The sequence below is a fragment of the Cetorhinus maximus genome, chromosome 9 (assembly GCF_964194155.1).
Source record: "Cetorhinus maximus chromosome 9, sCetMax3.hap1.1, whole genome shotgun sequence".
In the NCBI taxonomy this organism is placed as follows: domain Eukaryota; kingdom Metazoa; phylum Chordata; class Chondrichthyes; order Lamniformes; family Cetorhinidae; genus Cetorhinus; species Cetorhinus maximus.
The window spans coordinates 121,043,317-121,187,495 of record NC_135887.1 but is presented as its reverse complement, the minus strand read 5'-3'; the positions used below and the strand labels follow the sequence as shown (position 1 = coordinate 121,187,495).

Genomic DNA, 144,179 nt, shown 5'->3' with positions numbered 1-144,179 from the left:
TAGCCTGCTCATTGCAAACAGCGGACATGCTGTTTGATACAATCCACCAGTCCTTGAGACATACGGCCTACATACCTAGCTTCACAGTGGCACTGAAATTCATATACCACATTACTCATTTGTGTGATTGGCAAAATGCCTTTCTGGCTTGACAGCAGCGTCCTGTTAGTGGCGAATACCACTCGCGTTGCTACTGTATAGTAGCAGCGTGAAACAGCTAGCTTCACCTGTTGCTCAGATCTTTGAGACGCCCTATCCTTCCAGGGTAATCTGAGGTAGACTGGGTGCTTTTCAGGGCCGACAGTGATGGCCTTAGGCCCATTCATGAGTTTGCGTGATACACAGCGTGAAATGATCTGATCAGGGCAGGATGTCTTTGATGCGCCCTATTTCAGCATCAAGCTTGCATGGTGAGCAAATGGCTCAGGCCCTATTTACAAGGTTGCCAATAAGAATCCCAACCCATGACTAGTGAAGGTAGGCTTGGGGTAGACTGTGGTAGAGAACCCCCTGGCAGAATTCCCAACTAGTATGTCAAGTAAAGGGAGTTCATTTGATTGCTCCATTTCAAAGGTGAATTTGAGCGCAGGATGGAGCCCATTAAGACATTCGAGAAAACTATTACATGCGGCTACGGATTTAAATATAGCAAACGTATCACCCACATATCAGAAATATGCAAGTGGTGGGAGGTTAGGCGTCATTCCATCGAATACACGTTTCTCATGGGACCCAACAAAGATGTTTGCGTGAGCTGGGACTAGAGGGGATCCCATGGCAACACCAGCTATTTGGGGATACATGGTGTCTTTAAAGCTGAACTCAACTGCACAAGTTGCCAAGTTCATAAGCTCAATGAATACTGATTCACGCAATGGTGGTGGATCTGGGTCACCATGATATAATGCTGCACAAATATCTATGGCTTCTTTAAGATTAAAAGCGTCAACAAAATGTCTCTTTTTCAGCAATACTCAAATTCTGGACTACCAAACAGCTATTAGTATTATTTGGTAAATGCTAAGAATTTCTTCGTCTGGTACATATATGATCAGTAAGTTCGCAGATGACATGAAAATTGGTGGTGTCATAAATAGTGAGGAGGAAAGCTTTAGATTACAGGACAATATAGGTATAAGATGGGCAGAGCAGTGGCAAATGGAATTTAATCCTGAAAAGTGTGAGGTGATGCATTTTGGGAGGACTAACACGACAAGGGAATACACAATGAATGGTAGGACCCTAGGATGTACAGAGGATCAGAGGGACCTTAGTGTACATGTCCATAGATCCCTGAAGGCAGCAGCACAGGTAGATAAGGTGGTTAAGAAGGTATATGGGATACTTGCCTTTATTAGCCGAGGCATAGAATATAAGAACAGGGAGGTTATGTTGCAGGTGTACAAAATGTTAGTTAGACCACAGCTGGAGTACTGTGTGCAGTTCTGGTCACCACACTATAGGAAGGATGTGATTGCACTGGAGAGGGTGCAGAGGGAATTCACCAAGATGTTGCCTGGGCTGGAGAGTTTCGGCTATGAAGAGAGACTGGATAGGCTAGGGTTGTTTTTCTTAGGGCAGAGAAGGCTGAGGGGGGACCTGATAGAGGTATACAAAATTATGAGGGGCATAGATAGGGTAGATAGGAAGAAATTTTTCCCCTTAGCGGAGGTGCCAATAACCAGGGGGCATAGATTTAAGGTAAGGGCCAGGAGGTTTAGAGGGGATTTGAGAAAAAATCTTATCACACAGAGGGTGGTTGGAATCTGGAACGCACTGCCTGAGGGGGTGGTAGAGGCAGGGACCCTCACAACATTTAAGAAGCATTTAGCATTTAGATGAGCACTTGAAACACCACAACACACAGGGTTAGAGACCAAGTGCTGGAAAATGGTATTAGAATAGATAGTGCTTGATGGCTGGCACAGACACGATGGGCCGAAGGGCCTGTTTCTGTGCCGTATAACTCTATGACTCTATGACATCTGCTGGTGACACATTGAAGTGCAGCTCATTATAAATACTCAGGGAGGCAAACCTTCCTGTAACTAAAGCATGTATGAATGAGGTTCCACACTCCCTGACTGCCTCAATGTCCTGGGCAGTGTGTGTGGGTCAGCGCATGATGAGTTAAAAAAAGCTTTCTGTCGAGTATGGGATTGTACACTATGCTTTGTGTAAAGAGACTTAAGGCAAGGATATCTCTGCAGATAAGGGAGTGATGAAATGTGTGAATGTTGTTCGGCCATGTCTGTGATGGTCTAGAATGTATCAGCTCAGTCACCTGGGTTTATGGGGAATTGAACTGAGTTACAGAGAGCAACATAGCCATTGTAGTAAGTTGATTGGGAGATTAAGAAGTGCTAAGTGCACTATGCTAAGACTATGATTGTTACTTTGCTGTAAGCATCCTTACTTTTGGGGGGGTGGGGGGTGGGGGTTGGTTGTTGGGGGTGGCGGTTAACTCAGTTGGCTTTATGGCTAGTGTGCACCAACAGCACAGGTTTGATTCCTGTTCTGGCTGAGGTAAGCTTGGGATCTGTCTCCTCGCCCCTGAGAGTGGAAGGCAATGGCAAAGCACTGACAAAAACTGCCATGTAAAGAGATCAGGATGAAACGCCAGTAGACAATGTGCCAAGGACCTGCCATCAGGCAGAGCACACATGAATGAAAGAATGAATTCTTACTTCACTAAAGTTTATTAATGATATGCGTGGAATGTGATTCTTAAAGATAAAAATAGTATATAGGCATGAGTGAGTGACTGTATGGTTGTATTCATATGGAAATCATGAGAATGAAGTCTCACTGAAGACCTGATCCTGCATTGTTACAATTGTGTGCGCGCATGTACTCTTTTATTTAAAGTTAGCAAGATGGATCCAAATAAGAAAGTAGTCCAACAAAGCGCAGATTTCTTTAGTATCCCAAGGTTATTGAAAATCATAGATTAGTACATTTCCACTTATGCGTCACACAAGTGTCTTCGCTCTCTCGCAAATCTCACTTTTTCTTTGCTATTCTAGAACCGCTAGAACCAAAATCTGTTGACGTGGCCTTCAATATCTACCATCAGGGTCCAGGCTTCCAACAGGCAAAACCTGACCATTAACAAAATTCCTTGATCAGAACTTAAAACATTGTTGTCAGAATTAGTATGGCTGCCCAAAAGTTGAAATTCAGGTTTTTGAAGAAGCTTGTGCTTCATGAGCTGAATATTAATTCCAGGCTGCAATTGGATATCCCCAGTCAACAGTATTAAGCCATAAATTGCAGATAATGTGCAAATGCTCTGTTCATAAATATAGAAGGATTCATCTTGCCTCCTGGATACGGGGAACATGTTTCCATTAGTAGGAGAGACTAGGACCCGAGGGCACAGCCTCAGAGTAAAGGGAAGACCTTTTAGAACAGAGATGAGGAGAAACTTCTTTAGCCAGAGAGTGGTGAATCTATGGAATTCATTGCCACAGAAGGCTGTGGAGGCCAGGTCATTGAGTGTATTTAAGACCGAGATAGATAGGTTCTTGATTGGTAAGGGGATCAAAGGTTACGGGGAGAAGGCGGGAGAATGGGGTTGAGAAACTTATCAGCCACGATTGAATGCCGGAGCAGACTCGATGGGCCGAATGGCCTAATTTCTGCTCCTATGCCTTATGGTCTTATGGTCATGGAATTTTTTCTATAAAATGTAACTTTCAAAATGTTGAATTGTTTTATCTTGCTGTGTTAATGCATTTCACCTATTTTCCGGAATTTTCTGGTTGGCGTTGGGAATCATGACTGGCGTGGGGGTGGTGGGAGCAAAATGGCAAGAAGGCCAAAAATTGGTTTCACGCCATCGTGAATTCAGTTTGCAATCGTCCGCTCCATCTATCAATGGTGGGCTGCATTTCCCACTGCCGCATGTCGGGAACCTAATTTCAATACTTTAGCACCTCACTGTAGGTCCTGCTCACCAGAATCATGCCCCACACACTGGATCATCTGGGCGCGAATGCATGCAGACGTGTTTCACAATTTGCACCTGGTGAGCTGCACTTCATTCGGGACTTTGAGGTTTGTTTGCCTACCTTGTTTCAGGCAGCACTCGCAGTCATCAGCGCCAGGCTTCACAGACAGAGCACCACATCACTTTTAACAGGGCTCACTGGTCTACCTACCAGCCCAGCTGTAAGGAGGCTTTTCAATGGCTTGCCTTGGGAAGGGTGAGGAGTGGCTTCAGGCAAGGGAAGAGGCTGCAGGGCGAGGGCTGTACTGGGGAAGGGAGGTTTCCCAGGGTGTGTCTGGGGGCACATGTTGATCTGTGCAAGCAGCCTCAAGATGGTGATGTGAGGGTGTGCGTCAGAGAATGAGTGGTGGTGTCCCTTGAGATGGCAGTGAGTGAGATGCCAGGGAATGTGTGATGGGGCTGTAAGTGTGTGATTTTAGAGTGATAAGATATTTGCCTTACCCTGGCAGCACAAATGAGATCATTCGTCCGTTTTCTGTACTGGATGGCCGACCTCTTGTGTACAGCATTGGCACTTGGCCACGGCAAGCTGGAATGGGGAGACTGATGGGCTTCCTGTGGCTAGAGTAGGGGTACAGGACATTTCAGCGGGTCTCCACGACATCCAGAAGGCATTCCTAGGATGCGTCACTGAATCAGGGAACTGCACTCTTCTTGGATTTTGGAGCCATGTCTTCACCGGAACAGTCCTGGGCTGCAAGTATTTTACATGCGTCTACAGTTTAAATATGGTGCCCTACATGAGGAAGCGGCGAGGGAACACCATGGCATGTTTCCTGTTGCTGCATAATTAATGAGCCAGGAATGGGATGGTACGGCGCGAAAACCCACCATTGCGGCCGGCGGGTAAAACAACGTTTTGGCCACACGCTACCACACTTAGTGAAAATCTGAGATGATTCCACCCTGTGCGTTTTTGTAGAGGTTGGACATGGCCGGAGAGCTGAACTGAAGGTCAGGATGGAAGAAGTTTATGCAACAAACAGTGTGCTCAACGTCCGGAGCATATTTTACGCGGAAATATATTTCTATTTCCTTTTTCACCGCAGCAGACCCAACAGATGCCTGATCTTGTCCATGACATCAGGGGAAGCAACATGTGTTAATGCAGGTTTATACTTACTGTCCCTGCGATGAGGAAGTACCTCTTGTATCCTCTCCAAGCTACTGTGGTGAAGGGTTATTAAACTGATTCTACTTGTGTCCCAAGGACTGCTTATAGAATGATATTGCTTGAAGTCTGCCTGTACTTTTGTTTCTACATGTGTATTGCAAATTAATTTTACATCAAATCTCTCAGGCAAAATCAATAGCATCCAGTTCCAGCAGTATTAAAACATCAGCATTCCCATATAGGCACAATAATACTGGATCCAATTATATTAGGACAATATTTACTTTAGCCATTGAGTGAACGGTGCCTGCTGTTTGTAGACTTGCTCTTGCCTGTTTAATTTCCCTGAGATTTTACACTGGAAGTTGCTTTATGTGGAAGGTGGAAACAGTGTGGCACCCTCTCTGCAGGGCATCTGGGACCTGTGTTTACAGGACAAACAACTGTGACCCCCTTAACCAATCTGATTGAAGTATTGTAAAGTGAAGAGTGCAGGGTCTGAACTGGGAAATGTAAGTTAGAATAGTGAATTCAATGACAAATTAGGTACCTAAATCAAAATAGAGAGAAGGAAAGAAAGATGGGATTAAGCAAGAGAGAGAAGTGAGAAAAAAGTAAAAAGATGCAATTTTAAAAATCTCCAACAAGTAGAAGCTGAAGGAATGAGACTCCACACTTGTAATAGTTAATTTTCAGTGTCAAAGAGGTTGTCTGGCAGTAATTGACACTTATTACAAAGTAGATTTCCATTTATGCATTACACAAGCATCTTCACCACTGGAACAAGCTCACCCCACACCTGTAACACACTGGGGGCTAGTTAAATTGGTTGAGCGTGGGACTTATGCCCCTCAGTAGGAGGAAGGCCCGCCCTCAGGAGCTGCCAGCCAATCAGTTTGGCATGCAGCTCCAGCAGTCCCAGCAGCGCCAGAGCTCATTACAAAGGGTTCTTAGACAGAAACGGACATGCTGTAACTTCCTGTGGTGCATTTAGTCCATGTCTGCCATCCAAGTACAGGAACTTCATGCAGTTCAATGGTGAGTTAGACACTAGATGCCATTTTCGCGAAGCTAATGATAGAGTGGTGCATTTCCAGCAATAACTTCTGGATTATCCTGTTTAATTGTGCATCTGCAGTCACCTGAAATTGCTGTGTAATTTGTGCACAAGTCAGGACAAGCGCTATTAGCCTCAGCATTAGTTTAATAATACATTCTGGCCGGTTGTTATGATTATGCTTTGATAAAAGAATGTCACAGCAAATGATTACTTCTTAAAAACCAGATGGACTAGTGGAGATATACAAAAAAGGTACTTCTGTGATCCTGCATCTAATGTTCAATTTGTGATTGATGTTTTGATTCTGTGGGTCTGTTTACTAGTGATGCTCACTGTGCTTGACTGGTTAAGCCTGGGTGTGGACTCAGAGAAAAATAAACAAACTACAGAAGTTGCTTGAAGCAAAGAGCTGTAAGCATGGAGCAGACATTTTTAAAAAAACTCCTGTAAATAATGGTCCTACACACATAGAGGGCTGTGTTTTATTGGGGGTGGACTGCTTGCGGCACCTCCTCACCTCCGGAAAGAAAGTAGGCCAGAAGCCAACACGACCGGAACAAGCCAACTCCCTGCAGCCACAACATGCTGGTGGGTGGGCTAAATTGGTTGAACATAGGTCTTCCACCCCTCAAGTGGGATGAAGTCCCACCCTCAGGAGCTGCCAGGCAATCTGATTGGCTGGCGGCTCCACCAGTGCCAGAGCTCAAGGGCTGCCAGGACTGCAGGAAGGAGGACAAAGAAGATCAAGGCTGCTTCAGAAAGGTAGGCCCCTGAGCTTTAAGGTGCAGAGGGATCCGAGAGCCCAGGGTGGGGAGTGGGCTTTGGAGGACAGGCGATGCAGAAGGAAGGGTGGTGACATCTTGGGGGCACTGCCCCCGATTAGTACAGGGCACCCTCTGAATGAGGTGCTCCCAACCCCTTCCCTGCCGCCCTTTTCATCTCGGCCTTAAGAAAAAGCCTGCCCACACCAGCCATTTTGCGGCATGGGCAGCGTATTATTCAGCTCGATAGGCTTGCTAACAAGACTAATTGACCTTTAATTATTTATTTACATATGGCGGCTGGTCTGCTGATCTTGATGCCCACCCACCTAGCGTATTATGGGGGTCAGCTCGGGGGCGGGCTGAAAGGCACATAAAACTTGATGGGGACGTAAAATCCAGCCCAGAAATTGGTGTGTCATCCCTGCATAGCTCCAAGGTATAAAATACTACTGGCCTGTAGACAGCCAAGATCATAGGAACCATGAGTTGCAGTACTGGGGCTACAATGTTGTAGATTCCATTCTTGTCAGCTTTCCCCACTCAGGAGAATAGCATTAGCCCTATGATTGAACTTCAGATCTCCTCCAGCAAAGAAAAATATGAAGAGTGGATTTTATATTGCAATGCCTTATGTATTAGTCATGGCTCAGTGGGTAGCACCCTTGCACCTGAGTCAGAAGGTTGTAAGGTCAAGTCCTGCTCAGGCCTTGAGGCAAAAGGATCTTGCTGACATTCCACTGGAGTGTGGTGCTGTTGTTCAGGGAAGATATTAAACTAAGGCCCTGTGTGATCTCTCAGGTAGACATAAAAGATTCCATGGCACTACTCTGAGGAAGTAGGGGAGATATCCCTGGTGTCCTGGCAATATTTATCCCTCAATCAACATCACAAAAACAAAGATTATCTGGTCGTTATCACATTGAAGTTTTGGGGAACTTGCTGTGTGCAATTGGTAACTGCGTTTCCTACATTCCAACAGTGACTACACACCAAAAGTTGGGTGAATGCAGTGGGATGTCATGGACGCTATATGAATGGAAACCTTCCTTTTTCCCCTCTTAGATTGAGAGCAGCACCAGCTGGGGAAATGAAATGGATTAATGATTCCATCCAAAGACACCATCAAAATAGGCAAAGTTAACTTGGAATGGCTCAACATTGAAGATAAAGTGTGAAAATACTGCAGATACTAGAAATCTGAAATAAAAGCAGAAAATGCTGGAAATTCTCAACAGGTCAAACAACATCTGTGGAGAGAGAAACAGATTTCACTTTTCAGATTGGTTATTTTAAAAAGATTTTAAAAGAGTAGGTTTGTCAAAGGTCAGCCCTTATTGTTGATGTTTGATGGCACTATTGATGACACTTTCCATCACTTTACTGATGATCGGGAGGCTGATAGGACACCAAAGGCCAACTGTCCGATTAGATTTTCCTGACTTTTTGTTTGTAGGACGTACTTGAACTTTTTTTTCACATTGATGAATAGAGATCAAGTGCTTTAGTTGCATTGGAACAGCTTGGCATGGGGATGACTAATTCTAGCACATAGGGTTTCAGGGCTTCGCTGTGGCCAGTACACAGCAACTAATGCCATGTGATGTGAACCAAATTGACTGAACATTGGCATCTATGATGTTTGGGATCTCTAGATGAAGCAGAGAGGGATTTACCATTTGCCACTTTGGACTTGCTAAATCTGTTCTTAACTTAATGTGATAATAATGCCATCGTACACAACATGGAGTGTCTTCACTGTGAAGACAAGACTTAATCCAAATGAAGAGCAGACAATAGTCACTCTTGTCAATGCCACCAGGGGCAGTGTATTTCCAGTGGATAGGTTAGCGAGGGTCAGGTCAAACAGGTTACTCTCTCATATTTTTACTTCCACCTCTAGACACAGAGTCTGCCATTTGTGGAGCTACCAAATCACCCTTGATGGTAGACATTGTCGTTTTCCACCCAGCATACATTCCTCCAAATGGTGTAACTGCATACTAGGAGCATAACTTAGTCAGTTGAGAGATGCTGCTACTTTTCCTTAACCTGAAGGCCTATGACTTCATGGACTCTAGAGCCAATATTAAGGACTCTCAGGGCTAAGTGCTCCCTGAACGATCCAAAGAACCTCAAAGTCAGGGGATTCCTTCTTGCGTACAGTTACTATTCTGTAGGGAAAGGCAGCAGCCAGATTTTACACAGCAAGATTCCACAACCAACAATAAGATAAAGCAACAGTAGACCTGCATTGTAGTGGCATTCGCTATGAGATGGATGTTGGTCTGGACAAACTGGGAGAACTCTCATACTCTTCTTTGAACAATTCTGTGGAATATTTTACATCCACTTGAACAGGGAGATATGGCCTCCATTTAACTTGACACCCAAAGCTGATACCCCCTCTGTACTGCAATGATGTGTCAACCTCCATAGTGTTCTCAAGTGGCACTCGAACCCACAACCTTATGACTTAGGTGGTGAAGCCCTACCAACTGAACTGCAGTGTAACAATCCCAACCGTCCGCTAACTCTCCCATCAAAACTCACCCCTCATATTTACCTTTAATGGGGAGGCAATGGCATAGTGGTATTATCACTGGACTAGTATTCTAGAGACTCAGTGTAATGCCCTGGGAACCTGGGTTCAAATCCCACCACAGCAGATGGTGAGATTTGAATTCAATAAAAATCTGATGATGCCCATGAATTGATTGTTGTAAAAACACATCTGGTTCACTTAATGCCCTTTAGGGAAGAAATATGGCATCTTTACCTGGTCTGGCCTAATTGTGACTCCAGACCCACAGCAATGTGGTTGACTCTTCAATGCTCTCTGAACAAGGGCAATTAAGACATCCTAGGGCAATGACACTCACATCCCATGAATTAAAAAAATCCTAACTCACTCATTATTGCATCTAACTACATACCTCCAGTTCCAGATAGCACATTATTCCAACTGTTTAATATTTTACAAAGTCTCACATGATAAGGTGTTAGACATTCATGCCTGTTAGCATATAAACAATAAAATCTTCAGAAAATTGGGAATGCAATTTATGACTGAATTTCATTGAACTACATTAATTATTGTTAAATTATTTTACATTTATAAATGCAAGGCTCAATATAACTTGGCCAAACTATGAAGTAGAAAGGAACTGAAAATTTGATCTTCCCATGCACCGATCATCAAAAAGCTGAACAGTTTACGATCTGTTACGTGCTGAAGCTTTGGAGGAAGATTACACAAAAGCAGTTTCAATTATCTCTGGCTGTACCCCTTCACTGGTTTCATCCTATAAAATGTATCACCACTCTTCAAAAATAACAGGAATGTTTCTAAGATGCAGTATTCAATTGCTTCATGCAAATATAAAACTTATGAAAATGGAAAGATGTTAGAAAATAGAGATAGTTCAAGTAAGTTATATTTGTATTGGTGGGTGTTAGGAATGAGTTTCAGCTTTAAAGTTTAAGTTTGATTTGTATTTCTGAATTTGTGTGTTAAGAAAAGGTCAAGTTGAGTTTTTATTTCACTTCAAAAGGTTCCTGCATTTTTCATGAGTGTTTTACGACTCTAAGAGAAGGAAACAAACACAAGAGCAGAAAAAACTGTGCTCTTGCCTAGCAACAGGGCTCCAGAGAGGCAGGTCCCACCCACCCACACACCCACACACACACATACATACACACACACACATACACACACACATACATACACATACATACACACACACACATACACACACACATACATACACACACACACACACACACACATACAGAAAAACTAAAGAAACAGCAGTTTTGAATTCAGCTGCCAGGCAGTAGCAACCCAGAAGGGGCAGATAGCCAGTCTCAAGCTAAAGCTGGTTGAAAGTCGCTGCCACAGAGAGATTGGAGCAAAGGGGAGAGATAGCAAGTCCCAAGCTAAAGAAGGAAGTCCCCAAATACAAGGGAGTGGAACAGGAGAATGTCCCAAGAAGATCTTCTAGTCAAAGGAAGGACAGGAACCTTGAAAAGGTTCTGTTAAGTGGATTTAAGAGTGAGAAGCAGAAAAAGGCTCCAAGCTTCAAGCTTAAAGAGATAAAAGCTTGTGAGAAGCCAGAATGCCCAAAGAGACAACTGAAGGTCTGTAACTCTTTGCTATGGGCATGTGAAGCAGTGGTGTACTGTTGACAGCTGAGTCAGTGAGAGAGAGTGCCTGGGTGAAAGTTTGACCATATGTGGTGACCCAGGGGAGAGGAACATCAGAAGGAGGGTTTGAAACTTTGGAGGTGAACCCTTGTGGAAGGTGTCTGAGAGAGAGCGTCGGTTTGGGGGAAGATTCCAAGGTGAGTTCTTGGAGAGTGGAGATTGGAAACCCTCTTGTGAAGGACGGTGTTCAGTTGGCTCAGTGTGACAAGTGTCTGGGGGAAGTTAAGGAGAGATCCATAGCATCTATTTGGGTGGCATCTGTCACTTGGTTTCAGGAGGTTGTGTAGCTGACCACAGGTCACCAATTGTTTACATGGATTGTGTACTTACTGTGAACATTAGAGAATAAGATCATTTTTGTAACTTGTACTATCCTTACAAACCTGTATATATCTGCAAAGGTGTAGTTGTGGGTGAAGGAGTATTGTAAGATAGTTCATCTTTTTTTGTTAAATAAACATTTTATTCTTTTGTTTGTTAAAAGTCCGTTGGCTGACTCCGGTGACTCTGTTAGGATCTGTCAAGCCGGGTTCCACCCTGGGATCAGGCTTGTCCAGGGGTAACATCAGCTGGGATCATAAGAACACAAACTAAACCAGTAGCTAGTGAAAACTCGTAACTGGGCTGCACCAACTGCCCACATCACTGCTTCACAGGATAACCACGTCGACGCTGAGTGTGTACAGTGGGTTTTGTTGCAATTTGAATCATTCATTTACCAATGTAAAGCTCAGCACTGAAATGAGGGGAAACCTCTTCACTCAGAGGGTTGTGAGTCCTTGGCATTCTCCACCCCAGAGGGTCGTGGATGCTCCATCGCTGAATACATTTAAGGCTGAGATAGACAGATTTTTGGCCTCTCAGGGAATCAAGGGGTATGGGGAGTGGGCAGTTAAAGTGGAGTTGAGGCAGAAGATCAGCCATGATAGTATTGAATGAGGGAGCAGACTTGAGGGGCCGACTGGTCTACTCCTGCTCCTATTTCTTATGCTCCTGTGTTCTAATGGCACAAGAAGAAGATAAAAAGATGCCAAACTTATCTGACTACATATGATTAAGATCACTTATTTTTGGTTTCTCATTAAAAAAAACGTGACTGGAATCACAGAATTTGGCTCTTAAAAATACCCATATAAATCACAGAATCCTGACCAACAAAAACAGAACTTGATTTTCTCCTTCACTGAAAATCAATGTCCCTGGCCTCAGTTTGAGTCAGGTATAAAAAGGATTCTCATACATTTTGATACAGTATAAGAGTATTCATTTTACCTTTCATACGTTGTAATCTTCCAGAATGTCATTGAGATATTGAACTTTGCATTTTGTAGCAGGTCCAAAATGGAGGCTGTACCTCAGCGACTTTAGAAAGCTCTAGTTAGGCCACCGAGTTCTGGTCACCACACTTTAAGAACAATGTGAAGGTCCTTGAGAGGGTGTAGAAGAGATTTACCAGAATTGTTCCAGAGATGAGGTATTTTAGCTAGAAGGTTAGGTTGGAAAATCCTTGTATTTTTTTTTTAATTTATTCATTGAGGGGATGTGGGCATCACTGACTAGGCCAGCATTTATTGCCCAGAGGGCATGTAAGAGTTGTGGGTCTGGAGTCACATATAGGCAGATTTCCTTCCCTAAAGGGCACTAGTGAACCAGATGGGTGTCTAAGACAATCAACAATGGTTTTGTGGTCATTAATCAGACTTCTAATTTCAGATTTTTATTGAATTAAAATTTCACCATCTGCCAGGTCCCCAGAGCATTACCCTCAGTGTCTAGTGACAATACCACTATGCCGCCACCTCCCCATTTGATAGAGGTGTTCAAGATTATGACAAAGTAAAGCTGTTCCCAAAATCTGACGCTACAGGGACGAGGGGGCACAGATTTAAGGTTTTGGGCAAGAGATGCAAGAGGGTGTGAGGAAGAACTTTTTTATGCAACGATTGGTAATGTCCTGGAACTTACTGCTTAGCAGGGTGATGGAAGCGGAGACAATCAATGATTTCAATAGGAAATTGGAAAGGCATTTGATTGAAATAAACTTGCAAATCTGTGGATTTAGATCAGGTAAATGGGACTGACTGGATTGCCCTAGAGAGAGCCAGCATGGTCTTGATGGGCCCAGTGGCCTCCTTCAGCACCACTATGATCTATGACTTGGGTTCCACTCTGACCCAGTGTGACAAAGCACAAGATTCCTTGCCTGTTGATTGAAAGATTCGTATGAAGAACATGTTTGGTCAGGTTTCTTCAGCTAAGAGACTCACGAGTTTCGGTGTGTATACACATAAGTCGTTGAAGATGGCAGGGCATGTTGAGAGAGCAGTTAAAATAAAGCATATAGTGTCTTAGGCTTTACTAATAGGGGCATTGAGTACAAGAGTAAGGTGGTCATGTTGAATTTCTATAAGACACTAATTAGGTCTCATCTGGAGTACTCTGTCCAGTTCTGGGTGCCATACTTGAGGACAGATGTGAAGGCATTGGAGAGAGCACAAAGGAGATTCACAAGAATGATTCCAGGGATGAAGAACTTTAGCATTGAGGAGAGATTGGAGAGATTGGAACCGTTTTCCTTGCAGAAAGGAAAGCTGAGAGGAGACTTAATAGAGGTATTCAAGATCCTGAGGGGTATGAACAGGGTAAATAGCGAGAAACTGTTCCCACTCAAGAGAGCATCAAGAACTAGGGGGCACAGATTCAAAATAATTGGCAAAAGGAGTAATAGCAATGTGAAGAAAAAATGTTTTCACCCAGAGGGTGGTTGGAGTCTGGAATGAACTTCCTGAGGGGGTGGTGCAGGCAGGTTCGATCGAGGTATTCAAAATGCATTGGATTGCTATCTGAAAAGAAAGAATGTGCAAGGTTACAGGGATGAGGCAGGGAGTGGGACTAGTTAGAATGCTCCTTCAGAGAGCCAGTGCAGACTCGATGGGCTGAATAGCCTCCTCCTACACTGTAAAGATCGTATGAGTTCTCAAGTGCTTAATCTCATAAAAACAAACAATTTTCCATTCATCCCCACATCAAAGACAGCTAACCCTTTAATAGGGTCTATCAAACTGTGAACTCAGAGCCTTCCATCCTCACTTCTGGTGAGATAATTATAGCTTTTGTATACCAGGCAAGCATTCGTAGACAACTATTGAAACTGCTAAAACAGAGATTTTTTTTTAACTCTCATTGATAACTGCAGCCTGACTTGTTTTTCATTTTTTAAAGGGCTTAAATAACTTCAGAACATGACAGTCAAACAGACCTTTTTTCCCTTCAAGGGCCTTTACATCTGCTCCATAAATTCGTGACTCCCACACAGTAGGTTATGTCCCTTCCAGCAGCCAAAATGGGGTCTGTTTGAACTCAGCACTGAGTTCAAATGGCCCTGCTGAGTTCAGCTGTCCCTCATGTGTGAATCACGCCCCACCCCCTTTCCCCTATCGGCAGAAAATTGGATCTGTTGGAAATGGGGACAGGATTATCACATTCAGGTCCTGCCCACCATTTTGGAAGATCTGTGGAGAAACCTTAGTATTTTCTGCAGCCAGAGACAAATTGGTCCCCGATGAAACTAGCAAACCTTAATAATGTCATAAAGTTTGCGAAGATGAACAGAAATAGAATGATCCGGTTTACGGAAACAAAGATTTAAACCAAAGAAACTCAGTGAGATCCTGGCTAAATCGAATCCTGAACTTAAGCTTGCACTCAGCTGTCCCTTTCACACTTGTGTTATTAGTGTTAGGTAGGAAAAGAAATGAAAAACTCATATTCAAATAACGCCACTCACAACACCACAAAGAACTTAACAGCCAATGCAGTATTTTTTGAAATGCGGTCACTCTTAGAAAACAGCATCCCCTTTGTGTACTTTTACTCTATAGTTATAGAGCTCCTAGTCCTTTGAAAGAACCCACATCATAATCATTTTCTAGTGGAAAAAAATTACACACTGGGTGCTACCTACATTTGACATTATCAGGTTTATACCACAAGCACAGACTTGGGAAACATTCACGAACATCATCCATTCTTCCTAATAGCTCCCTCAAGATCAGTTAGGGTGTAGTTATGCAATTGTAATGTTTTTGTTTAACACTGATACTGCAGCCTAAATATGCAGTCAAGATCCAAGCTGACACTGATGTGAAGTGCAGTGAGTCTCACTGAAGCAGCTGCCACATGTCCCTTTCCCTTTGGAGTCTCCGTTATACAATTTTACCATCAGTGCTAAGACTAAAACCCTTCACTCAGGCACTAAAATCGTGGTGTAAATGGGAACATAGGACCAGGAGGAGGCCATTCAGCCTCTTAATCCTGTTGCACCATTCAATTTGATCATGGATGACCTGTATCCTAACTTCATTTACCTGCATTGGTTCTGTAACTGTTATTACCCTTGTCTAACAAAACTCCCTCAATCTCAGTTCTGAAATTTTCATTGATCCTCATCTGCCACAGCTTTTGGGGAAGAGAGTTCCATATTTTCACTATCCTTTGTCTGAAGAAGTGCTTCCTGAACTGCCTAGCTGTATTTTTAAGGCTATTCCACCTTGTTTAGGATGCCCCACCAGGAGATATAGATACTATTTACCTTATCAATTCCTTAGATTGTCCTAAACTCATCAATTAGATCACACTTTAATTTTCTGTACTTATAGGAATACAAGCCTAGTCTATGCAACCTGTCCTTATTTGAGCTTTAGTCTCAGTATCATTATAGTGAACCTGTCTTGCAACCCCTCCAAGGCCAATATATCTTTCCTGATGTGTGGTGCCAGCCCTGAGCACAGTTCTCTAGGAGGGCTCTAACTAGTATTATGACACAGCCAATGATAAAAAGCTGAGTTGTTCAAATCCCAGAGGGAAACTTGAAACAACTGTCATAACCAATTTTTTCAATTTGTATGTTTCGAGACAAAAACAAAAACAGAAATACCTGGAAAAACTCAGCAGGTCTGGCAGCATCGGTGGAGAAGAGCACAGTTGATGTTTCAAGCCCTTATGACCCTTCAACAGAACTAAGTAAAAATAGGAAAGGGGATTTACTTAGTTCTGTTGAAGGGTCATGAGGACTCGAAACGTCAACCGCGCTCTTCTCCACCGATGTTGCCAGACCTGCTGAGTTTTTCCAGGTATTTCTGTTTTTGTTTTTGTTTTGGATTTCCAGCATCCGCAGTTCTTTGCTTTTATATCTGTATGTTTCGAGATGCAGGCTTTGAATTCAGCTATCAAGCCACCGAGTCTCAAGAGGTTTTAATAAAACTAAATTAGACATTTATTAATTAGTATATTGTAAGCACATACATATGTCTACAAATTACTATGATGATAACTCCTAAAAAAAGTCCCCTAATTAATCTGGCTCTCAGTTACACCCGTTAAGGCAACCATAACACACATAGGGGAGAATTTTCTCCCTGTCGGGCTGGCCGGTCAGGAGCAGGTGTAGGCGGGCGCGGAGCCAATCGCCGCCCGTGATCAGCTCCACACCACCACTTTATGTAGGCGGGCTAATTAAGGCCCACCCAGCATGACACCTGGCCGGTAGCGCTCCCTGTGTGGGCGGGGGGGAAGATGGAGAGTTGGAGCCTACGCGAATGTATGCGAAAGAGCGCAGGAACCTCCATGAGGCACAGAGCTGCCTCCGGGAGATAAAGAACATGTTGAGAATTTCTAACAAATAAAGTTAAAAATTATTTACACATGTCCCCTCGTGTGACACTCTCACATGAGCTGGGACACGTTTATGAATTGTTTAAAAAATATCTATTAATTTAATAAAACCTTCAGGAAACCTCATCCCACCCGTAGATGAGGATCCATGAAAAACGCGAAGGCCGCTTGAGCTCTTCGTCTGCCCGCCAACCTTAAAGTTGGACGGGCAGCCCTGTCAATTATCTAAATTCGTCTCCTAATGGCCTTAACAGGCCTTTGACAGTTCAGGTGTGGGCGTGCAGCCACCTCCAGCACGCACCCGCCAAACGAAAGATCGGAATGAGGCGCGGTGACGTCGGGACGCACGCCCAACGTCACCGTGTGTCATTTTACACATCGGCCCGCCGGGCCTGGCCCCACATGCCAACATGAAAATTCTGGCCATAGGTTTAAACAGACTCCTGGCCAAGCACACGCTGTACGGTCAAATTCAAAATGAGTTTCTTTCAGCTCTGGGTCCTTGCAGATAGCAGCTTGATGCTTACAGGGCGGAGGCTTTAGACCTTAGAATCCCTCTACCTTTTGCCTACAGCCTTTTCTTCCTTTATACATATTTTCCTCTTTGAATGCAAATTCTCATTGTATCACTAGGTTTTTTGAGCTTTACCTCTTCTAACAATAAAACCCTTTCATAACACTGATTTTATTAGTAAGCTTCGGAAAAAGTAAACACATTGTTTGGCTTCTTCTGGTTGGGTGTAATATTTCACCCATTCTTTTGAATGGTTCATTTAAAAATGCAAATTGCCCCCTTTATACTTCACCTTGTAATTTACCTAATTAACATTTCAAAGCTACTTCTCTTCTATACATCAAAGTCTCTGGACCAGCTGGCTTTAATCCAGTTAAGACACAGACACACACACACATAGGCAGACACCACTAGAACTCTATTTCAAAATAATTTCCAATGACATTATAGACATTCTTATATCTCCTTGACACTAGGTCTTGATAAAGCTGGGACATCACTTCCACCGCTTTCAATTCCAGCACCTTTGAGGTAAAGGCCAACATTCCATTATCCTTTTGATTTATTTTTTGTACCTATTCACATGTCACAGAACCGCAGAACTGTCACAGTTCACAATGAAGCTATTCAGTCCAACATGTTCGAGTTTTTCGAGGAAGTGACAAAGATGATCGACGATGGAAAGGCAGTGGATGATATATACATGGATTTCAGTAAGGCCTTTGACAAGGTCCCTCATGGCAGACTGGTACAGAAGGTAAAGTCGCACGGGATCAGAGGTGAGCTGGCAAGATGGATACAGAATTGGCTTGGTCATAGAAAACAGAGGGTAGCAGTGGAAGGCTCCTTTTCTGAATGGAGAGCTGTGACAAGTGGAGTTCCACAGGGATCAGTGCTGGGACCTTTGCTGTTTGTAGTGTACATAAATGATTTGGAGGAAAATGTAACTGGGCTAATTAGTAAGTTTGCAGACGACACTAAGGTTGAAGGAGTTGCAGATAGTGAAGAGGATTGTCAAAGGATACAACGGGATATAGATCGGTTGGAGACTTGGGCAGAGAAATGGCAGATGGAGTTTAATCCGGACAAATGCGAGGTAATGCATTTTGGAAGGTCTAATACAGGCAGGAATTATACAGTAAATGGCAGAACCCTTAAGTGCATTGACGGGCAGAGGGATCTGGGTGTACAGGTCCACAGGTCACTGAAAGTGGCTACACAGGTGGATAAGGTAGTCAGGAAGGCATATGGCATGCTTGCCTTCATTGTCAGGGGTATTGAGTATAAAAGCTGGGAAGTCATGCTGCAGCTGTATAGAACATTGGTTAGGCCACACTTGGAATATTGCATGCAATTCTGGTCGCCACTATTACCAGAAGGATATGGAGGCATTGGAGAGGGTTCAGAGGAGGTTTACCAGGATGCTGCCTGGTCTGGAGGTTATTAGCTATGAGGAGAGGTTGGAGAAACTCGGATTGTTCTCACTAGAGCGACGGAGATTGAGGGGCGACTTGATAGAAGTTTACAAAATTATGAGTGGCATGGACAGAGTAGATAGTCAGAAGCTTTTTCCCAGGGTGGAAGAGTCAATTACTAGGGGACATAGGTTTAAGGTGAGAGGAGAAAACTATAGAAGAGATGTGCGGGCCAAGTTTTTTACGCAGAGGGTAGTGAGTGTCTGGAATTCGCTGCCAGAGGAGGTGGTGGAAGCAGGTACGATAGTGGTGTTTAAGAGGCAGCTTGACAAATACATGAATAGGATGGGAATAGAGGGATACGGACCCCGGAAGTGCAAATGTTTTAGTTGACGGGCAATATGATCGGCGCAGGCTTGAGGGCCGAAGGGCCTGTTCCTGTGCTGTACTTTTCTTTGTTCTTTGTATGTCTGTGCCAGCTCTCCGAATGAACCCATGCCATTCTCCCCAGCTTCTCCCCATAACTCTGCACATTTTTCCCTTCCAGATAATAATCCACTTCCCTCTTGAGTGCCTCAATTAAATCTGCCTGTACCCATTCTCAGGCAGCACATTCCAGATCTTACCCACTCGCAGCATAAAAATAGTTTCTGCTCGTGTTTCCATTGTTTCTTTTGCCAATTACCTTAAATCTGTGCCCTCTCATTCTCAATTCTTCCATCAGTGGGAACAATTTCTCACCATCTACTCTGTCCATGATTTTGAATAACTCTATCAAATCTCCTCTCAACCTTCTCTCCTCCAGGGAAAACAATCCCAACTTCTCCAATCTATCTATGTAGCCGACGTTCCTCATCCCTGGAATCATTTTCATGACTCTTTTCTACACTCTTTCTAATGCCTTCATATCCTTCCTAAAGCGTAGCACCCAGAACTGGATGCAGTACTCCAGTTGAGGCCAAACCAGTGTTTTATACAAGTTTAACATAATCTCCATCCTCTTGCACTCTGTTAATAAAGCCTAGAATACTGTGGGTTTTATTAACCACTCTCTCAACCTGTCTTGCCACCTTCAATAACTTATGCACATATACACCCAGATCCCTCTGCTCCTGCACCTCCTTTAGAATTGTACCCTTTATTTTATTTGGCTCTCCATGTTCTCCCTGTCAAAATGAATCACTTCACACTTCTCTGCATTGAATTTATTCTTTAGTAATTTGTGTAGTTGGACCTTTAAATCCACCTTTTCCTTCACAGTCCATGGGGCTTTTCATCATTTAGAAAATAGTTTGGTCTATCTTGGAGACCTCACACTTTCCCATAATGAACTCCATCTGCCACAGTTTTGCCTACACACATAATCTGTCAATGCACGTTGAATCAGTTTTCTTATCGCATCTTTGGGAAATGCCTTGGTGGCTTTCCTAGATCTGATTTATTGTTTACCTACTCAATTACCTGGTACATATGAACAAACATACAAACATACAAATTAGGAGCAGGATTAGGCCACTTGGCCCTTCGAGCCTGATCGGCCATTCAATAAGATCATGGCTCATCTGATGGTAACCTCAGCCCCACATTCCTGCCTACTCCTGATAAACTTTCACCCCATTGTTCATCAAAAATCTGTCTAGCTCTGCCTTAAAAATATTCAAAGACTGATTCCACTGTCTTTTGAGGAAGAGAGTTCCAAAGACTCACGGCCCTCTGTGAGAAAAAAATTCTTCTTATATCTGCTTTTAAAATAAGGGTTTCCTATTTAACAGTGACCCCTAGTTCTAGATTTTCCCACAACAGGAAACATCCTCTCCACATCCACCCTGTCAAGACCCCTCATGATCATAAAGGTTTCAATGAACTCGCCTCTTACTCTTACTCTAGCGGATACAAGCCTAACCTGTCGAACCTTTACTCATAAGACAACCTGCCCATTCCTGGTATAAGTTCAGTAAACCTTCTTTGAACTGTTTCTAACGCATTCACATTTTTCCTTAAATAAGGAGACCAGTACTATACGCAATACCTCAGATGTGGTCTCACTAGTGCCCTGTACAACTGAAGCATAACCTCCCTATTTTTGTAATCAAGTCCTCTCACAATAAACGATAACATTATATTAGCTTTCCTAATTATTTGCTGCACTTGCATACTAGCCTTTTGTGATTCATATACTAGGACACCCAGATCCCTCTGAATCTCAGAGCTCTGCAATCTCTCACTATTTAGATAATAAGCTTCTTTTTTATTCTTCCTGCCAAAATGGCCAATTTCAAATTTTCCCACATTATACTCCATTTGCCAGATCTTTGGCCACTCACTTAACCTATCTATGTCCCTTCGTAGCCTCCTTATGTCCTCTTCACAATTTACTTTCCCACCTATCTTTGTGACATCAGCAAATTTAGCAACCATTCCTTCGGTCCCTTCATCCAAGTCATTTATATAAATTGTAAAAAGTTGAAAGTAACTTGAACATTTTTTCTGAAGGAATAACACAAGGGAGAAGGGAAGAGAAAAATCCCATCTACCTCTCTGCTTACACAGAGAATGTATAATATTCCCTGTAATGGGCTCCATTCCAAGTAGTTTATATAATGTGACTAACTGCAGATAAAACTTGAAAGATCAACTGTTCTTGAATCACTTAGGTACTCTGGCAAATATTAGTGTGGCACAACCACCAAAATTATTAATCACTGACTAGTGCACTCACCAGATGTTCCCATTGGCTGAGCAGCACAAGTATCAGTAGGTTCTATTCAAGCATTTAAACAGATCCTTAAAATTTTCAGTTCTTAATCAGTTCTTGATTCTTTGTTTAAATGAGTTAATTCACATCTGCACATCTTCACTGCACATCTATTCAATGTATCAGTTACGCCAAGTTAAAAAAAAAGAAAACCTTTTAATGTCATTGTGCCTTTGAAATTCATTAATGTTACAGTTGTGTGTGAAGAGGAAATAGCACCATCCAGTGGGAAAATTGCCTTTCTCAGAAAGCAGTTCCCAGTCAGAAGCAGTTACGATTTTTAGAACATTAGAATTATGTCTATGTCCCTTAAATGATAGCTCATTATAGGACATAAATCCTAAAACACAAACTGTGAAGATAATAAACTGCTTGTATAGTGACTGAAAGCCAACTAACACATCTCACAGAAAATAACAAACTGTACATCCAACTGTGTGCCTCCATCGATAACTGCTAATAAAATCATCAGCCCACAAATAAACTCTGCTAGTCTGATTCCAATTAAACAACCATCCTCTACAACTTGAAAGGGCTACACAGTTTGTCTAATGGTACATCACAACCTCATTTCAATACTGTAAATTTTATCTTGTAATTATTTAATTATTGCTATTTTTAAGATCAACCTCATATATCAATTTCCCAAGTTAGCTTTATCCTCTTCCTGTAAACATACTGCCTTCTCAAGTGACTTTTATTAAGTGCCAGCTTGGCTCAGTGGTGATGTGCTTGTCACTGAGTTAGAAGGGTGTGGGTTCCAGCACTTTTCCAGGAGGGCTTTAGTGCCTTACGAAGGGAGTACCGCATTGTCTACCTGCTCAGGTGGATTTCAAAGTGTGTCCCCCAAACTTTTTCCCCAGTGTGACCACATTTTGATGCCTCAGACTTGGTGTGAGCAATTTGGTCGGAGTGGTGGGGGGCATGAAGGGTTGAGTGGGGTGGGATGGGGTGGGATGGGGCGGGGTTGGGGGGGGGTTTGCACTCAGTTGTTGAATGGGTGGGGAGTGTGTGGCACCAAAATAAAACAAGACAAGATAGTAACCTTCACTAGTTAATTATAGTATACTTTTGTGCAATTATAGTGTACTATGGTGTACTTTAATCATTTTAAACAAATTGCAATAGTTTCTTATTGATGAGAAACAAAGACCAGAATTTTACAATCATCGGGTGCCTTGGCCGGAGTGGTCGGGAATCTGACCGCCGCCTGCAGTCGGCTCCGCACCGCCATTTTATGCGGGCGAGCCAATTAAGGCCCGCCCAGTGTAAGACTGACATCGGCAACAGCAAGAAGGGGCAGGCAGGGGCGGGAGCTCAATGTCCGCCAGGTCCAAAGGTGACCCAGTGGCCAGTTCAAAAGCGGCCGCAGCAGCCATACGAAGGCTGCCATTGACTTGGAGGACGCTCGTTATGGGGAACCTCAGTGCTGAACACGGCAGGCGGGAGAGCAGGTCGGCAGGGCAGTCGGCCCCGCGTTTTTCCGACAAGTGTCTCGCTGCCCTCCTGGAGGAGGTGGCAGCACGCCGGGATATACTTGTCCCCAGGGACGGGAGCAGGGGGGGTGTGAGGAGGTGGCATCCAGGGTGAGCTCCCATGATGTGGTGAAGCACAGATGAGTGCAGTACCTTAAGCGCTTCAATGATCTCCTGCGATCGGGAAGGGTGAGTACCGTGTTGACATGGGTCACTTAGCACAGCAGTTGGGAGCACTCCCGCCACCGCCCCCAGACCTCAGAGTTCTTAGAATGTGAGTGGCAAATGTCAATGAGGCAGCATCTGGGCAAGGGGATGAGCCCTGACTGCTTGGAATGAGTTTCTTGCAGCTCCAGGGTCACGAATCGGCTGAGCCCTGCGAGGTGTTCCTCAGGTGGGAGTGGCCAGGCTGCAATGGCAATGCAGGTACAGGGTGGACTAATCAATGCTCCTCTCTCCTTTCAGGAGAAGACATCCCACAACAACGCAGAAAGGTTGCGGACTGGCGGAGGACCACCCCACCTTCTAATCTTGAGCAGATAAGAGCAGGAGGCACTGGAGCTGGAGAGGCGCCATGTGCATAGGTCAACCCGGCCATGGTGAGGTTGGGGTGCCACAGGGAGGTAAGAGTGCAGTGCACTGAGGTCAGAATGTCTGTGATAGCAACCATTCCACTGTTATCCCTATATTGGTGTGAGCCTCGAACATGGAATCCTCATGGATAATGGAAAGACGAGGGCACCCTGATCCGGGTGCCAGGCATGCACAGTAACAGTGTAACAACTTCAACTAATGACATGTCCTTGTTCTTCTTTTCAGGCTCAGCAGAAGCCCGTCAGGGTCAGGAGCCTGAAGGCCCGCCACTGACCACAGAGGACAGCGATCGTAGAAATGCACCAGCGTCACACCCTCTCAGCCAGGCAGGCACCAGCGCAGATACCAGCACCTCGGTGGGCATTAGATCGGCAGATAGTATCTCGTTGCACAGCGGTGAGGGCACTTCACACTTGTTTGAGGTGCAGGCGGAGGCAGAGAGTGCCCAGGGCACTAGCAGTCGGAGGACTGCTGGGGACCAGGAACATGCTCAGTTGGCAGCTGATGATGTGCCTCTGGCGTCGTCCCTGAGGCAGCAGATGCTGGAAGTCCAGCAGGGTGTGCGGGAGGATCTGGTGGAGATACATGAGGGAATGCGTGCCATGGTCTCCGTTGTGGAGCATGAGCAATGCAATGACCCTCACGGCCGAGCACACTGTCTCCTCCATGGAGAGTGGCGACTCTCATGGAGACGCTACTCCAGGAGCTGAATCAGGGCTTCCTGGGGATGTGCTCGGACCTGCAAGCCCTCAGGTGGTCACTGTCAGTGTGGGAGATGGATTGGGCACCCAGTATCCCAGCCAGGTGACCATCCAACAATGGTGAGCAGGGAGGTCCAAAGCGACCTGGCGTTGGCACACGAGCTGCTTGTTGTCCCTCTCAGGGCGCTCCGCTTGACGGCAGCAGCTCCTCCACCCCTCTGCCAGTGACCATGGCATCCGATGAGATTGCGGTGACTGGGGAGATGCCAGCTGTGCCACTGGCTGCTCCCTCCTAGGTGGGGCCAGCACAGGGTCCATGGGCCAGAGGACGCCCGCCAAGGTCATCAAGGCCAACAGGACAGCAGAGTGAGCAGGCTGTCGCCAATGCCGGTGCCAGCGAGGGGGAAGCACCTAGACATAGCACCCACAAACAAAAACTTAAAGCACCATAAGCACAACACGGGCTTATCACTGGTGATATTTTTCCCCCACTTTTACGTTAATTATTAGTAGGTTTGATGGATAACACCTTTCTATTTAATTTGGATTATGCATGCCAGACACCACACCAGTAAATGTGTTTGTGTTCAACAAGTCTCTGGGTGCTTCATTAGTTCTGCAGGCGCAGGGTAACCCATGATGTTATGAGTGTCTTGTTTGTCATTGAACTTGATTGAAATGGCACATAGTGCATGTTGTTCACCAAACAAATGTTCCAGTCAGGTATCGAGCATGGAACCTGGAATGTGGTAGTGGTTCATCTTTGGTAGGCTAGCTGAAGGAGCGTTAGATCAAAGCCTCCCGGGTGTCCCTGCCTCCCTGGAGGTTGCCCAGGTCAGCGTCTACTCCCCTCAGCGTTCTCGTCCTCGGACTCACTACTGGACTTATCGTCTGCTGCCAGAGCAGCTGCGTCAACATTTTCTTCCTCCACTGCGTCTATCCCTGTCCAGCGCCAGACTGTGGAGAGCAGAGCATGCACCCACTATCAGTGACACACGATCTGGAGGCTATTGCAGTGCGCCCCCTGAGCAGTCCAGGCATCGGAAGCGCATCTTGAGAAGACCGATGGTTCTCTCTACCAACACCCTTGTGGAGGCATGGCTCCTATTGTACCGCTGCTCAGCCTCTGTTCTTGGATGGCGGAGAGACGTCATGAGCCACCTTTTGAGGAGTTAGCCCTTGTCACCCAGCAACCAGCCATCCAGTCGGGCTGGAGCACTGAAGAGTCTCAGCACCTGGGAGTGTCTCAGTATGTAAGTGTCATTGGAGCTGCCTGGATACCTTGCACAGACTTGTAGAATCTGCACCCTGTGGTCACACACTATCTGCACGTTCATGGAGTGGAATCCCTTCCTGTTGATGAAGGCACCCGGCTCACCCGCTGGCGCCTTGATAGCCACATGTGTGCTGTCAATTGCACCCTGGATGTGCGCGAACCCAGCAATCGCTGCAAAGCCTCTGGCTCGCTCTGTCTGGCTGGCTTCATTCGTGCAGTAGTGAATGAAAGACAATGCACGCCTGAACAGAGCGTCTGTCACCAGCTCGACACAACTGTGGACAGCTGACTGGGAGACTGCACAAAGATCTCCCACTGACCCCTGGAAAAAGCTGGAGGCATAGAAGTTATGGGCAACTGTGACCTTCAGCACCACTGGCATGGGGTGTCCGCCCACACTGTTGGAGCTCATCTCAGGATCAATCTGACAGATGGAGGTCACTGTCTCTCGAGAGGTGGAGCCTCCTTCGGCACTGCACCTCAGACACATTGAGGTAGCTGCATCACCGCCTGTAAACCCTGGCAGCAGGATATTGACGTTTTCTGCGGCCCCTTCCACCTTGGACTACCTGTTGGCCCTGCTCCCCTTGTGCCTGCGCCTGTCCTCCCAAAGGTCACCCCTCCTGGAGGCTGAAAAGGGACACCTGGCCTCCTCCCCCTTCTGGCCCTGTCTTCTTCCTCAGGGGAGGTGCCTCCAGCAGAGACCACAATCCCCATTCCCAGGGTAAGGGAAGACTGTCTGATATCTGGAAGGCCCCAAGTGTTATGAATCCTCCGGAGTCCTGAGCTGAAGCCTGTTATTTCTGTCAAAGCAGCTTTGAAGCAAAATGAGGATGTCCTTTCACAGAAGCAAGCAGCAGCATGTTATAAGCTAAAGTACAAACAACTCGCATTAACAAGCCCACTCACCCCTCTTATCCCACCCGTGGATGAGGTTTTTGAAAATGTGGCCTATCCGCCTGCCCTTGGCGCCCGTGCAACACGCTGAAAATCGCACAGGCTGCGTAAAACCACAGACAATTGACGCGTCAAGGGCCTTAATTGGCCCGTTAATTAATGGTGGGTGCGCCTCCGTTCTCACCGCACACCCACCTAGCGAAATATCGCGACGGTGCGCGGTGACATCGGGAAGCACGCCCGACATCATCACGCGTCATTTTACGTTCCGGCGTGTTTGGCGCGCACCCATACGCCAAATGTAAAATTCTGCCCAAAGAGTTGTGAGAGAGCAAAGGGTGTCCACCTGTACTGATATTTTATGAAAAAGAAAGACATGTTCCTGAAGCTTTTCATCTTGCATTCATCAAGACAAATTCAAGATTCAAGTTCTGTACAACCAAGCAACAGCTTGTAGATGGATATCTGAAAACCAGCATACAGGTCAAAACATAACCAAAAAGACAAATGAAATGTTGCAATTCAACAGTGAGAAAGTGATGTTTCAGTCTGCGTAGCCCCATCTGGGGACAACATTCACTGACCCACCGGAAGGATATATTAGAACTGAAGGTGATACAAATTAGATTCAATGGAACAATACTAGGGCTTAAAGGGTTCAATTATGAACACAGGTTGTCTAAATTTGACTGATATTCCTTTGTATTTAGAAAATGAGTAAAGAGTCTCTATAGTGTAGGTAGAGAGCAACCATTGCCACTGAAGGGGGGATCCAAAGCTAGAGGGGTATTATGACCCAGCAGTTGGTAAAGCTGAGTTATTTACAAATTCCAGAGGGAAACTTTAAATAACTGTCATAACCAATATTTTTAAGTGGTGTGTTTGAGATGCAACTCTAAATTCAGGAATCAGACCACCAGTTCTCGAGAGGTTTTATACTAAACTAAATGAAACATTTTATTAAGTTACAATACATTAAACACACATACATGGCTACAAATTACTACTAAAATAACTTTTTAAAAATTCCTAAATTAATCTCCAATTAGGCAGCAGCACCCATAGACTTAATCAGACACCAGGCAAAGCATTTTCACCTTACAAATTCAAAATGAGGTTCCTCTCACTTATGTTCCTGTGGAGACAGTTGTAAGTTTACAGCTGCTTTGATTTTACCTTGTCCCTGCCCTGCACACATGAAAATTGCTATCGGTTATATCCAGCACATCTCATTGAATGTAAATTCTCATTGTATCACCAGCCTCTTTGAACTACAGCTCTTCTAACAATAAAACCCCTTTCATAGTACCAATTTTATTAGTGATATAAACATATTGCTTGGTCTCTGCTAGCTAGGTGCCAGATTTCATCTCACTTCTTGAATGGTCTATTCAAAAAATGCAAATGCACTCTACCTCTCTTACATGTCAAAGCTAGTACACATCAAAGCACCCAGGTTAGCTGGCTTTAATCCAATTAAGACACACCTACAGCCTAAAGCTCTATTTTAAAAGAAAAAATATTTTCCATAATATTATATAGATTAATAGCTTCATGACAAGGGGATAATCTTAAAATTTGAATCATGCCATTTAGGACTGAGGATGTACTTTTTCTACATAAAAGCTAATGGAAATCTGGAATACTTTCCCCCAAAAGACTGTGGATGCAGGAATTTTCAAAGCTGAGATAAATTTTTTGGGGGGTCAATGTATATGGATTAAAGGCAGATAAATGAGATTGAAGTACAGATCAACTCTTATCTAAATGAATGATAAAAAGGGTTTGAAGGACTGATGGATCTTATATTCTGAATAGCTACTTGTAGCAGCTAAACATAATTGCTCTCCAGACTCCAAAACAAATACATCAAAGCCACAATTCAGCAAAGAATAGTGAACAGCAGTATCCCATTATAACCCATAAGGATTATCATTCATTTAGTCAACAAATGCCTGTTTCAAAACTCCTTTACTCAGTCATTTATAGTATGGTCTTCATTATTTTTCTCTTTCAAAATTCTGCTGGTGGTATTTGCATCGTCTATCATCACTGCGTATTTTTCCTTATTTCTTGCATTTTAGCTACTGGATATTGCAAGGCAGAAAACAGGATTGCTAGAAATATTCAATATCCAGCTTTTCCCTATCTGCTTACCCCCTCGCTAGGGCCTACCAACTTGGCACCGGGGGAGACCCCCTGATTCCACTTGCTGGGCTGGATGCAGCGCAGGTCACCAAACAGAAACGATTTGAAAACATTGTGAAGTATTGCAGAGTGTCTGCCCATTTAGAAGCTTTTCCTTGGGAAATCACGATTGATTTTTAAAAATTAATTCACCCAAACTTTATTTATTTTTATTGCCAGGGTAGAATTGTTGTTGCTTATGAAACAGAAGGACATTAAAGATTGTACATGATGACCTCATTTTACGGAAAGTTTAATAAAAAATGATTCTCGCTTGACTACATCATTGTCGGGTATCCAAAATAGGCGTTGGTGCTTTGACCTTGGGAAAGAAATGTAGCAGCGGAAACGTAGGTAGAAACTGCTGAGTGGGCCTTTGAGGGAGGAGGGGGGGGGGGGTAACCTTGGACCAGGACTTATAGCTCGGCAGGTGGGCGCACACCCAACCCAACCATGAAATGATGTGTGATGACGTCGGCTGAGCATGCCGATGTCATCGCGCAGTTACGCAATAGTTCGGTCGGCGGGCAAGAGCTGGAGCTGACAGCGCGCCTGCCAGCAAATAAAAGGCCTATTAAGGCCATTAAGTTATCAATTGTCATTAAACTTAACGGTTGGCGGGCAGGTGAAAAGGCCAAGCAACTTTCGCATTTTTTTGGAAACCTCGTCCACAGGCGGGTTGAGGTTTCCAAAAACAAATATAAATGAAATAAAAACTTTATTTTTTAATTAAAAACATGTCCCTGCTCATGTGACAGAGTCAAGAGGGGACATGTTTCATTACATTTTTCTGTGCTTTATTAATTTTTTCAATACCTTTTTCATCTCCCTGAGGCAGCTCCATTCTCTCACACACATGCACGATGTTCCGCCTTCCTCCCCCCGCCCACACAGGCAGCGCTCAGTGCTGCCGCTCGCGTATCACGCGGGGCGGGCCTTAACTGGCCCGCCAGTGTGAAATCAAGGTGCGCTGTTAATCGTGGGCGGTGTTCGGCTTCCCAACCGCCCCACCGATCCCGCTAACCAAGGGCAAAATTCTGCCCCTGGTGTGGGTTACACCTTGGTGGGGCGGGGGTGCCTCTAATATGCCCCAGAGGGTAGTGGAAATGAGGCCATTAAGTGTGAATTAATTCAATAAGGGCCCGCTTGTGGCCTGATGCCACTCCTGCCATTGGTAAAATTGCACGGGTGACCGGGACAGGCGGTTCGGTAGCAGGCAGACAAGCTGCCCGCTGGATTTTACTTGGCACCTCCCCCCACCACCCCTCCCACCTTCAAACTTGCCAGCAGGGGAGCAAAAATCCAGCCCACGATGTTTTTGTGCTGAACACCTCACACAAAAGATCATGCAATGAAACAATTGTACATGATACATTTCAACTTTTAATAAGAACTTTTTCTTAAACAAGAAATTAGCTGATATAATATATTCAAAACCTGTGTGTTTCTACATTGCACCCTGGTTACAAACATCTAGTCATAATCAAGATGAAAGTAACACTGTATTTTAAATTAACATCAGTGTTTTTCTTCAACTACCTGCAAAGTTTCAATTTACAAATACATTTCCAAGCACAAAAATAATCTTTCAACCTTTACCAGATTTTCTACCTCTTGAGTGGTAGAGTTAAATAATATTGCTTTCCACATCAGAAAATATACACAATTTTACATAATGCAGCTATTATATAAACATAAGCAGCAGAGTAACTTTGGAATTTAATAGCAGGCAAACAATTACAGTTTTAAACCCAGTTCACAATCTCACCAGCAGTTATAAACATATCTTGACAATACACTTCATACAATACTTTAACATGAATAGAATTTACATAAGTGTATCAGTGCTCAAATCATTAGCAGCTTTCACGAATACACAGAGTAACTTTTATCTAATCCAGAGTTTGGAAAGCCGGCTCAGGCAGATTGTTGGTTTTGCATCCTGCCCGCCCATTGACTTCAATGGAGAGTAAAGTTAGACAGAGCATAAAACTAACATTTCATCCCATTCAGTCACTTTCCCAATAGAGGGGTTAGGTTAAATCACACCTGCCCATTCCTCCCCCCCCCACTGCCCACCATAAACACGTATACTGTTCAGCAAAATCTTTTCCCTCTGGTCAATGCAGTGCACCTATAAAAGTCCCGTTAGACACATGAAAACAAGAATATGTAGCGTCACAAAATAAGCAAAGACTAAGTAGCGTGATCTGGCCCTTGAACTCATTAGCTTTGTACAGTATAAACTTCGGCCACGCAGCCACCGCTTGAAGGAAAGTGCTCCTCTCTTCACCTATGAAAGAGAAATAAAGAGTTGAAGTTAACTAATGTCCACCTCAATAATGAATTCAGAATTAAAGTAAATGCCAAAAAAGCCAGGGCGGAGAAGAGATTTTTTTTTAAAACGCAACAAAATGTTATGATCTGGAATGCATTGCCCGAAAGGGTGGTGGAAGAAGATTACATAATAACGTTCAAAAGGGAACTGGATATATAGTTAAAAAGCAAAAAATTGCTGGGCTGTGGGAGAAGAACAGGGGAGTGGGACTAATTGGATAGCTCTTCTGAAGAGCTGGGACAGGCAGATCAAATGGCCTCCTTTTGTACTGTACCATTCCTTGACTATTAGCAGAAAAGTTTACCTAAGGTTCCCTAGTCACTGAATGCATGACACCAATGTGCCATGCTATTGAGCAGAAGGGTATCCGTTCCAAAAAAATTGGAAAAATCCCCCATCTTGGATGGGGTGTTGGAAGACAGTTCCACAACTAGCACAGGATATTTGTGGTTTCTTAATGACAGGTCCAGAAGTACATGAGAAAAGGCCTAGGGGACATAAATGCCTATATGACAGAGTACTGTGGAGGTGGGATGGTGAGGGAAAGAGGTATTTTTAGCAAAATGGATCAAAACTAGTATACAAAGAAATGAATGGCATTACACACCTTCCGAACCACAACATGTTCACTGGGGTCTATAATCAAGGCTTCACGTTCTTCATCCGATTCCAGTTGTATGGTGTACTCTCTGGGTGGTTGTCTGGCAGCAGGCATATCAAGACTAGAAACAAAATAGCAAAATGAACCAAAAGCAGCCCCTTCCTCAATACAATATCTTTAAAACATCCACCAATACCAAAGACTTAGGAGAAAGTAAAGCTTCCATGGGATTCTTGCACCTAATTTAGGATCAGGTACCTAAGGAGTGCAGCTTTCTGCAGACCACGGGATGTTCTATGAGGCGTTTTGACAGTGTAGAAAGGGAGAAACTGATTCCACAACAAGAAGGTTCACTAACCAGAAGACAGATACATGTTAATTGTTTTTTAAAAAGCCAGGGAGGAGAAAAGGAAAAATTTATTTCACTCAGCATGTTATGACCTTGAATGCATTGCCTGAAAGGGTAGTGGAAGCAGATTCAATAGTAACATTCAATAGGGAGTTGGATGATTACTTAAAAAGGAAAAATTTGCCAGGCTACGGGGAAACAGCAGGAGGGTGGGACTAATTGAATAGCTTTTTCAAAGCACTGCCAATCATGATGGCAGAATACCCATTTTTCTATGCATTATGATTCTATAATTCTGCACACAAACTCATACACAGAAGTGTTTCTCCTCAGGGTAAGACTTCAAATACTGGTGAGATAACTCTGCTCAGTTGAAATGCACAATGTATGTTCCAATATATCACTCAGCATGTCCATGCACTAATGACACCCTTCTTACTGATGACTATATATCTTCATCCTCTTTTCCAATGGATAATGAAGAACTACCTCAGACAATGCAAATGATATTGGGATGGACAGGGTAGCAATATCCTTACATGATGCTCCAGGACAATTCAAAATGAAAGAGGTTCAGTTTTAACACTAACCGCTTAAGCATTTCTTCAGCTGCTATCAATGCTTCTTCAGCAGCACTCCTTCTTAGCTCTTCATGTGCTAGCATTTCTGCTAACTGAGAGAGCTCCTGGTGAGCAGAATCATTACGTTGATCCGATTCTGCAAGCCTAGATCATGAGCAACAAAAAAAGCTCTGTGACTGACAAACAACAGAAAAAGACCTGGCATTTGTATAGCGCCTTTAACACCCTCGTGATATCCCAAAGTACTTTACAGCCAATTGTGTATTTTTGAAGTCTGGACACTTATTTTGTAGGCAAACATGGCAGCCGATTTGCAAATAGTAAGGTTCCACAAACAGCTGTAAGAGAAAGTGACAACTAATATATACACTTTTCAGGTATTGTTGGTTAAACCTTGGCTGGGTAATCAGGAGGATACCCCTCCTTTTCTTTGAACCATGTCATGAGATCTTTTATATTGATGTGAACTGGCTGATGGAACCTCAGTTTAATGTCTCATCCAGCATTGCGGCGCTCCCTCAGTACAGAAGCGTGAGTCTAGGTTATGTGCTCAAGTCCTGGAATGGGATTGGAATCAAAGTATTAATAACTGAAAAACCAACAGAGCCAGACTGATACTGAAAATATTTGGTTGATAATCTTGATTTAAATTAGTTGAATCGTAAGGAAGTCTTTGTACAATGCAATTTGCTCTCAAAGTACTGAACATTAAGTGGCGCTAAATATTTCAATCATTGAGAATCGCATCTCTGCAACTACAAAATGCCATATCAGGATCACCAAAGTACTTGGAATTTCTGCAGATTCTAAGGTGTCTGACAAAGAGAAGCATAAGGATCAGTGAAACAGAAGTTGGCCATTCAGTCCAACAAGCTTGGTCTGCCCTTTTTTGAGCCATGGCAGCTTCCACTGTTTCGATATGAATTGCCTATAGTTTCTTCATAGGACTGATTCCATGAATTGGCACCCTCATCAGGAGTGCAGGGTGAAGAATCGTGGATTTATGGCCCCTAATCTTCAACTATTAAAGCTGCCAAATGGAAAAATCAGATGGAGCAGGTTCATAATTTCCCAAATAGCAATCTCTGGCAGTGCCTGGGCACAGAATTAGTTCTCACGTCAATTATGTCTGGTTCTGGTCTCCCTTCTTAAATATCTCAAACTGTTTCTGTACTCCCCCATGATGAATTCTAGCAAGTTTCTCACTAAAGACATTACGAGCATACAAACAACGACAGGAAGAGACTGGCTGGTTCATCCAGCCTGTCCCATACAATTGTGATAGCTTCTGTGTCAACATATATATTCTACCCCACTCCATCCTTCTGATCTCTTGGGTGAGGCGAAAAAACAGGTAGCAGCCTGAGTCAATTTGGGGAGAAAAAAAACACTGGGAAATTCCTCTCTGACCCCCTTAGGTGGTAAAAGCAAGATCAGGTGGTCACTCTGGCCCTGTTAATTTTACATTGTGCCTACATTTTGTGCAAGCATGCCCTCCCCAGCCAGAATCAGGTCAAGCTCTTGCTCAAAGGAATTCAGCAAATTGGCATCCACTGCATGAGCTGGCAACTTGGTCCACTATTCCAGAGGTCCACAATTCTCTGGGAAAAGACCACCTGCCATCTAACCTAGATTTGGCTTTGAACAACTTAAAATTGTGACCCTTGGGTTGTAGTTAACTTATCTGTCCCTTCCTCCCTTTTCAACTAAGGTTTTCTACTTTCCAATCTCCCAGTACTGATAGCTTTCCATCTCATGGGATGATGGTGGTCAATTCTGTGTTAAATGCTGCCAGGTGTGGTTCCGAGCCCCATTCTGGCATGGCAGTCTCTGCCACGTTCGCTACAGACACTCTACAGTGAAATCCTCTCCAGGGCACAAGTCTAGGTTAAATTTATGGAGGCCCTGGGCTTCCTAAAAGCATCGGGTCTTGTTCTTGACTTCCCTAGTTGGGTCCAAAGGAATGTATTTGACACTGACTTGGCTGCAATCTCCCAATGCTACATCTGAAATCAGTGAGCTTGGGTGATTAAGGCATCCCTAATTCCCTCACCGTTTCTTTTCATATCCTTGGGTAGAAACTGTCTCATTCTTCAGTCTGAGTTTTGCCATTATAACTTTGCAGTTTAGACCAATTCCTCTAAGCTCCTTTCATTTAATAATTGATGGTGTTCACAGTATTCCAGGCCTCTTTACTTCACTTTAAACACCATAGTTTTTTTTTTTGCTGTGATTCATTATCACAAAGATGAGTAATTGACACCTCCAGAAAACTCTCTTTGCTGAACTTCAAACCACAATTTATTTCTCCACCAAATTAAGATTCATTTGAAATATATGCAAATATTTTTACAAATTGATGAAATTCCTCCTTGGGTTTTGAATAGATGAAATAATTGTGCCATTTCTTCCTGTAAAAATGCGGAACAAACAACACTCACCTCCTCCGTAGTTCAATCAGCTCTAAGTTGTCAATTTCCACTATAACACTGGCACGCTCCTGTGGAGCCCCTGGTGGAACTTCTTCGTTAGCTTCATTCTACAATACAACCAAGAAAAGATGAGAATCCAATTTTAATTAACACTTGGGGTTCCTGTAAAGTTAGGGCTAAGGAAAACCGAGATCAATGGGCAAAAGAAAAACCCTCTTGCGGTTGGAAATATGATCATGATTGTCAAAGCCTAATTGCTGCAGTCCCATGACCTGGCTGCAGAAAATTCATACACTTGAGGTCATCCAAAACTGTTACCTGTATCCTAAATCACACCAAATTCTATTCATCCATCACCCCTGAAACACACTGGCTCCAGAGTCTGGCAACACCTCAGTTTTAAAATTCTCTTCCTTGTTTTCAAACCCTCCACAGTCACCAATTAGGTAAGAGTTATATACCCCAAATTGGTACACCCCAAATCCAAGCTTGCTTACGGGATTGAGGAGGAATTAAAGGTCAGTACAGTGATCGGGGTCATTGCGTAACATCAACTGAATCCCGCTTATTTAACAAATCAAATAATGTGCCCCTCACATCACTAGTTTCAGCTGCAATATCTACTGAATGGTGCACAAATTAACATATTTAAAAATATACAGGTATTTTAAACTACTCAACACCAATAACACAAGACTTTATTTTATATTTACAGTGTTCACAGTGCAGCCCAACATTTTTCTCATCCTTCCTCTTCTTTCTCATTCTTTCTACCTCGTGCATCTACTTTACCATTTCTTCTCTTCAATTTTTTTAAATGTTTTAAATTGGGGAGGAAATGAGCAAATTAAAAAGTCATGCTACAGGACAACTGGCTACTTTATATGCTCCACTTACTTGTTCTTCATTCTGCAAAGATGATCGTATAGCTTGGTACTGTCTTTCCAGTCTGTAGTAACGGTCCTGGAGATCCCCATAACGCGACTGCGTATCACGCAGAGTCTGAGAGACTGCCTTTAGCTGGCTAGATAATGTGGCTTTCTCTTCAATGCACTGCATAACCTGTGCCAGCAAAACAGTGAACTGTAAGATCTGATCAAAGCATAAATGCCATAAACAAACTTTCTATCTTTAGAGTTAAATTCATAGTTGGGTGAAGCTTACAATGAAGCATTTTACATAGAATGAAGCTCACAACTACATTACCTTGCTATTCAGCTGTTGGAATCGCTGTTCTCTCTGGTGAATCTCTTGTAAGTAACCCTGAGCTTCACTCTGCAGTTGTTTCTTTTCTATTAACAGAGACTTCACTTGTTCAGCAACATTCTCATTGCCCAGCAAGGATACAATCTCCAACGGCTAAGATAAAACATAAAATTATACATTTTTAAGTTTGCAACACATTGGATCCAATAGACAATGCTTATAGACACAAACTTGCACACAAAAATTGGCCTTTATTGCAAGGGGAGGGGGGGCGGGGGGGTAGAATATGTAAGTAGAGAAATCTTGTTACAACTGCACATGGTGCGTACACACCTACAGTACTGTGTACAGTTCTAGTCTCCTTACTTAAGGAGGGATAAACTTGCATTGGAAGCAGCTCAGAGAAGGTTCACTAGGTTGATTCCTGAGATGAAGAGGTTGTCTTAGGAGGAAATTTTGAGCAGGTTGGGCCTATGCTCACTGGTCTTTAGAACAATGAGACATGATCTTATTGAAACATATAAGATTCTGAGGGGGCTCGACAGGGTAGATGCTGAGAGGATGTTCCCTTTTGGGGACGGGGAGGAGGGGCACAATCTAGAACTTGGGGGCAGAGTATAAAAATAAGGGGTCTCCCATTTAAGACGGAGATGAGGAGGAATTCCTTCTTTCAGAGGATGGTTAGTCTTTGGAATTCTCTTCCCCAGAGAGCAGTGGAGGCTGGGTCATTGAATATATTCTAGGCTGGGTTAGGCAGATTTTTGATCTATAAAGGTGTTGAGGGTTATGGGGGAAGGCAGGAAAGTGGAGCTAAGGCCACAAATAGATCAGCCACGATCTTACTGAATGGCAGAGAAGCTCGAGGGGCTGAATGGCTTACTCCTGCTCCGATTTCTTATGATCTTATGAAATGCAACTGATGCTTCAAAAATGCAAAAGTAGTTTGCAACATTTTCTATCCATCTGAGGGGCTAATATTCCCATTAATTGCAAATTAGAAATAATTTGCAAATTTTTCTACCAACAGTAGAATAGTAGGGGAGGAAGAGGGGTTGAGGAATTGGGACCTGACCAAGAGTGTTAGTGAGGGGAATGACCAAAGAGGGATAGCCAGCAGCAGCCTACGGTTTAAAGTGGAACTAGGAGAAGCACTTTTGCATTTCCCACTCCATATTTAGATGAACAGCTTTATTTTAACCTTACATTTTCAGTGGTGGTTTGCAGCATTGCCTCACAGGGACGCTGGTTAGGCTGCATGTAATCCCAATTTTACAAAGAGGATCTAAAACAGACATTAGTTCTCCTCTCTACATATGCAAAGGACCTAACAACTGTTTCAGGCAATGGTCTTGGGCAGCTCTTTTGATGCCTATACAAATATAGCAGCTGCTGAACTTCCAGCTTAGCTGGTGCGTGTGCACATCTGTAAAACAGGCATCATGTAATCTAATTTCTCAGCCCTAGTCTTTAACTTTCCCAGGAAGACACAGCAAATTCAGATATTGCCTTACAAGTTACACACAACATTTTGCAATAAAAAATACACTGATTTACATGGTCTGATTTAACAAGAGGTCCAAAATAATGCAGTTCTGAAGAGTCATATTTGACTCGAAAACATTAACTCTATTTCACGCTCCGCAGGTGCTGGACCTGCTGAGGTTTTCCAGCAATTCCTGTTTTCAATTCAGGTGTTCAGTATCTGCATTATTTTGCTTTTATCCAAAATTAATCCTCCCTGTGTTGCTTCCTACAGCATCCGTTTCGAGGCAACCTACGAAAGCAATAAAGACTGGTACTACAAGACCAAAAAACGCCCACATGGCATGAGGAAGGAAAAGTCAATCAACAAGCCAATTCAGGATTGAAGCGAATCTCTTACCACAAACTCCAAGAAAAACTGGTGGAGATTGAGGGTGACAAGTCACTCATTAGCAATTTATTTCAATATTGTGGCACACAACGATGGGACCCATGGGCAGATCAAAAGAAAAAGGGAAAGAACATACATCATACATTGTGGAATTCCAGGTGCACGGTTTTAAATGATTGTCCTGAAAGTAATTGGACATGGGGCCTCCCAAACCCAGATTGTTACCCTCCTATCTAGAGGTGATGACAGGCGTTCAAGATGCATCAGTTTAAAACGTAGATAGATTTAATATCTCATGCAAAGAAAATAAGGACTCCTTCATAGTTGATCAAGTTGAGTATTTCGGCTGATGTGGAGGAAAGGCTATGTTACCTCTAAAGTGAGTTATTCATTCAAACCATTATGAATGAGCTTTTAAAAAGCTTACCTTTACCTGGTGCACACTATTTACTTTTCCCAATTCACTACTCCACACCTCCTGGTTCAATTTCCTCAGTTCTTCAATTTGTCTATCTCTGTCTGCCACTGTTAAGAGGTATTGCTCTTTCATAGCTCTAGACTCTAAAAGCAGGAAGTCCTTCTCTGATCTGAAAGAAACAACAGTGCACCAATTTTGTCTTTAATCCAAAAATAAAGCAAGGTAGGCATTACACAGGAAGCAATTGATTCCCTGCAACTGACGGAAGGCAGAGTAATATTAAATACATAATATCACCAACAAAACTAAAGTTACATGAGATGCATTTGTAAAATGGAGCACCTTGGTTAAGAATGGTGCAGGATTTGCTTCCAAACCATTGCCTAAATAGCTTATGTGCATATAATTGATGGTGTTACAGGGTTTTTCTGTTTAGCATTGTAGACTTAATAGCAAACATTTCAGATAAGAATAAATTTCCACCTGGCTTATACACATAAAACCTTAAAAGCACAGAAACAGGCCATTTGGCCCAACAGATTAATGCCAGCGTTTATGCTTCATGTGAGCCTCCTTCCGCCCTATTTCATTGAATCCTATCAGCATTTACTTCATTTCCTTTCTTCCTCACGTCCTTGTCATCATTACTCATACATCATTAACTATTGTATCTCTGGGATGGACATTCTTTTGAAAAAAATGGAACATGAAAGAAACTAAGAGCCAAAAGTGCAAGCTGTTTAAAAGCAGATAATCTATGATAGCTAATCCATAAAAGGGAAAGAGGACTCTAGATTGGTTGAAAGTTCATTTCAATTGGTAACAATTAGCTGTCATCTGGGTGCCTGATCTTGAAAACATTAATCCGTCCTATTGTGGATGTTACATTGTATTGCAATATAAATTAATGACCAGTATAAATCATTGCAAAAGTCTTAACGTTTATAATTTCTTTAATTAGTTGAGAAATTGCACACCAAGTGCAAATGAAATAATTTTAGTTACGTTCCTGTAAGTGTTTGCAAAATCTTCCCATACAGGATAAGTAGTTTCGATGGATTAAAGGAAAGTATTACTACAACTATGCCATCCCAAAACGATACCATCTGACTGATTTCTTCTCCGCCGATGCTGCCAGACTTGCTGAGATTTTCCAGGTAATTCTGTTTTTATTTTGTTTTGGATTTCCAGCATCCGCAGTAGCTTTTAGCTTTTTGTTTTTATCATCTTGAGACCAGTTCGCTGAAGAGACATGAATTATTGCAAGCCAGCTAAGATTAATGCCAGCCTGTACACTGGAGGATATTTGCTCAGTGGAATGAGATACAGCATTATAGCATTGCTGCAACTGTTAAACAGAAGGACACTTTTCAGCCCATTATGCCGATGTCAACTCTTTGGCAAAGCTATTTAATTAGTCCTGCTCTTCCCGGTAGTCCTGCAATATTTATCCCTTCAAATGTTTATCCAATCTCTTCTCAAAATTACTAATGAATTTGATTGATCAGCTCAAGTATCGTTGTACAAGTCAAATTTTAAACAAGTGAGCAATATAACGAAAGTTTTTTTTTTATTTTTTCGTTCAAGGAGTGAGAATGTAACTAACTAGGCCAGCATTTGTTGCCCATTCCTAAAGCCATAAGTGGAGCCAATTTAAATGAATTAAATCCCAGTGCATGTTTACAGACGCAAATGAAATCCATTAATAAACAGGACATAGATATAAAACATATTTTATCTGTCAGCCCTTCCTTGGTAATTGGCATTACTCCGTTTTGTCCAAGAAAACAAGCTCGAAACATTACACAGTATTTGCAGCACAGAAAAAGGTCATTCAGCCCAACTGGTCTAGGACAGTATTTGTACTCCAGATGCGTCTCCTCCCACCCATCAATATCACTTTCTATTCCTTTTTCCCCTTCACATACATATGTAGCTTTCCCCAAATGTAGCTATGCTGTTCACCTCAACTATTCCTTGTGGTAGAGAGTCCACATTCTAACCACTGTCTGGGTAAAGAAAATTCTCCTGAATTCCTTGCTGGATTTATTGGTGACCATCTTATATTCATGGCCCCTAATTCTGGTCTCACGGTTCACAAGTTGAAGCATCTTCTGTACGTCACCATTGCAGCTAATGTGATCTGTCAGCCATGTTTTTCTACCAGGGGCATTGTTGTTTACAAAATTTGATAATCATTTCAACAGCACTGTTCCAGGACAGCGACTCTGCAAGGAACGGAGCACTTAATCAATCAGCACCGACCGTGGAACACTGTACCACTGAAATACAGATCAGTAAGCCTGGTCCCAAAACTAAACCAAGGACTAAAGTCAGCTCTCTATAAAATTTATTTATGGTAATCAACTATTTTATAATTCAAGGATGTTCCTAAATTGACCAGTCCTGCACAATGAATTCCTTCTTGCTGACACAAAATTTATTATAGCAGATATTGAGCACTTGCTGGAAGCATGCTCACTTCTGAGTCAGAAATTCACTAACAGAAAGTTGTGCGTTCCAAGCTGACAATCCTGTGCAATGCTTTATTGGAGGACTTGTTATCTGAATGAGTCATTAAGCCAAGAGTATTTCCACTTGCTCAAGTGGATGAAAAAGATCCTATGGCACTATTTAAAGAAGAGCAGGGGATCTTCCTAATCAATATTCCTCCCTCAAAGCACACCAAAAACAAAGGGCTAGATTATACGGTGGTGCACCGACAGCAGGTCCTGCACCCGGAAGTCAGCGGTGTTATGACTTCTGGGTTAGCCCTGTGCGTGCAATAATACACTAAATGCCACCAATTAGTGGCAAGGGCGGGTGACAGACAGTCGTTCTGGAAGGTGGGAGTTAGGCGCTGAAACTCGCTGCCGTGACCCGGAACCAAGTCAGGCCAGCACTTTAAAAGGGCCTCCGGTCAGCATTCAGTGCCAGGTGAGCCCTGAAAGAATCCTGGAGAGAAAAAACAGTTGACCAGAGAGGATTATGGTCCTGTGCAGTGTATCAAGTTAAGTAAATGTTAATGATTGCTTATGTCTGTCAGCCATCTGTAGCATCACAATAAGCCATAATTTAATAATTCAGCAAGTCTTTCAGCTGTAGACATTGAGGGTTTGGGCATTTATGTTATTTTTCCATTCATAGATATCTGCACCATTGAAGCAAGGGAAGAGTAGCTCCAGAAGGAGCAAATCTGTCCCCATGGAGACAGCGCTCGGTGCACTCCGCCATGCAGTGGAGGTTAGAAGTGAGCATCTCATTCTGAAGGTGGCAAGAGGAGGAACCATAGACAGATGAGTGCTGCAGGGGAGGAGGTGGCCAAGGGCGTAGAGTGTGGATGTGGTCAGGAGGAGTTGTTTAGTGCCAGAAAAGATTCAGTGACCTTGTGAGGTCAGTAACGGTGAGCATGGCATCCGTATGAGCAAGATGTGTCTAGCGTGGGGCAGGCGTAAAAAGCAAATACAAGTGTACCAGATTACCAGCTCACCCACAGTTGCAGAGCTTTCCTCAACCATGCTATGGATCATTCCAATCAGTTATGACTTATGGAGCCCAAAAACTGTGGAAGCTGGAAATCTGGAAAAAAGCAGAATGCTGGTAGAAATCAGCAGGTCTGGCATCATCTGTGGAAAGGGAAACAGAAGCACGTTTTCAGCGCTGATGACTTCCTCAGAGCTCTGAAGAAGAGTCATGCATACTCGAAAGTTTATCTTTCTCTCCACAGATGATGCCAGACTTGCTGACTTCTACCAACATTCTCTCTGTTTAGTGCAGTTTTAATTTTGAATGTTGGTTGGTTGGCACGACAACATTCTGACAGCTAAGCATAGGCTTCAGCCGGCCATGTGCTCACCTGACAATGTTACTGAGACATGACATGAGTATTTGAGTATGTTATGCCAACTCTATGTCTAATCTTTTCAGGAGAAGCGAGCCAAGAGCGCCAAGCGAGTGCTCCCACTATGGTGGCAGAATCACATGGCTCGAGATCCTCACCGCATTTGAGAAACAAGTGCTAACTCCTGTTGACACTCACAGGTCATGGAGTAGAGGCAGTGGCGAGATTGGAGGGTGGCCTGGTTCTAGTGAGATGGCAAAAGTATCACACTGGATGATAGGATGAGATGGTCACAGTGGTTTGAAGGTGTAATAGTGAAATGCACACTGTTTGGTGCTGGGATTGCACACTTGGGACACTTGACAAGCGTCATCATCAGAGGGTTCAATTCTTTGTTCATGGATTCATCGTTTCCGGAGTTAATTAATGCATGCCTGGCCAGGTAAAAGTATAGCCGAGTCAAGGTTTAGACGTGACACTTTTAGCGATGTGATAACCGATGACCACCCACCCCCGCCCCGCCCCCCGAATTAATTATGTTCCTTAGGGGGAAGCCTCTTCAGCGCTGCCTCCATCAGGGAGTAGTAAACAACCTCCACCCTCCTCCGAGAAGCAACCCTCGGAGGATGCACTGTCACATCCTTGCTTGGCATTCAGCAGCACTGCAGATACTAGCACCTTGGCACAATGCAGCACGTTGGACAGAGGTCATATCTGCACTGATGAAAGAGCCACTGATGAGGCTGCCGGAGGGTGTAGTGGGGCAGGCTTCGGGCAGTCAGGGGAGTGCCTGGGGTGAGCCAGAGTCTGATTCTGAACCGGCCGATGAGCCTCTGGAGCCGTCAGTAAGGTGGCAGATGCTGGATGTGCAGCGTGAGGACCATGGAGATATGGCTGGTATACCAGAGGGGTTGCATGCTCTGGCCCAGACAGTAGAGATATCCATCCAGGCCACAAGTGCTGCGATCACCCACTCTTAAAAGCGCCAAGCCTCCACTATGGACAGACTGGCTACTGTCCAGGAGAGGCAAACTGAGTAGGTGCGATTGTCAGAGTGTGCTCTGACCTGTACACCATCACCCTGACTCTGAGCTCAGGCCCAGGGCGACAGGGGACCTGGAAGCTTGGTCGCCCATCCAGCTCCTGGAACCTCACCGCTTGGCAGGGAGGATCAACCAGTCCTGGTGGTGGGGGATGAGCAGCTGCAACCTCCATCTGTGAGTTTCTCTCCTGGCACTTGTGAGGGAGGCTGCATCTCCACCATCCCAGCAGCCATTGACACAGATGTCGACCAGGGCCTTGGCAACTGAAGACTCACGTGCATCTGAGCAAGAGTCTCCTGACGTGGTCAGCATCTCAGCCTAAGCCACGCAGAGGACACCCGCCAAAGTCATCCAGGGCAAGGAAGGTGGCAAATCAGAAGCCTCTCTCCAGTGCAGCTGCAAGCGAGGTGGGTGGGGGGGGAAGAGAAAGCACTGCACCGGAGCATGGTAAACATTTTTGCAATTATTCACAGTGCTCATAATGAGGGGCAGATGGGTGAGATCTATCACTAACCATGTGTTTTGCTCGTTAATCCTTCTCATAAACCGCAAAGTCACAGTTCCTCATCCACGTGTTCTTTTTTATAAATGGGAGATGTGTGACTAGTGTCTGTGGGTGAAGGTAGGATTTCCAAATTTATTGGGGGGGGGGGCGAGGGGGCTGAAGTTCATATATATTCCTGTGGGGTTATTGGAGAAGTGTGGCTTGTGAGGGCCTCAGGAGTTTCTCACTGTAATTCTGAGATATTTGGGGGGGGTGTGTGTGGTGGGAATCTGTCTCCTCATTTAAGTGATGTTGGTGTTCTGCAGGGCTCTACGCAAACTGCTGCTGCATTAAGGCTTCCCTAATGTCACGACCATTAAGCCCGCTCGTGGCCAGGCACATTCACTGCAGCATCGCCATGCCCCCCTGCCTCATCCTCGCCTTCATCCTCAGATGACTGCTCCCCTTCTGGCCTCTCATCACCCTGCAATGTGTCTCCTCTTTGGATAGCTATGTTGTGGAGGGCACAGCAGACCACAACCATCAGGGAGACCCGTGAGAGGGAGTACTGTAATGCACCTCCTGATCTGTCAAGGCGTCTGAAACGCATTTTCAGATGGCTGATTGTCTGCACCACAATGGTCCTGGTGCTGACATGATTCTCATTACAACTTCTCTTTCCCTCAGTTCTTCCCTCACAGGCATCATAAGCCATCTCTTCAGAGGAGAACCCTTATCTCCCAAAAGCCAACCCTCCAATGCATCAGGGCCAGTGAAAAGCATCATGGCTGCTACCTGGATATCTGGCACACGCCTGCATGACACGCTGTTTGTGGCTGCACACCAGCTGAACAGTGATTGAGTGGAAGCCTTTTCTATTGATGAACGCACAGGGTTGTGCCTCGGGAGCCTTGATGGCTTCATGAGTGCAATCGATGCCTCCCTGCACCCTGGGGAAACCATCAATTGCTGCAAATCCTTGGTCCTCTCCATCTGGCTTTGCACATATGTGGTGAAAGCAATGTAATTTCTGCCCCTCCGGAACACTGCATCAGTAAACACCTTGATGCGGTGGCTTGCTGCCGCATGTGTTATCCCTGCCAGGTCCCCAGATGCTGCTTGAAAGGAGCCTGTAGCAAAAAAGTTGAGCGCCACTGTCAACTTTAGGGCGACAGTCATCAAACCCAAGGCAGTTTGACACAATCTCTCCAGCAAGCAACTCGCAAAGGAATGTGGCAGGTGCCCTTGAGAGCCTCAGTCTTCTTTGACACTGAGTCTCTGTCATCCTGAGGTAGGCAGAGCGCCCCCTGTACACCCTCAGTGCCACGTAACATCTTTCGCACCTGGAGGAGCCTCGCCCGGCTCCGTCTGACCGCTGGAACCTTGTGCTAGGCTGTTCCCATCCTGAGGAGCCACTGCCTCCAGGGCCTCCCTCTGATCTCGAACTCCTCTCTGGAGGTTGTGCCTCCTACTGACACCACAATCCCCATCTGTGTAGGAGAGATTACACCACTCACCCCAGCTGATGAAGAGAATGGGGGTTTCTGAATTGTCCTCCCATTGAGAGGGCAGTCCTTCTAAAGATAGATCCAAAATTCTGCAAGGTTTAGTTTAAATGAGCACTCCCTCTGCCAGAGGTTTCTTAACTGCAAGACTGAGGCTCTGCTCTCAGCTGCAGTTTAAAAACCCACCCTAACAAGCCTGCCCTTAAAAAAAAGCAAAAAACTGCAGATGCTGGAAATATAAGCATATAAGCTTATATTTCACCTCTCTTCTATTTTTACTTAGTTCTGTTGAAGGGTCATTCGGACTCGAAACGTTAACTGTGCTCCTCTCCGCAGATGCTGCCAGGCCTGCTGAGTTTTTCCAGGTATTTTTGTTTTTGCCCTTAAAAAAACAAGTTTCACACTTGACATCATTCAGACCTTGAAAGCGTTTTATTGCCTTCTGCCTGTATTATTCCACTCAGAGTGCTGGTTAATTGCATCAATAGGCATTTAAATGGATATTTAAATAACGCGGCTGGGTTCCGACCCATACACACATGGTATTATCTGAAACAAGTGTGATGGCGTTGGGAATGTTGCGTGACACTATCACGCCCGATATTAGGTTCCGCAAAGCAGGAAACGCTTCCGTTTACATAGCGTAAAGTTCAGGCCAAAACCTGTTTATTCATTTGCTACTTGTGGGACCTCACTGCATACAAACTGAATGACACATTTGCTTACATAAAGTACACAAAGGAAATTCATTGGCAGCGAAGCACTTTGGGTGTTCTGAAAAGGTTAATGTGGCACTATACTAATACAACTTCATTACTCAAACTGAAATTCTAACATAAATACTAACAAACCTTAGTTCAGCCAATTCATTCCGACAGGCAGAAAGATCCTGCTCAGTGCGTTCCTGCAATTTTGTTTGTTGAAGCAGTTTTTCTAGTTCTTCCACTTTATCTCGGAGCCATGTTATCTCAGAGGGGTCATTACATAAATTCTGGTCTTTGAGGCAAACAGCCTCTTTCAACTGCAAGGGAAGCAAAAACAGTATTCAACATTTATGTAAGCATGAATGTAAAATATGATTATAGCACTTCTCCTGTGCCCTTCCTTTCTCATTAAAAGACAATTTAAACATAGCCTGAAATATAAATCCTGACACTGAGCAATTTCAAGACTGGGTTAATATTTCATACTATATTTTAAATTTAGCACCTTGCAATGGTTCTCTACTTAACCCATTTGTTGCTAGGCAGCCCCATTATTCTGTATGGCTTTAAAATGCATTTCCATTAACTAAAATATAAAAGTCAATTCTAAGATAGGGCTTGAAGTTGCACAAAACAATGAACAAGGTAAAATGGTATTCTACTTCAAATTCATCTGAATGCTTGAGTTGGAGATGCTGGACGACCTCTAAAAGTCTGTCTCTCTCATTCTGTAGAGCCATCACTGCTTTCTCAAAAGATTCTGTCTGAGAAGTAAGCTCCTTATTCTCATTTATGATACCTAAAAAGTCTTTGCTCACTCACCAAATCTTTTGATAATCCAACCAGCTTTTCTTCAGTTCTTTCCCGAAGCACTTCAACAGCTTTCTCAGAGATTTTAATCCTGGTCTCTGACTTGGCCAGACCCTCAGCTTCAATAAGTTTGTTTTCAAGTTCCTCTAAATTGGTTCTTTTAACATTGATTTCCTTTTTGAGCTCATCGCATTCCAGAGTTTTAAATTCAAGTTTCTGTTGAAGTTCAAGAATTAATTTTGTCTCATTTGCTTCAGGTTTATCCTTTTGTGTGTGTAAAGTAGCAGTCTTGAGTTCTGTAACTTGTTCCATAATTTGCTCATTTTCTACTTGCAAGGATTTTATGCTTTCATTACGTTTTTCAAGGGAGCTCTGTGCTTCTTTCCATTGTTCCTCAAGGCTGCTTTTTTCATTCTCAAGATTCTTAATTTGCTGCAGTTGCTTTTGCAGTAGCTCCTTCAACTGATTATCTTTCAAGGACAAGACCTGGTTAAGCTCCTCCCTGTACTTGATTAATTGTGCTTTTAGCATTGCATTTTCAGAATTAAGATCATCCATCTGGTTGAGCAGATTTCTGATCTCTTGCTTAAGTTCATTGTTTTCAGTTGCACTTTCCTGAATAATACCATCTTTCTGACTTAGCATATCAAGATGGCGCTGCTCCAGTTGTGTATATTCTGATAAAATACGGTCTCGGTCATCTTGAAGGGAGGTCATTGATTTTGTAAATGCGTCCATTTTGGCAAAGACTTTGTCTTTCTCTTCTCTGCTTTTATCAATCTGCACCTGTAATTCTTTGGATTCACTGGCTGCTTTTTGGCTATCATGCTGGAAAATCTTCAACTTCTCCTCATAATCCTCTATTTGTTTTCTATATTGTTCCTGCAATTCTGCTACATATTCTGAAATTTCACCATCTTTTGATGACATGAGTTTCAAGATCTCCATGTCTTTATTGCTTAGCATGAGCTTCAGCTGTTGGGAAATAGCATTCTGCTTCTGTAGGTCAGCATTTAATTTCTCATTTTCTGACTGAAGCTGGTGACTTTCTGATTGTTTTTCTGTCAGATCTTTTTCCAGCATTTGCTCTGTTATTTTCAACTTGGTTACAGAATGGCTCATGTCAGAAAGCTGTGCACTTAAGTAATTATTTTCCTGTGACAATTTGCTTAGGGCTACTTCTTTTTCTTTTAACAATCCCTCCATCTCTTCGATTTTTTCAGTGTCTTTGCAAATAATCTCTTTCATGTTAACCATTTCATTCTGATGCTTGCCCTCTGCATTTTTACTGCTCAAAGTAAGTTCATTTATTGTCTGCTCTAACTTCAAAGCTCTGTACTGGAGTTCTTTAAGGTCGAAGGATTTTAGCTTGATTTCTTCATGAAGTTTTTGTAACATTTCTTCCTTTGCTTGCACTTGATTTTCTTTATTTTGGATAGTATCTTGGAATCGAGTTTCCCATTTCTTGCTTTCTTCAATAATCCTGTCTCTGTCATCTTGGAGAGAGGACATACATTTTGTGAATGCTGCCAAATTTGCTAAATTGTTGTTCAACTCGCCCTGAAGCTTCTTAATCAGCAGATCCCGGCCATTTAGTTCAGCCTGTACTTCTAAGAGTTCTGCAACCACCCTGTCTTTGTCACGTTCTAACAAATCTAGTTTATCCTGATAATTGACTATTTCTTTTTGATGAATTGTTTTCTGTTGATCCAAAATCATAAGTAGTTCCTTCTCTTTTTCAGTAATTTGGGCTTTTGTTTTCTCTTCATTTCTTTGTAGTTCTTCCGTTAGCCCTAAGCATTGCACGTGAAGGCCATTAGCTTCACTTCTGGCATCACGAAGCAAGGCTTTATAAGAAACAAGTTCTTCTTGAACTAGTCTGATTTGCTCTTCAGATTTGGAGGTTTTCGTAGTTGCAGACTCTAGTTTCTTTCGAATTTCTTCACAGGCAGATTCGGTTGTCTTGACTGCTCGCTCCAAATCCAAAATAAGTTCCTGATACTTGATGCAGTCCTTCTGTAATTGATTTATTTCTTGTTGCTTTTCTTTTAACAGTTCTTGCAACTCTCTGGTTTCACCATAGGGTCTGGTTTTACCTCTCTGAGCAGACCGTAGCTTCTCCTCAAACTCTTTAACCAATTTTATTTCCCGAGTTTCCTTTTCTCTGACCAATTGACATTTCTCTTCTCTGAAGCCATGTAATTCATTGACAAGTGAATTGTTTTGCACATGAAGTGTCTTCAATGCTTCTGTTAACTGATCGATCTTGTCAGCACTTTTAAGTAATTCCGCCTCCACATACTCTTTCTCGTTTTTGACTTTCTCTGACATTTCTTGAACATTTTCAAGTTCTTCCTGGAGAAGGGATTTGTCATCCTCTAAAATTTTGACTTTTTCATTTAAGTTTACAGTCTCTTGCTGGTAAGCTTTTACTTCTTGTTGAAGTTCTACAATTATAGCATTCTTTCCATGGCTCTCCATCTTGTGATGCAACTTCAATTGTTGAAGCTTCTCGGACAGCAATGGTCTTGCTTGATCCAAAACTTGAATCTCTCCAGCCTTGACCTCCAGAGATTGCATGCCTGAAGATAATGACTCATTTACTTGGAATTTATCAATTTCAGACTGTAATTCAGACTGATAAAATGTCTCTTTGGCTTGTAGCTCTTCTAGGATAGATGTAGATGTGTTAAGTTCCTTCAGTAAATGCTCTTTCTCATTCTGAGTTTTATCAAACTCTGACTTAAGCTCCTCATAGGTTTGCTTTAGCAATTTGTTTTCCTCTAGGAGCTGACTGTACTGAATGGGCAATTCACTCGTGTGGCTCTGATTTGCAGCAGAAATTGTTTGTAACTCACTGTTGATTCTTTCAATCTCCCCTTCAAGCTCTTGAACTCTCTGCTGCTTGGATTTTGTAAGCTTTCTCATTTTGTCCTTCGTTTTTTCATTTTGATCACTAGCCTCCTCAAGTTGTTTCTCAATATTTTGCCGCTCAGCCTCAACTTCACGGAGTTTGAAAACTACTTCTTGCTTTTCCTTTCTGGCCATTTCAACTATCTGTCTCATCTTATCCATTTCATTTCCAATGTTTTCATAGGACTGCAAAAGGGACTCATATTCATTCTTTAATTCATCGCGTTTTGCCTTCCACTCTGACAGTTCTGCTGCCTGGGAATTTTTTAGTGAATCCAACTGGTGAGAAAAGTCTTGCTTCTCTTGAATTATTGTTTCTAGTTTATGCTTTAGACTTTCGCATGCAACATTTAAGTTCTGTTTTTCTGCAAATATTCTATCTACTTCAGAAAGAAGCCTCTTCTTCTCTTCATGGTGTGCAGAAGCTGCTCGCTGTAAAGGCTCGAGCTGTTTCTTCGTTTCAGCCAAGCTTCTTTCAAGGGTAGAAATCTTGGAAGTAAGTTCTTCTTTTTCTGATGTTAAAGTATTAATATCCTGCTTCAGAGTTTTATTTTCCTTCAGGGCCTCTTTCCGGGATATTAGCGCTGCTTGTAGCTTTCTCTGAATCAGCTCTTTAGACTTGCTTTCTTCATGATTATCTGCTGCCCTCTGTTCAACTTCGATGGTAGAAGTTTTTGTTCTTCCCTTTTCCATTTCATAAAATATTGCTTGCTTTTGTACTTGTAATTCCAGTTCCTCCAAAAGCTTTTGTTTCTCAGACAATGTACATTCCAAGGACTTTATAGTGTTATCACGTTCCTGTAAACTCTCATGAACCTTTGCTAGCTCTGATTGTGCAGACCATACCTGTTGCGTGTGCAGGTTCTCTTCTTCATCTGCTTTTTGAGACTGGTAAGCCTGCTTCAATAATGATTTGACTTCTGCATTCTCCCCCTGAAAGGTGGTCAGCTGTGTTTGGATTTGCTCTCTCTCTCTGTGTAAATCCAACTGTCGTGTTTTGAGAGTAGCTATAGATTCAGCTGAATTTTCTACAGTGAGAGAATAATTTTCTTTATCCTCTAGTGCTCTTTCCAGGGCAATTTTGAGGTCATTTTCAGCTTGGATTGACTGCCACTGATTTCGGAGCCAGTTAATCTCTGCAGCCTGACTCTCCCTTTCCTCTTGGTGCTGACATTCTAGACTGGATAGAGAATGCTTTAGCATTTGGACCTCTTCTGATATTTCAACAATCCTAACTTGTGCACTTCCTAACTCTGATATTAGTTTTGTTTTATCTTGCTGAAGTTGTTCATTTTCACCTTGAAGGCTTTTTATAGCAGCATCCTTAATTGCTAACGTGGAAACCATGCTTGCTAATTTCTTCTCAAGAACCTGAACTTCATCTTGCTGACCTAAGGCAGCAAGCATTTTGCTCTCCTGTTCCTCAAGCTGAACTTTAAGCTGTTCCAATATCTTTTCTTTGTCATTGAGCATGACATTGACAGAATGCAACTGCTTTTGCAAAGTCCCTATTAACTCTCTCTCACACTCAAATTCTGTTAACTTTGTTTGATATGTTTGGTGAAGCGCGGCTAGCTCTTCTTTCACATTTTCTAAATCTTTGGTTTGCACAAAATACATTTCTGAAATGTTGTTGTATTCTTCCCTCTGGAGGGAGAGCTGCTCTTTATGATGTTTATCCTTCTCCTGACCCTTTTTGATGGTTTCCTTCCGTGCCAAAAGGGCTGCCTGAAGTTTCTTTTGTAAATGTTCCTTTTCTTGCTTAAGCACATTTAGCTGGTCGACGACCTCAATGACACCAAAGCCACCACCTCCAGGAGCTTCGCTTCCAACATGCAATTCTGTGTTTGAGTGACCTGTTTCTTTAGATAACGCGATTTTAAGTTTCTCAAGGTCTGAATTAAGTCGATAGCGCTCATCTTCAAATGCTTTCTCCTTTTCTTTTAAAACAGACTGGAGTTGTGCAATTAAGGAATCTTTCTGTTGAACAGTTTGAAGCAATTCCACAGACAGGGCTTCCTTTTCCATTTCCCATTTACTGACATTTTCTTGCAATTGTTCTATAACAATTTCTTTTGTGGAAAGGGTCTCACTAAGAATATTTATATCGGTGTCCTTTTCCACCAGCTGTTGTTTCAGGGCTTCAAGGTGTGATTCAAGCTGTTTGATCTGATTCTGACCAATTGTCACTTCAGAGGTAAGCTCTTGTTTCTGACTTTCAAGCATTCTGCAATTGTGCTGCAATTCTGTGATTTGCTGATCTTTCACTGTGTCGGCGGTGGCTCCTTTTTGCAACTCTTGAACTTTCTTCATCAAATCCCTTCTAGTTAGTAATGCAGCTTGAAACTTCTTTTTCAGCAAGTCCCTCTCCTTTGTCAGCACTTGTGTTTGCGAAAGCAACTGTTCATTTTCAGTAGCAATGCCTTGGTACTGGATTTCTTTTGTACTCAGAAGAATTTCTTGCTGTTCCAGTTGTTTCTTATGCTCCTCCAGTTCACGTGTAAGCCTGTCTATCTTTTCATCGGAAACACAATATTGCATCTTAAGCTTTTGTATTTGGTTAGTCAAGTGTTTTTCCTCTTCTGCTGCTTTAACCACTTCCTTTGATATGGATTCTGTAAGCTGCATAGTAGAGGCATCCTTTTCTCTCAGCTGCTGACTGAGAGAAAGCACCAACTCTTGCTGTTGGTTTACTTGCATAGTCAGTATGTGTGCCGCTTGCTCCTTCTTTTGCAGGGAATCAAAATGCTGAGCCCCTTCCTTGATTGCATCTTCCAACTGTTGGGACTTCTTGTTAAGTCTCTCCTCCAAAGCACTGATCTGTTCTTGTACTGAACTACTTTGTTGGAAACTTTCATCTAAAACGTGTTGCTTTTCTTTTAGTTCAGCTTGTGATTGCTCCAGCATCTCCTGAAGATCAGTTACCTGTCTTTGTAAAGCTTCTAATTCCAAATGATGACTTAATTTGGTTTGCTTGAGTTCATTACAGAGTGAAAACTTTTCTTCTTCAAAAGACATTAATTTATCAGCCATGCTTTCCGTAATTTCTGACCTACCTTTTTCACTTGCTGAAATGCTACTTTGCAAATTTTCAATCTCTTTTTCTTTCTCAGATAGAATTTGCTTTAACTCATTCACTGCAGATTCACTGCTGAAAACCAAGGATGTCAATTCATCCAGTCTGGATTGTTTTTCAACAACTTGCTGACTGAAGTTTGATGCCAGCACTTCTTGCTCTTTCAGACGATTTGCACTGGTATGTAATGCAGATGACTGTTCACAAAGTTCCTCTTGCAAATTATCTAGTGCCTTTTGTAAGCTGTCTATTTTAACATCTTTCAACTCTGTTTGATTCTCTAAATTGCTCAGTTTCTCTGTTAGCAGACTATTTTTCTCAGTTTCCCTTCCAAATTCCACCAACCATTTCCTTTCTGATTCCATTAGATTTTGCTCTAATTTCTGAACTTCCAATTTCAGTTTTGCTATTTCCTCTGATTTAAGACTGACCTGCTTTTGAAGACGCTCGTTTTCACCCTTCATATGCTGTGCAACATCAAGCTTCTCCTTAATATCGCACATTGTTGCAAGCTTCTCTTCAAGCATCTGTAATTCATCTGATTTCTGTTGTAACTGCTTTTGGTACGAGGCACTCACTTGTTCTTTTTCCATCTTCATCATGTTAATCTGGTGATCCAATTGTGAATTTCCTTTTTTGAGTCGATCACACTGCTGATGAAGATTTTCAATCAGCACTGCTTTTTCTTGATTGTCTTGAGCTGATTTTTCACTCAAAGTCTTTAGCTCTGACTCAAGTTTCTCAATATACTGTGTCTGATCCATATATTTTTTGTGAAGGATTAGTTCATTTTGTTTTGAATCCTGATTAATCATTTCAAGTTGTTCTACAGCTTCCTTATATTGGATTTTTTGTGCTTCTAGAGCTGCAATATGGCTATCCAGATTCCTCTGATTAATAGCAAACATTTCATCTTTTTGATGCAAAACATTCCCATAATCAGTTAATGACACCTGACTCTTCTGCAGTTCCTCTTTTAGTGACTTAACTTCAACCATCAAAGAATTTGCATTACTTTCTATGACTTGAATATTGTCATTTTTTTCACAAAGTACTGTCTGAAGTGCTGCTATTTCTCCCTCCTTTGCACGAAGCATTATATGAAGTTCCCTGAACTGTTCAGACTGTGCAGCATATCTTTCCTGCAGGTGGCTAAAAGCAGTTTCTTTATCCTGCAGTAACTCCTCAAGTCGCTTTGAATCAGAAAGCATGTTTTGCGCTTGATTCTGGAGTTGAGAAATCTGCTCTGTGCTCTCGGTGAATTGTGATTTCAGCAAGTCACTCTCACTCGCTTTGTCTTGCCATTTCCTGATAAGTTTTCTCTGCTCTAAAATTGAAGCCTCCTTTTGAACAAGAGCCTCTTTCAACTGCCTTATTTCTGAATTCTGTTGGTTTATTTGACTATTTAATTGTGAAAATAAATGTTCAAGATTAATAAACTTTTCACTAAGTGCTGCATATTCAGTTTCCTTTGCCTGTATCTTTAACATCAATGTTTCATTGCAAGTTGTGGTACTCTCCTTGATCTGCAACACAGCCAGCTCCTTATCCTGAATAATAGTCTTTAGCTGATCAGCTTCAGAGCTGGCAGCCGCCAGTTGCGCTCTAAGCTGTGAAACAGAATCCTCGGTTTCAGAAAATGCTGCTTTGACTTTGACACACTCTTCGACTTTACAGACCAGCAGCAGGTCTCTTTCCTCGATAGCGCGCTTTAGCTCATGAGCTTTCAAAGTCATGTCCTGGATTTGGTTTTGAAGTTTCGAAATGGTTCCCATATTTTCTATGGATTGCAATTCCAGTGCGCCATGCTCTGCGGCCTTTTTCTGAAGCTCTCCAAGTTCAACAGTCTGCTGTTGAAGGGTTGTCTCTTTCTCTTGCAGTGTCTGTTTAAGCTGAATGGCTTCACACATCATAACTTGCACCTGAGCTTGCAATTGTGAAATTATCTGCACATATTGGTTCAATTGCCCTTCTCCTTGCAACATTTTGCCTTGCTGCTGTTGCAGTAACATTGCCTGCTGATTCGATGAGACTTGTTTCTCTTCAAGCTCCAATGTAAATTTCCCAGTGGCAACATTTAAGGTGCTGGTGCCTTCATTCATTCCCACTTTTTGCGAAAGCAAGCATTGAAGGGCTGTAATCTCATCTATTTTACTGCGCAGTGTAAAGTTCATCTCCTCAAGTTCCTCTTTAAATTTGCGATTTTCAGCGCTGAGAATTTGTGCTTGATCACGTGCGAGGGCAGCCACAGACTCACAGTCATTCGTTTTTTTCTGCAGCTGATTGTGCTCAGCAGTCCACTTACTTACAGATATTTGTAACTCTTTATTTTCGGTCTGAAGCCATTCTTTGTCAATACTCAGTGCTTCCATTTGCTTCCGCAACAACAAAATTGTATCAGCTTTCTGATTAAGCTGTCCCTGCAGGTCATGATTTTCAATGGACTTGCTGCTGAGGAGAGATTCTCTATCATCCAACTGCTGCCTGAGCTTTTCCTTTTCTTCTGTCAATGCTTGTACTTGACTCTCTAAGCTATTAGCAGTAAGCTGGTACTGACTTAGTGCTTTTTGCAGGCCATTGCATTCAGATAGCTTTTCTTTTAAAGCCACATCCTTGACCCCAAGTTCACTACCAAATTCCTGAATCTGATCTTGTAGCTGCAACAATCTCTCTTGTCCTTCACAAAGCTGGTTTTGGAGTGACGTGCATTCAGCACTTTTATTGCTCAATGCAACCTCCTTTTCAGCGTTTAAAAGCCTGAGTTCTTCAAGCTGTACTGTCAAAGGCTGCAACTGCCCTCTAATCTGCTCAGTAGTTATTTGATGCTCCAGAATTTGATTTTGCAGAAAGTTACACTCATTTATTTTTTCACGCAACTGCTCTTCCACTGTTACTTCCTTCTGCTCCAAAGCTTTTAAAAGTTCTAGCTTTGGGGTTAAGGCTTCTTTTTCTTTTTGAAGCTGGGAGATTGTGCTTGTGTACTGTAAAATATGTTCTTCTTTGGAAATTATCCCAATTTCTAACTGTTGCACAACATCATTTTTCTTCGAAAGCTCATCATCTTTATTATTAAGGATCTTCTTGAGATTTTCATTTTCAGCGGACAGCTCTTTCATTTGACACTCCAAATTGGACTTGATCTTCATAGTATTAGCAGCATTTTCATTTGACTCAGATAGAAGTTTAGCTTGGTCTGAAAGGCTCTGAGCTTGATTTTTCACCATTGCCTGCAGTTGCACATTTGTTTCATCAAGTGTTTTTGTTTGTTTTTGCAAGTCAGTAACTAATCTGGTCACTTCATCCACTTGCCTTTTTAAATCTTGCCTTTCAGTTTCTTTAGCCTGTACTTCTTGCATCAGTTGAGAATTAGCTTGTTCAACAGTTTGAAGCCTTTGTTCCAAAGAGGCAACAACATCCAGCTTCTCCTGCAGTCTGCTTTCAGCTTCTTCTCTATGTTCAGCAAAATGCTTGGATAACTTTGCCAACTCTTCCTCTTTTCCAACAGACTCAGCTATAAGGTTGTTGCACTGATTCTTCAAGGTTTTCAACTCATTCTCCAAACATTGTTCTTTCTCCTCCTTCTCTTGGAGTGAACTGTCAAGTCTTCCTTTTGCCGAGCTGATTTCAATCAACTGAGCCTTGAGCTTTTCAATTTCTTGTTGGCTGCTAGCATTTCTTTCCTGAAGCTGTTGAGTGGTTATGGAAACCATATTTTCAAGTGAGGATACTTGAGCTCTGCATTCTACAAGATGAGCTTTATTTGATATATTCTCCTTCTGTAATTCTGAGTGTAGGCTTTGAATTACGTTGTTATTTTCTCCAATCTGCTTCATTAAAGCATTAATTTCTTCCCCCTTAGCTTCAGCTTCATGCTGAGCAGTACTGAGCTCAGATTCTACCTTAGAAAGTTGATATACAAGTGTAGAAATGCTGGTATTCATGGCCTGCTCATCAACAGATTGAGCCTTCTTTGATAACATGACCTCCATTTCAACTTTTGCTAAGGCTGCTTGCAGCTCTCCAGTCTCCTGCTCCTTATATCTAATTTGCATTTTCAATGTTTCATTCTGCTCTGAATATTCTGCCATGCTCTTGGAAAGGACAGTCAGCCTATACTCCTTCTCTACAATTGTCTCTTTAAGTGTGTCAATCTCTCTTTCACAACTTTGCAAATCATCAATCAGACGGGCTCGTTCGTCCAAGTGGCTCGAATTAAGCCGTTCTAGCTCATCATTTGTCTGCTCTAGTTCCTGGCGTAGAACTTCCATTGCAATTTCCTGTTTCTGCACCTGAATAACACAAAAGAAGATATTTATATAACAGTGCAAACACATATACATTTGGTAGCCTGTATTCTTTTACAATAATCTGAATTGGGAAAACAGATTAATTTCTGGAGGGGAGGGGAACTTGCAGATGGTGGCGTTCCCATGCATCTGCTTTGTTGTCCTTCTAGGTAGTAAAGGATACGGGCTTGGAAGGTGCTGTTGAAGAGGCCTTGGCAAGTTGCTGCTGTCCATCTTGTAGATGGTACACACTGCTGCCACTATGCATCAGTAGTGGAGGGAATGAATGTTTAAGGCGGCGGGACGGGTGTCAATCAAGTGACTGCTTTGTCCTGGATGGTGACAAGTTTCTTGAATGCTATTGGAGCTGCACTCATTCAGGCAAGTGAAGAATATTCCATCCCATTCCTACTTGAGCCTTACAGATGGTGGACACACCTTTGGAAAGTGAGATGATGAGTTACTTGATGCAGAATTCCCAGCCTCTGACTTGCTCTTGTAGCCACAGTATTTCTATTATTTATATGGCTGGTCCAGTTCAGTTTCTGGTCAATGTTGATAGTGGGGGTTTCAGTGACGATTATGCCATTAAATGTCTAGGGTTAATGGTTAGATTTTCACTTATTGGAGCTGGTCATTGCCTGCCTGCTTAATATATGAGGAACGTTTGAGGACTCTGGGTCTATACTCGATGGAGTTTAGAAGGATGAGGGGGGATCTGATTGAAACTTACAGAATACTGAAAGGCCTGGATAGAGTGGACGTGGGGAAGATGTTTCCATTAGTAGGAGAGACTAGGACCCGAGGGCACAGCCTCAGAGTAAAGGGAAGACCTTTTAGAACAGAGGAGAGGAGAAACTTCTTTAGCCAGAGAGTGGTGAATCTATGGAATTCATTGCCACAGAAGTCTGTAGAGGCCAGGTCATTGAGTGTATTTAAGACCGAGATAGATAGGTTCTTGATTGGTAAGGGGATCAAAGGTTACGGGGAGAAGGCGGGAGAATGGGGTTGAGAAACTTATCAGCCATGATTGAATGGCGGAGCAGACTCGATGGGCTGAATGGCCTAATTTCTGCTCCTATGTCTTATGGTCTTATGGCACTTTGTGTGGCACAAATGTTTCTGGTCACTTATTAGCCCAAGCCCGTATATTGTCCAGGTCTTGCTGCACATAGATATGGTCTGCTTCAGTATCTGAGGAGTCGCAAATGGTGCTGAATGTTGCATCAGCGAACATCCCAACTTCTGACCTTATGATGGAGGGAAGGTCATTGATGAAGCAGCTGAAGATGACTGAGCCTAAGGCACTACATTGTGGAACTCCTGCAGCAATGTCCCTGCACCGAGATGAGTGACCTCCAACAACCTCAAAGAGTGGAGAGTTTTCCCCCTGATTCCCAATGACTCCAGTTTTGCTAGGGCTCCTTGATGCCACACCCAGTCAAATGCTGGCTTGATGTCAAGGGCAGTCACTCTCACCTCACCTCTGGAGTTCAGCTCTTTTCTCCAGGTTTGGACTAAGGCTGTAATGAGGTCAGGAGTGGCCTGGCCTGGCCGAACCCAAACTGCATCAATGAGCAAGTTATTGCTGAGTAAGTGCCACCTGACAGCACTGACGATGACACCTTCTAACATTTTGCTGATGATAGAGAGTAGGCTGATGTGGTGTTAACTAGCCGGGTTGGATTTGCCCTACTTTTTGTGGACAGGGCACACGTGGGCAATTTTCCACATTGCCGGGGAGATGCTTAGGGCACGGCTAGTTCTGGAGCACAAGTCTTCATTACTATTGCCGGAATGTTGTCAGGGCCCATAGCCTTTCAGTGCCTTCAATCTTTTCTTGATATCACATGGAGTGAATCAAGTCGAGTGAAGGCTGGCATCTGTGACGCTGGGGATCTCCAGGGGTGGCTGAGATGGATCGCCTACTAGGCACTTGAAATTGAAGATGGTTGCAAATGCTTCAGCCTTGTCTTTTGCACTGATGTGCTGTGCTCTCTCATCATTGAGGATGGAGATATTTGTGGAGCCTCCTCCAGTTAATTGGTTAGTTGTCCGCCACCATTCACAACTGGAAGTGACAGGACTGCAGAGCTTAGATCTGATCCATTGGCTGTGGGATCGCTTAACTTTGTCTATCACATACTGCTTACGCTGGTTGGCATGGAAGTGGTCCTGTGTTGTAGCTTTACCAGGTTGACACCTCATTTTTAGGTGTGCTGGGTGCTGCTACTGGCATGCCCTCCTGCACTCAGGGTTGTTCCCCAGGCTTGATGGTGATGGTAGAGTCGGGGGTTATGCTGGGCCATGAGATTACAGATTATGGTTGAATAAAATTCTGCGGCTGCTGATGTCATAGAAACATAGAAAGTAGGTGCAGGAGTAGGCCATTCAGCCCCTCGAGCCTGCTCTGCCATTCAATATGATCATGGCTGAACCTCTATCTCAATGCCATACTCCCGCTCTCTCCCCATACCCCTTGACGCTTTAAGCATTTAGAAATATATTTCCTTCTTAAATATATTCAGTGACTTGGCCTCCACAGCCTTCTGTGATAGAGAATTCCACAGGTCCGCCACCCTCTGAATGAAGAGGTTTCTCCTCATCTCAGTCCTAAATGGTCTACCCCATATCCTGAGATTGTGACCCCTTGTTCTAGACACCCCAGCCAGGGGAAACATCATCCCTGCATCCAGTTTGTCTAGCCCTGTCAGAATTTTATACGTTTCAATGAGATCCCCTCTCATTCTCCTAAACTCCAGGAAATACAGGCCTAGTCAACTCAACCTCTCCTCACGCAACAACCCTGCCATCCCAGGAATCAGTCTGGTGAACCTTCACTGCACTCCCTCTATGGCAAATATATCCTTAGGTAAGGAGACCCAAAACTGCACCCAATACTCCAGGTGTGGTATCACCAAGGCCCTGTACAGCTGCAGTAAGGCATTCTTGCTCTTGCACTCAAATCCTCTTGCAATGAAGGCCAACATGCCATTTGCCTTCCTAACTGCTTGCTGCATCTGCATGCTTGCTTTCAGCACCTCGTGGATGCCCAGTTTTGAGTTGCTGGATCGGATCAAAATCTATAGCATTTAGCATGGTGGTACACCACACATGATGAAGGGTATCTTCAATGTGAAGACTGGACTTGGTCTCTACAAGGGCTGTGCAGTGGTCTCTCCTATCAATACTGTCATGGACAGATGCATCTGTGACAGGTAGATTGGTGAGGATGATGTCAAGGCGGCTTTTCCCTCTTGGTTCCCTCACCGCCTGTCGCAGACTCAGTATAGCAGTTGTGCCTTTTAGGGCTCTGCCATTTCCGGTGGGTCTGTCCTGCCGTGGGACAGGACACATGCAAGGATGCTGATGGAGATATTTGAGATATTGTCTGTAAGCTATGATTCCGCATGTATGATGATGTCAGGCTGTTACTTGTCTAGTCTGTGGGACAGCTCTCCCAATTTTGACAATAAGCCCTCAGGTGTTAGTGAAGAGGACTTTGTAGAGTTGACAGGGCTGGGTTTGCTGTTGTCGGGTAAAGGCATTTTTCTCACTGAACATATTTCTGTTGAGCTACAACAGTGTACCACATTCACAAGTCTTGGTTTAGGCCTAATTCTACTTGAATATTCATTCATCTTAAAGAGGGAGTTTCAGCTTTCTTAAAAAGAATGTTATGAAAAATTACAATTTCTTCAAATATATTTTAACTTCTCCAATACTCTTGATTTATTAAAACAAATTTAAGTGGTTTGAAATCATGCCACTAGTAATGTGTTGTGAAGATTTGGATCATGTTACAGGAATTGATAGTCACCAATTGCTACCTAAATACTATGAAAAAAAACACTACATAGTTAAATAAAAACTATATAGCCATTCACCATGATACTTAAACAAATACCATAGAATCTTACAACACAGAAGGTGGCCATTTGGCCCATTGTGCCTCTGGCGACACTCTTGGAAGAGCTATGAAATTAGTGCCACATCCCACCCCACCCCACTGCTCTTTACCTATCTGCCCACTTTTTAAATATTAACAATTTGGCTGGTTATATATTTTTGAAAATGACGTACTTTTTCTTTGTTTGAAGAAAGCTTCTCTGTGAGGTCCAGGACTATATTTTTCTGGTCAGCACATTCGACTTCAAAAGCACTGCATTTCTTGGTAACATTTCCTAGCTAATAGAAAGAACGCAAAGTATTCCTAAATGCCACAACTTTTAGCATAGTATGTAAGTACAAAAAATAAGCACTATTTGTAAAACTAAAAAAAATAATTTTGCTTGCCTTTGGCAAAAAAAGATGATTTGGGATTTCTCCTACTGCAGACAAGGTAGGAGGAAACCCCACTGTTTGTGAGGAAGAGCTTGCTACAGGAGGGACTGAAGGAGAATCAGGCTTGAAAATAAAACAATGGTACAAGGGATTTGGGAGCAAACGTATGATGGTCATTGAATTATCACTGAATTGAACTGGGTATTAGATTCAGGAATGGGGCAAAATCTCGTGACAATTACAATACTTGATGGAAAATGCATACTGAATTTGTTCAAATAAGCAAATCAATTAAATTCCTTTTTGCACAATGAGTCTTAAATAACAAAATATACAATTCTATCATGAGGATATGAAAGTAAAGAGGGATAACATTTTGTAGGCAATCGAAGGAATTACGTTACAAATGTAATTTTGGAGTGCAACTTAGTTATATAGCACATCTCACATTTGAGAATGTTCTAGAACGTTTAAGTTTGAAAGGGGATACTGATCACAGAAAAGAAGTGGATTGAAGGCACAATCTCGGACCAATCTAGAATCAAACAGAAGATCTTTTTCTCTTTCTTCAATATAAACAGCTTGCCAATTGAAAGATAAACACAGATTTATGCTTCTAAAGGATTCAGTTCATCAATCCAGGTTTCACTCTGTAATCATATAGCAGTACATGGCCATGTTAGAATACTTACATTTTCCTCAGTATGCAATAGTTTTTCTGTAAGGTCTTGGTTGATTATTTTCTGGGCTTCCAGGGATTCCTTTAATTTATCCATCTGTGCCAGTTTTGCCAAGGCTTCTGCCAGCGTTTGTTCTTTTTCCACAAGTGAATTTTCCAGGACGTCTTTTTTGTCCATGACTCTAGAAATCAATGTCAATATAAAACAATAATTCACAACAGGTTGCATTTCTTAAAGTTTTGTTATATTACACACAATACAGAGGACAGTAAAGACAATGAGAAGCTGGAATTGTTCTCCTTACAGCAGAGAAGATTAAAGGGAGATTGTTCAAAATTATATGGGGTTTTGGTCGAGGAAGTAAAGAGAAGCAGCTTTGACTGGCAAGTGGGTTGGTAACCAGAGGGCACAGATTTAAGATAATTAGCAATAAAAAGGAAACAAATAAAAAGCATACTCACTGGTTCGACATATGTAACCCTTATCTTAGCACACCCATTTAAAAATGCTGGCGTCTTTGTTCCAAACTTGGCCAACAAGAGGTCTGACATGAGGAATGAAAAACCTTTCGTTGGGCAAAATAAAATGACCTTCCCCATCATTTTTATTCAAGCAGGAGACCTATTTGCAACAACTTGACACCATTTTTAGCAAATAATTGACATTAGATTTCTCCAGAACCAACCAACATGGGTTAGACTCTCAATGGGGTGAGCAGAATGCCGATGGCTAATACCCACAATTGAGGAAAAAAAAAATTCAACCTCTGGAAATTCAAATCTTAACAACTCCTGCATTCCACATCAACCTAAAATATAGAGGTTAATGTTCTTACCCTTTCAACTGCTCATTTAAACTGGAAATATGATGCTGGTGTTGCTCAGAATCACGGCTTTGCTGACTTCGCACAAAGGACAGTTGATTTTGCAAGCGTTCACATTCATTCTACAGGAAGGAAGAGTTTTTAGTGGACTTGCAGACAAGATTCTGTATTTCTCATGCTTTCTTTGATGCACAGTAACAGGTTCAGAATTTAACTTTTCACACTACATTTTACTTTGGAGAAACAAAAACTGAGACTACAAAACATAATCTTTCAAATATTATCAAACTCCATTAATTTGTATAGCATCAGCTCATTAGTAATGTGGCTGAGTAATTTCAAAAGTTTAATATGATTTACTGCATCATTTTTCAACATTGCAAAATGTACAACCGCACATTTTAAAAGATAAAACACAGGCACAATAACAAACATATAGACAGTCACGTCTTCAATTTCTATAAAGTCCACTTCTTTGCATCTATGGTTTCACGTTTCTGGTTTAAGAAATGTAATGGCGGACACTGAGGGGCACTCTTGTTCTTCTGTGTTCCTCTACCTTCCTTGAGCGTTCACCAAACCAAAAAGTTTTCTGGAGAGAGGAACAAATTTTTGCTACCTGACTCACCACAAAACTTTCCTTTCTCATGCTGTACTAAATAATGCATATTGGGGGTGAACCTGTGATTCTAGCATTCATTGGAGGCGTACCTCAGGAAATCACAGACACACTGCTGATTGTCCATTCATTGATGAATTTTCCAAAGTGCACTGCCAGCAAGCATTGCTTCCTGCTAGGAGTTCCCAACTGCAAAATCACCCTTACAGTCTCCATGTTCTGTCACAAACAAGATGCTTCCTTGACTGTCTAAGGAGTTTACATACAGGATAAAGAAACACAGATTATCTTAAACCTTGAAAGAGGTGAAGGCATGCAAAGAGACTGGAATTTAATGGAGGCTCATTATATTTATTTCAGATACAGGGAATATTAGGACTGGTATGGACAAGGCCTGCCAAGGTACAAGGATTCATCCTCTGGGCCGGGGGGGCGGGGGGGGGGGGGGTGTCAAAGTAACTTCATTCCCTGTAAGGATGAAGAAATCCAGCACTGATGCATAGCTGCGTGCTTTTGCGGAAAGGTAAACACTTAAGCAGCTTTCTAAGCAGCACTGTCTATACCAAGATGGTCACTTCACCAGAAGGCCACAAATTTGTTACTAAAAAAAGCAGGCTAGTTCACAGCTAGCCATCTTGCTTTCAGCTGGAAACAGGAATACAAATTTCACTGTTAGAATAGCAGGGCCTGACCATTACTTAGAAGGTCAGCTGCTTTACAATTTCCTTCTTCTCAATTCCTTTGACACTCTTTAAGATCATGAAAATAATGCTATAGTATCTGAATTATTCACTTTGTCATAATTTTTAGGCATAGGGTCTATCTGATGGTCATTCAGGCATGGATAATTTGCCTCCACGGATGGTGGGAAAATGGTATGCTCTGCATCTACAGTGATTGGAGTTTAGTGGAATAAGAGGTGATCTTATTGAGACATAAAAGATTTTGAGGGGGCTTGACAGGGAGATCATGGGGAAATCTAGAATTGGAGGCATGGCTTCAAAATAATGGGTCTCCCATTTAAGACGGCGATGAGGAGGAATTTCTTCTCTGACAGGATTATTAATCTTTGGAATTCTCTACCTCAGAGAGGGATGGGGTCTGGATCATTGAAAACATTCAAGATTAAATCAGATGGATTTTTGATCTACAAGGGCAAAGGTTTTGGGGGGAGGGGAGGAGGGCAGGTAGGAAAGTGGAGTTAAGGCCACAATCGTATCAGCTATGATCTTATTAAATGGCAGAAGAGGCTTGAGGAGCCGAATGGCCTACTCCTGCTGCTATTTCTTATGTTCTTATGGTGTTATTGAGTGGCTGAGTCACTAACTGCAGAGGCTAATCACCTCCTAGATCCCACAGGATATAACAAAAACCTTTAAGCAAATGACCTAGCTATAAAACATTAGACAATTGCAGCCTCTCACTGCCTTATTATTCTGCTTTCCTTGCACAGTCTGGCTATTTCCTACACACATGCCGACAGTCTGCATAGCATTTACCTGATCTCACTATAGGCAGAGGATTGAACAGTAACACTGCTCACTAGTTAATGTTTTCTAAAGCTGCCTTCACATTTGATTTAGTGGGCTGTTAGTGCTGCCTTCTCAACACAAATGCCTCACACCTTTAGCTGTAATCCCATTTAGGCTCGCCAGAGTTGAGATCAGTCAACAGAAGAGAAAGTTTTCACCAAGTTTTACCAGTGGCAAGCCTTTGTGAATCCTGTCGTGAATCCATTCTGGTGTAGGAAGCTGACAGCATGAACACCTCATGAAATGCAATACAGAAACAGCTTAAATACAGCTAAGAAAAGGGAGAAATTTGCAGGGCTTTGGGGAAAGAGCAGGGTGTGGGACTAATTGGGTAACTGTAAGAGCTGGCACAGGTAGGTTAGGCAGAATGGTCTCCTGTGCTGCATCATTCTATGAATTAGGCTACTACCTACAAATAATTTAATGTGGTTTCAAACAATGTTAGAAACTGAACGAATACAACATTTGACTGACAAAACAGTATTTTATTTTAAATCTACTCTCAATGTGCCCCTTGATTCGTTCAGCAATTCTACAATTAACTTGGGTCTTTTCTTATTTTTATACAAATGGAAAATCATTATTTGATATCCCAGAGATGTGAAACTTTGTCATTTGGAATATCTGATACTTTACAAATTTATCCTCTTCACATTTGCTCCACCTGCTGTGCTCAATATTTACTGCAGATTCTTACATTGAAACCAATTCCTTGACAACGAGAGAAAATATATGGGATGCAGTTCTGTACTAAAAATGGTGCAAAATTGGGACAATACAGCCATTCAACATAATTGGGAGAAAATACTTATTTATCCAAAGTTACAAAAAAGAAATTTTATTCAAAAAGACTTTGTAAACATATGAATTACGGTCTATGCTGCTTCTTCAAAAGCAAAATTCGAACGTAAATTGAAAATTCTCTTGACTGAAACTTAAAGCTTGTATTATAGATTAATTTTTGCTGTAAGATGTTTTCAAGAATGTGCATTTTACAAATGGGGTCTTTTTTAAGTTTGACACTCTTTAGGGCAAAGTAATTCTAAAATATACCTTTACCAGTTTTTTTCTTTATAAGGATTGTTTAAAAGGGATCTTTGGATGAAAAATGTAACATTTGATAAAATTGTTTACTTCGGCAAGAGTGTCTCTAAAATTTAATTATGTTGGTTTTTGCAACCGCCAACGTTAATCTAAGAATATGTGAACAGGAGTAGGCCATTCAACCTAGTAAGCCTATTCCATCAGTCAGTCAGGTAAAGGCTGATCTATAATACAATACTTTAGACCTTAGGTGACTGTAGTTGATAAATAGAGAAGAACATGAAATGTTTTTCAAAATAGGATGCTAGTTGTCACATTTTCTGTTTGTGAGGCAACTATGTACTACTACACAGTATACTTATCTATTCTGAACATTTTAAAAGAGCTTTTTTATACATGTTGAAGTTTTAGACACTTATCATTTGATTTTTATTCCCTTTTCATTATTCAGGGTATTTCCCACCAGCAAGTCCTGTCATATTTGGCCTTCTTGATGCAGTCACATAAAACCACAACACAGTGACACAAATTAAAAACCAAACTTAGACAGAATGCCTACATATATATAGAAACCAGACCTGACAGTACATGACCAAGTATACACTGGAACTGTTATTCATCACCTCAAAAGTGAATCGTGGGCAAACACACCTGGGGAACCCTCAGTAGCTGCCCCTCTTCACACACACCAAAGGTCACCTGTATTAGAAGGCTTTGTTACTAGATCCTTGTATTTAATTATTTTCATAGTTTCATGATCAAAGGTTTAACAAGATTCAAAAGGTCAACCTTGGGGATTAATCCAAGAGTTTTGATCTGGGCTTTATATCCCGACGAGAAACTTATAACACAATATGAAATGGCATCGGCATGCAGAAAATTTACAACTCCATCTCTGTAGGTAAACAGAAGACAGGGGTTATTCAAATGTTCTGCTGATCATGTATTCCAAACTTCCAAATAGGTTAATTCTCGAAATAAAATTGAAAGAAAAATTAATTTGCTTAACTTGTTTAGGTCAACAATTTTGTAATCGAGTGATGCAGTAATAAATTTCTTTAAAAATAAACAGGCCAGACACATGATCTTATTATAAAGGTTGATATAAAATATTACCGATGTGACCACCAAACACATACAAGCCTTAATCATCAAACACTTTAGAACATCATTTGCTAATGAGCTCAAAAGTTTTTTAAAAAAACTATATTTATCAAACAACATTTCTATGTTCCATTACAATAACTGTCTTACATCAAACTAATCTCGAAACTGGGAAGTGCACACCCTTCTCACCCTTACCTGGTGGAATTCTACTCTGGTACGGAGCTGTGCTTTGTCCTCCAAGTCCTGACAGCGCTCCTCCAATACTAGGATTTGTTCCTGTAGGCTGTTCCGTTCCAGTTCTAGCTCCTCAACAACTGCCCTCAATCCTGTATAATTATAACTGCATTATTGCAAAGTGTGGGAATAAAAATTAAACTAAAGAAAATCATTGTGGGTTTCAAGTTTTAAATCACTTGTTAAAAAGACTAATAATACTAATATATTATCCTTCTCAAACTATATTTAATCGAAAACTTTGGGCCAGATTTTGCTGTAGAACTAACGGTGAAGCCATCAGCATTTTCCGTTGTTAAAGCATTAAGTGGACTGCAACTTCCAACAATTTTACATGTGCAGTTAAACATGGAAATCAAGAAGTTGCTGTCCAAATTGCCCTGCTCCTCCAGAAGCTGTGCCATACCACCCAGACTCTGCATTAACACACAAGGAATGGCGTGAAATTGCAGTACTTAACATGATGGATACCCACTAAATAGGCCAGAAAAGGCTAGGGCTTGTCCATTCTAGTGTAAGTAAATTTTTAATGGCATGATCAGTTTTAATTACTGCCAAACAACTCCCCTGACACCGAAAATTAACTCTTAGAAGTGTGCAGTCTCATTCGTTCAGATTTTAACTCTGGTTGGGGATTTAAAAAAGTAAATTTTGTTTTACATGTTCTTTTTTGTCTTTCATCTCTCTCGCTTAATCCCATCTTTCTTTCCCTATTTTTATTTCGCTTTCTGTTCCTGGTTTGAAGTAAACATTCTGAGACTTTCTGATTCAAACTCTGCACTGCTCGTTAATAATTCTTCAATCTGTTTGGTTAAATAAATTATATGGTTGTCTGTCCTGCTCACATAGGTTCAAATCCCATGCAGAGTAAGTTCCCATGAAAAATTCTATAGAAATTCTGTGGGCAAGCCCAAGTGTAATGAACAGCTGGTGCTGTTGGTTTGCTGCTGAAAGCAAAATCCAACCATTTATTTTTGTATATTCTGGATTATGTTCATGTGCTAAATGATTTTAAATTAGATATTCAACAATGCTTAACTTTGCTTCACACATTCTATGAACACAGAAATATGCAAGCCAGAAATAAGTGCAAATTTTGATGTTACACTATTCATATCGCGCCAATATGAATATGTGGTAAATGATGTCTCATGCTGCACACTACATGCAGAAACTCTCAAAATCCTGGATTTCAGAAACCTCCTCATCACCTCTTAAGGAGGATGAGGTGAGAGAGATGATGGGAGTGACTAAATAGACATAGAAACAAAGGAGTCCAAAGAGAAAAAAGCGGTGTATGAGGAGAGAGAGAGAGAGAGAAAAAAAATCAGAGAATCATAAACAGTGCAGGAAATAAACAGAATTAAGAAATAAAACAAAATGAATCGAGAGCAGTGGCAGGAGTAATGAGGAAAACAGGATATGGAGCTGGGGAGCAACAACCCATGTCAGAGCTTAAGAGAAAGTGGAGGATGGAAATAAGTTGGCAGATGGAAGGACAAGATTCAGGTTTTCTTTGTGGAAAGGAGTGATGATGGCATTATTGATTGGTGGAAGAAGGGGAAGGACAAATAGTCAGAAGAGAGAGAGCCACTGAAGGAATTAGGCCAAGTAGGAACAGTTTCCTGATGAGAGGATGAGTTTGGAGAGAGCCTGAGAGATGATAGAGAAGATGCAAAGTGATAAAGGGCCAAGGTAAGGATGAGGATGGAGGCTGTGTAAGTAGCAAAAGAAGGGGGTTGAGGTAACCAAACAGCTGAACCAAATAAATATATAAGCTTCTCACATTTGGCTTTTGTAAGAAAATGGGGAGGGTGTTTTTCATGAGAAGAGGAAGCTCAGTTGTGCTTACCGTCAAGGTTATAATAGGATGATTTAGAAAAGGGAATGAACTTGCAACATTACTTTGGGTGACTAAGGCAGGTCCGCAAGTGAACAACCAGTCCAATCATAAACCAACTGAGCAAACTGCCCATGCCCACGCAGAAGATGCAACACCTGCCCCTTCACTTCCTCTCTCCTCACTGTCCAAGGGCCCAAACACTCCTTTCAAGTGAAGCAGCATTTCACTTGCATTTCCCCTAACTTAGTCTACTGCATTCGTTGCTCCCAATGCGGTCTCCTCTACATTGGAGAGACCAAACGCAAACTGGGCGACCGCTTTGCAGAACACCTGCAATCTGTCCGCAAGAAAGACCCAAACCTCCCTGTCGCTTGCCATTTTAACACTCCACCCTGCTCTCTTGCCCACATGTCTGTCCTTGGCTTGCTGCATTGTTCCAGTGAAGCCCAACGCAAACTGGAGGAACAGCACCTCATCTTCCGACTAGGCACTTTACAGCCTTCCGGGCTGAATATTGAATTCAACAACTTTAGATCTTAAACTCCCTCCCCCCATCCCCACCCCGTTTCTTCCCCCTCCCTTTTGTTTTTTTCAATAATTTATATAGATTTTTCTTTTCCCACCTATTTCTATTATTTTTAAATCTACAACTAATACCTTGTCAGTCTTTCCACCCCACCCCTACTAGAGCTGTACCCTGAGTGTCCTGACATCCATTCTTAATTAGCACATTTTCTTAGATAATATCACCACCTTCAACACCTCTTTGATCCTTTTGTCTATGACATTTTTTGATTATCTGCTCCTATCACTGCTTTCTTGTCCCTACAACCACCCACCCCCCTCAACTTCTCTCCCCCCTCCCCCCCACCTTAAACCAGCTTATATTTCACCCCTCTCCTAACTATACTCAGTTCTGCTGAAGGGTCATGAGGACTCGAAACGTCAACTCTTTTCTTCTCCGCCGATGCTGCCAGACCTGCTGAGTTTTTCCAGCTAATTCCGTTTTTGTTATGAATTGTAATGGGGTTGAAGGTAGGAATCTGTGTTGGTGGGCATGGGAGATAGTGAGGGAATGAAGGGAAAAAGATCAAAATTTAGAAATCTGTTCCTTGCCACCTCCATCTCTCCTACACCATTTTAACCGCAAATATCAAGAACAGAGATAGAAAAGAGAAAATATGTTAAAGGAAGTATGTGTGTGCACATGTGCATGTATGTGTGCATGTGCGTATGTGCGAGAGAGAAAAAAGACAAGAACAGGGAGAGTGCAACATAAAAAACAGAAAGTTAGAGGAAGAGGCCATTTTTTTGTATGCAAACAATGTCAGAGGGAAACACCTAACACTAATAATGGCTGAATTCCATTACACTTAAAATATTTGTCAGACACCCTGCCCAATTTTATGTCAATAATTGCAATTGTAAGAATCGTCAGGATCCACTCCTTCCCATTTTATGCATTTGCTAAAGGGAGTAACTTTCACCTGACATTTACAGATTTGTACTAACACCTGGGTCAGAACGTGTGCAGGCTTGCGTAACACCTGGGTCAGAATGTGTAATAGTACACTAAGCAAACTGTTTGCAGATTGACAACAAAAAGCTACAGTGATGATGCACCCAAGAGCAGCGTATTTCTAACATTACTTGTGCTGCAACTTAACTCGTTGCCTACAATCGTTAACCTTTAGCTGTTACGTTTTATAAAACAGTCATCTATAATATTTGTTGAGCAATATATTTTGGACTACTAATTTTGTACCAGATCACAGAAGGAAGTCAGGAATAGTCAGTTTTTGGATTAATTCTCAACTCCCCTGTCATGTAACTTTGCAGTTAAGAAACCAGTGGGGTCCCTGATCTGAAGACTTAAACACTGGGTCAGATGATACCTTGGAAAGAAAACTAGCCAGTTCATCCAGCACGCACATGCTTTTTATATTATGGATGTCAAATTATTTCAATGGTGCAAATTTCAGAGGGGGAGAAAACAAAAATCCAAACAATGCTGACCAAGGTTAGAATGTGCCAATAAACAAAATGGGTTATTTAAACAAAAACTGTGAAGATTTTAAAAAAGCACCACAAAATTAATGTGCTGTGCACGCTTTCAATAACCGTCTAGTGGGTATCACACCTGTATGATGGGAACTGTACTCTGGCCACAAACCTCCCAAGTTCTCCCCTTCAGTGTTGTCAGCGCTATCCATACTAATGTTTGGTTCTTCAAAATGCTGTTTCTCATCATATTCATAGTCACCCTAAAAAACAAACAACATTGCATTTACTTGTTTGCAGATGCAATTTACAAAATAGTTGTCTATTGCACTTTACTCTATACCCCTTCCTCAACTGGACACCAGACACTGGAATGTCAACATTTTAAACTTTCCAACTATAGTTCCTCAGTTATAAAAAAAAACTCAACATCAAATAAAACAGATCTCCAGCTTCAGAGGTATATTATAGATTTTTTGATTTAGTTAGGTATTGCACTTAAATGGTCCACACACTTTCTGAAACGGATTGCCATTGCTGGTTTCATTGCAAGCAGGAGAACTATGATTGAAACTTGATGGCTTCATAGAATCATAGCATGATACAGCAGAGAAGGAAGCCATGTTGCCCATTGTGCCTGTACCAGGTCACTGGTAGAGCCATCTGAATATTTATACAGAAAGAAGCAAGGTTAGCAGAATTACTATCACTGAATGTTATTTGCGTTCCAGATTCTGCAGCGCGTTTCCGAAAGCATGCTTCAATTAAAAAACTGAACAGCCCTTTCCCATTGTATCAGACAAGTCAGCTGATTCTAACTTAGAATGAAGCACTGAAAATTAACAGAGTAAAAGTTAAAGGCATTTCAAGTTGCTGAAAAAAAAGACGTCTAAACTTTTTGACTTGCACTCATCAGGATACTCACAAGAATACCAATATAAGGGGAAAAAGAACAATTTATACTGTATGCATAGAGAGTGCTGATTGGTTGGCAAGTGGCATTACCATGGAGAATTACACTGATAGTAACTGACAGTTAACTGCCTAACATTGTTTGAAATTTAAACCATGCAGTTTGACCCTGATTGGTAAGACATTAATAGCATACCAAAAATACTAAATAATCATGGGGCAAAAGTGGGGGAGGAAATAAATACAATAAGTATCGCTAGAGGAAAAGTACTAGGGAAATTAATGGGGCTAAAGGCTGATAAGTCACCTGGATCTGATGGGTTGCATACTAGGATATTAAAGGCAATAGAGCAATACAAGTTCAGCAAGTAATAGGAATGTTAGCCTTTATTTCAAAGGGAATGGAGTATAAAAATAGGGAAGTCTTGCTAAGAATACACAAGGCACTAGTTAGACCACACCTAGAATACTATGAACAGTTTTGGTCCCCTTATCTAAAGAAAGATGCATTGGAGGCAGTCCTAAGAAGGTTCACTAGGTTGATCCCAGGAAGGATTTTCTCATGAGAAGAGGTTGAGTAGGTTGGGCCTGTACTCATTGGAGTTCAGAAGAATGAGAGGTGACCTTATTGAAACATACAAGATTCTTAGGGAGCTTGACAGGGTAGATGCTGAGAGGTTATTTCCCCTTGTGGGAGAGCCTAGGAGCAGAGGGCATAATCTCAGAGTAAGGGGTCTCCCATTTAAGACAGGGATGAGGAGGAATTTCTTCTCTCAGAGGGTTGTTAATCCGTGGAATTCTTTACCAGAGGGCTGTAGAGACTGGGTTGTTAAGTATATTCAAAGCTGAGATAGACAGATTTTTAATCAGTAAGGGAATCAAGGGTTACGGGAAAAAGGCAGAAAAGTGGAGTTGAGAATTAGCAGTTCAGCCGTGATCTCATTGAATGGCGGAGTAGACTCAATGGGCCTAATGGCCTAGTTCTGCTCCTACATCTTATGGTCAAGGCATTGCTCTGAGGAATGAGTCAGCGAATGGCTGTCACTTGTTCTGTTTAACTGAAACAGGCGCAATGTATGTACATGTTCTTTCTGTCTGGAAAGAACAGGGCTCTATGTATTAATATATGTAGCTTCCAGTACTCGCTAATGCGCCACATTGCAAGCCTGACAGACAATCTTAACTTGGTTGCCAGTGTAATTTTTAAAAATTATTCATTCACGGGATGTGGCCTTCGGTGGCTGGGCCAACATTTATTGCTTATCCCTAGTTGCCCTTGAGGTGGTGGTGGTGGTGAGCTGCCTTTCTAATCGCTGCAGTCCATGTGGTGTAGGCACACCCACCGTGCTGTTAGGAAGGGAGTTCCAGGATTTTGACCCAGCGACAGCGAAGGAACAGGAAATAATTTCCAAGTCAGGATGGTGAGTGACTTGGAGGGGAACTTCCAGGTGGTGTTCCCATCTATCTGCTGCCCTTGTCCTTCTCAGTGGTAGTGGTTGTGGATTTGGAAGGTGCTGTCGGAGGACCCTTGTTGAATTTCTGCAGTGCATCTTGTAGATGGTACACACTACTACTACTGTGCATCAGTGGTGGAGAGACAGTGAATGTTTGTGGATGTGGTGCCAATCAAATGGGCTGCTTTGTCCTGGACGGTGTCAAGTTTCTTGAGTGTTGTGGGAGCTGCACTCATCCAAGCAAGTGAGGAGTATTCAATCACAGTCCCGACTTGTGCCTTGTAGATGGCAGACAGGCTTTGGGGAGACCGGGGGCGAGTTACTTGTCGCACAATTCCTAACCTCTGACCTGCCCTTGTAGCCACAGTATTTAAATGGCTAGTCCAGTTCAGCTTCTGGTCAATGGTAACCCCCCAGGATGTTGATAGTGGGGGATTCAGTAATGATAATGCCATTGAGTATCAAGGGGCGATGGTTGGATTCTTTCTTGTTGGAGATGGTCATTGCCTAACACTTGTGTGGCTCAAATGTTACTTGCCACTTGTCAGCCCAAGATTGGGTATTGTCCAGGTCTTGCTGCATTTGGGTATGGGCTGCTTCAGTATCTGAGGAGTTGCGAATGAAGCTGAACATTGTGCAATCATAAGCGAACATCCCAAACTTCTGACCTTATAATGGAAGGAAAGTCATTGATGAAGCAGCTGAAGATGGTTGGGCCGACAACACTACCCTGAGGAACTCCTGCAGGGATGGCCTGGAGTGGAGATGAGTGACCTCCAACAACCACGACCATCTTCTTTTGTGCCAGGTATGACTCCAACCAGTGGAGAGCTTTCCCCGATTCCCATTGGCTCCAGTTTTGCTAGGACTCCTTGGTGCCACACTCAGTCAAATGCTGCCTTGATGTCAAGGGCAGTCACTCTCACCTCAGCTCAGGAGTTCAGCTCTTTTGTCTATCTTCGAACCAAGGCTGTAACGAGGTCAGGAGCTGAGTGGCCCTGGCAGAACCCAAACTGGGCGCTAGTGAGCATGTTATTGCTAAGCAAATGCCGCTTGATAGCACTGTTGATGATCCCTTCCATTACTTTACTGATGATGGAGAGTAGGTTGATAGGGCGGTAATTGGCCAGATTGGATTTGTCCTGCTTTTTGTGTACAGGACATAACTGGGCAATTTTCCACATAGCCGGGTAGATGCCAGTGTTATAGCTGTACTAGAACAGCTTGGCTAGGGGTGCGACAAGTTCTGGAGCACAAGTCTTCAGGACTATTGCCAGAATGTTGTCAGGGCCCATAGCCTTTGCAGTATCCAGTGCCTTCAGCCATTTCTTGATATCACATGGAGTGAATCGAGTCATCTGAAGACTGACATCTGTGATGCTGGGGACCTTCGGATGAGGCCAAGATGGATCATCCACTTGGTATTTCTGGCTGAAGATTGTAGCAGATGCTTCAGCCTTGTCTTTGGCACTGATGTACTGGGCTCCTCCATCATGGAGGATGGGGATATTTGTGAAGCCTTCTCCTCCAGTAAGTTGTTTAATTTCCCACCACCATTCACGAATGGATATAGAAGGGCTGCAGATCTTAGATCTGATCCGTTGGCTGTGGGATTCTTAGCACATTAACCATCAGTCACAATCAGTGGTGCATTCTCCATGGCAATGCTACTTGCTAACTAATCAGCACTCTTTTCACATACAGTATAAATTGCTGTTTTCCCCCTTATATTCGTATTCTTGTGATTGTCCTGATGAGTGCAAGACAAAAAGCTTAGATATGTCTCTTTTTTCAGCAATACTCAAGTTCTGTAATACCAAACGATTATTTGCATTTCACTTCAGCATATGTCGGTTAACATCTACTTTCTCAAAGTGAATATTACTTTATTCAATCTTTGCAAAGCTTAAAAACAAAATATAGCAATGAAATGCAAAATGGAAGGAGATTTTGTACGTAAAACTTCACATAAAAGATAGAAATTTAAATTCCAAGAATAGCTATCAGCCTCATTACATACCTCGAGCTTTTGGCAGTCTGTGACGTGTTCCTTCCTTTCTTGGCGTTGTCCTAGTCTTCGAAGTTGCACCAGTTCCTCCTCCAGCTCCTGCTGTCCTGAGACCAAAGCTGGATCAGAGCAGCCAGGAAAGAACCAGTCATCCTCAATCAGTTTTGTGCCACAGGAAGACAAGTCATTCAGACAGACAGCATGAACACAGACACACGCACACACACCGCACACTGATTAGATCCAAGTGACTGTTCACTACCTTGTGACTTCCCCAAAGTAAAATGATTGTTTCAGATTCAGTCGCGTTAGCGTTCTACATAGTTTACTGATATATTAATTCCTAAAGCGTTCAAGCAGTAACAAAGTTGACTTCAGACTGGTATTCTAGGAACACGTAACACTAAAACTAATTTATGCACTGATTTAGGTTTCAAAATCATAGCAGTGCTGTTATATTTGGCATTTAATTTACATTGAGTGAAGCAAAAACACAAGATACTGTATTATATCTCTTCAGTTAACAATGCAATTAAAGTAAGAAAATATTTTTTGATTTCCCCCACCACCGGCAACCCACTGCCGCTCACACCCTTATTGAAAAGTTAATTAACCAAATGATGTTGTAACATAAATAGCAAATTTAGAATTGAATATTTAGCCACTATGGATTAAAACAACTTTATTGTTTATTATTATATTTTATCTCCAAAGTCCTGGTTGAATAAGAAATTCCACTTTAACTACAAAATATATGGAGCTTAATTAGATTTTTAATATAGCAGAAACTGTTAAAAACTGATTAGAATCTTTACTTAATCCAAGGAATGTAAACTAACCAAACTTTGTACTTTTTAGTTGTATGGTTTGTATCTGCTTCTGAATAAGTATACTTTAATTTGCATATCTGCATTCAATTTTGCTGCACACATAACAGCTGTAGTTTAAGCTTAAAATCTCAGTAACTGCACATTGAATAACGCAAAATACATTAAACCATTCGTAATCACCTCAAACCAAGGGAGTTCAAATGGGAGGCAGAAGTGAAGCACTGCTGGGTGAATCACCCATTGGCACTCAGAGACTTGGCTCTCAGTAACATACTGGGACTGAAAGAAGCCTGGCAACAAGTTACACATCACATCTATTTGTTCAGAGAGTGTTGTGTGGGATTGGAAATCATTTACTTTCAAGTAAAACATATACCAATTCCCTTGAAACAATATGGGGAAACTGTTTTTGGCTGAACATCTCATCATTTGCTCAGGCTTCACAGTCCATGAAAGAAACTTAACTGCCAGTTCACATCCATCCTCTTGCCTAAAATAGGAAATACAATGAAATTACTGATAAAAACTTGCTGCTTTTCATTTATTAAGCGTATTTCATTTTCTACTTAAGGTGTTAAAAATTAAGTTTCAAATCACTATAAGCTGACTGACTCCAAGGACTACATTGAGCACACTTCTTCAAACCCTGCTTCCTGAAAGGATTCTAACCCATTTTCCCAGTTTTTTCCATCTCCATTGCATCTGCTCTGATGATGCCACCATTCATACTAGCACTTTCAATATGTCTTCCTTTCTCTTCAACACGGAATTCAACTCCTCCATGGTGAACAGCACTCTCAACCATGTCCATTCCATTTCCCCCACTTTTGTTCTCACACCTGCTCCTCCCTCCCAGAACAACAATAGGGTACTCACTTTCTATCCCACCAGCCACCACATTCAACAGATCACCCTTTATTATTTCCATCACCTCTAGCTTGATGCCATCACCAAGCACATATTTCGCACCCACTTCTTCCAGCGTTCTGAAGGGGCTCTTTGCTCCACAACCCCCCTCAATTGTCCCCAACAGCTGTCTCTTTCCAACAGCACGTTCCATACAACACCTGTCCTTTCACATCCTCCCTTCATGATGCCCTGGGCCCCAAACATTCTTTTCAAATTAAACAGTGATTTACTTGTAACTTATTTCAATTTAGTAGACTCTCGCTGCTCTCAAAACAGTCTCTGGGGAGATCAAAAGCAGATTGGCAAAAGGAACATTCCCATCCATTTTGTGATTTTTAGAATCTGGGTGACTGTTTTGAAGACACCTCCATTCAGTCCCCAAACGTGGCCCCGAGTTTCCGGTCACCTGTAATTTTAATTCTCTGCCCCACTCCTTCTCTGACCTCCTTGCCCTCAGCCTCCTACAATGTTCCAATGAAGCTCAACATAAGCTTGAGGAATAGCACCTTATCTCTCAATTCTTTCAATTAGGCACTTTACAGCCTTCTGAACTTAACAATTTCACTGTCCCCAATTTTTCAGAAGGCAGCTTATTCTGCTATAAGTCCAACCTTTTGTTTATTTACTTGTCCCACTACTATCTGCTTTTGACTGCCCCATCATCCCTTTTCTTATTTAATCTCTCCTGCCTTCTTTCCTTTCAAAGATTTTACCTTTTGTTCTTCCCCGCCCTCTCCTGCCTGTGAACATGTTAAAACCTGTTACATCTGTAACAGTTCTTATGAGAAATTATCAACCTGAAATGTTAATGCTGTTTCTCTTTCCCCACAGATGTTGCCTAGCCTACAGCCTTTTCCAGCATTTTCTGTTTTTATTTCAAATTTCCAGCATTTGCAGTACTTTCCTTCTATAAATGAAGTTAAGTTCAATATTTCCATCAGTTAATAATATCATATCACGACCTATAGAAATTTGGTGAAAATGAACTACCTCCAATTCAGAAAGTGATTAATTCTACCTTGGGGAAACCACTCAGGATAATTGTCACTGGCATAAAGACACAGACAGATCAGCTTGAAGAGTAATCATTATCAGTCAGTAACAAAGGGATTTTTGACTTCATGAGGGATAAGAACACTTCAGAGAGTAGTAATCAGTTGAATAGCATAGTTATTGGGAGAGTGGGATATAAATTATACACAAATACACCTGCTACCTAACTCACTTACAAATATTAATGCAAAAGGATTCTGGCATCCATTTTGTGATTTTTAGAATGAGCACCTTAAAGATGTCCTATTCAGATGAAACAATCTTGACTCAGCATGCAAAGCAACAAAGGAACAATTAAAGACAACAACATAATTCAAGATGATCTCATACAAATTAGGCCAAACATTCGTCATGAGAAGACAATGGCCTACATATGAAGGTAGAAAGATCAGTCAAACCGTCTTTGATGGAAAATTGTTCATCAGCATTTCTGAGCATCAAGTGTTCAGTTTAAAAACAATTAAGTCACAGCACAACAGCTTCTCAAGTGCACTACTGATGATTTCCAGGTAGTAGTTCAAAGGCTAGAAATAACCTGCAGTGCACTGAATGGGACATGGTGACATGAACCTGCATGCACAAAACTGATGGGAAACTAAGCTCTTTATGGCTGGCCAAATCACAATTGCATGAGCAGTGGAGGGGGAAGTGGATGGAATCGCTGAGTGCTCATCAGGGAAACAGTAAAGAAAAAGAAATATCAACAAAGTCATGCTCAACTGAAAGGGAACTACTCATCGATTTTCCTCAATTTAAAACAGAATTTTTTTCATATCTCTTTCAGAAATGTATCTACAAAAGTTTCTAAATCATATCACCATGGATACATTTGAAACACAGGCAAAAAAAATCCAAACTTAAAAAGTAAGCAAAGAAACATGAGACAAGTTAAATTATGGGAAAATTTCTATCCAATAATACAGTGTAAAACAGTTCTGGGGAAACTGTAAGCTAATCCTTTGACTGTACATCTCTGTTTGGTTTCCAGTACTTGTTTATAGTCAAAGCACATGTGTTAACATATCCTCTGCACCAATTTCACTTGCTAATAATCAGTAATGCAGATTTATGGAAGACCCTAACTATGCACTTTCAATGGTCAAAAATGGCATCCGCAACAGGAAAGGTGCCCAATCTTCAATGGATCAATGTAAAAATCACTATTCCAAAAGTGTAAATGACTGGAAACCTCTCAACTAGAAAGCACAGCCAATACGATAAGTAACTAAATATACTTGCAAGTTCATCCTTTGTGTGCATTTTTATTAGAATTTTCTATTTAACACAATGGAATCTTACTTACCAGAGTTCAACATCATTAAGTTAGGAACTGGCTTGCTGGGTATTAATGGTGTTTGATGAAATGGCAAAAGTATCTCAGTTTGAAATTACATTATCAACAGCTAACATTTTGTATCTTATTCCCTCAGCTTTTTTAGGTTTGGTAGTCTGCCCCCGAAATTGATTTTGGAACTTGCAAATGGAATTTAAGTTGTAAAAAAAAAAATTTTTTCTCTTTAAACTGTAATGCATCCTTCTAAATTATGTAAATAAAGTTTTATCCGTGCAGATGGTTTTCGAAATTTATAACTGGAAGCCACTGCACTCACCATTGATGCTGACGGTCATTTTATACAAGCTAAGTAAGATTACCATCAGGCTGTGTTTTTATGATAAAATATATCCCTAAGTGACAAAATCTAAAACAGGTTGGATTAAATGCATTCTCAGTAAAACTATATTTTCCAGTAAGTTTATCCATGACAGCGTTAGTTTTGTGTCAAAATGTTGTGCACTTCCTGTCATATGATATGGAGCATCTGCAGTCACAATGGCAGCAATTTTCCCAGAAACAGAACTGGCAGACAGGACATAACATCTATAAAGCAGCAAATTGTAGAAAAAGGCATGCGTTCAGGCCAATGCATTCTTCAAGTTCAAATGACTATTTATGATTTAAAGGACCTCAGTAATTTTGACAGTTCTTTTTGTAGCATACTCCCAAGTGTCAGATTCTCGCCACCAAAATTTCTAATTCAACTGCACTTACAGCGTAACTAGCATCAACGTTTAGAAGCTTTAGTTAAAAGAAGAATCAAGGCTTGACCTGGCACGAGAGCTAAGCAAAGTCAGCCTCTCCCAGCAAGGGAGTTTTAATCCTTCTGTGCTGTGGAGTCAGGTTGGACCCAAGCTACAGTTGCAGTGTAAATGCAGTCTCAGTTATGCGATTTGCATATGGCTAATAGCAGAACATAAATCATGCCACTCTACACCACAATTTGGCACAGATTTTTTTCATCCATCGAGTTTTATTCCTTTATTAATACTATATTTGTATGAATATCCCTCAGACAAGGACTTTTAAAAGTAATTGTATGTATAATTTTTTCCATTTATTCAGCTCTCCCTTTCTAAATATAGGGCATCTTATGGGGACAGAGAAGGTCATTAGTAGATGGTGCAAGCATCAAACGTGGCAATAATGAGTGAGCTCAATCACACATGTCAACTGGATGATGAAAGGTCATTTGTTGGAATGATCATGGCACTTGTTCAGATCTTTAAATATCACCCTTATTGCATTCCAAACAGAACTCTGATTTAATAAGAAAAATTCTTCACTTTTAACACATTAGTTTTTTTCATTTTAGAAGCTGCATCTTATGAGCAGGTACAGCAATACAACTCTAGGATAGAGTTACCATCTCTCCAAGACTACCTGGCGTCTCCAAGAATTAAAGGTTAATCGCCAGGACATTGATCCAAGTAACACAGGAGAAAAATCAAAGTTGCATTAAATAATGGGCCGTAACTTCTGAGCTCCAGGGAAGTGTATCTGGGGGGTACCCCAAAGATGCACTGGGGGACCCTCCCCTGGAGGTTCCCAGGTAAGCATTGCGTGGCAATTGCCCGGGAAGCTCAAACTTCCGATGGGCAATTGCCCTGCACTGGAAACCATCCAAAAAATGCAATTTAAATTGCAAGCTTCAGATTGTTCCAACTGTCTGACAGAAATAGTCACCCAGAAAAAGTTAGAACTAAAACCACTTCTAGCTTCAATAGCACTAACCCCCTCGATCCCGCACGGGATCACACCACCTCCCCATCTTCCCTGGCCCCCATGGGTCTCTTTCTCTCACCCCACCAAACCCCACCATCCCCCAATACCTCCCCCAACTACCCTCTCATGCCCCCAAGGCCCAACTCCCAGCTTCCCGTCCACCATCCTTCCACCCCTGGGATGGGAAAAAAACAGGTCAAGAATCGTCCAATCAAGGAAAGAGGGGCCTGTTCCTTCTCCAATTGTTGGAGAAAGGCAAACCCTGCGAGAGTTGGCATGTTGGATGACCAATGGAGGAGCTTGGGGCTGGGTATTTGGAAGCTGGGTGTTATGCGATGAAACCTTCAGAAATATGCCCGACCAGAGTCGACAACCCTATGCTGAGATTGAAGAGATCCGAAAGCTTTGCTTGGGAACAGCTAATATACCAAACACTCCATCTTGTAGTTGTCAAAATACATTTTGGCAATGCAAGCGCAGTGTCATATAAATTCTGGCTGAAACAGCTACAAACATTCTGTGCCTCAACCAGAATTAACAAAAGAAACTAAGCCCTTAAATGCAACTGAACTACAACATTCACTCGAATAATTTATCTGTTAAATTACTCGCAATTAAAAAAATATATAATTTGTTCAAATGGAGAACCATACGGCTCCATAATTTACCTTCTCTTTCTTCTTCAATTTGTGTCATCCGTAATTCCATGACAGCCCTCTCCTCTTTGGCTTGGCCTCGTGCCGATTCAGAAACCATTTCTTGCCACTCAAGCAGACGACTCTGCAGCTCTTCAGCACTCCCAGATTCACTTGTCTACAGGGACATTACACAAGTGTTCAGTCAGCCATAAGTCTAATTGAACAATTACACATTCTTCTTGTTAACGTCATTAGAATTGGGAGCATGTGGTCATTAGATAAAAGAGTAATAATTGTGCACAGTTGCCTCTCAGCCATATTTGGTTAACGATGCATCAAACAGATCTCAGGTTCAAAATAATGCAGCAAAACTGATGCTGGTGTGATGAACTGAATGGCATCCCTCTGCAAGTGCTGTCACTTATGACTATAAAGTTACTTTTCTTTCCGAAGTTAATTCATTCCTAAAGTATCCTGTCTTCAATTATTTGCTGCTGAAAATGATGCAATGAGTGGGTATTCAGTAGTTTTCTGACAGCATTACAGGCATTTTTATTACTTTTAAAATCAATGGACACGATTTTTTGATGGCGGGGTTTCCTGCCCCGCCACCAGAAGAGTTGGCACGGAACTCATCCCCAATGATCACAGCAGCCCTACAGTGAATATTGCAAGGAGTGTTAACTGGTTGTAGCTGGTACTTCCATCCCTCACTTGGGCACAAGTCCCATCTCGGGGAGCTACTGGCCAATCTGACAGGCCAGCAGCTCTGGATTCCCAGCAACGTCAGTGGCAGTAATGGCCAGGACTGGGGCTACAAGCAGTCCCCAGATTCTACGTCCCAGAGTCCAGGACCAGGTAAATGCTGGAGGTATCATGGTGGGAAGGGGAAGAGAGGCCCAGGGAGATGGGAAGGGGTGGCTGGGGACTGATAGAGAGGCCAGAGAGGAAGTACCCGAGGAGGCAGAGGCCCTTGAGAGAGGCACCCCACCCTTCCCATTTAAGGCCTGAGCAGGGTCACCAGCCAGATTTCACACCTGCCCGCCTCAAATTGAGGCCGGGCAGGCAGCGCCCTTAAGTGGCCAATTGGCTATTTAAGGGCCTCATTTGGGATGAGGCCGAGCCACAATAATGTAAAATTGGATACTGATTGGTATTAAGAAAATCCAAACCGTTTGGTGAAGTCAAAACCTTGATGTCATCAACACTTCTTTAACATTGTGATTAGAAATGTTAGGTCTTGTTAAGGGGATACAATAATGTTCTAATTACTTAAACTCTAAATCTACAGATTTCTCACAAAAAAATTGCCTTGTGATTCAAATCTAATTTCATTTGATGGCTTACTCACGGTAAGGGTATTTCACTGAATACTACATCTGTGCTGATAAAATGGTTTACCCTGGCTATTTTACACGGAATCACCACTGTCTTTAGTGTCTTTAATGTGTTAACGTCCGCAAATGTGAAGCAAGTAAAACATTCATATTCCTTAAACCTTACTTCACTCTTTACTATTTAGACAATCCAGGTAACACTCTAACCAATCCACTCCACCATACTGTGGACATGCACCCATGGTCTAACACAGCACAACTGAATGAGTCCACAACTAGATTACCCATTACCAAACTAAAGCTTCTGGTGACCAGTGCAATTCCTTCTGACTGATCAGTGTTGTCATCCTCCTTTTCTAAGCCTTCCATGTCATGTGTCATTTCAAAAATCCTGTTATTCTGTTTCTAATAATTCATCACAACGATATTTTGAGCAACATTTGACATATCTGTTGACCATTGCTCCGTTATTCTTGGGGTTTGTCCTTCTGCCAATTCCTGTCGCCTGCTAGAGCTAGCAAAAGGGTTTCTACCCTCATTTTTTTTATTTGTGCTTTTTCTTTTGTATTGAGACTTGTGCCCCATATCTAAATGGTCCCAAAATGCAGCCAGCCTTGAATCCTCCATCTTCTGTATTACCGCTGAAGGTTCCACTGGTGCTATGAAAGTGGCTGGAAATGAATTTTTCTGCAAAAATGTTTTTAAAGCTTCAGACCTCTGTTCCAAAAGTGTACCTTGCTGAGAATCTAACTCCAGTATACAATGTTGTATATGGTCTGTTAAATTTCATGATATATTCTTCCATGGAATACCCATCCATCCTTTGAAATGTATCAAATCTGGCCATGCCTCATATGCATTTAACAGATAATCTTTCTTATAAATTTGTCCATAACTTTTAAGAGTTTATCCAAACCTTCCTCAGTGTCCAACTGCTGAGCCCCGAGCTCTGGAAATACTTTTAACCCTTTCCTACTTCTGGTGAGAAGCCAAAGTGCCAAGGCCATACCTTGCTTTTTCTTTGGTAAGGACATAACCTGTCTCTATATATCCACTTCATTCTTCCATTGGTCAGCTTCACAGAACAAAGCTGGAAAATCATACCCTGATACTTTACACTTGGTTTCAGCCATTCTTCTCCAAAGTAACACCAAGACCTTCTGTCTGAAAGCAAGTCTTAGCTTCCAATCTTCACCTTTAGGCCAACCATCCTCTGCTATCAATGTTAACAGAATCCAACCCGGTTGATGAAGTCAAAACCAAGACACAGAGCTTTTCTTTACTGAGAAAGTTTATTGGCTTTGTTCAGTCTCATAGCTCTCCTCTCACACCATGTCCTAGCTGTCCCCCATTTATCAATATGTGCTCAAAGTACTTAATTAAACAATGCCCTTCATCTATGTACCCAACAATATAATTAACAAACTATTAACAACCAGGGGTGGGCAGGAGGGCAACGCTAAGACCACTGGGGAATTTTATGACCCCACCCCCGCCAGCAGGGACTGTAAAATTCTGCCCAATAAATCAAGGAGTCATTGCAGCACATTGGGTTGTGAAGTGTTCTCAAAATTCCCACATTTTTCATATCATCAACAAGGATATGACTTTTGGACTTTTAATCTGCTAAGTTAAGTGTAAAACCCTGCAGACAGGAGGCTGGGCCCATGAAGGCCTGGGGCTGCACATGCCCGGGCTTATTGAGTGCAGTGCGGATTGTTTTGCCTGAAACCAGACAACGAGGAGACAGAATACGCATTCTTCCCTCTAATACAATCAACCCACAGAAAGACTTCATCTCACACGAATCTGAAGCCCATCAAAATCTTGCATAAATAATCGCTACTAACTACTAAGGCAGGAAGGCACAATCAATTCAATTATGCAAACCCATCAATACTCCACACATACAATGGCTTTCAGTTCAAACTTAAGTTACTAGGACAGGAAGACAACGATAAACATCATGCGAGCCCATGAAAAACAATGAGACTACAATCACCTAAGGAAGCCCACCAAAGTCAAACAAAAAACTAACCTTGATTTGGATTCCGATAAGAAATTCGAAAGACAGAATAACTGGCCCGGTGAGTTGCGAAGGAGAGAGAGAGAAGCCAGCTAACGGAAGGGTTGCAGTTTTGAAAGCTGACACAGGGCAGTGAGCAGTTTGGAGCGGTTGAAACAGAGTTTAAGCAAGACGATCTGGAGGTTTGCAGGCCTGCAGGCAACATCACGGTGAGGGGCACTCAACCGAAGACAACAAGGCCGCAACCACAGCCCTCCACGAAGATCGACCACCCACAACCGCGTCCTCCACTCAACTGAAGAACCTTCGCAGATTACACAGACCAGGACCGCGTGAGGACGGCAGGCCCCAGAGGACACAAAAAGCGTACCCCAAAACTGCAACCGGCTTACCTGGCTGAATTTCGAACCGTCAAGGAACCCTGGGTTGGTGAGCATGATCCCTGACCTCTCCTAGTTCAATTTAGTTAGGTTTTGGGGATGGGACAGGGGTAAGGGGATTAGTAGCGTGATTTTTCCCTCGTTATGCCGTGTGTTTCCCATTCTTAACTAAGTGTACTTTGTAAGTCTGTATAATCTCAGTGTAATCCTAATGTTATAAATTCATTTGTGGCTTCAATAAACTTTGTTTTTTCTTGCACCAAAACTAGTTGTCTGCTGCACTTTGTCACAACCCCCAAATAAGTCCAAGGTCTAGAACCCAGGGAGTGGGAGCGATTCGAACTGCTCAGAAATCAGAGGTGAAGCTGACACACACACCACCCCCTACAGTTGTTCTACTTAATCTATCACTTCAAAAAACATATGCTTCAGATAATTATTACTGATGACTATATCGATGGGTCTCAAAACCTTATTGCTAATGACATTGTGATTCTGAAGAATATCTTTTTGGCAACAAAATAATGGGAACTTTAAGTCCTCACTATCCAAAGTTGACGTGACCCAAAATATATAGGACTTTTCATTTGAATTCGCAGGTGGTTGCAATTAAGACCAGGGCCAGAATTTTTCCCTCGTTGGGCAGGCTCGGCGGGGGTGGTCAGGAAGCTGGCCGCCGCCCACGATCGGGCTCCGCTCTGCGATTTCACGTGGGTAGGCCAATTAAGGCCTGCCCTGCATGGATCGTGAGCAGCGGCGCTCAGAGCTACCTGTGCGGCGGGGAAGGAGCGAGAGGGGCCTGGCGCGTGAAAGAGAGCTTCAATCTCCTTGGAGATTGAAGGGCTTTTTAAAAAAATTAATAAATACAATAAAAATTTAATAAAACATGTCCCCTCGTGTGACTGTGTCACATAAGATGAGACACGTTTTAAATTTCAAAACAAAGTTTTTATTTAATGTGTATTAGCTTTACGAAACCTCATCCCGCTTGTGGATGAGGTTTCTTAAAATAGTGTAAAGGCTGCTTGGCCTTTTCACCTGCACGCCAACCGTTAAGTTGGACGGGTAGCGTAAATTTCAAGCTAAATACCTTGTTAATGACCTTAATAGGCCTTTCAATTATCAGCAGGCGCACAGCTGACTCCGGCATGCACCCGCCAAATGAAATATCGCGCGAGTGCGCAATGACTTCGGGATGCATGCCCGACGTCATCACGTGTCATATTACACTCAGGCATGTCGGGCGCGGGCCTGCAGGCTGAACATAAAATTCTGGCCCAGGATTTATCCCCAGATTTTCACTAACTTTTTTTGCTGCTTGCAGCGAAGTGAGTTATTTGTCAGCTGCATCAATTTCTCATTTTTGCCATAAGTTTTCACAGTTGATGCTACTATAACGTTATCATTCAAACAGTAGTCGCAGAACTCTCTGAAACACTAACACTGATTCAAAAATGTGGACATGTTTTGCTGCTTCCAATACTATGCAGCCCAATACACAGCAGATTCTTTCAGGTCAACCGTGTTGGGTAATGCATGCCCAAACAATCTTTCACAGAAGCAGGCTGTCCAACTAAACTGCAGACACCAAGCCACGTAGGCAAAAGGGACAATATTAAACCAAAGGATAAATTTAGCCAAATACCCCATTTTTAAAAATCTAAAATAAGCAATAATAAAACAAAAATCAATTTATAAAAATCCGTTGGCACAGTTTGAGGCTATTAAGGCTGTACAAAATATGTATCATGTATCATATGTATGTAATACTGTATGTGGATAAATTATATACAGCACAAAGAAGTCTGCCAACCTGGGAAGTTGCCCGCTTGGTCACCTGTTCTAGATCTGCTTGCATTTTCTGTTGTTGCTCTTCATACAGTTCTAATTTTGCCAGAAGATCCTCTGTAAGAAAAATGCACCAACCTCTCAATAACAACAACAAAAGGACATAAAATAATTAAAAGCAATTGCTGAACATACCATTTTGTGCTCTCAGCTTTTCAAGATTATTCACTTTTTGTTCTAGTTCCCCTTTCTCTTCCTCCAGTTCAGCAACTCGGCTTTTGAGGGTAATTTGTTCCTGGTGAGAAGTTCCAGTCTCAATGAAAATAAAAATTATTTAAATTAATGCAAAAGGATTTCTTTTTATAAATAAGATAAATGCAATCCCAATTAAAAAGGAGCCAGAATATTTTGCAGATCATTTTGACACAAGTGCATTCTACTTCATACTTTCACTTTGTAATCCACTTTCTCCTGCATGTCCATGCCAATTCCCCATCATTTCCTGGTTAGGAAAGACTAATAGTGAATCTGTCAGTACCTGTAATTCTGCAAAACCAGTGAAATAGAGGGAAGATAGATGAACATGACAGAGGATAAAAGGATATGCTGATGGGGTTAGACGGAGAGGGACAATGTTCATGTGGATAGGCAGCATAATTTAATTGAGTTGAATGTCTTGTTGGTGGAGTGTACATTCTATGTCATTTAATGTAAAGACAGATCTTCTGTCCATCACTCAAAAATACTCCTTCACATGGTTGAGCTGAGACAGAAGACTCATGATGCACAGAACCTATAGTAGGTAAGCTCTTAAGATAGGCAAGGAAGGAGAGTTTAATGGTTCATGAAACAAAAAATGCCATCACAACTATCCTACTTTCACTATGAGATTATATTGCATTTTAATTCCATTTAAATAAAAGAAAGACAGGCCTTTTTACAGGTAATCACCAGGTATCAGAGGTTTATATTTACATACCATTGCATTCCTTAGATCTTCCTCTGCCTGCCTGATTCTGGATTTGGACCAAGCTTTCATTTTCAGGAATTTGGCCTCTGATTTAGCAGCCTCTTCCATTTTAAGTTTCAGTTGCTCTATCAAGAGGATGAAAGTAAACATATTGATCATACATCTTAACAATCCCATTGGAACAAACATCAAAAATGATCCCACTTACCATTTAACTCGTCAGCAAATAATTTCTGTACTTAGTAAAGTAAAATATGTGGAGAATTTAGTGATAGTTACGCTGTGTTATGCAGATAAATAATGGAAAGATGCTAGCATTTGATGCATTTTTTAATGTTATGTTCCATAGGGAAAAATGCAAAACATTGGTTCACATAGTGAGTTGTGTGTTATTTTCCCTTCCTGTCTCTTATATGTTCAACACTGTCATTCTGTCGTGCTGAAATGAGTTTTTTTTTTATTCGTTCATGCGTCACTGGCTGGGCCAGCATTTATTTCCCATCAACCACATTGCTGTGGGTCTGGAGTCACATGTAGGCCAGACCAGGTAAGGTCTGGTAATGGCAGCAGATTTCCTAGTCAGTCAGACTTTTAATTCCAGGTTTTTTATTGATTTCAAATTTCACTATCTGCCGGGGTGGGATTCGAATATGGGACCCTAGAGCATTACCTTGGATCTCTGGAATACTGGTCCAGTGACAATACCACTATGCCACCTTCTCTCTGATATAATGCTCAAGTTTAAATGGATAGGTTACTGTGGTACAATCTTATCAGGACAGAACTACACTACAGCGGTATGCAATGTTCATAACTAAACCTCGTGTAACTCAAAACCCATGAAGGAATGAGTTGGTTCTGGCTTTGATACCTCATTTTTGTGGCTATTTTCTTTACTTAAGCGGCGGTGTGGTTATCCTAATAGTTCTTACCCATTTTTAGTTTCATTCTCAATTGCAGTGTTAACTTCACTTAAGTGTTAATGTACGAATTACTGACATCAGAAATGTTACTTGCATGAACACATGAAATAAAATTCTGCCTATGCTTCATTCGACAGGGGGAATAAACCCTGTACTGATGATTCATAAAGTTGCCAATCAATTGCAGAATCCACAAGATATTTTAAAGAACAATTAGGCTATAAAATAATTGATTAATATTATTGAAAATTACCACATACGTGACAATACAAAATAGACAAGCAATAAGTGAAAGTCAAAAATTAAACACTGATAGGAGCTGTCACAATACTAACTTTACACTCATCCTATTAAATGCATACATGGGAAAATGCAACATCTCTGATTTCATTCTTGTATCTAAACAGAAATTGTACTGAAGAACAATAAGATTTTACAGAACAGAAGACAGCAATTTGACCCATCATAGCTGGCTCATTGCTAGAATAATCCAAAACCATGGTCAACATACTGTCTTCCTCTGCTTCAAATATTTAGCCATTTTACTATAAAAAATGGAACTGTCTCTGCCTCAACTTCTCCTTGTAGCAAAGCATCTCAAGCTTCAATAACTTTCTACATAAAAAATGTCTCTGAACATCAATCCCTATTTCCTTAGTGAAACTTTTTAATTTAAGATCCTTTGTTATTTAATCTCAAGAGAAAATGGCCAGTTCCATCTTTGTTCTTTTAAAGTATTTTATTATTTTAAATACCCCTATTAAATATCCTTATAAGCCTTCTCTGCTACAGTGAGCATAGTTCCAGTATAGCCCCCTTTGTCACTTTAGTTTCTCATTCCTTGTATTATTTTCCCCATACTATCATGCAAACCTCAAGTGACATAAAATAAGGCATCTGTAGAATTATCAAAGCGTCTCAGTTGTGCTGTGGTCTGTAGAGGCATTAAAACTTTTTGGTTACAGTCAATTAAAAAAAAACCATCGTGTACCACTCTCCCTGTTTGGACACCATGAATGGAAAGGGCTCCCCAAATTCTTTCATGATGTCACAGTCAGGGAGTTTTACGAAAAAAATCAGCTCCCTGGCAAAAGTCAATTGATACTTCACCAAATTCAGCAAGGAAATTAATCATCTAACCTCGCAGTTAACTAACGTACATTCACTGTTAGCCATTTCACAGACCCCTACAGATGAAAGCAATAATTGTAACAGGGACTAAATTCTGCTGGGACTATTCGTTTCATGGGTCCTTTAAACATTACTATCTATTGATCAAAGATTCTGACCAGGGCACAAGAACATAAGAAAGAGGAGCAAGAAGTAGGCCATACAGCCCCATGAGTCTGTTGTGCTATGGCTGAGCTTCAAGCTTAATTGCACTTTCCTACCCAAAGCTCATTGATTCCTTTAGAGCCCAAAAATTTATCAATCTCAGCTTTCAATAGCTGAGCATCCATAGCTTTCTATGATGAAAAATTCCAAAAACTCTCAGCAAAAAAAATTCTCATTTCAGACCTAAATAGCCTTCTGATAGAAAGCCTAGAATTTCCATAGCTCTTCCAAGAGAATACTTTTGAAGAGTATATGATGCAGTGATAAAATGCAGGAAATATGGCAGTTAATTTGCACAAAGTGGGGGTAGGTTAGCTCAGTTGGCTAGACTGAGGTATGGAATGAAGTAAATGGCAATGGTTCAATCCCTGAACGAGCTGTGGTAGTTCATGGAAGCCTGCCTCCTTGCCTTGCCCTATGCTTGATGCGAGGTGATGTCCCTCAAGCTATATAACCACTTGTTTCTTTCTAACAGAGAGAGGTGCCTTTGGTCCCTCGTGGACTATGGTTAATTACTTTATTTTATCTAATTTGCACTAAGCGAGGTCCCATAAACAGCATCGTGCTAGTGAATAGACAATCTCTCCGTTTGGTAATTAGGTAATATAACTGCAATATAGTATAAAATGCATCTACCACTGATCATTTTAAACTACAATCTATTGGGGTAACACGATTAAAGATTGTACAAAGTGAACCAACGCTTGCACATTGAAAAAAGAAATCAACAAATCTTGTGCAATTACCTTCCAATTCTTTAATCTTCTGTTTAGTAGCATTATCTACAGTAGCAGTTGTCTCTAGTGCTACAGAAACATCACCGTAGGCTTGTAAATCTTGCAATTGTTTCTGAAGTTTTAACTGACGTTGTTCCTTCTCAGTCAGCTCAGCTTCGTGTTTCTCTTCAATAGCATGCAATTGAATGTTGTGCTTCTCTTTCATATTTTTCAAGTCTGCCTCATATCTTTCCATCAGATCTCTTACTTGGGCTCTCATCACATGTTTTTCAGCATCAAGCTTAGCTTCAAGATTGTCTTTTTCCAACTGAAGAATCTTCATTTTTTCAATTATCTCCTGAAAATTTCAAAATAGCAAAATTATTTTCCTTCATTGAAAACTGAAAACCACAAGGATCTTTATAAGCCTTAAGTATAAATACAAAAAGGTTGTCCTCCTAAGCAGCATTATAAAACGCATGAAATTAATGATATGCTCATACACAAGAAAGGGCAATTAAAGTTGTCAAGAACTAAAAGAACAAATGTGCATCTAAAGTAGTTGATAGGAAGGAGAAGAAAAATATGAAGGATAGGGATTCTGTTACATCTTAAGCATAAGAGGCTATACATTTTTGATATCTAGAAGCGGATGCCACGTGGAATTGCTCCTGATGTGTTACAAAAACATGGTGGCACAGGATACCGGTCTACAGTGCAACTTAGTGTTGTTATGATATGGCAGATGGTAATTACCAGGCTGACCAAATCCCAAAGAGAAATTCGGTCAAGCTATCACAATGATTTTGCAATTTGTATTTATTACGAGAAGGTATGTACATTGAAGTAAGAAGTAAAGAGTCCACTACCACCTTTAGAGACTTTTAAAGGTTAAATTAAAACATTAAAAGAAAAGAAAACTTAAAAACACAAGACTACAGTTACACAGTTACATTTAGTTTTACAGCAGTTCTCACAAGATTTCTACTTAACTAAACTCCCAACTACACACCCCTTTCAGGCTACAGTCCAAATAGATTCTTATATATAAAAGATCCAGCAACATTACCACATGCACCCACTGTTGCTGTAAGGGAGGTATTTCACAGCTTCTTTCTCCCTCTCACTCAACAATGGAACCCCAAAGGCTTTTAACAAATCCTTGGTTACTGGAACAGCAAACTTCTCCAGGGTGGCTAGAAACTTTTCCCACACGTCTATTTCACAAGCGCACCCTTCAAGATATCTGACGGCCAACCCTCATACAGCTTTCCATCTTTCTTTAAATACATATTCTCCCTTTTGATCTGTAAATCCCATTGTTTCAAACTATCTTTGGAAGACAGGTTTATATTCCCAGAATATAAAAATCTTTCATGTTGTCATTATGGCCAACACTTTCAGGAAAAATAAACTTAATAGTTTTGCCTTATTTATCTTGCCAGATATCTTATCATGTCCCTTTGAAAATCAAACAGCCACTCAACTTATCTAAAAATGCAAATTCCATTCACACCTTATCCGCTGAAACCTCATCCTGGTTTACCCATTTCCATTTCAAACGCCTGTTTTACATCTAACCCCTTCTGATGATTTAACCCTTGCAGTCTGACTGTCTGCAAATTTAATAAACTAGCCACACACAAACATACACACACAATACAACCCCCAACAAGTCTGCTTTAAAGTATCCCACAGTAATGTTAGGGGAAAAAAAATCTTTCCTTTACAATATAATCTGGAATTACAATGCCACCAGGATCCAATTTACATTGGAAATTATTGTAACTCATTACATCGGCATTTTCCATGTTAAGGGCTAACAAACGAAAGTGAAAACAGGAAGTGAAGCAGGAAGTGAAACAGGAAGTGAAACAAGAATGTTGACAGGGAACTTTGTGCAAACAAGACTTTATAATATATTACATAGGTATGATCCACAGATGCTGTCATTTGAAATAATATTACCACAGGATGAAAGAAAATCCCTCAGCTGGTCAGTCACAGAGATCTTTACTATCAATTCACAGAGCAGCATGCAACTCTTTCCTCACCCGTATCTGCTGATCTCTCCCATCAAGCTCTTTCTGCAGCACATCTACAACTTGTGTCCTTCCCATTAGTACCTCCTCCTTCTCATGAAGTTTTTGTTTGAGGGCTTTCAACAACTGCAGGAATCAATAGAATGAACAATAAGGATTCCCAACAACAAAAACTTGCAATACAAAATAAAAATTTTCATGCCAGTGCCAATATTTGTAATTAAAACACTCCAACCAGTAGGTCCCCACCTGACTTTATTTTTATGATGTTAGAAATTGCTGTTAATTATACTAGGGGATGAAAGCTTTGCATATCCATATGTTAGTACATTTATTTTAAATTGTCTCATATCTCCATCAGATTGCATACATGTGAATGTCAATGTCAAATTAATGGACTAAGCATATGTTGACTAGCAGCACTAACAGTAATTTCTAGGATAAAGGTACTTAATGTGGTTTACTAATCAAACATGTGTCAAGTGCCCCAGACAAGTTTCAAAATCCATATGTTTAATAGCACACTGAAGAATAGCAATATTGGAAATAAAGGATACTCCAGAAAATCTCAAATCTCCCAGAAACATACCTCCTGTAAGAGAGGGGTAGCAACCAATTATGTTTATAAAAACAAAAAACTGCAGATGCTGGAAATCCAAAACAAAAACAGAATTACAACAGAACTCTGTTGAAGGGTCATGAGGACTCGAAACGTCAACTTTGTTCTTCTCCGCCGATGCTGCCAGACCTGCTGAGTTTTTCCAGGTAAACCAATTATGTTTGATGGCTCCAGGAGAGGAAATGGTCACAAATTGGAAGAAGCAAAATAAGCTGCAGCAAGAATGCCCAACAGGTTCGATAAGGCTGGCGTAGGCTGATGGAGAGTGGGGGTGGTGGGAGGTGGAAGAGGAAGAATGTCTGTCTAGACTTAGCAACTGTTTTTGTTATTCTTAAATCAAGAATAACTAACAAAAATAGCACTACATTTGTTGTAGCTGACATACAAACTTAAAGCCCCTATGGATGGGTTCAATGATTTATTGCAATCTGGGTGAATAAGTGAGTTGAGTTAGTAGTTTGTGCCAAGTATATTCAATATTTTTATGGGCAGACATAAACTGATCAGCAAAAAAAAAATCAAAGTTTTTTCTTCTTAGAAAAAGGGAGCAAGGTTACATGAATGTTGACTTCTGCCTAACCAGAAGGTTTTGTTCTCTGAAAGGGGTCACTTTAACAAGGGCAGATGCCCAATGAAATTGGCCCTAACATTAGCTGAAACTACATCATTACTTAAACAAATTCCAATAGACTAAATAATTCATAAACCAGAGCAAAATCTAAGCGCAGAATAAATTTCTGCATTCAAGTGTTTGACATGATTCCACAATGTGGAAGAATAAAATGAGCTAGGATGCATGAGCAGCATGATGGTCAAACTATTATTCCACAATTACTACTTTTATCAGCAAAGAAACATGGAGATTTACCTCCCTACTTTTAAAAACAGTGTTGTTCGCCTAAATTAGGTTCGCGTCTGTAACAACAGAATTAAGGCTGTTTTGTGTTAATTCAATGGAAAGTAGTCAGAAATAAGGAGAAGCAAAGGCAAGAGAGTATACAGTAAATTAAGTGATTTATTATTATTCCAGTCTGCATAATACAGATTAAAATTAACAGGCAATTGTGTAATAACACTGGAAAAAAAAGTTTTTCAAGTTTTTTCCGCAAATACAGTTTTTAAAAAATTTGTCTAAACTAGCTTTTCAGCAGCAAAAACGTGTCACTTCAATTATAGTTAGAACAGAACTCCAAGCAAAAAACAAAAACACTTCTTTGGTAAAGTACAGTCAGTGAGACCGCCATGGAAGAAGGGAGGGAAAGGGTCTCAGTGAGGCAGGCCAGGTTGCAGGGGGTCTCAGTGAGGCAGGCTGGGAGGGTTTTCAGTGAGAAGGGGTCTCTGAGGAAAGCACAGAGGGGGATCTCAGTGAGGCAGGTGGGAACTGAGGTAGTGATGGGGCCTGAATAAGGCTTGCCAGGAGGGAGGGTCTCTCAGTGAAGGGAGCAGACATAAGATAAAAATAGAGGTACAAAAACAATGACTTTACACACAGCCAGTGAACTGCTTTAGTTTTCAGCTCGCCAAAGCGTAAAATTCATCACTCCCAATTCGTGGCACATTGAATTTGCTAACCCTTGTTTTTTCATGAGACTTTTTTAATTAAAATAATGCACTTCTGCTGTCAGCCATACCACAAGAGGGAGAATTTGATGTGTTTTTTCCCCTTACATCTGATCTGATTTTAAAAAATTCTAAAGAGGTCATATTTATATTATAAATTAAAGAAAATAAATTTTTGTTTCTTGAAAGTAACAAGTCCTGGCTCAATTTCAATAGAAGCGTAAGCCACAAAACTGTAGAATCATCAAAAACACCTAGATAATCTAGTATTTGGGAGCCAATTTTGGCTATTACTTCTTTTGGCACAATTTCATTCTGGACAAAATTTATTATTAGGTTTTTCAAAGGGTAACTACGTTTTAATTTTACCCACTACCCAGTAGTATGATTTAAATATTTCAAGATTCACATCATATATTGCTGCTATTGCTTTCTTCAAGTGATGCATTAGGGAGAAGCAGATAGCTGTTTGGCCTGCCAATAAGCACTACAAAATCCAAGTACAAGTTACCGCTTTGAGCAGACTTTTGAATGACCTACAAACCAGCAAGCATTACATTTTTTACCCATGCCCATTCAGACATACCTCATCAGCCACTTCAAGAACTGCAGATGTGACCTTCAGATCTTTCAACTAAGACCATAAGACAGTGGAGCAGAAATTAGGCCATTCGGCCCATCGAGTCTGCTCCACCATTCAATCATGGCTGATAAGTTTCTCAACCCCATTCTCCCGCCTTCTCCCTGGTATTTCTGCACAAGGAGAAATCTGGCACTCACTTGCCTGTCGTCGCCACCATAATTCTGAATCATGGGGCTGACAGCAGATCATACATGATTAGCTGTTTAAATATGTGAGTCAACTGGCAGGTTGGACTTTTACAGTCGGCGCAATGAACACTCAATATACCTGTTTCTAGGAAGATTGCCTCAGAGGGCAGAAAGCAGTCCATAATAAAGGCTGCAGTGGCTCAAGCAGCTGTACTTTTGGTGACAGCGTAAACAATGTCAGCTTCTATCTGACATCATCTCTGCTAGTGGCAGCACACAAAACAACAAACATCAAGTACAAGATTAATAGTAATTATGATCTTTCCCTTTAATTGACTGTACTATACCCTTTAAGCTTCAGTTATGCTTTTGCACTCTAAGCACCATTAGATAAAAAGGAATAAATCAAAGCAGAAAAGGGGATTAATAAAAGGTGAAAAATAAGATTGCATCATCCAATATGTGGGGAGAAATTCACTTCCAGCACAGCAGCCTGCTCCCAGGGATTCAAGGCAAGTCTAAGTAGGCTAGGTGAACAAAATTTCCCTCATGCAGTTCCTTGGCAATAAGAGTAAAATCATGCTTATTGTTCTTAGTTTACCATCTGCCTTAAGTCATCACAATTGTGAACAAATAAAAAACTCATACTTACATTACATACAAGTTGTACTGTACATTGCAAGAGCCTCACCAGTACAATATTATACATACCATTGAATAATGCACAATGCAGGATTTCTTTGCTAAAATATTAATGACAGCTCAAGGAGCTTGAATTATGGATGACTTATTATAACTGGCTGACTTCAGGAACTTATTCTAATGATTTTTGTCCTGTATAATAAGTTTATTAAAGGTCTTGGAAACACCATTAAACTTAGAATTGGACAGGTTTTTCTAGCATGGTCCTCAGTAATTGGTTGTGTAATTCCATGGTTAGTGGTTAACTTTTGAAAATAAATCATTGTTGGCTAAATATCTAAATAGAAATTCTGCTGAATATCCATCTTTTTGAAATAAAATCTACTGCAACATGTTTCTGCTCCTGTAGACTTACAGTGATTAACAAACACATCACAGAAACTACAACTCCAGCTCCATATGCATACAGTGAATTGTGAAAAATTATATTGCACATGTACAACTCTCATTTTTCAAATCTTACTTCAGAGATTTAAATCTTTCTGTTTTTAAGCTCCGAGCTCTGGGTTAGCTACAATGTAATAAGTCTTAAATGCCCAAGTGATAAAAACATAGACAAATAAACCTGCAAGATAAAAGTTATTTTATAACAAACATTACATGGTTCTGACCAACTTGAAGCTGAAATTTGCTTCAGTGGACTTTTAATAGCATTCATGGAATCTTTTGCACAGGTTCTGCTTAGTACCTTTAAATGTGAACCTCAAATTTGTCCGATTCCTTTAGTCGCATGCTTAATGCAATAACTTAATTTTTTAAAAAATTATAAGAAAAAGTTAACCTGTTCAAAATCGGCACTGGCATCTGATTTTGATGCCACAATAAAGAGCTCCTGCTCATGCTTCTGTGCTTGTTCAGCAAGTTTGTTTTCCTTTGCTTGAATCATTTCCTGAAACACATGAATCTGAAACAAAAATTCCATCATGACATGGTGAAACTGATTAACGAAATTACTGCTGGTAAGGTAAATGGCACTTGCCACTATTGACAAGTAACTGTCAGAGAATTCTCAAGCCTGGTTGTGAAGGAGACACTGAGACTAAGATGCTTTCGTCGAGACTGTTTATTGCTCGTCATAGGTCTTCTCCACTCTAACGCCAGAAACCCAGTGCTGGCTTACTCTTCTTTTGATACACATCTGTGTATAATTAACTAATCATTACCCAACATCTGCTCACCTTATTACCATAAATTACTGAGTATTTAACATCCATCAACAGATTCTATTAGATACTACCAATAAAAGGTGTCAGCTGTGGCTCAGTTCATAGCACCCTCACCTTTGAGTCAGAAGGTTGTGGGTTCATGTCCCACTCCAGGACTTTGAACAAAAAAAAAGTCAAGAACTGTGAATGTACTCGAAAGAGTTACTACCAATAACTTCAGGCAAACGGCAGATCCGCAGTTAATTACAACACTCTAAAAGTTGCGAGTTGTACAGCTCTGTGGCTAGCTATGCAAAACAGCATCTTACTGTTTGCCTCACCGCTGACATGAAGAGAAGTTCATGTATTTGGATGGTTCCAGAACAAACTAAATCTGCTGCAGATATTTGAGGCTGGTCATTATAAGTACTCTTTCTAACGACATGGTAAGGATTAGTGACTGCAAATCAAACATTTTAAAGGTAGTGTAACACTCATTCAGACTGTCAATTGTTTTAGAAGATTTTTAAAATGTCAAATTTTAAATCGCTCATTTTTTTTCTGACTTTTCATCCCTGCCTCTTTTTTCCCTCACTTAAGTCAATGTTTCTTTCACTCTTTTTATTTCTCCTTCTGGACCTGACTTGAAGTTGATTCACCCCCTTTAATTCCCCCTTTCTTCCCAGTTCTCCCACTGATTATTTCAGAATTTTTAAATCTCATTGGTTATGGAGATATCTTGTTGGTTTTTCTGTTTACTAAGGTCCAAGGTGCCTAACTGCTGGACAACTTTCCTTTAAAGAAAGCATTAAAAACCAAATGTTAACAGCTAAAGAAACCTCTTGACCACTTGCCACTCAGCCATTTTATTGAAAATAAACTTTACCAATAATGTGCCTTTACTCACACTTAAAAATAACCAGACCATGCACCAATCAAACCTTGAAATATTCACTCCACTACAATATATAAAACTGTTATGCACAATGTTAAACTTAAGCATAAAGAACATTGGGAACTACTTATTTTAAACTGCAAACAACAAAGGAAACCCATCTACGGCCTACGTGCTTTCATTTAGGTAGATCACTTCACACAGTATACTATCCCAATTTCATTGTACCAGTACTCACATTTTTCATGTACATTGCCTCCTTCTCTTGATACTGTGTTTTCTCTTTGTTGAGCTGATCCTTCAGATTTTCTGCTTGTTCCTGGAGAAGGCTGAATCTTTCTTCACTCTCTTCAACCTTTCTAGTCAGACTGCGAACCATTGACTGCAAATCACTGATTGAAATTTCCTTTTCTGCAACCTGCTCCTGCACTGTCTATTCAAAAGAATTAAGACAGGTAGTAAGAGTTTTTTTTTAAACAGTAGTGTTCACATGGATCAAATCTGGTTGCACCTACAATAACTACTGCAAATGTCGTGCATAGGAGATTCAATCTGCAAACAGAAATATCCTCACACTGAGATGGAAGTAAAGGTAAGTGTGAAAGTAAGCACTTGTTTAAATAGACTTAAGTTATAAATGATTACATACATTGAAATGGGCAGACAAGGTAATCCTATGAAAATTAAAGATTTTTTGAGTTTATAAGATAGAGAACTATACACTTCACAAGCTCACCAAAAAGTACAAGATGATCATGCATTAAACATATTGCATCAAAGCTACTGCAAATACTACCTTTGCTTCCCTTTTATGCCAGATACTCTGCATGCCCATTGCAAAGATACACTTCCCCAGATAAACCACAGTCCTAACAAGGAAAGGGGCACTCAGTAGAGCACATATCTCCACCAAACTGTGTTAACTCAATGTTACTTTAATTACACAGCTCTTCCTTGAGGCTTTTCCTTGCTTGGTTAATGCTCTGTAACTACAAGGCTGAATAAGGAAATATTTTTATTAAGAACTTCAATCTAACTGAGGAAGCTTCAGGCCAATCCACATCCAACAACCTGCCCTGAAAACCTCCACTCACATTTTGATAGCTGTGACAAATTCCACCACAGCAACTGAGACAATCCACAACATTCTAAAACAATCAACATTCTAAAGCAAAACAACCCACAACATTCTTTAAAAAAAAAGTTAATTCGCCCTACCTCCCAATGTTAACAGATCCTTTAAAAAAATTCCAGCATTCAGATCTGCATCTTTGCCAAAAGCTAATCAGTTCTTCCTTGGACCAAACCCTATTTGTGTATTAAATTTTGTTGAAATCTGTCCATTAGCTTTTAAGATATATTGCTGGCAGACAAACAGACTAACAAACGGGGTGAAAATATTATTACTGCCCATCTTCAATAGCAGAGAGAACGAACCAAAGCATCACCTTATGCATAAAGTAATGTGGGACAGCAAGTCAGACAAGGAACCTTTTGCCAAAAGGTACATATTGGATCCGAGATGGACTACCACCATAATCCCCAGATCACATCAATGGACTAATAACAAAGACAGTATATCTCAGGCTACTTTCAACGAATGATATTTATTAAGCAAAATGAAACAGAAACCAAAGCAAACACAACAGGTTCAACTGAAAGAATATTCTTCAACCCACTGTTCCAAAATAGTAGAAGTCCCAAAGACTTAACAGTTCACACAACTTGGGATATATATCTGATGAAATAAGCTTTATGAAAGACCAAACTCCCGTGGAAACCTTTGTGCTATTTCTAAAATTTTAAAAACTGGACAAAGATCTTTAAAATTGGCTGAATCTATGTCTGTCCATGACCCCCCCAACAGAAGAAGCTACCTGGTAGTATCGGGGAAATTCGCACATCATTATCTCTGGAGAACTACTAACAACCCGCTGTGTGCTGCACAGGCTAAATTCAAAGACAGCTTTACAAAGGCCATCTGCATTTCATAACCCAGCCCAACAGGACTCTGCTCATCTGCTGAGACAAAGGGCCACACAACCATCCTTTCATTTCTTAATTGTCGAAATAGTTAACAATCTCGCGATCCAGACGAGGGATACACATACTTTGTCAAAAACAGTGTGGAGGGGGGGGGGGTCATGTGATATGGACCTCTGGTTTGTAGATCCAGTAATCTTGTCTTGCTGTACTGAAAACCTATCTGCAGTTTAGCATCTAGCTGACAGCTTCACAGGAAAGGAGCTCTTCCCACGTTGAACACCTGGCGCATCCATACTGCTTCTGCTGGAAACTCTGTACCATTGCCTACAAGACCTATTCATCTCTGCATGCCTATCTCATTGTGTGAACTCAATGCCACCAGAAAAGTGAATTATACAGCATCGGTTTTCAACCCACCAACCTACATGAAGGAATGCCTCATTGGACTTTGATTCTGGACTCTGGAACCCACGTAAAACAATATTTTTTTTTTAGTGGTCTCTGCACTGTAAATCTTTCTTTTCTCTATTCCCTCTCTTTACTGTCTGAGTGTGGAGGCAACGTTGCGACCCTCCTTCTGCATTTTGAGTGTGTGCAAATAAACTAACCCTTTGAGTTTTTTTATTCATTCATGGGATATGGGCGTCACTGGCTAAGCCAGCATTTATTGCCCATCCCTAATTGCCCTTGAGAAGGTGGCGGTGAGCTGTCTTCTTGAACCACTGCAGTCCATGTGGTGCAGGTACACCCACAGTGATGTTAGGGAGGGAGTTCCAGGATTTTGACCCAGCGAGAGTGAAGGAATGGTATCGCCATTCAAGCGGTTCAAGAAGGCAGCTCACCACTGCCTTCTCAAGAGCAATTAGGGATCAACCTCCTTGTCACTCTAATCAATATTGGCCCTCAGTAATACCATGGTAAATTTAACACCTAATGCTCACTGCGAAGAGCACCTGATGATTCACCAGTCTCTGATAATGCAAGCAGAACTGTCAGCATTCACAATCATTACTTTACTGAACCTAGCAGCAACTCCAAGAATCTGCAAACATGCAGAATAACAAGATAATTCATAAGTTACTGACAGAGATTCTACTCTTCTCTAGAATATGTGCTGTTGAGGTCCCCTCAACTAGGATCACGGGAAACCTATGAACTGGTGAGAATGTCCACTCTTCTGCTATTAGTCTTGCTGCAAAAGCCCTTTGAGAAGTCACAACTTGTTGAAGGACATATAATTGGGTTTTTACAGTGTACTAACTTCATCATTACTATGAAACACGCTCCTCACTAGCCTCGAAAAGCTAATTTTATATTTGAGGAGAGTGAAATTTCTCCACTGAGATAAAAAAAATTCCACATACTTTTAAAATAATTTAAAGTTTTTCTTTATCTTCCATCTTAATCCAATCATTATAATTTATTTTACTCTGAAATTTTAAATGAAAAGTAAAGGGATTCAGTGCTTTTACCTTCATGGTTTGCCATCCGTGAGAATATTTCAACGTGATTGGCTGCTTGCCTAGCTTGCAGCCTTCATTGCTATTGCACGCCTGGAGATCCATTTAACTTGGCACCAGATTTAAATTGCTATCAGGAAGAGGGAAATTCATGCCACAGAGATCACTACATCTTTGTGGGCAATTTTATTTGATGTCAGCAGTGAGCACCATTGCCTTATGACCTGATGACTTATGTGTCAAAGCACTGATTTTAACACCGTGGAGAAAACGCTTTCTGAGGCCTTGGAGGGACTAACATCCTACTATGAAGAAAACCACCTTCGCGCAAACCCATCAAAGATGCAAGTTTGTGCATTCCACCTCAGAAACCGTGAAGCCAAATGCCAGCTTAAAGTAACCTGGTGTGGAGCAACACTGACGCATTGCAAGCACCCTATCTACTTAGGAGTCACCCTTGCCAGATGCCTCACCTTCAAGAACCACATCAAAAAGACAAAGGCAAAAGTGAGCACACGAAACAACATCCTGAATAAGCTCACTAAGACAAAATGGGGAGCAAGCTCGAAAACATTGCGAACCAGTGCACTTGCTCTTTGCTATTCCACTGCCAAATACGCCTGCCCTGCATGGGAAAGATCTACTCATGCTAAGAAGATGGATGCCGTTCTAAATGCAAGCTGCCGACTTATCACAGGTTGTTTAAAACCAACAAACACCAACAGCCTATATATCCTGGCGGGTATCACTCCCCCTGATATAAGAAGAACGGTAGCCAGCAAGAAAGTGACTCCATCAAACATCAGATGAGAGGCACCCTGTACATGGTCATACACCTACACCCAGCTGCCTAAAGTCAAGGAAGAGCTTCATGAACAGTGTTGTTCCATTACAATCAACCCCATCTGAAGCCTGCATCACCTTGTGGAAAGACCGGCTCGCCAGTCTCAAACAACCCCCAGCAATGGAAATTCTACTGGATGAAAGCCTTCCCCCAGGAGCTAATTGCAACTGGGCAACCTGGAAGTGCCTTAACAGATTTAGGACTGGTGTAGGTCATTCAAAGGTGTCACTAAGCAAATGGGGATATACAGCCTGCCCGACAACTTGTGAATGTGGAACTGAGCCACTGACTGCAACATCTCCTGCAATGCCTATCGCTAGAGGAACCCTGCACTATTGCAGATCTTGCCGAATTCAACAACAAGGCGCAAAAATGTGTCCAGTTCTGGCTGGGCCAAGTACAGACTGTCCGTGGACACGATAAGAAGACCATTGCTTTGCCGCAAGACACAAACCGGTCACATCCAGCAATCAGTAATAAAAGCAGAGCCCTTCCTTTCAGCTGCAATAGTACATTAACAGTCTTTAAACCTTTAATAATTTCTATGCCTTCATCAAAGAATGCAACGCATTTCGTTTCATCAGCAAATCAGTATACCACACTTCAATAACTCTTCTCTACAAAACTCAATCTTTAAAATCTATAGGAATCTAACACATTTCTTAAAACCTCTTAACCTGGCCTAATATCTCCTCATGTGACTCAGTCTAGTTCAGTCTGATTAAAAACTCCTGTGAAGCACCCTGGAACATTCTACTCTAAGTGAAAGTTGTTCTTGTGAACTAAACACATAGAATAATTTAAACATGAGGATAGGCAATTGGTAATGAAGACAGTTAACTTAAAGCATGACATTATCTGTCTTCAAATGGAGGAGAATTGAACCATCTCTCAAATCTGTACATTAAAAGAAGTGCAAAATTCTAAATATGGCACAGCCCATTTTGTCCATGTTAATAGCATAATAGCAGCAGACACTGGATATATCAAAGTAGAATTATGAATGGTGAAACAAAATTTCCTCTAACAAAACCTAATGTGCATGAGTGTAAATGCTACAATGAATTTTCCTTTAGGCTTACCTTAATTTCTTCACTTGGTAGAATTACTTGCTGAGGTGCATGATCTGAAGCAGCAGTTAACTGGAGTTCAATAATATAGGCCTCTTTTTCAGCCAGTTTCTTATCCTTCTCAGCAAGCATCATGTCCATATCGGAGCCACGCTGCAGCTGGGCTTGCAGCTCTGTAAGCTACAAATTATTTAAAATTAAGTGATGTCATAATTTGTAATTCACATACCCCAACCAAGCAGATATGTTTTTAAAAGTCTTACCGTCTTCTTCAATTTTGAATCTTTTTTGGCAACTTGTGTTTCCAACTCTTCAACCTTTTTCCTCAACATCAAAATTTTACCTCGATTTGCAGCTGCATGTTCCAGATCGCCATCACAGGACTGCTAAATTTAAATCATACACGCAAGTTCAGAAAACTTGGTCTCACTAAATATCCACATTTTATTCTTAATTTACCGTAGGCTTTTGTTAAATACTACTTAAATACACAGTGCTCATTTCATCTTTTCCCACACATCGAAAATGACAATATAGAAGGGGGTCATTCAGCCGACTGCATCTGTGCCAGTTCTTTGAAAGAGTTATCCAATTACTCTCACTCCCCTCCTCTATCCTCAAAGTCCTGCGTTTTATTTATTTTTTCCTAAGTATATGTCCAATTCCTTCTAAAAGTTAGTATTGAATATGCTTCCACCAACCATTCAGGCAGTGCATTCCATATCATAACAACTCACCACATTAAATAAATTTCTCATCTCCTCCAGTTCTTTTGTCAATCATTTTAAATCTATGACCTCCAGTTACTGGCCTTTCCATTGCTGGAAACAGTTTCTCCATCACATATTATTGTTTACACACACAAATTAAAATGCAGAGGCGGCTCTTTCAAAACCACGACAATAGTGTAGGTGTACAATTCAGAGAAATCAAGTAATCTTACAGCACAGCAAGTGGCAATTCAGCTCACCGTGCTTGTGCCAGCTCTTTGAAAGAGTCCTACTCCCCTGCTCTTTCCCCATAGCCATGCAAGCTTTTCCATTCCAAGTATATATCCAATCTCCTTCCAAAAGTTACTATTACCCTTTCAGGTAGTGCATTCCAGAATCTAGCAACATACAGTAGATATTCTCCACATCTCACCTCTGGTTTCTTTGCTGTGCCATGCCTTTGAACATACGTCAATTATTTCAGCCACGCAGATAAAACGTCAACACACCACTAAAACAAATATGTGAACTTTAACTCAGTCAAGACTTTGAGAAAATAAAATATCTGTCCCCCACTTTAAAGCAATGACATTCAACGTAGAATTCTGCTTTGCGTGTTTCCTACAATGTATTTCATTAATAGGTTGTCATCTTAGTATAAGTCATCAGGTATCGTTAATGTCAATTATGTGTCATACCTTGTGCTTCCCAGTTGTCTGCTCCTTAGTACCAGAAGCACCGAGTTGCTTCTTCATATCTTCCAGCTGAGCAGAAAGTGATGTGACCTTTGCTTTTGTCTGCAGCTTCATTTTGGAAATTTTTGCTTCAAAGGCTTCTTTGTCTTCCTGCAGCAAAATAAATCAAGTGTTAGCTTGTGTGTTCACAGTGTTTCTACTTTGTTTCAAAGTTGATTGTTATGGACAATAATTTTAATGAATGTTTTATCAGGACTCTGTTAGAAATTTAACAGGCAAGAGTATTAAAGGTTCCGGAACCAAGGCAGGTAGAGTGCATGATCTAACTGAATAGTGAAAAGGGCTCAAAGAGTTAAATGGCCTACTCTTGTTCATATGTTCTTCTAACTTGTTGCTATTACATTAGCCATGTTTACAAATGTGAGAATGGATTTTTTTTTTAATATATTTTTGGGGAATATTGTGTTATTCTGAGGAGAAGGCTATGTGTCTATGTATGTGTATAAATGATTTGATTAAACTGGGGAAAAGTCAATAGAGACAGGTTGTCTGGGAGGTTTAAGACATGAAAGGATAGAGGCGTTAGGTGTGCATTTGTGATGAGATATTATGGTGCGTTTGAGGTACAAGTAAATAGGCTGGATCTAACATTTGTATTTTTAGATAAGTTGACGGTTCATATGAATAACAAAGGGAAGTCAGAGGTGACAAGAAACATTTTTGTATCTTACAGGAGTCCCATGGGTAAACAGAAGAGGGTATATTATATTTTATTGACCCAAAAGCAGAGACAAAATAGAAACATGAAAGGTTTTATATTTGGAAGGATTTGAGTTTCAAATAGGTGTGAGAACAATGGAACCTGAGATGAAAGGGGGTGAAAAGGTATTTTAGAGTTACTGTGGAGAACTTAGGGGTTGGCTGTTTGCTGTGTGAGGAAGATCTCCTGGCAACAGCTCCAGGCTGGGAGAAGATGCAGTTTGAATCAGCTATCCAGTCAAGCAGAAAAGTCTTGGGCTGCAAAAAGCAGTCTTGTTCTGAAGTCTTGGATTTCCACAGCAGAGTGGAAGACAGTTTAAGAGGTCATGTGGTATGCCTTTATTAAAGCTGCAGCAGTTTGCCTTGGGTAATGTTATTGGATTTTTATAGTTAAACATCTATAAGGGAGTGTTGCCTGGAAAGTGTTTACATGTGGGTCTGACCAATTAAGGAGTCTTTTTGGGCAATGTTTTGAAATCTAATTTTAACTGCTTAACTATAATCTTGTGTGTTTAAGTTTTGTTTTCTTCTTGTTAATAAAACTTTTACTTTTAATTTTTAATATCCCAAAAGAGTCACTTGGCTTCTTGCTGCTGAAATCAGTAAGTTTTCTTCTCATTTGCATGATACGAAGAAAGGGTATGGCCCGTAAACCAAATTTCACTCTGGGATTTGGTTTGTGCAGCAATTAACATCTGCTGTGGTCATAACACAAGGAAAATGCAGCCTTGAGAATAAGGATGCACTGACACTACAAGTACAGCATGGCTTGCAGCCCATATCTAGAGTCAGGGCCTGAAATGACACAGCGATAAAACAGCCTCTTTAGGTGCGGACGTTGAGTAAGTGCTTACCTGTGGATGTAAAGAAGAAAGACTTAAATTTATTTGGTGCCTTTAATGACCTCAAGGCCTTCCAAAACATTTTACAGCCAATAAAGTACTTATTGAAGTGCAGTCACTGTTGTAATGTAGGAAATGCAGCAGTCAAAATTATGATTAGCTTTGCCAATGACATAATGACCAGATAAACTAAATTAGCAATGTTGGTTGAGGGGTAAATATTGACCCAATACACAGGAGCTAACTCCCCTGCTCTTCTTTGAAAATGTGCCATGGGATCGTATACATCCATCTGAGAGAGCAGACAGAGCCTTGGCTTAACATCTCATCTGAAAGACGGCACTTCCAAAGATGCAGCACTTTCTCCATACTGCACTGGAATGTCGGCCTAGATTTTGTGCTTAACCAATGACCTTCTGGCTCAGGGGCGAGTTTGGCAGTTCCAATTAACCATGTGCATGTCTATCAGACTAACAACTGAATGAGAAGCATGGTTGATTATTTTTATCCCTGAACAGGCTCCTAGCCAAATGAATAAATGTGTATGGCAGATGCCTCGTATCTTCTATTTTCGTCTCTGAACTTAAAGGTTTTGATTAAAATTCAACCAATACAAGTGTATACATAAAGTATAGTGCTTGCAACAACTCACTTAAAAAGAGAGGCAAAAAATACATGCACTTGGATTCTTTAAATTATATTACCTTAAGCAGCTGATCTTTCACATGAAGCTGGTTATCTTTCTCCCGAATTAGTTCTTTCAGCTGCAATACCAGTTGTTCATTCTGGGCCAGCTGCTCAGTTAAATCTGCCACAGAATGATCGCCAACGCTCTTCTGGGTACTTGCTCCCTGCAGAATAATTTGTATGCATTAGATGCCATTAATAACTACAGAGTAAGAAGCAGAATATAAATTCTGCACTGGAGATCATAATCTTTTCAATATAACTGAGTTTAAAAAAATGTGTTCAATTTAGCAAGGTTCTGTACCAGCAATTTAATTCAAGGAGGGCTGAAAGGTACCAGAGAATGGAAACAAAATAATAGATGCATGTCAAATTAAATGCATCTTGTGTGCATATTTTCAAAAGTGCAATCAAAAACACGTGACAAAAAGCAGTTCACAAATCATTTTTGTAGCAAACAAAATAGCAACATATATCTTAAATCAACTTTATGTCAAGCTACATATAGCTGCAGGAAATGGCATGATTGTTTAAGATACATTTACCCCTGCTGGTGCTGGGGGCGGATCGTCTGCAGAGTACCACTTCCACATGGCTCCTTCTTATATGTGGCTGCAAATCAACCAAAGCAATAATTAGGTCCTTCCAAAGCACAGTGTCTTTAAATATAATGTTAATGGTCAACTAGTGACTATAATCATAGGGGAACAGTGGCTGGAGTTTGTGTTTGAAGTGGCTCTGAATTTGAGATGGAAGTTTTGAATAAAGGATAGGAAGTGTTATAATATGTACAAGTTGTTGGTGTAATATGTAATAAATATTTCTGCTAAAGTGAATCTATACACCTGTAGAGGTCATAAAATTTACATGTTTCAAATTCTGTTTAATTAAGATTCAGATTAACTTTGAAGTTTAAAATACAGTATAGATTCACCACAACAACCCTACTTTTAATGAATCCCCAGATTTAACACTCCAGATGGAAAGACACCATTTATTTTACAACAGAAAAAAGCTCTACTTTGGAGAACACTTGAAGCATGAATCCTACATAGCTTGTGCAATCACTTTCTGATAGGGTGGCCTATCCATATGCAGGCAAATGGCAACAAGATGTGAGGAAGCAAACACTACAACAAAACTGACACAGTGTAGAAATGTGCATGAAGATGGCGAGGAGATCACCTTTTTCTCTGAAGACAAAACTTCAAATCATCAATGATTTGCACCATAATGGAAAATTGAAAGTCACCGCCTGCTGTTGAATCAGGGAGCAGTGTGAGGAAACGTGATGTGCAAAGCACAGAACCAGTAATCCCTTAACTGGATGAGTTTAGAAAAGCAGTGGTCATTGTGTGAAACTTCTGACAGTCATTACCCAGAACCGAGGATCATTTTGGACTGATTAACAAAATGGAAACAGCAAGAAATGAGGAAGGCAGAAGTAATATAGAGCAATTTGCATTAATAGTTTTTTTCTCAAACAGAATAAAACAATGTTCATTCAAATTTGTTATTTCTTTTGTTTTTCTGATGCAAGCACAAGACTTGCCAAGCCATTGTGAACACCTTTTATAAAGTAAACTCTCCTATTGGTCCTGAGATTTATTACAATAAAGCTCAACTGTCTGTTTTGAGGCTGGAGATTAAAAGTGCAGCTTAGAAGCATTTTTGGATCATATTGCATCTGTGGTAAATGTTTCATGGATCTTTTTTTACTTATGTAACAGCAAACCACCAGCAACACTATTCATACAAGTCAGAGGATGGCCCACTTACATAATGAGAAAGTATGTGTTTGTCCCTTTAAGGTTGTAAAGTTTTATTGGTGTCAAGTCATAGATTAATTTACGGGCTAGATAAATAAGCACATGAGGGAGAAAGGAATAGAAGGATATGTTGAAGGGGTCAGAACAGGGGCGGGAGGGGACTTGTGTGGAATTTAAACACTGGTGTGGAGTTCCTATTCCAAATGGCTTGTTTCTGTGTTGTAAATAATTTGTAATGATTGCTGTTAATAGTGGATTCACGCAGACACCCAATTAAAAGCTAGCTGCAAAGCAACAAACTGGGACAGTTCATACAAAGTCTTGCATCTATCACATGTCTGACACTCTCCATACTTTGTTACAAATGTCAACAAATACTCAAAAATGCTGCATTCTTCTGACCTGCAGCCAGAAATTACAAGCATCTATAAACCCGACTTCACAAGCACCTTTAGTTACCTGCATCTGCCAGTTTGGACTACCTCACCTCAAAGGAGTACTTGAGCTATAGCCTGGAAGAAATGGTCCCAGTGAAAAGCACTGCTCTATCGTAGCTGTTGAACATCGCAACTATGCTCCACAGCCATGATTTCTAATAAAGAATCCCACAGCTGATCTGCTAGTTTAAAATAAAACTGTTGCTAAGCCTGGTTGCAGTTCAATCGGTATGAATAAAGTTCATCAGACTGCAGTAGGAAGAATTGGAACACACACTAGTGTGGGGCCGCATGACATCCAACTGTAAGTACAGCTTTACTGCACACACTAACAACTGCTACTTTATTCTATAAATAAATAATTATTATAGCATTATTGTTATTTATAGATTCCCTATGCTTATAAACACATTATGTGTGTTCCAATGAATTGAAAAAAAAAAGCACCAATAGAAAGAACTTGCACTCTACTCAACAAAGCAGAATTACCTGGAAAAACTCAGCAGGTCTGGCAGCATCGGCAGAGAAGAATAAAGTTGACGTTTCGAGTCCTCATGACCCTTCAACAGAACTGAGTAAAATTAGGAGGTGAATTAGGTGAAATATAAGCTGGTTTAAGGGTGGGGTGGGGTGGGGGGGGGGGGAAGAGAAGTGGTGGGTGGTTGTAGGGATAAGCAAGCAGTGATAGGATTTCAGCCCTCTCCTAATTTTACTCAGTTCTGTTGAAGGGTCATGAGGACTCAAAACGCCAACTTTATTTCTGCTTGTCCCTACAACCCCCCCGCCCCCCCTCCACACTTCTCTCCTCCACACCCCCCAACTTAAACCAGCTTATATTTCACCCCTCTCCTAATATTACTCAGTTCTGTTGAAGGGTCATGAGGACTCGAAACGTCAACTTTATTCTTCTCCGCCGATGCTGCCAGACCTGCTGAGTTTTTCCAGATAATTCTGTTTATGTTTTGGATTTCCAGCATACGCAGTTTTTTGTTTTTATCTTTGCACTCTTTACTGCCTTTCAAGACCTCAGGACATCCCAAAGTACTTGAAGGTCCTTAAAATATTCTTGAAGTCTAGTCAGAGTTGGAATGTAGGGAATGATTACAGTCAATTTGTGTACAGCAATGTTCCATTGTGCAATGCAATAAATAACTGGATAACCTATTTAGGTGGAGTTGGTTAAATGCTGGCCAGGAAAAACCTGTTCCTCTTCTTTGAAAAATACCACAGGATGGAGCCTCAGTTTAACATCTCATCCAAATGATGGCAATCTCGATAGTTTCCTCACTACTGCACTGATGGCTACAAGGCTTTAGGGTGAAAGAGGAAAGGTTTAGGGGGAACTTCTTCACTCAGAGAGTGGTGAGAGTGTGGAATGAGCTACCATCTGACGTGGTAAATGCGGGCTCACTCTTAAGTTATAAGAGTAAATTAGATAGATACATGGATGGGAGAGGTCTGGAGGGTTATGGACTAGGTGCAGGTCAATGGGACTAGCGGAATAATATTTCAGCACAGACTAGAAGGGCCGAATGGCATGTTTTCTGTGCTGTAGTGTTCTATGGTTCTATGAACAGTCAATCTAGAGTATGTCATAAACCCATGAGTTCTAGGCAAGATTCTACCCTGAGCCAAAACTGACACCGAAATGACTATAAAATGAATCACTGGCTCTGCACTAGAAATTTAAAAATTACTTCAAATTGAGAGGAAATGGATTTATTTTAGATATTGGAAGCTACTTGTAAAATATATTCCATTTAGTGTGAATTTTTTGCCACCATGAAACATTTCCTATAGCTTCTCACTCATGGCAGTTTCAAGCATGTACAAGGGTTTGCTTCTATCTTATTCCTGATGTAGATGTTGAGCAACAAATGTAATTTTACTTTAAGGTTGTTATGCCAGACAATTACTTCAGGAGTAGCGGAGAGTATCACCATGATGCTTCCTTCGTATTTGTGAATCAAACATTGAGTCGTTACATGCTCCACGGCCTGCTCTGCGTGAGCACAGTCACACATGAGAGAGCTTTTAATTTTCAAGTATCGGCATCTACCATGATTTTCGCAGATGGGGTTTCAAGTTGCCCATGAGCTTCATGGAAGATTGATGCCAGGGGGTCTTCCACATCAGGACTTTTGCGAGGTGTTTGTGGCATTTGTGAACTTCATTCAGCTTTCCAAGCTTCATTAAGGTTGAATTCACTTGCTCAAAGGATAAGCGCTGAGGTTCAAAAGGGGTTGTGCAACTTCAAATGGTGTTGAGGGACATTGTTGAGGTCCTGGTGGATGGGGAGTCTTAATATCTTCGATTTGCTGGCTTCCCAGAGGGTTGTGGCATTGAGGGGGGAGTGACATGTGACAACACGGGCAGCCAGGTTGTTAGGGCCGACTTGAGGGTGTTCAGGTGAATATCAACAATTCGAGTACTGCTCCATACTGGTACTCGTAACAGAGTGCAGTGATGTCCGAAGCACTGATGCTGATGTTCCCCAGCCAGTTTCTGGTCCAAGTTTAATAAGAGTGAACATAATTTACAAAAGGCGTCACAGCAACATTATTAGCTATAAAGTGAATTGGGTAGGAAAGAAATATTCTTATATTTATTTTAGGATAGTGGTTTGCTGAAAATTTTCCAGGAAAACTGCTTTCATCCCAAAAATGACATTAAGAATATGTAAAATGAGATAGTATCTCACAACACTAAATCCAAACATTATTAGTCACACAGAAAGATCTTACTCAAGCCAGACTATAACAACAGTTTTTCGCTTGGCTGCAAAATTCCTCTCTTAAAAAGCAATTTACACAAAAAAAATCTCAGATTTAAAATTAGCTGACCATGTCAACTGCCATTTGTGAAAGAGTTCCAAACTTCAATCAGCCTTTGGGCATAGATATCTCCTAATTTCACTCCTGTAAGGTCTGGTTTTAATTTCTGGACACTGCTGTTTTGCCCTAACCAGCAGAAATAGGTGTTCTCTATCTATCAATCAGTTCCCCTTAATACCTTGAAAAGTGCAATCATATTACCCCTTGGCCTTCTAAATTCCAGGGCTGACAGCCTAAGTTTATGTAGTCTCTCCGCCTAATTAACGCCTGGATTCCAGGTCTACCTGAAATCAGCAGGTCAGGAAAACCCAACAAAGTTGGCGGTGGGGGAGCATCATGTACATTTAATAGTGTGATCTTGCCAGAAACATTAAAACAATATTTGCACTTGGTATGATCACTGGAGCATCCGAAATATAAACAAAAGGTGGCAGCTTACTAGGAATGCATTAATAAAGTGTCCCCGGCACTAAAAGAAAGAAATTAGCACAGGATATTGTTCCCCGACAGGTTGTCCCATTGCCACTGACTGGTGGATACCTGCGCCTGCGCAAATCAGCCCTTACCTGTGCGGGGCCCGACAGCTGCAGGCGGACCAACGAAGCCCGATTCTCACAACCTGCGGTTCGAAGGGGGAGGAGGATAGGTTATAGCGCCATGATGGTATTATATGAGTTGTTATAAACTCCTGGGGAGGCAGAAGTGGATCACATGGGGCAGCTGAACCTCCCGCGGCGCCTTCTTCTTCTTCTTCGCCGCCACAACACCGAACCTCAGCCGAGCCGCAGCCAAGCTTCGTCGCAGCCGTTGTCGTCGTGACGTACGCACGTACAACGTTGTCCCTCAAGCGTGGGCACGCACAAGAACGTAGCGTGTGTCAGGCCCATTGTGGCAAGTAGGCAGAGGGAGATGGGCGAAGCCTGGTTAACAATGAGCTAGTGGTACCAGTGATCTGAGAGTGACACACATACCAAACCCATTGAACATTAAAAGCTGCTTTATTTTTTTTTTTAACCAGTAAGATGCTTATTGCATTGTCAAGTCTCACCTTGGTTCAGGATTTGCACTTTACAGCCTTCTGGATTCAAGATTAAGTTCAACAATTTTAGATTGTAACCTCTGCACCCATTTTGTTTTGTGTTTCTTTGTTGGTTAGTTTTCTTTTTCACATGTTTTTCTCTTATTACCGCTACTTTGCTTGTGGATGGCAGCTATTCCGGATTCTGCCATTCTCTTCTCTTCTAGACATTTTTTTGTTTCATTACTTGTCCCATTATCACTCCCTTTGGCCTTGCACCATGAATCCCTTTGTCATTTATTCTTTCCTGCCCTCCACCCTATCACAGACCTTCTGTTTTGTTCTTCCCACCTTCCCCCTTTCACTTGCTCAAAACCGATGAGATTTCTAACTTTTCTCAGTTTTGATGGAAGGTTACAGACCTAAAATGTTAATTCTGATCCTCTCTCCACAGAATCTGCCAGATGTGCTGAGTATTTCAGTTTCTATTTCAGAATTTAAAGCTTATATTGGAGAAGAAAGAAAGCATTTTTATAGTAACTTAACACCACAGGACCTTCCAAAGTGATTCACACCCAAGTACTTTTGAAGTGTTTGAAGTGATGTAATTTACACACAGCAAGCCCCCACAAACAGCAATGAAATAAATGACCACATCATCTGTTTTTGGTGTTGGTTGAGGAATAAATTTTGGCCCAAACACTGGAGAGAACTTTCTTGCTTTTCTTCCAAGAGTGCTGTGGGATCTGCCAGCCTAGATTATGTGCTCAAGCCTAATAGAACAACAACTGATATTTAGATAGCACTTTTAACAAAATAAAACATCTCAAGGTATTTCACAGGAGCATTATAAAGCAAAATATGATACCAAGTGTTACAAATACACAATTTTATAAGATCGTTATGTTTTAAACTGTTTCTTTTAATTCAAGATAAAATGGAGCATGTGACCTCCTACTGGTTCTGATCGGCGTTAAGCCAATGGCCCTGGTTGCCATGGGGTCCAGAAGCCCAGATCAAGTTCTGTTGAAACCCAAGTGCCAGCTTTCACACCCAAACACAAAGGAAGAGCAGCTGTTCTTGCTGTCTGCAGGCTTAATAACTCAGAGAACCTGCGAGGAGAGAGAGGGGGAAACAACAGCTGTTGCGAACAGCAGGAGCAAAGGCTGTTCTCTGTTCGTCACCAGGCAGAACGTCCCTTCGAAGAGACGAGACCCATAGAAGTTTAAGGACACTAAGATTTGTCCTGATGTGGCCAAGAGAAGGAGTCACCAGAGTGGGCCTTGCTGCTGGAAGTTGGTTCAGAAATTCCTAGAAGACACTGGACATTACAGCACAGTGAAAGGGGAGAAGTGAGCCTATAGGAAGCTGATAGTAACTTTGGACTGGTTCCTGGGGTTTTCAGTCATGTTAGGAAGTTAAGGGAGAACATCTTTCCTGTAGGTTAGTGAATTAGTTGCCTGCTAAATAATGCTTAGTCAATGTTGCTTTTAGCATGTTTGTTACAGTAAATGCCTTTAACCATGAAACCTTGTTATGTGTTCCTTTGTGTCGGTCTCCGGCAATTCAAATCTCTTTTTAAAAATTATCCATCTCTATGGTGATCGTTACACAAACCACATAAGGAGATATTAGGGCAGATAACCAAAAGCTTGGTCACAGAGGTAGGTTTTAAGGATGGTTGTAAAGAAAGAAAGCAAGGTGGAGAGGTGTAGGAAGGACATTCCAAAGCTTGGGGCCTAGGCAACTGAACACATAGCCACCAATAATGGACTGATTAAAATTGATTAATAATGCTGAAAAGTCAATACTGTCCCATACTTTAAAGGAAATCTTGCTAATATATTTTTGCTAATTTCACCTCCAGAGATTTTTGATACTTTAACAAATTTGATTATATTTTTATGCCAAAATAAGTTCACTCAAAATGAGTAAGGCTTGATAGGTCTATAACATTTCTCTGCCAAGATAGAATCATTGCCAACACTGAGTGTGAGCTGTGGCTCTGTTGATACCTTTTACCTCTGAGTTAGAAGGTGTGTGGACTCATTGTCCCATTCCAGGACTTGGGCACAAAAATCAAGGCTGACATTTTAATACGGTACCAAGGGACTGCTGTGCTACCAGAGATGCGGTCTTTCAGATGGGATTTTAAACCAAGGACCCATCTGCCCTCTCAGGTTGGCGTAAAAGATCCCACGGCACTCTTTCGAAGAACAGCAAAGGAATTATCCCTGCTGTCCTGACCAACATTTATCCCACGCTTAACATGACAAAAAACAGATTATTTGATAGTTATTACATTTCTGTTTGTAGGAGTTTGTTGCATGCAAATTTGCTGTCATGTTTCCGACATTACATCAGTGACTACACTTCCAAAGTACTTAACTGGCTGTAGGGTGCTTTTAGATCTTCTGAGGTCATGAAAAGCACCATATAAATACAAGTATTTATTTTTAACAGTGTGGCTTTAGGCAAACAAAATAACACCTACCTCTGTATTACAACTTTCAACTCTTTCTATTGCTCAACACCATCCTGTGTGGAAATGCACTTCAAATCAGAGTATAATAGATTTGTGTCCAGGGTACAGAATTGTGCACAATTTGCAATGAACTCACAGCAACTATCACCCAAGGGTTCACTTGAAGATATTAAGGAACCAACCAATAGCAGACTTACTGTAATGTACACCATGAAAATGTAGGTTTAATGATATTCTGTTAAATTAATGTCATGGATAGAATGTATTTCCTCTCTCACTGCCCACATTAATCAGTATGTTTTGTATGTAAAGAGATGCGTCTTTTACCCTTGAGAGTGTGTATTCCAATTAAATAATTCAACAGCAAGCTTTTGTGAGTTTAAAATAAAGAAGGTTATTTATTCTCACTTACCGCAAAATAACGCAATGTCACACAATTGGTCCCACACATGCACACACACACATGCAAATATTGGATACAGGTAAAGATAATGCACTTTTACAGATTACAGTTAATTCAGCCTCTGAATTACAATTTCTTCCATGTGGCAGGCCTATGGTTTCTTGAATGGATTCGATTATTTAAAGTTGAAGTCAGGGTCTTGTTAAGCAAAGGTTCACAACGGGTTGCAAGGTTTCTTGAAGTCAAATATCCAGGAAGTTGGTTCTCAGGTGAATTTTGAAACTGGAACAGGTTAAATACTTTGGCTGCTTGATGGCTTTCAGGTAGTTTCAGAGTCTGGTTCTCAGCCTGGCTGGCAACTGGTAGTTCAGATGGATCTCTGCGTCCTGTGGTAATAAAGGTGCAGTCTCTGAAACTACTTTTGATCACGTAATGGCTGGGTTAACAGTTCTGAAGCCCACACAATCTAGTTTTGATGGGAGGGGCCATCGTAATACAATGGGAAGTTGATAGTAGCCATTGAGTGTCGATCTTCCTTTTTGTCCAGTATGAAACATGGAGATACGCAGTCTAGGAACTCCATAGTTTGTAGGCATTGGCCCATCCTTAAGAAATGAGATGTGTGAATTCTACAAATGGCTATGAGGTACCCTGACCTATGTCCATATTTAATTAGGCAATCGCTGGAGACTTGATACTGCCTGTAGTCCAAACGCCACAAGTCACATGATTTGTGGCAGCCATCTTGACAGCTTGTTTGTGTCCAATTTTTAAAAGTATTGAGTGAAAGTTCATAACATGACATGCCTGTACTGGGTATGACATTAAGCAGTTCCTATTTCAATAAAAACTAAATAAACAAGTCAGCCCCATGTGTCTTTGTGCTTCTGTCATTAACATTAAATTGTATGATGACAAATGGATGCACATGCCCTGATGTGGTTCCATGTTGATTTCCAAACTCTTAAGTATAATATTAACCATTTCAATATGTTCAATAATTTACTGTTTATATCTAAGGCATGTTTCAAGTAGAGTTAAATTATAAATAACATGTTCCAAAATTATAAGCTTCATTACTCTCCATTTGCCTTTTGGCAACTGAGAAAATTGCAGCTATGCACAAGCTGTAGGTTTGGGAGGAAGAAACAGCCTCAAACACACCATCATTAGAGGTGAACAATCTATGGAATCTATGGAATTCATTGCCACAGAAGGCTGTGGAGGCCAGGTCATTGAGTGTATTTAAGACCGAGATAGATAAGTTGGATAAGATAGATAGGTGGAGGGTGGACCCTCCACCCCTGCTTGTCCCTCCGTCCCCACCCCATCTTCCAATCCCAGTCCCAGCCGCGTATTCACTATACCCCCTGACCTTCCCCTCTCCGATGCTGAACGTTCAGTGCTCAGCAAAGGACTTAGTTTCATACCCTTACGCCCTCATCTCAATGAATTTCGGGCTCGGCATGATGCTGAACTCTTCTTCCGCCGTCTTCGTCTCCGTGCTCACTTCTTTGGGCAGGAGTCCTCTCCCCGTTCAACGGATCCTTTTACCCACCTCCAATATTCTCCCTCCACCTGGACCCCTCCCTCTGGATTCTTACCTTCTCTTGATCTTTTCATTGAGAACTGTCGGCGTGACATTAGCCGTCTCAATTTCTCTGCTCCTCTCACCCATTCTAATCTGTCTCTCTCTGAACTTACTGCACTCCGTTCTCTCAGGTCCAACCCCAACATTGTCATCAAACCCACTGACAAGGGTGGTGCTGTTGTTGTCTGGCGCACTGACCTCTACCTCGCGGAGGCTGAGCATCAACTCGCAGACACTTCCTCCTACCTCTCCCTGGACCATGACCCCACCACAGAACATCAAGCCATTGTTTCCAGGACTGTCACTGACCTCATCTCCTCTGGAGATCTTCCTCCCACAGCTTCCAACCTGATAGTCGCCCAACCCCGGACGGCCCGCTTCTACCTCCTACCCAAAATCCACAAACAGAACTGTCCCGGCAGACCGATCGTGTCAGCCTGTTCCTGCCCCACGGAACTCATTTCTCGTTATCTTGACTCCCTTCTCTCTCCCCTTGTCCAGTCCCTTCCCACCTACATCCGTGATTCCTCTGACACCTTACGTCACATCAACAATTTCCAGTTCCCTGGCCCCAACCGCTTCCTCTTCACCATGGATGTCCAATCGCTCTACACCTCCATCCCCCACCAGGATGGTCTGAGGGCCCTCAGCTTCTTCCTTGAACAGAGGCCCAAACAATCCCCATCCACCACTACTCTCCTCCGTCTGACTGAACTTGTTCTCACACTGAACAATTTCTCCTTTAACTCCTCTCACTTCCTCCAAGTAAAAGGTGTGGCTATGGGTATCCGCATGGGCCTCAGCTATGCCTGTCTCTTTATGGGGTATGTGGAACATTCCTTGTTCCAGTCCTACTCCGGCCCCCTCCCACAACTCTTTCTCCGGTACATCGATGATTACTTCGGTGCTGCTTCATGCTCTCGTCGGGACCTGGAAAAATTTATTAATTTTGCTTCCAATCTCCACCCCTCCATCATTTTCACATGGTCCATCTCTGACACTTCTCTTCCCTTCCTTGACCTCTCTATCTCAATTTCTGATGATAGACTGTCCACCAATATCCATTACAAGCCTACCGACTCCCACAGCTACCTCGACTACAGCTCCTCACACCCCGCTTCCTGTAAAGACTCCATCCCATTCTCTCAGTTCCTTCACCTCCGTCACATCTGTTCTAATGACGCTACCTTCAAAAACAGCTCCTCCGACATGTCCTCCTTCTTCCTTAACCGAGGTTTTCCACCCACGGTGGTTGACAGGGCCCTCAACCGTGTCCGGCCCATATCCCGCGCATCCGCCCTCACGCCTTCTCCTCCCTCCCAGAAACATGATAGGGTCCTCCTTGTCCTCACTTATCACCCCACCAGCCTCCGCATTCAAAGGATCATCCTCCGCCATTTCCGCCAACTCCAGCATGATGCCACCACCAAACACATCTTCCCTTCAGCCCCCCTGGCGGCATTCCGTAGGGATCATTCCCTCCGGGACACCCTGGTCCACTCCTCCATCACCCCCTACTCCTCAACCCCCACCTATGGCACCTCCCCATGCCCACGCAGAAGATGCAACACCTGCCCCTTCACTTCCTCTCTCCTCACCGTCCAAGGGCCCAAACACTCCTCTCAAGTGAAGCAGCATTTCACTTGCATTTCCCCTAACTTAGTCTACTGCATTCGTTGCTCCCAATGCGGTCTCCTCTACATTGGAGAGACCAAACGCAAACTGGGCGACCGCTTTGCAGAACACCTGCGGTCTGTCCGCAAGAAAGACCCAAACCTCCCTGTCGCTTGCCATTTTAACACTCCACCCTGCTTTCTTGCCCACATGTCTGTCCTTGGCTTGCTGCATTGTTCCAGTGAAGCCCAACGCATACTGGAGGAACAGCACCTCATCTTCCGACTAGGCACTTTACAGCCTTCCGGGCTGAATATTGAATTCAACAACTTTAGATCTTAAACTCCCCCTCCCCCCATCCCCACCCCGTTTCTTCCCCCTCCCCCTTTTTTTTTCAATAATTTATATAGATTCTTCTTTTCCCACCTATTTCCATTATTTTTAAATCTACAACTAATACCTTGTTAGTCTTTCCACCCCACCCCCACTAGAGCTGTACCTTGAGTGTCCTGCCATCCATTCTTAATTAGCACTTTTCTTAGATAATATCACCACCTTCAACACCTCTTTGATCCTTTTGTCTGTGACATCTTTTGATTATCTGCTCCTATCACTGCTTGCTTGTCCCCATAACCACCCCACCCTCAACTTCTCTCTCCCCCCACCCCCACCTTAGACCAGCTTATATTTCACCTCTCTCCTAACTATACTTCAGTTCTGCCGAAGGGTCATGAGGACTCGGAACGTCGACTCTTTTCTTCTCCACCGATGCTGCCAGACCTGCTGAATTTTTCCAGGTAATTCTGTTTATGTTTTGGATTTCCAGCATCCGCAGTAGCTTTTAGCTTTTTGTTTTTATTAGATAAGTTCTTGATTGGTAAGGGGATCAAAGGTTACGGGGAGAAGGCGAGAGAATGGGGTTGAGAAACTTATCAGCCATGATTGAATGAACTTGATGGGCCGACTGGCCTAATTTCTGCTCCTATGTCTTATGGTCTTATGGTCTTATGGTCTAAGTTCAAGTGTGATAAGTGAAATTTGGCATGGTTATTTATTTTGTATTGTAGTTTGAGTCATTGAGTAAGGGTTAATTTAAAGGAGAAATCTATTGAGTCTTGGTACTTTTGAATTGTTATACACTGATTGCCATAATTGATTGCCAAGGTGTCGACTGCGAACTTTGACACCTTGGACAATAGTTTCAACTCAGACATTTCTCCTCCATTCAATGATTAAAAATTGTCACAAAGTAACAATTTAACACGACTGTCATTGGTAAATAATCTAATGCCCTATATTCCCCTAATATAGTTAAATGAGATATTTATTATCCTTTATATTTTATGTTATATTCCTAAATTTAAAATATTTTAAATGTCTTTGTTAGGAAATTTTTGTTTTGCTTTTCAGATTCTCGCAGACTAGCATCACAAATAGGTGGAATGGATTCTTCATGCTCAGGAATTCATTTTCACAAATGAGTATTTAGACAAACGATAAAAATAACCCAAGGACTATAACAATGTGTGCACCTCCAATCTTCCAAAAGGTGGACTGATTATCATAATAATGAGATGAGACCAGATAGGAATATCTACATTGGTTTTTTTGTACACAGTAAGTAATCATCAGTTTTACAGCAAATCCCATTTTAGTGCACCCTTAACTTCAACCTCTCCTAACAATAAATAGAATAATAAAAATATATCACACTCCTCTGGATAACCATTTAAGTAACACCTTTTAATCAGCCTTATCAATCAATAAGTTGAAGCATTACTCATAGCCTGGTCAGCTCCCTTCTTAAAATAGATTGGCCTAGGTCTTCATCACCTCTCTCAGCAGACCTTACCAATTGATGCCGAATGTGGCTTATCCTCTGTGGAAAGAAAGTATTGCAGTTTGATTCCTGACTCCTTCCCTGTCCAAGGTTTGGCCAGTAGAGCTGCTTGTAAATCCACCTTTGCCCAAGATTGAGTGTGCAATTCTTGAGACTAGCTCTGGCAAATTCGGAGGAATGGCATTCCAATCTTTACTGGATAAAAAATTTCCATTGTCTGGCCTGGACTCTAAGGATTAAATTACAAGATTGTACAAACTAAGGTCATACTCCATAGAAATTAGAAGCCTAAAACATGATTTGATCAAAATTTTCAAACTATTTAGGAATACTGATGCTAGATAAAGAGAAACTATATTCATGGGTTGGCGAGTCTAGGACTAGGGAACAAAGCCTAAAGGTTGGAGCCAGGCCTTTCAGGAGTGAAATTAGGAGACACTTCGACAAAACACTTTTAGTAAAGAGTGATAGAAGTTTAGGATTGTTCTGCAAATGGTAGTTGATACAAGGTCAATTGTTAATATTAAATCTGAGGTTAACAGATTTATGATAACCAAATGTACTAAGGGATGTGAGGCATACGGAGCCATCATTTCATTTAGTGGTGGAAAAAGACTCAAGAGGCTAAATGGGCTACTCTGTTCCTAGATGCTCCATTTGACTTGTAATCCATATTTCTAACATATGATAGTCTTTACTTAGTCTTTCTTACTTCAACTTGTCTTATGCTCCCTTGTTATTGGCTAAGAGAAAATTCAATAGTTCTTCCCCTTTAAATGTGGAAACAAAATGCAGACTAATCATTCAAAATGGCTAGATTCATAGGGCAGAATTTTCCCCCTGTCGGGGAGGAAGTTTAGGAGCAGGCACGTGGAGGCAAGCCTCCGATCGGCGCCCCCAATTGGGGGGCGTGCTGCCATTTTACGTGGGCGGGCCAATTAAGGCCCGCCCAGGGTGACATCTGCAAGGAAGCGCTATGCGCTCCCTGTGCCGGGGGGGGGGGGGTGGTGGTGGGATCCCTAATCTGAAAGTGCACTCTTTAGCGCATGCGCACGAAAGTGTGCACTCATCTCCCTGAGGCTAAGCGCTGCCTCAGGCAGATCGACACGAAATTTAAAAATGTTAACAATAGAAAAAAAAAAATCCCCTGACATGTCCCCTCATGTAACACTGTCACATGAGTTGGGACATGTCCATCACTTTCATTGACACTTTTATTAAAAATTTGAAAACCTACATGAAACCTCATGAGGTTTCATGCTTTTTCCAATGCCCGCCAGGGCTCCCGGCCTGCCCGCCAACCTTAAAGTTGGACGGGCAGGTCCATTAAGTACTTTAATTACTTTGTCAATGGCCTCAATTGGCCGTTGACAGGTCGGCGGGCGCACAGCTGTTTCTGCTGAGGCCCCGCCCACCTGACAATTGAAACGGGGCACGGTGATGTCCGGAATTCTGCCCGACATCATCCTGCGTCATTTTACGTGTCGGCGAGTTGGCCCCGCCCCCTGCTCACCGACTAGGAAATCCTGGCCATAAGGTCAAATTTCCTGGTTTCTCTCTGATAGATGGAAGCCACAGGTCTCCCAATGAATCTCACTCTCCTAGCACCCAAATTATAATATAAAAGAAACCTTAAAGATAGTGAAACAAAAGCAAAAATTGCTGGAAAAACTCAGCAGGTCTGACAGCATCTGTGGAGAGAAAGACAGAGTTAACATTTCGAGTCCGTATGGCTCTTCTTCAGAAGTAAAGAGAAGTAAAAATGTGGTGAAATATATACTGTTTAAGGGGGGGTGGGACAGTTGAAGCTGGATAGAAGGCCAGTGATAGGTGGAGGCAAAGGAGAGATTGCAAAAGATGTCATGAACATAAGGTCGAAGGGGTGTTGATGGTGGTGATACTGGCTAAAGGAGACATGGTGACATTAAGAGTAGAAAGCAGGATGAGCAAGTAACAGATGGCCCAAGTGGGGGTGGGGTGGGGTGGGGGGAGGGGACAGTGTAGGGATAAAATATCGAAATAGGCTAAAAGGTGGGGATAAAACAATGAATGGAAATAAATTTTTAAAAATAATAATAAAAATAGGTGGGAAAAATATATATATATAAGAATTTTAAAATAAATATTTGATAAAAAAGGATCAAAAAGTGGTGAGGATGGAGGAGAGAGTTCATGATCTGAAGTTGTTGAACTCAATGTTAAGTCTGGAAGGCTGTAAAGTGCCTAGTCAGAAGGTGAGGTGCTGTTCTTCTAGTTTGTGTTGAGCTTCACTAGACCATTACAGCAGGCCAAGTATGGACATGTGGGCATGAGAGCAGGGTGGAGTGTTGAAATGGCAAGCAACAGGAAGGTCTGGATCATGCTTGCGGACAGACTGAACGTGTTCCGCAAAGTGCTCACCCTGTCTGCGTTTGGTCTCTCCAATGTAGAGGAGACCATATTGGGAGCAGTGAATGCTCACTTGAAAGGAGTGTTTGGGCCCTTGGGCGATGAGGAGGGAGGAAGTAAAGGGGCAGGTGTTGCACCTTCTGCGATTGCATAGGAAGGTGCCATGGGAGGGGGTTGAGGTGTAGGGGTGATGGAGGAGTGGACCAGGGTGTCCCGGAGGGAATGATCCCTGTGGAATGCCACCGGGGGGGTGAAGGGAAGGCGTGTTTGGTGGTGGCATCATGCTGGAGTTGGCGGAAACGGCGGAGGATGATCTTTTAAATGCAGAGGCTGGTGGGGTGATAAGTGAGGACAAGGGGGACCCTATCATGTTTCTGGGAGGGAGAGGAAGGTGTGAGGGCAGAGGCACAGGAGATGGGTCGGACACGGTTGAGGGCCTTGTCAACCATCGTGGGTGGGAAACCTGGGCTAAGGAAGAAGGAAGACATGCCAGAAGCATTGTTTTGGAAAGTGGAATCATCAGAACAGATGCGACGGAGGTGAAGGAACTGAGAGAATGGGAAGGGGTCCTTACAGGAAGCGGGGTGTGAGGAGCTGTAGTCAAGGTAGCTGTGGAAGTCGGTGGGCTTGTAATGAATATTGGTGGACAGTCTATCACTAGCAATTGAGACCCACTTGGATGTGTTGGCATCACACACTAAACCAGAGGTGAAATGAGAATGACCTCCCTTGGTATTAAGGCAGCATTTGATTGAGTGTTGCACCATGGACCCCAAGTGTTTCAGACACGAGGGGGTTTAATTTAAGCAGCCCTGATTTCTCCTCTCACCACCTTTCCATAAACAGAAAGGCGTCTTGATTTTGATTTTCCCCTTTATAAGCGGTGGCCTTTAACCAACACCTCAGTTTCGGTGTGGTCCAATTTCTATTATTTACCCCCACAGAAAACTCCTGATAGGATGAACTCAGAGGCTTAGTTTATCTTACACAGACTCAGATGCGGTCGGTGAGTGCTAACGTGGCCTCCTTTTCGCTCATACAAATAAAGAGGGGGATAGAAAAAGAAAGAGATACAGGGCAAAGACCACAGAGTAAAGAATTAGTTTTTCACTTGAGTCCAGAGTCCAGAATCAAAGTCCAAATGTGTATTCCTTCACAGAGGTCAGCAGATAGCAAACTGATGCTGGATAATTCACTTTTCCAATAGAGAAGACTTCCATGAAGAGATAGGCATGCAGAGATGAATCAGTCTTGTAGGCGATGGTACAGAAGTTCAGGAGTTCCAGTAGAAACAGTGTTGATGGGGCAGGTAACCTGGAAAGGGCCCTTTTTCTGAGCTGCTGCTTGATAGATGGAAGTTGGCAGTCTGATTTGCAGAACAGCAAGACAGTATAACTGGTTTTCCCAGCTAGGGGAGTCGTCACATGGCTCCCACATTTCCACTTTGGCCTTGAGAAAGGGTGTACATTCCTTTGTTCGAATTCCTGAGATTGTTAATCTTCCAACTATTAAAATTTTGAAAGGAAAGTTGCAGGGCTCTTTGTCCCAGCAGACTAGTGGACTCCAGTGGCCGAACCTTGCTTATGAAATGCAGAGGGCCTTTGTATAATTGCCTTTGAATTTGGACTCTGCAGCCCACAGGGGTCATTAATGTCTCTCTACAGGCCATCTGCATTTCATAAGCAAGGTGCTGCGATACTGCCAAGTAGCTCTTATTGTTCGAGAGTCACAACCAGACATAGTTTCAGCCATTTTAAAAGGTCATTGACCAGTTTTAAAATTCTAGTTAAGTAGTTATGAGGATATATATATATTTTATAAAAATATAGAGTGCGAGGTCTTAGCCCTGTTAAATCCCTCACAGCTTCAGAGAAGCAAAAATAATTTCTACTTTTTATTGTTTTTATGTGGTCTTATGAAGGAAGAATAAGAAGTATACATGCATTCTGTCATTCACACTGACACGTCAGACACACAACACACAGGGGCAATGCAGTTCCCTGCTGTATTTTCTTATTCTGAGGTTTAAACCTGGGTTAGTGCAATCTGTTATTCTCCTGCCTTGGGATATGGAAAGCTTAGGTGACATGGGAAGATTCAAAATTCATCTGTTGGGGATGTCTATCCAAGCTAGAATTCTGAATTTTCCTCTGTTGGAGATCTGGCCTAAGCAAAGCCCTTGGTTGGTTTCAGAACTCTGCCTGTTCAACTCCTGTTTAAGAATCTTCTAAATTGGGGGTTTTCCGAGGTGGTTAGCACTCAGGGGTGAGTGATAGTCAAGCTTCTTTGGGCAATTTGCAGGGGAATGCTGGATCATATGGCTGAGCTGCTCCTGTCCAGCTGAGCTCCTGCCTGTCCACCTTGGGGGTAGGTTTAAGTTTCCTTCTAAGATTAAACGTTGAGTGGCCCCTGTGTCCCGGAGCAGTATGGGCTCAGCTGCTCAAACCCAGGGATTGTGGTTCGGCTGATTGTCAGGGGATTGGGGTGTTTAAAAGGGATTTTGGCCTCTTTAGGGGATTCCGGTTCAGTGTCCAGCTCGGGTGCTAGCACAACTGGAGTGTTCCAGCTTCTGTTGCTAGGTGCTTTAGGTTGACACAGCAACAGGCAGACAGTCGGCTCTGGAACTTGGGCCAGCCTTTCTGGGCCCAGATGATAGGAAGATGGCCTACAGCGCTGTAGCCTGATAGGTTGTTATGGATTATTTTAACTGCGGGGGGCAACCCTGTCATGTCATCTTGCGATTCTGCATTAAGGTGGGTGAGTATGGGGTCCCATCTGGTTGGGATCCCTCTGCTGATCAGCTGGGTGGTAGGCTCCGCGTCTTTTGGGACACTACTGCCCTCTGGTGGATGGTTGGCTCTCATTGTACCTCCTGGTGGCTTTTCAACTAAGTGAGGGATCACCCTCGCTCTTTCTGGACCAACTTGAGATCTTTCCTGGTCTCCATTTAAATTCGCCATAAAGCTACCAGCCAGGCCAATCAGTGGCTTTCTAGCTGTGACCTTTGGCTTTGGAGGGGGCGCTCTCCTAACTTGTTCCATGTGCCCTGGAACACTACTACTGTCATCAAGTGGAGGTGCAGCTACATGCCTTTGTGGCTTTTCAGCTGGATGAGGCATCTCACTTCCTATCTGCTTGTCTGTTTGGGGACTCCCTTTGTCCCTATTTTATGTCAGATAGAAGATTTCTGCTAGCCATACTTCAAGCAATTCCATAGCCTTTTCCTTTCCTGGGTTAAAAGCTTTCCTTCTTTCAGGCTCTTTGACTATGTGGGGCATCTCCTTCACTGTCCCTTTCCCTACTCTGGTGCTTCTTTGGTCCCTATTTAATTCTGCGATACTCTGTGAATCTATTTTAGATACGAGTAGCCTTTTCTGGACCTCTTTTAACTTTACTGGCCTGACTTCAGTCTTGCTTCTTCAAGCAGCCCTCACTCAATGTTTATGGGTGCTTTTCACCTTTTCAGGCCTCAGGCCCTTCTCCAACTTTCCGCTGGCCAGCAAATTTCTGCTGGTTGACTTTGACCTCTTTTCTTTTGTTGGCTAACACCTGACTGCCAGCCAAATAGTTTCCGAGGAGGAAATCGATTCCTGCTACTGGTAGTTCAGGGACAATTCCTACTGTAACAGGGCCTGACACAAGGTCACACTCTAGGTGGACCTTATGGACGGGTGTAAACACAGATCCTCCTCCCACTCCACTGATCAGTGCTTTGGCGTTCAGGGAGGACTTGTGGGGTAGGTTTAAGTTTCCTTCTAACATTAAACATTGAGTGGCTCCTGTGTCCCGGAGCAATACAATGGGCTTGTTAACAATTTGGTGCAGGGAGCGCTCTGGGACTTTGTCCGGCTTATACACACATAGTGCCATGCCCGCCAAGGGGTAGGTTTCTATCACAAGAGTCTCTGCATGCCCTGCTGCAGTACCCATTTGGGCATCCTTCAAGAGATTACTCATATGGAGCCCCATTAGACAAACAGGCCTCCCACTCAATCTCCAGCATCCAGGTCTGGAATGGCCCATTTTATTACAATGAGAACACACCAGTCTCCAGAGATTATCCTTTCGGGCTGCTGCAGGGCTTCTCCCACCCTCATTTGTATTTTCATTTCCAGGGTGGGAGGGGGCCTTTCCTAACTAGATTATCTTATCTTTTCAATACTCAGGAGAATGGTTTGGAAAGGGTCTGCCTGAGTTTCCAGGCCAATGGGTGAGATCATAGCTGTCTGCTGTGACAGCTGCATCCCAGGCTGTGAGGATTCTCTGCTCCTCCAAGGGTATTCGCAGGTTGGAAGGTAGGCAATTTTTGAATTCCTCCAACAATACCAGATCTCGCAGCCCCTCATAGGTGCGTGGGATTCTTAGGGATCTTATCCAGCGGTCGAATGTGATGTGCTTCAGCCGTTCAAACTTGATGTACGTTAGTGTGGGCTTCTTACGAGTGTTCCGGAACGGTTGGCAATATGCCTCTGGGACTAACTGGTAGGCTCTTAGGATGGTAGCCTTGGGCTGCTCAGAATTCAGGGACACATCAGGAGTTTGCATAGAATAGACTTCCTGGGTTCTCCCTGACAGCTGCCCTTGAATTAAAAAGGTTAAGATATCTTGTTAAATGTTAAGGCCATTTTAGCTGTCCTGCTATTTTCTCAAAAGTGGCAAAAAAAAAATTCCACATCACTCTCTTCAAGTTTGGGAATGAATTTAGCATACTTGAGGGCCTCAGAGAGTAGTTCCGGGTTAGAGAGATATAAGGGGTTATTCGCAGCTTCCAGCTGTCTGGTCTCCCGATCCCTTTGAGCTGCTAGCTCCATTTCCAATTTTCGGAGTTGGAATTCCTCTCTCTCCCTTTCTCCCTCTCTTTCTCTCTCTTGTTCCATCTCCTTAAATTCTAGCTGTATTCTGAGCTTTTCCAGCTTGAATTGGGCTAGGGGAGGGGCTCGGAATCATGGTTGAGCCCTGCACCTAACTGCCCTACCAGTAACGTGAGGTCCAAATGTTCCACCATCAACTGGATCAGTTCACTTCTCTTCACTTTATTGGGCAATTTTAACTGTACAACAGCTTTCAGTTGCTCAATGCTAAGGGCTGCCAAAGTTTCCTCAATCAAATTCCTTTGCTTGACCCTCATCTGGGCATCATAAGTTGCCATTTTCTTAGTGTTAGGGAAAAGAATTTACTGTGGTAAGGTACTTGCATTTTAAAGTTAGTTCCAGCCACAGAGTTTTTCCCTTTTGGCTTCCAATTGGTTCTTTTATATCACATTTGGCTCATGTCTTAGCTTGGACTCTGATCAAATTCAAATGGGTGATCCTAGATTTCAGCTCCCAATTTCTGTTACTGACGGGAGGGTGAGGGGTTAATTTAACTAGCCCTGATTTCTCCTCTCACCCACCGTCCGTAAAGAGAAAGATGTTTTGATTTTGATTTTTCCCTTCGTAAGCAATGGTGTATTTCCCAACCCCTCAGCTTCAGCGTGGTCCAATTTCTATTAATAACCCCACAGAAAACTCGTGATAAGATGAACTCAGACTCGTAGATTATTTTACACACACTCAAATGCAGGAGATGGGTACGAACGTGGCCTTCTTTTCACCATACAAATAAAGGGGGGGGCATAGAGAAAAAAAGATTTACAGGGCAAAGACCACAGAGTAAAGAATTATTGTTTCACTTGAGTCCAAAGTCCCCAAAATCAAAGTCCAGTGATGTATTCCTTCACAGAGGTCAGCAGGTTGCAAACTGATGTTGAATAATTAACATTTCCAGCAGAGGTGACTTCCACAAAGGGATAGGCACACAGAGACGAATTAGACTTATAGGCAATTGTATAGAAGTTCAGAAGTTCCAGTAGAAACAGTGTTGATGGGGCAGCTATTCAAACCTGGAAAGGGCCCCTTTCCTGATCTGCTGCTTGATAGATGGAAGATGACAGACTGATTTGCTAACAAGACTGTATACATGGTTTTCCAGCTAGGAGAGTCATGCCACATGGCTTCCACCACTCTCTACTTTGGCTTTGACAAAGGGTGTATATTCCTTCGTTTGAGTTTCTGAGATTGTTAATCTTCCAATTATTAAGAATTTGAAAGGAAAGTTGCAGAGCTCTTTGTCCTAGCAGACCAGTGGATTCCGGTGATCAGGCCTAGCTTATGAAATGCAGATGGCCTTTGTATGATTCCCTTTGAATTTGGACTCTGCAGCCCACAGGGATCATTATTGTCTCTTCAGAGATGTCTCTTCACAAGGTGCTGCAGTACTGCCAAATAGCTCTTGTTCGAGGGTCACAACCAGACATAGCCTCAGTCATTTTAAAAGGCCGTTGACCAGTTTTGAAATTTTAGTAAGTAGCTTTGATAATATATATATATTTTATAAAAATATAGAGTGTGAGGCCTTAGCCCCAAAAAATCCCTCACGGAAATTTTTTTTTTATATATATGGTCTTATGAAAGAAGAATACGAAGTAAAGTATACATTATTCTCTCATTCACACTGGTACAACGGACACACAGCCAGCAGGGGCAATGGCAGGTCCCTGTTGTATTTTCTTATTCTGAGGTTTAAATCTGGGTTAGTGCATCAGCAAGGACATTCTCCTGTCTTGGGATGTGGAAGGTTTAGGTGAGTTGGGAAGATTCGAAATTCGTCTTTGACAGCCGTTCCAAACCCACGATATCTATCACCTAGAAGGAAAAGGACAGCAGACTCACCTTCTGAAGAGCAATTAGGGATGGGCAACAAATTCTGGCCTTGTCAGTGATGCCCAGATCCCATGAAATATTAAAAAAACTTAATTGTTCAAATAATTTTTATAAAGTTAATTTAATAGAATAGAGATTGGTATATATAAAACTGGATAGATAGTTGTCAATAGCTAGATAAAATGGACAAGATAGATATACAAACAGACAGGCCGATCAGTGGATGGATGGGTGTTATTTATCAGCTGAAAAAAATTGCAAATGTCCTGGGGTGTCAACAGTTGCATCTATTCATCCCGTCTGCAACCTTTAATGTGATAAATTAACTAGAACATGGTGAACGGGATTAGAGAAAGTCAGCATGGGTTTATGAAAGGGAAATCATACTTAACTAATCTACTGGAGTTTTTTGAGAATGTAACTAGTAGAATAGATAAGGGAGAACCAGTGGATGTGGTGTATTTGGATTTCAAGAAGGCTTTTGATAAGGTCCCACATAAGAGGCTAGTGGGCAAAATTAAACCACATTGGGGTAATATACTGGCATGGATTGAGAATTGGTTGACAGACTGGAAACAGACAATGGGAATAAATGAGTCTTTTTCCGGATGGCAGGTGGTGACTAGTGGTGTACCGCAGGGGTCAGTGCTTGGGCCCGAGCTATTCACGATATATATATAAATGACTCAGATGAGGAACCAAATGTAATATTTCCAAGTTTGCTGGGACACAAAGCTGGGTGGGGTTGTGAGTTGTGAGGAGGATGCAAGGAGGCTTCAGGGTGATTTAGACAAGTTGTGTGTGTGGGCAAACACATGGCAAATGCAGTATAACGTGGATAAATGTGAAGTTATACGCTTCAGTGTGAAAAACAGAAAGGCAGTATATTATTTAAATGGTGATATATTGGGAACTGTGGATGTACAAAGGAATCGGTGTCCTTGTACACCAGTCAATGAAAGTAAACAGGCAGGTGCAGCAAGCAATTAGGAAGGCAAATGGTATGTTGGCCTTCATTGCAAGAGGATTTGAGTTCAGAAGTAGGGATTTCTTACTGCAGTTATACAAGACCTTAGTAGGACCACACCTGGAGTATTGTGTACAGTTTTGGTCTTCCTACCTAAGAAAGGATATACTTGCCGTAGAGGGAGTGCAGCAAAGGTTCACAAGGCTGATACCGGGGATGGCAGGACTGTTATAAGAGAAGAGTTTGGTTCGACTGGGCCTGTATTCACTAGAGTTTAGAAGAATAAGAGGAGATCTGATTGAAAGGTATAACATTCTAACAGGGCTAGACAGACTAGATGCAGGATGTTTCCCTTGGTTGGGGAGTCTAGAACCAGGGGCCACAGTTTCAGGATATGGAGCAGGTCATTTAGGACTGAGATGGGGAAAAGTTTCTTCACTCAGAGGGTGGTCAACCTGTGGAATTCTCTACCACAGAAGGCTGTGGTGGCCGGGTCACTATTCAATAAATAAATCGATCATTTTTTGGATATTAGTGGCATCAAGGGGAGAAAGCAGGAATATGGCATTGAGATAGAGGATGAGCCAAGATCATATTGAATGGCGGAGCAGGCTCGAAGAGCTGAACGGCCTAATCCTGCTCCTAGTTTTGACATTTCTATGTTTCTATGAACATGACAATGCCCATTATAATCACAGTGGTGCAGACTTCAGATCTTCTACGTAACATAGAGACTACTGTACATTTCTTCAAGATGTTCTCCATGGAGGGCTTTCTCTCATTACATATGACCGTGTGTTCCCAATGCAATATACGGACACTGGGAAGAGATGGGGATACACCTGCTTGTCCCCTAACTCTATTATTTCTTGAAATTCTTTTCTATTGATGCACAATCATGGTCATACAATTTAATAGACTACTTGTTTCTTGATTCCTTCATGGGATGAGGGAGTCGCTGGCTAGGCCAGCATTTATTGCCCAAGCCTAATTACCCTTGAGAAGGCGGTAGTGAGCTGCCTTCTTGAGCTACTGCAGTCCATGTGGTGTAGGTACACCCACAGTGCTGTTAGGGAGGGAGTTCCAGGATTTTGACCCATCGATAGTGAAGGACTATTGATATATTTCCAAGTCAGGATGGTGAGTGGCTTGAAGGGGAACTTCCAGGTGGTGGTGTTCCCATGTGTCTGCTGCCCTTGTCCTTCTAGATGGTAGGTGTTGTGGGTTTGGAACGTTTTGTCTAAGGAGCCTTGATGAGCTCCTGCAGTGCATCTTGTGGCTGGTGCATACTGCTGCCACTATGTGTCGGTGGTGGAGAGAGTGAATGTTTGTGGATGTGGTGCCAATCAAGTGGGCTGCTTTGTTCTGCATGGTATGAAGCTTTTTGAGTGTTGTTGGACATGAACTCGACAGGTAAGTGGAGAGTATTCTATCACACCCCTGACTTGTGCCTTTTAGATGGTGGACATGCTTTGGGGAGTTAGGAAGGGAGTTATTTGCCACAGGATTCCTAGCCTCTGATCTGCTCTTGTAGCCACAGTATTTATATGGCTAGTCCAGTTCACTTTCAGGTCAATGGTAACCTGTAGGATGTTGAGAGTGGGGGATTCAGTGATGGCAATGCCATTGAATGTCAAGGGATGATGGTTAGATTCTCTCTTGTTGGAGATGGTCATTGCTCGCCAATTATGCTATCAGTGTTACTTGTCACTTGTCAGACCAAACCTGGATATCGTCCAGGAACTGTTGTATTTGGACATGGACTGCTTCATTATCTGAGGAGTCACGAATGGTGCTGAACATTCAACCTTAGGATGGTAGAAAGGTCATTGATGAAGCAGCTGAAGGTGATTGGGCCTAGGACACTACCCTGAGGAACTCCTGCAGTGATGTGCTGGAACTGAGATGACTGACCTCCAACAACCACAACCATATTGTGCTACGTATGACTCCAACCAGTGGGGAGTTTTCCCCCTGATTCCCATTGACTCCAGTTTTGCTGGAGCTCCTTGGTGCCACACTCTGTCAAATGCTGCCTTGATGTCAAGGGCAGTCACTCTCACCTCACCTCTGGAGTTCAGCTCTTTTGTCCTCATTTGAACCTAGGCTGCATTGAGTGGCCCTGGTGGAACTAAAACTGGGCATCAGTAAGCAGGCTATTGCTAAGCAAGTGCCACATGATAGCACTGTTGATGACCCCTTCCATCACATTACTTATGATCAAGAGTGGACTGATGGAGTAGTAATTGGCTGGGTTGGATTTGTCCTGCTTTTTGTGTACAGGACATACCCTGGCAATTTTCCACATTGCCAGGGACCATAGAACCAAAGAACTGTTACAGCACAGAAAGTGGCCATTCAGCCCATCGTGTCCATGTCGGCCAAAAAAGAAAAAATAAAACAAACTAACTGCCCATTTAAATCCCATCTGCCTGCTGAGAAAAACGGGGCATCCCTGTCTACTCTATCCAGGCCCCTCATAATCTGTACACCTTAATCGGGTCACCCCTCAGCTTCCTCAGTTCCAAGGAAAACAACACCAACCTATCCAATCTTTCCCTCATAGCTGCAATTATCGAGCTCTGGCAACATTCTTGTAAATCTCCTCTGTATTCTCTCCAGAGTAATTATGTCCTTCCTGTAGTGTGGCGACCAGAATTGTACACAAAATTCCAGCCATGGCCTAACCAGCATTTTATACAGTTCCATCATTACATCCCTGCTTTTGTATTCTTTGCCTCGCCCAATAAAGGAAAGCATTCCGTATGCTAGGCGTCCTTATACACCAATCACTGAAAGCAAGCATGCAGGTGCAGGAAGCAATTAAGAAGGCAAATGGTATGTTGGCCTTCATTGCAAGAGGACTTGAGTACAGGAGCAAGGATGTCTTACTGCAGTTATACAGGGCCTTGGTGAGACCACACCTAGAATATTGTGTGCAGTTTTGATCTCCGTACCTAAGGAAGGATATACTTGCCATAGAGGAATTGCAGCGAAGGTTCACCAGACTGATTCCTGGGATGACAGATTCGTCATATGCGGAGAGATTGGGCCAACAAGGCCTGTATTCAATGGAGTTTAGAAGAATGAGAGGGGATCTCATTGAAGTGTATAAAATTCTGAGGGGTTGGATAGACTGGATGCAGGGATGATGTTTCCTCCTGCTGGGAGGGTCTAGAACAAGGCATCACCATCTCAGGATAGGGGGTAGATAATTTAGGACTGATATGAGGAGACATTTCTTCACTCAGAGGGTGGTGAACCTATGGAATTCTCTACCGCAGAAGGCTGTGGAGGCCAAGTCACTAAATATATTTAAGAAGGAAATAGATAGATTTCTGGACTCTAAAGGCATCAAGTAGTATGGGGAGAGTGCGGGATATGGCATTGAGTTAGAGGATCAGCCATCATCATTTGAATGGCGGAGCAGGCTCGAATGACCTACTTCTGCTCCTATTTTCTGTTTCTATGTTTACCACCTTATCCACCTGTCTTTCCACCTTCAAGGACTCACACACCAAAGTCTCCCACTTTCCCTACCCCTCCCAATCTCTTCCATTTATTGTGTGTTCCCTAGCTTTGTTTGCCCTCCCCAAATGCATTACATCACACTTCTCTGGATTGAATTCCATCTGCCACTTTTCCTCCCACTCAACCATTGATATTATTCTGGAAACAACAGCTATCCTTTTCACTATCAACTAGACGGCCGATATTTGTGTCACCTACAAATTTCCCAATCATGCCACACACATTTAAGTCCAAATCATTAATATATACAACAAACAGCAAGGGACCCAACACTGAACCCTTGGAACACCACTGGAAACCGTTTTCCATTTGCAAAAACATCCATCAACCATTATCCTTTGTTTCTTGTCGCTGAGCCAATTTTGAATTTTGAATCTAACTCGCCACTTTCTCCTGTAACCCATGAGATCTTCCATGGGGCACCTTGTCAAATACCTTACTAAAATCCATGTAGACAATATCCACTGCACTCTCCTCATCAATCCTCCTTGTTACTTCCTCAAAAAATTTGATTAAATTTTGAGTAAGACACGCCCTTCCCCTAAAAAAACAGTGCTGACTATCATTAATGAATCTGTTCTTTTCTATGTGACAGTTTTCTTTAACCAATAATGCTACATCCCCACTTTTTTCAACCTCATCTCTATGCTGCCTGAAAACCTTATATCCGGGGATGTTCAGCTGCCATTTTTGCCCCTCTTTAAGCCAGGTTTCCCTTATAGCAATGATATCATGCTGCCCTGTGCCTTTCTATGCCCTCAGCATGCTGGCTTTGTTTGCAATACTCCTTGCATTTAAATAAATACCTTTTAATATTGCCAACTTCCTGTGCTGTAAACCTTTTGACCTTTGCTTCTTCTGTCTTTCAGAGTCACCCATCAATTTTCTGTCTCCTTCTCCCTGGTCTGAATTTGTCCTATCTGAATCTGCCCTCATGTTCCTATTCCTCTGTCAATCTAGCTTAAACGCTCCCCAACAACACTAGCAAATCTCCCTGCAAGGACATTCGTCCCGGTCCTATTCAGGTGTAGACCGTCCGGCTTGTACAGATTCTCCAGAATGGTCCCAATGCCCCAGAAATCTGAAGCCCTCGCTCCTGCAACATATCTCCAGCCATGCATTCATCTGGTGTACTACCTTTGAGGTCCTGCTTGCTAATCTCCTTCCTAACTCCCTGCACTCAGCCTGCAGGACCTCATCCCTTATTCTACCTATATCATTGGTAACAATGTGAACCACGACCTCTGGCTGTGCACCCTCACCCTCCAGAATGCTCTGAAGTTGCTTGGTAATATTATGACCCTTGCACCAAAGAGGCAGCATTCTATCCTGGAATCACGCCGGTAACCATAGATGCCAGTAGATGCCAGTGTTGTAGGTGTACTGGGACAGCTTGGCTAGGGCACGCAGCAAGGTCTGGAGCACAGGTCTTCAGTACTATTGCCAGAATATTGTCAGGGCCCATAGCCTCTGCAGTATTTGGTGCCTTCACCCGTTTCTTGATATCACGTGGAATGAATCAAATTGGCTGAAGACTGGCATCTGTGGTGCTGTGGACCACCAGAGGAGACTGAGATGGATCATACACTCAGCACCTCTGCCTGAAGATTGTGGCAAATGCTTCAACCTTCTTGCACTGATGTGCTGGGCTCCCCCATCAGTGAGGATGGGGATATTTGTGGAGCCTCCTCCTCCAATGAGTTGTTTAATTGTCCACCACCATTCATGACTGGATGTGGCAGGACTGCAGAGCATAGTGGTTGTGGAATTGCTTAGCTCTGTTTATCGCTTGGTGCTTATGTTGTTGGGCATCCAAGTGTGTTGTAGCTTCACCAGGCTGACCTCATTTTAGGTATGCCTGGTGCTGCCCTTGGCAAGCCCTCCTGCACTCTTCATTAAGCTGGGATCGATCCCATGGCTTGATGGTAATGGTGGAGTTGGGGATATGCCGGGCCATGAGGTTACAGATTGTGTTTGAGTACAATTCAGCTGCTGCTGATGGCCCACAGTGCCTCATGGTTGCCCAGTCTTGAGTTGCTAGATCTGTTCAAAATCTATCCCATTTAGCATGATGGTAGTGCCACACAACATGATGGAGCATATCTTCAATGTGAAGATGGGACTTCATCTCCACAAGGACTTTAAGTTGGCCACTTCTAATGGTACTGACATGGAGAGATACATCTGCAGCAGGCAGGCTGTTGAGGTTGAGGTTTTTCCCTCTTGTTGGTTCGCTCACCACCAGCCGCAGGCCCAGTCTAAGAGCTATGTCCTTTAGGGCTCAGCCAGCCTAGTCTGTACTGGTGCCACAAAGCCAATCTTGGTGATGGGCATTGAAGTTCCCCAACCAGAGTACATTCTGCACCTTTGCCACCCTCAGTGTTTCCACATGGAGAAATGTTCAACATGGAGGAGTATTGATTCATCAGCTGAGGGGGGACAGTACGTGGTAATCAGCAGGAGGTTTCTTTGCCCATGTTTGACCTGATGTCATGAGACTTCATGTGGTCTGGAGTCGATGTTGGGGACTTGCAGGGCAACCCATTCCCGACTGTATACCACTGTGCCGCAACTTCTGCTGGGTCTGTCCTGCGGGTGGGACAGGACATACCCAGGGATTGTCAGGGTGGTGGTAAGGTATGGTTCCCTGAGTATGATTATGTCAGGTTGTCGCTTGACTAGTCTGTGAGACAGCTCTCCCACATGTTAGCAAGGAGGCCTTTGCAGGGTCGACAGGGCTGAGTTTGTCATTGTTGTTTCCAGTGCCTAGATCGATGCGGGGTGGTCAGTCCGGTTTCATTCCTCATCCAATTTTTTGTAGCGGTTTGATACAATGTGTGCCATTTGAGAGGGCAGTTAAGAGTCACCACATTGCTGTGGGTCTTGAGTCACATGTAGGCCAGACAAGGTAAGGACTGCAGATTACATCCCATAAGGGACAGGTGGGATTTTAACAACAATCAGTAATGGTTTCATGGTCATCATTAGACTTTGTTACAACAGGTCTCCAGGTGAGGTCCCCTAATTTGTTATGATCCTGGATGAGATACCCCAAATTGTTAACTTGCTGAATGGGACCTCAATTTCTTTATGCTTCCAGGTGAGGAGGAATCAGTTGGCTCCTATTCTTTATTCAACCCCCTCGGTTAGTCGCAACAAAGTGAATTTAAAAAGGATCCCTTCCCTTATGGATAACTTTTCCCAGTCCAAATGTAGTTATGTTTTAGAAGGAGCCAATTTAACCAGGCTTTCTTAAGTCAAGGAAAGAGTAAGTTTATTAGTTACTAAAAACCCAATAAAAAGTTATGAAAATGCAACACACATACACACAAAACAGAAATGAGAAGTTGCGTCTGAAAATAAAAGTTAAAAAATGTATACGAATCAGTCTTTGGCTTGTCTGTGAGGAGTAGATGGCGAAGCATTGTGGCTGTTAAGTTTGGTGATTCTGGTAGAGCTGACTTTGGCAGTTGGGCAGTTGGTTTGGAGACACTTGGTTCTGCATGTTAGCTGAAGGAGCAGTCCTGTTTCCTTTTTGACTGTGGCTTTGCTGACTTGTCTCCCACCAGAGAGAGAGTGAGAGAGAGAGAGGCTTTTTATCTGCAAGCTGCAGGGATGCCTAGTTGATGTTTTTCTGCTGTCACAGCACACACTAGTGCACCAGAACTAGAACACCTAGATCGGGTTGGCAGCTAGCTTATTAACCCCTTTTCTTGTGTATTCCACAAAGTTCAGTTTGAAAATTAATAGCTGAAAATTCAAGTCCCTTCTTATCACCTAATGCAAATTGTAAAACCCAACCTATTTACTTGTACATTAAACTTCAACCATGCATTGTCACAAATGCATGCATCTGGCACCTTTACCTTTAATCTCTCAGTTCCCACAGACAAACTGTCTTTACTAACCTTCCCCCAGTTTGATGAATCATGGACACACACACACACTCACACACACACAGCCTTCTTTATAGGATACTACCATATTCCCAAAATATTAAAGTAATAACATCTATTCCTGGAAGGGAAAAAAAAACAAACATGTCTTTCACCAACAATCTGCTTTCTTTCAACTCAGACCATTTCCACATTCTAAGTTATGTTTCAACAGGAGAAAGTTTCTTTTGAGATGTGGGTAATCAGTCTCCATTGCCTCCACAACCACAGGAGATTAAAGTTCAGTCTTTTTCATTGCATCTCTTTCTTTCAAGTGTCTTTGTCTGAAGTAGGCCGTGACACCTTTTTTTAGGTGCGACATTCCATGTTTACCCTGGACTAATCGGTCAAGTATAATCCACATAAGAATTTTCCAGGAAGTGTTACTTTACATTCTCAGACAGGTTTTGTTAGATCGTCTTTTATTTAAAAAACATGTCTCCCTTAAAAAGTTCAATATGCCTGTAAGGAATTAAGGGATGTGATCCACTGTTGTGGTAATTTTTAATTCCAGATTTTTATTGGATTCAAACTCAACTGTTTGTGATGTCAGGATTCAAACCCAGGTCCCAAGAGCATTACCCTGATTAGTAATCGAATGACAATACCACTACACCACACCTCCTCACCCTTCACATACACCACACGTGCACGTGCACACACATTTCAAGCTGTGTTCAAGATTTCATCTTGTTGTGACCACAGCCGATGTTATTCGCTGAGCAAGTCAAATCCCAGAGAGAAAATTGTCTTACTGATCATAACTTTTTTTTATATTTTGAAAATGAGGGAAATAACTACTGATTCCAGAAGCATGGATTCCCAGTAACACTTTTAGGATTTTAAAATTAAAAGATTCATTAACAAGAAGGAATAAAACACACAAGATTAAATTTGCGCAGTAAACAGTTTTACAAAACATCCCCCAAAAAAACTCGATTGGTCAGGACAAACAATAAACTACTTGGCAACAGCTCCCTTACAGATTTTTAACCATAAAAATCCAGTAATATTACCCAAGGCAAAAACTGCTGTCACTTTCGTAAAAGGTATACCACATGACCTCTCACTCTCTTCCACCCTGCTGTGGAACTCTAAGAAAGTTCAGAAAACAAACTGTTTTCTGAGACAAAGGCTTTTCTGGTCTCACTGGATGGCTGTTTCAGACCTTTTCTCGACACAGGGCTGGTCCCAGGACATCTTCCCCACACAGCCACCACAAGTCAACTAAACATCTTTCCTTAAATATCCATTTTCCCCTTCAATCTTAAATTCCATTGTTGTCAAACATCTCTTTGAACTCAACTTTTCTAAATATAAAAATCTTTCATGTTTTCCTATTGCCTCCACTTTTGGGTCAAATAAAATTTAACAACCTTCCCTTGTTTAGTTATGAAATGTTTGTAAGTTGTAAAAGTCTGTTGACACTTATAAACCCCCCTTTGAAAATTAATAGCTGAAAATTCAAGTCCCTTCTTATCACCTAATGTAGGTTGTAAAACCCAACCTATTTACTCGTACATTAAACTTCAACCATGCATTGTCACAAACCTTTACCTTTAATCTCTCAGTTCCCACAGACAAACTGTCTTTTACTAACCTTCCCCCAGTTTAATGAATCATGGACACACACACTCACACACACACACACACACAGCCTTCTTTATAGGATACTACCATATTCCCAAAATATTAAAGTAATAACATCTATCTTCACAATCTTAAAACTGGATTCAAAGCCACCACACATTCAAAAAAAAATGGTGTTATCCTATAATTTCAAATGTTAACAAAGACATGATGAGTATCACTCTATGCAAACTGTTCAATGACAAGTGACTCAAATCGATTCAATGTTTTCCCTACTTTTATAAAAAATATATTTTTTCATGGGATGTGGGTGATCACTGGTAAGGCCAGCATTTGTTACCCATCCCTAAGTTCCCTTGAGCCAAGTGGTATGCCACGACATTTCAGGTGGCAATTAAGAGTCAACCACATTGCTGTGGGCTTGGAGTCACATGTAGGCCAGACAAGGTAAGGAAAGCAGTTTCCTCCCCTAAAGGGCATGAGTAGATCAGATGTTTTTTTTTTAACAATAATCATTTCATGGTCACTACAATTTAAACTAGTTTTTTAATTCCAGATTATTAATTGAATTTAAACTCCATCACCCAGTGTCCCCAGAACATTAAGCGTGGGCTTCTGGATTCCTCGTCCAGTGACGAAACAAGACGCCACGATCGCCTTCACAGTTGTTTGAGATCCAAAAGGACTGTCTGAGCTTGCACAAGAATAACGCTCCGCTTGGACACTGAATAATAAACTTATTGTGAATTTCCTAGAGATCTACCGATTGGACTTACGGCATCTCGCTGCACTGTTGCTGTCCTATGGAGTCTCTGGAGACTCGCTGTCGCTGTCCTTGGTGCTGAATCCTCTCTGTATTGCTGGATTCTGATTTGTATTCACAGATTATAGCTGCCGGAAATTAAGTACAACTGACGTCTTCTGGTTTCAACCCCAGCACAACATTTTTTTTTTAAGTATCATCACAATTATATCTTTTTTTACAACACGAAGCCTCCCGATGCTAACGCGCATTAGAATTGTTACACAAGGGAAGTTAAGAACTGAAATGTCCAAGCCTTTAGCAAAAGGGCGCTTGAAATGTTTGTCTCCATCCCTACCACATTATTCACAACCTCAAAGTACAATTCAACTCTAAGCTGCGCTGCCTACCTCACACCCGTGAAGTGAAAGTCGCCGGGGAACCATAGGCTGCTCTCTCATTAGAGGTTGTGAGTTTAACCTGAGGGTCACCACACCTCAGGTGAGGGGCAAGATTGAGGAAGCAGGGCCTTCATAGATGACCTCTGCCGGTACCAAAATTGAACCTGGGCTGTTGGTGTCACTCTACATCACAAATCAGCCAACAGAGCTAACCAACCCCTCACAACCATCAGCAGCAGGATCAGCTATTTCCACGTCCATAATTTTACCTACTTCCACCCCATCTGCTGTTGAAACCTTCATCCATGCCTTTGCTCTCTCCAGATTGAACTGCTTCAAATTCTCTCCTAATTTAACTCCCATCCTTGACACTCCATAAACTTCAGTTTATCCAAAACTCTGTCACCCATATTTTCTACACAATAAGTCCCACTCAACCACCACATCTCTTCTCACTAACTTATATTGACTTCCAGTTCCAATCCCACCCCCACCTCACCTCCCACAGCATTAACTTAAAATGTTCATCCCTATGTTTAAATCGATTCATAGCCTTTCCCCCTTTATCGCTGTGATCCCCTCCAGCCCATGTGAACTCTTCATTCCTCCGAATCTGCCCCCTTGTGCATTGTTCCATTCTTTCACCTCAACATTGACAGCCCTGCCTTGAGCCGTTTAGCTTCTATCCTTGCAATTTCCTGCCTAAGCCCCATTGCTTTAAGACCCTGCTTAAAACATACCTATTTGCCTAAGCTTCTTTAACCACTTTTTCTTTGGCTTATCATCCAATTTTGGTCACTTATGCCTTTGTGCAGCACCATGCAATGTTTTTTTCTACATTAAAGATGTTATGGAAATGCAAATTGTTGCAAATTTTGTTAGTTTAGTTGCAGAGTGCCCAACTGTAATGAAGATCTTTTGGTAACCAGAAACTGCAAGTCCTCAAGAACTCTACTGTATTCAGATTGTTGATGGGGGCAAGAATGTAATCAAATATGCACCAAAGAGGAGGCAAATATCAAGATGGTGAATGCTGTTCAATGGATAAAGGACTTCAGCTGAAGTGGGTAAAATCTAACACCTTGTAAGATGAAAAAGGTAATGTTTGAACATCACTGTAAGGCACATAGCTTATGCCTATGGTGAATATTTGCAGGGAAAAAAAATGTACTGCAGAAAATTAGTAAAATGTTATAAGCAAAGTATCAATAGTGAAGTTAGTAGGGTGGCACCACTACTAGTAGTGGCTGCACAATTTGCAGCACTGATGCCATGATTGAACAGAAAATATAAGGAATAAGGAGTTTCCATGGGCAAACTCACCTTGTGCCAATACCCATGGATCTTTAGCGGAAAAGTAAAATTGTCACATAATTTGAGGATACAGAATAGACCATTGGATAATAAAGCACACATCAACAAGCTACTGAGCTGTTGGAAGTGCATCTTCATAAGGCATGGGACCAGGGAGACAGAGGACAGTGCTGAACCCATGGTTTATATCATATTTCATGGATATTCTGTGATTCACATATGTTA

The 144,179-nt window shown here is 41.9% G+C and overlaps 1 protein-coding gene across 3 annotated transcripts; it reads right to left on the bottom strand.

The window, feature by feature from the left end:
• Positions 1 to 30,000: 30,000 nt before the first annotated feature.
• Positions 30,001 to 114,266, bottom strand: LOC144684984 (uncharacterized). 3 transcript variants are annotated; one of them, XM_078549475.1, is made up of 29 exons: positions 114,001 to 114,266; positions 108,940 to 109,006; positions 108,412 to 108,558; positions 106,110 to 106,256; positions 104,965 to 105,087; positions 104,714 to 104,881; positions 99,580 to 99,774; positions 98,083 to 98,205; positions 93,662 to 93,775; positions 91,638 to 91,965; positions 88,643 to 88,758; positions 87,859 to 87,976; positions 87,689 to 87,780; positions 82,163 to 82,307; positions 75,654 to 75,760; positions 71,407 to 71,530; positions 67,385 to 67,515; positions 62,900 to 63,009; positions 62,077 to 62,245; positions 61,184 to 61,288; positions 46,838 to 57,103; positions 46,163 to 46,332; positions 38,448 to 38,607; positions 36,148 to 36,300; positions 35,839 to 36,003; positions 34,951 to 35,048; positions 32,519 to 32,653; positions 31,586 to 31,700; positions 30,001 to 30,933 (listed from the first exon to the last, which is right to left on the bottom strand). In XM_078549475.1, exons 2-29 carry the CDS (start codon positions 108,985 to 108,987, stop codon positions 30,775 to 30,777), a joined length of 14,031 nt encoding a protein of 4,676 aa, XP_078405601.1. In that variant the 5' UTR covers positions 108,988 to 109,006; positions 114,001 to 114,266; the 3' UTR covers positions 30,001 to 30,774. The 3 variants fall into 3 exon arrangements, with proteins under 3 accessions (XP_078405601.1, XP_078405603.1, XP_078405602.1); XM_078549477.1 differs by having other exon boundaries at positions 71,440 to 71,530; XM_078549476.1 differs by lacking the exon at positions 114,001 to 114,266 and adding an exon at positions 112,517 to 112,568.
• Positions 114,267 to 144,179: the final 29,913 nt, after the last annotated feature.

Bases quoted from the DNA above. Each gene is read 5' to 3' on its own strand.
- LOC144684984 (XM_078549475.1), bottom strand. From the start codon at position 108,987: ATGTGGAAGTGGTACTCTGCAGACGATCCGCCCCCAGCACCAGCAGGG. The intron at 99,775-104,713 runs GTAAGCCTAAAG...TCTTTTGAATAG, and splicing joins TACCAAGTGAAGAAATTAAG to ACAGTGCAGGAGCAGGTTGC. The intron at 71,531-75,653 runs GTATGTAATGAG...TTTGTTTTTTAG, and splicing joins CAGACTGCCAAAAGCTCGAG to GGTGACTATGAATATGATGA.